General features: G+C 59.1%; 12 protein-coding genes and 1 long non-coding RNA gene across 31 annotated transcripts in view; 6 read left to right on the top strand and 7 right to left on the bottom strand.

Annotated features, from left to right (window-relative positions):
• Positions 1 to 1,969: 1,969 nt before the first annotated feature.
• Positions 1,970 to 6,609, bottom strand: FAM71E2 (family with sequence similarity 71 member E2). The gene is made up of 9 exons (XM_037820521.1): positions 6,460 to 6,609; positions 6,177 to 6,331; positions 5,814 to 6,100; positions 5,282 to 5,346; positions 5,128 to 5,204; positions 4,996 to 5,048; positions 4,803 to 4,908; positions 2,685 to 4,249; positions 1,970 to 2,100 (listed from the first exon to the last, which is right to left on the bottom strand). The coding sequence occupies exons 1-9, from the start codon at positions 6,607 to 6,609 to the stop codon at positions 1,970 to 1,972; spliced, it is 2,589 nt and encodes an 862-aa protein (XP_037676449.1).
• Positions 6,610 to 12,038: 5,429 nt separating this feature from the next.
• On the top strand, positions 12,039 to 16,252 carry TMEM190 (transmembrane protein 190). Of its 6 annotated transcripts, XM_037818767.1 has the most exons (6): positions 12,039 to 13,711; positions 14,979 to 15,286; positions 15,379 to 15,414; positions 15,649 to 15,774; positions 15,855 to 15,939; positions 16,025 to 16,252. In XM_037818767.1, exons 2-6 carry the CDS (start codon positions 15,229 to 15,231, stop codon positions 16,248 to 16,250), a joined length of 531 nt encoding a protein of 176 aa, XP_037674695.1. In that variant the 5' UTR covers positions 12,039 to 13,711; positions 14,979 to 15,228; the 3' UTR covers positions 16,251 to 16,252. The 6 variants fall into 6 exon arrangements, with proteins under 6 accessions (XP_037674695.1, XP_037674694.1, XP_037674693.1 ...); XM_037818766.1 differs by having other exon boundaries at positions 15,204 to 15,286; positions 15,855 to 16,252; XM_037818765.1 differs by having other exon boundaries at positions 15,855 to 16,252.
• Positions 16,253 to 16,556: 304 nt separating this feature from the next.
• On the bottom strand, positions 16,557 to 20,576 carry TMEM238 (transmembrane protein 238). Of its 5 annotated transcripts, none has more exons than XR_005214243.1 (3): positions 19,409 to 20,576; positions 17,549 to 17,605; positions 16,557 to 17,197 (listed from the first exon to the last, which is right to left on the bottom strand). XR_005214243.1 is itself a non-coding variant. In XM_037818772.1 (2 exons), exon 1 carries the CDS (start codon positions 19,928 to 19,930, stop codon positions 19,415 to 19,417), a length of 516 nt encoding a protein of 171 aa, XP_037674700.1. In that variant the 5' UTR covers positions 19,931 to 20,544; the 3' UTR covers positions 17,075 to 17,197; positions 19,409 to 19,414. The 5 variants fall into 5 exon arrangements, 1 of the variants encoding a protein (XP_037674700.1); XR_005214242.1 differs by lacking the exon at positions 17,549 to 17,605 and adding an exon at positions 18,752 to 18,830 and having other exon boundaries at positions 17,075 to 17,197; positions 19,409 to 20,575; XR_005214245.1 differs by lacking the exon at positions 16,557 to 17,197 and adding an exon at positions 18,752 to 18,830.
• Positions 20,577 to 21,534: 958 nt separating this feature from the next.
• On the top strand, positions 21,535 to 24,040 carry RPL28 (ribosomal protein L28). 2 transcript variants are annotated; one of them, XM_037818774.1, is made up of 5 exons: positions 21,535 to 21,603; positions 21,944 to 22,032; positions 22,142 to 22,265; positions 23,712 to 23,830; positions 23,916 to 24,040. In XM_037818774.1, the coding sequence occupies exons 2-5, from the start codon at positions 21,952 to 21,954 to the stop codon at positions 24,003 to 24,005; spliced, it is 414 nt and encodes a 137-aa protein (XP_037674702.1). In that variant the 5' UTR covers positions 21,535 to 21,603; positions 21,944 to 21,951; the 3' UTR covers positions 24,006 to 24,040. The 2 variants fall into 2 exon arrangements, with proteins under 2 accessions (XP_037674702.1, XP_037674703.1); XM_037818775.1 differs by lacking the exon at positions 21,535 to 21,603 and adding an exon at positions 21,719 to 21,861.
• Positions 24,041 to 32,306: 8,266 nt separating this feature from the next.
• On the bottom strand, positions 32,307 to 36,516 carry UBE2S (ubiquitin conjugating enzyme E2 S). The gene is made up of 4 exons (XM_037820403.1): positions 36,377 to 36,516; positions 35,664 to 35,811; positions 34,194 to 34,384; positions 32,307 to 32,756 (listed from the first exon to the last, which is right to left on the bottom strand). Exons 1-4 carry the CDS (start codon positions 36,377 to 36,379, stop codon positions 32,451 to 32,453), a joined length of 648 nt encoding a protein of 215 aa, XP_037676331.1. The 5' UTR covers positions 36,380 to 36,516; the 3' UTR covers positions 32,307 to 32,450.
• A 13,634-nt stretch (positions 36,517 to 50,150) lies between these two features.
• Positions 50,151 to 66,260, bottom strand: SHISA7 (shisa family member 7). Of its 2 annotated transcripts, XM_037819546.1 has the most exons (6): positions 66,248 to 66,260; positions 59,557 to 60,273; positions 58,279 to 58,433; positions 56,847 to 56,912; positions 56,326 to 56,475; positions 50,151 to 55,038 (listed from the first exon to the last, which is right to left on the bottom strand). In XM_037819546.1, the coding sequence occupies exons 2-6, from the start codon at positions 60,207 to 60,209 to the stop codon at positions 54,419 to 54,421; spliced, it is 1,644 nt and encodes a 547-aa protein (XP_037675474.1). In that variant the 5' UTR covers positions 60,210 to 60,273; positions 66,248 to 66,260; the 3' UTR covers positions 50,151 to 54,418. The 2 variants fall into 2 exon arrangements, with proteins under 2 accessions (XP_037675474.1, XP_037675475.1); XM_037819547.1 differs by lacking the exon at positions 56,847 to 56,912.
• On the top strand, positions 59,564 to 62,563 carry LOC119521365. The gene is made up of 3 exons (XR_005214342.1): positions 59,564 to 59,666; positions 60,970 to 61,254; positions 61,412 to 62,563. It is a non-coding gene; the product is annotated as an uncharacterized LOC119521365 (long non-coding RNA).
• Positions 66,261 to 66,733: 473 nt separating the features above from the next.
• On the bottom strand, positions 66,734 to 72,205 carry ISOC2 (isochorismatase domain containing 2). Of its 4 annotated transcripts, none has more exons than XM_037819548.1 (7): positions 72,149 to 72,202; positions 70,837 to 70,922; positions 69,235 to 69,375; positions 68,938 to 69,147; positions 68,612 to 68,682; positions 68,416 to 68,533; positions 66,734 to 66,958 (listed from the first exon to the last, which is right to left on the bottom strand). In XM_037819548.1, exons 3-7 carry the CDS (start codon positions 69,370 to 69,372, stop codon positions 66,878 to 66,880), a joined length of 618 nt encoding a protein of 205 aa, XP_037675476.1. In that variant the 5' UTR covers positions 69,373 to 69,375; positions 70,837 to 70,922; positions 72,149 to 72,202; the 3' UTR covers positions 66,734 to 66,877. The 4 variants fall into 4 exon arrangements, with proteins under 4 accessions (XP_037675476.1, XP_037675477.1, XP_037675478.1 ...); XM_037819549.1 differs by having other exon boundaries at positions 72,047 to 72,160; XM_037819550.1 differs by lacking the exon at positions 70,837 to 70,922 and having other exon boundaries at positions 72,149 to 72,205.
• Positions 72,206 to 73,460: 1,255 nt separating this feature from the next.
• LOC119521237 (uncharacterized protein C19orf85-like) lies at positions 73,461 to 82,023 on the bottom strand. The gene is made up of 2 exons (XM_037819310.1): positions 81,851 to 82,023; positions 73,461 to 73,914 (listed from the first exon to the last, which is right to left on the bottom strand). The coding sequence occupies exons 1-2, from the start codon at positions 82,021 to 82,023 to the stop codon at positions 73,461 to 73,463; spliced, it is 627 nt and encodes a 208-aa protein (XP_037675238.1).
• A 6,744-nt stretch (positions 82,024 to 88,767) lies between these two features.
• ZNF628 (zinc finger protein 628) lies at positions 88,768 to 95,544 on the top strand. 2 transcript variants are annotated; one of them, XM_037820040.1, is made up of 2 exons: positions 88,768 to 89,082; positions 91,990 to 95,544. In XM_037820040.1, exons 1-2 carry the CDS (start codon positions 88,776 to 88,778, stop codon positions 95,151 to 95,153), a joined length of 3,471 nt encoding a protein of 1,156 aa, XP_037675968.1. In that variant the 5' UTR covers positions 88,768 to 88,775; the 3' UTR covers positions 95,154 to 95,544. The 2 variants fall into 2 exon arrangements, with proteins under 2 accessions (XP_037675968.1, XP_037675969.1); XM_037820041.1 differs by having other exon boundaries at positions 88,941 to 89,082; positions 91,979 to 95,544.
• Positions 95,466 to 98,719, top strand: NAT14 (N-acetyltransferase 14 (putative)). Of its 2 annotated transcripts, none has more exons than XM_037820042.1 (3): positions 95,466 to 96,005; positions 96,275 to 96,389; positions 97,689 to 98,719. In XM_037820042.1, exons 2-3 carry the CDS (start codon positions 96,318 to 96,320, stop codon positions 98,235 to 98,237), a joined length of 621 nt encoding a protein of 206 aa, XP_037675970.1. In that variant the 5' UTR covers positions 95,466 to 96,005; positions 96,275 to 96,317; the 3' UTR covers positions 98,238 to 98,719. The 2 variants fall into 2 exon arrangements, with proteins under 2 accessions (XP_037675970.1, XP_037675971.1); XM_037820043.1 differs by having other exon boundaries at positions 95,875 to 96,015.
• A 569-nt stretch (positions 98,720 to 99,288) lies between these two features.
• SSC5D (scavenger receptor cysteine rich family member with 5 domains) lies at positions 99,289 to 119,013 on the top strand. Its single transcript, XM_037820466.1, is given in 15 exon segments — positions 99,289 to 99,796; positions 100,324 to 100,350; positions 100,620 to 100,928; positions 101,082 to 101,195; positions 101,369 to 101,482; positions 101,870 to 102,178; positions 104,062 to 104,207; positions 104,209 to 104,380; positions 105,277 to 105,438; positions 106,363 to 106,680; positions 108,043 to 108,624; positions 108,721 to 109,035; positions 109,144 to 109,311; positions 114,666 to 114,830; positions 116,674 to 119,013. Coding segments are annotated over 15 exon segments (4,584 nt in total). The 5' UTR covers positions 99,289 to 99,771; the 3' UTR covers positions 118,332 to 119,013.
• Positions 119,014 to 129,699: 10,686 nt separating this feature from the next.
• SBK2 (SH3 domain binding kinase family member 2) overlaps positions 129,700 to 132,040 on the bottom strand; it is a 4,598-nt gene continuing 2,257 nt past the window's right edge. For all 3 annotated transcript variants that reach the window (XM_037819801.1, XM_037819802.1, XM_037819803.1), the window contains exons 3-4: positions 131,597 to 131,799; positions 129,700 to 130,705 (exon numbers count right to left, since the gene is read on the bottom strand). In XM_037819801.1, coding sequence (XP_037675729.1) covers positions 130,115 to 130,705; positions 131,597 to 131,799 — 794 coding nt within the window. In that variant the 3' untranslated portion in view covers positions 129,700 to 130,114. The remainder of the gene's footprint in view (positions 130,706 to 131,596; positions 131,800 to 132,040) is intronic.

Below are 132,040 nucleotides of genomic sequence, written 5' to 3'. Positions count from 1 at the left end.
CCCGATTGGCTAGAGGCCCCGGGACCCCGGCCAACGGGAGCCGCTGGACTGGAGGGAAGGTTGTGGAACGCAGGGCGGGGGGCGACCGCCTCCCACCCCGGGCCAGCCCCGCGGGACCTCCCCGCGCGCGCGCACACACGGGACACAGGCGGGGCGGGTGCCGAGTCTCAGACTCAGGGTTAATTTAATACCTGGCGAAGTTGGGGTACTCCGCGCTCTCCCGACCCCCGCCCCCCTCACCCCAAAATATAAACGTATAGATAGCTCTGGTCTCTTCCGGAGAGGAGGAGCCCCCACCCGGCTTCTTCTGCGCCCTGCTTCTTCCAGGAAGGGTGCCCTGCACCCTGGGGACCTGCGGGGGAAGACGACAGAGTGAGGTGGGGTCTGGACTCCTGGGACCCCAGGGGGCCGGTTCTAGGGGCTCAGAGGTACCTGGCCACGCCTCCTCTCTTCACTTTGCAGACTGAGGTTGAGTTACCTGGATCCTGCTATTTAAAATGGAAATCCTGCGTGCTGCAGGGACAGAGAAAGCAAGAGAGGGAGTTGGGGGGCTGGCAGGGAAGGGGTGTGCCCCAGGTTCCAGAGTGCAGGGGAGCTGGTTTCCAGCGGGCAGAGCTCACTGTCTGGTTTGCTGTCCTTTCTGCCTCGAGCAGAGGAGCAGAGCCTGGCGATGGCACCCGTGCCCCCACCCCGCATCCTCGTCAGCCCCTCCGGGAATCATTCACACCAGCATCCAAATCCGCTAATGTGTTTGTCGCCTTACAAAGCCCTTTCTTGTCCCCACTTCCTCCACCAGCTACCTCCCCCATGTCTCTCCCCTCCCGCCAGCAAACTTCTTCCAGAGAACTTGACCACTCCTGGTCTCCAAGTCCCTTCTTTGTTTAAAAAACTGTGGTAAAATGCACATCGCCTAAAAGACACCACCGTAACCATTTGAAAGTGTATGATTCCAAGGCCTTGAGGACACTTACAACGTTGTGCAACCAGCACCCCCTCTAGATCCACCTCACCTCCAAAGGAGACCCCGCACCCGTCAGCAGTCGCACCCCATTCGCCTCTCCCCCCAGCCCTGGCAGCCACCAATCTTTCTGTGTCTATGGATTTGCCTATTTTGGATATTTCCTGTAAATGGGATCATACAATATGTGGCCTTTTGTGTCTGACTTCTTTGACTTTGTGTAATGTTTTCTGGGTTCGTCCGTGTTGTAGCTTATCGATTCCTCTCTTTTTATGCTCTTTAGGTTTTCGTCCCCACCACGCCGCCTCCACGCTGGTAAATCCAGAGGTCAGACCTCAGTCCTCATCTTACTCGACGTGACGGCAACAGGTGACACATCTGAGACTCCCTCCCCCATCACCTCCGTCACCTGGCACCTAGGACACCGCCAGTCTGATGCTTTTCTGCTCTCTCATTGAATCTGGGTCTTCTTTTTCTAAATGCCTTGGATATTGTCTCTTCTCCACCTACACTCGCTCGCTGATGACTTCCTCCTGTTTCATAGCTTCAAGCTCTGTCTATCCACCAATGAATCCCCAGATCATATCCCCTAAATTCCAGGCTCACACATCCAGCTCACCACCTAACCCAGGTTCCTCCCCGGGCATCTCAGAATCAGGAGGTCCAAATCGGAGTTCCGGATCTTACCGAAACACACTCCACTCATGGTCTTCCCCGTTGCTGCTATGGCCACTACATCCTTCAAGTTTCCCAGACCCGAAACTTTGCATCACCCTGGATGACACTTCCTTTCTTGTCACACTGCCAACCCATGACCCAGTCGGTTGGTTCAACCTTCAAAACATCACCGCTTCTCAACAGTCACTTCTACTCTTGCCCAAGCCACCATCATCTTGTGCCCCCTCCCCGTCCCACCAGTGCTCCATCTACGTTCTCCACGCCCCCCCCATAGAGAACCCTTTCCAATGTGCCTCAGTTCTCATCCCACTTCTGCTCAGAACCCTCCATGACTCACTCACAGCCAAATTCCTTAGCATTGCCTGATTCAAGGTTCTCCACGATCCAGCCCGCCTGTGACTCCTCTGGCTGGACTCCCTGCTCCACCGACCTTGGCCACTCGTTTCCAGGCAGCCCACCTCTCGCTGTGGGTTCAGCGCCTCACGCTCACTCCTGCTTTGGGGGCTTTGCATTAGCTGTTCCTTCTGTTCGGAACGCTCAGTCCCTACATGTCCCCGTGGCTTCCTCCTTCCCCTCCGTGAGGTCTTTCCACAGGCACTACCAGCTCAACGAGACCTGCCTAAGACCACGCAGTTCAATACTGCACCCTGCCTGCCCACGGCCCTAACCCTCTTACTCTGTTCTGTTTTGTCCAGAGAATGATCACCTTCTAACATACGTATAATTAACATGCTTTTTACTGTCTGACACCCTCCTTCTAGGGCAGGGTTTTCCAGCCTCAACGCTATGGACGTTATGGGCCGGGTGAGTCTTTGCTGGGGACGGGGGCTGGCCTGTTCATTGCAGAGTGTTTAGCAGCACCCCTGGCCTCTGCCCACTGGCTGCCAGGAGCACCCCTCCCCTGTTGCTTGCTGCTATAAACCTAGCACCTCAAAAAGCGTCCAGCACAGTCAACTCTTGGTAGACAGTGGATGTGTGAAGGGAAGCAGGAGGAGGGGTGGCCACTCTCTCGCAGATAATGGAGTTGGCAGGAGATGTTAGCCATTACCCCCCAAATACCTGGATGCAGCTGTAAGGATGCCCACTTCCTCCCTGGCTGCCCCCATGTCAGGGTTCACGTCCTTCAGGCTCTCAATTTGCACGAGCATGGGGGAGAGCATGCTTGAGGATGAGCTCATCGTGGCCAGGGAGTGCTTGCCGGGCTCTTCAGAGATTCTTGGGGGCCGCTGGGGCATCCTGGCCGTGACGTCCATCCTTGAGGGAGGTGGGGAGATGGGCGACTCCTCTACGTGTTCCCACCTTGTGGCAGGTAGAGCGATGGGAGGCCGGGGGCCGCTCTCCATCCTCGGGCTGCTGGATGGAGGCGAGGGGTGGCAGGACGGCTTGGCGTGCTCCGTCGGGTCCCAGGGTGCCTCCTCCGCGTGTCTCCACTGCCGTGTGCTCTTCTTTATCCCGGTGCTGGATTCTGGCTGCTCCCTGACCTCCACCGGTGTCCTCTCCAGCCAGCATACCTGGCTGGGGTTGAAAGGCACGGAGTCCACCTTCGACACAGTGCTCACCTGGGAAGTTAGAGAGAGCCAGGAAGGCAGCGCCACGGCCGGGGGTCTTAAATGCGACCCCTTGGAGCTGGCAATGAGCATGAGCTTGGCCAGAGCCAGTCCCTCCACAGAGAAGGGCTGGAACTTCTCCCGTGAGGGTCCCTCAAGGGTCAGTGCATGGGTCTTGACCCATCTCTTCTGCCACCCCACCTCCCTGGACTTGCCACCTGGCAGGTCCAGGGAGATCTCTTCCTTCGTCTTGTGGGCCCTGTCCTCCACCTTCCTCCTGCCTGTCAAGCCCTCCAGGGTGATCTCCCGGGTTTTGCTGATCAGGACCTCCTTGGACTCCTTCTTGGTCTTGCTGAACGGCACCTCCAGGGACACTGCCCGGGCCCTCAGCTCCACCACAGCCTCCTCCTGGGCACCCGCCATCAGAACAGGTTTTTCTTTGGGCTTGCTCCCCTCAAGCATGTCCTCACTTAGCAACGTGCCGGGGCTAGTGGGGGTCTTCTCCAGCGGGGCAGGTGGGGGGAACACTCTCTGCTGTTGGGGCTCTGAGCTCAGAGCCTTTGGGGATGGGGCAGGTAAGAACAGAGACTTCCTTTTCGGGAGAGTGAGGGATGTAGACTTCCGGGGAAGAGCAGGTACAGGTGGGGCCCTATGGGATGGGGCGGGCACCGCTGGGACCCTCTGGGATGGGGCAGGTACAGGTGGGGCCCTCTGGGATGGGGCAGGTATAGGTGGGGTCTTCTGGTATGGGGCAAGTAGGACTGGGACCCTGTGGTGTGGGGCAGGTGCACGTGGGGCCTTTGGGGACTGGTCAGGGATGAATGGAGCCTTCCAAGATATGTGAGGGACAGGAGGGGCTTTCTGGGGACGTGGTGGCCTGGCCTTTCCTCTGGGCCTGGGGAGGGAGGCAGGGGTTGCGGAGCGGTGGAAGGCAGCATGGGGTGCATCTGGACAGACAGAGTGGGAGGACATGGTGCTGGACAGGGGGTCCACGAGGGCTTCAGTGTCCTCCTGACACCGGTGCCCCTCCGTCCGATTGTAGGTGTCCGCCGAGAAGACGTCAGAGCTGTCACCAGAGATACGAAATGAAGGCGTTTCCACCAAATGTCCTTGGACTGTGGGCATTTCAGTCTCTGACATGCCTCCCTGTGAGTGAACAGATGGAGGGTGGGAAGGTCGGGGGCAGTGCGGTTTCCAGCCCCTCCTCCCTCAGACCCAGGGGTCCAGACCCCCAGCCCCTCCTCCCTCAGACCCGGGGGTCCAGGCCCCCAGCCCCTCCTCCCTCAGATCCAGGGGTCCAGCCCCCAGCCCCTCCTCCCTCAGATCCAGGGGTCCAGCCCCCAGCCCCTCCTCCCTCAGACCCGGGGGTCCAGACCCCCAGCCCCGTCCTCCCTCAGACCCGGGGGTCCAGGCCCCCAGCCCCTCCCCCCTCAGACCCGGGGGTCCAGCCCCCAGACCCTCCTCCCTCAGACCCGGGGGTCCAGGCCCCCAGCGCCTCCTCCCTCAGACCCAGGGGTCCAGGCCCCCAGCCCCTCCTCCCTCAGACCCAGGGGTCCAGGCCCCCAGCCCCTCCTCCCTCAGACCCAGGGGTCCGGGCCCCAGCCCCTCCTCCCTCAGACCCAGCCCCCAGCCCCCGTCTGCAGCTGGCCTGCGGCGAGGAGTGCTCCTGGCTCTTGATGCTGGAGATGATGCTGAAGATGGTCCGGATGACGAGACTGGGCTTCTCTGGGGGGAGAGCAGCCTGAGCCGGCAGGGGAAGGCCCCTCAGCCCTGCGGCCCAGAGCCCCGGCCGAGGCAGGGGCTGGCGCTTACCGGAAACTTGGATTTCCTTGTGAGATGGGTCGAGGGTGGGGCCCGGGAGGGACCTGAAGGGGCGGATTGCGGGGGCCTTGGTGTCCGGCCGGCTGCCGCCCCTCCCCGCCCCCCGCCTGCGCCCCCGCCTACTTCTGCTCCTTAGACTTCCTCCTCCCTCCTGCCTCCGAGTCGCCCGCGGCCTGGGACTTGAACCTGCGCTTCAGGGCCTGTGGCGAGCGCCAGGGGCGTCAGGCCGGGTGGGGCGGCCCCGGGACCCCCACCCGCCTGCTGGGGGCCTGCTCACCTTGGCTTTCTTTTGTTTCCGGGATGTCACCACCTCGTAAGGAAAGGTGACCTTGGCCGACATGACTGGAAGAGAGGGGGGCCCAGGTGGGTCGGGACCCCAGGAGGGGGAGGGCTGGGGCTGGGGCTGGGACAGGGGAGAGGCTGACAGGAGACCCCATGGCGGGCTCGGCCAGGCGAGGTGGCGGAAGAGCCCGAGTGCCCAAGCTCTGTGCAACCCAGGTGGAGGGGCCAGGTGGGGACCAGGCTGGCTCACCTGAGCACTTGGTGTGGGACGATGAGCCCTGCGCCGGGGGGGGGGGGGGCGGTCAGTGGGGCACAGCCCCGCTCTGCTTCTCCGTCTCCACTGCCTACCTACTCAGGGGTCCCGGCCCCCCTCCCCCAGTCCCAGGGGTCCCGGCCCCCCTCCCCCAGACCCAGGATCCAGCCCTCTTCTCCCAGACCCAGGGGACTGGCCCCTCCTGGGCCCCCAGCCCCATCCCCCGGAGGTCTGGACTTTGGGCTCCGGACCCTCGTCCCCTCTGGCCTGTCACCCGTGGATTCGGCGGGGTCAGGCCCCACCTGCAGGCGCCAGGTGGAGGCGGGTGGCGCCACCAGGTCCAGGCCCAGGGGCGACTTGGGCAGTGCGCGGGGGGCCCAGGCTGGGGCCGGCTGCCGGAGCAGGTCGATGAGGCGGATCCAGCGGTCGAAGAGAAAGCCGCGCTCGTCGCAGGGGGCATCCAGCTCCAGGTAGTAGTAGCGGCCGGTGGCCAGGCGCAGCTTCAGGCGCCAGGTGGGCAGGTCATGCACGTACAGGTGGGCGAGGTCCAGCGGGATCAGCCTGGGGAGGCAGGAGATGGGGCGGTGGAACCAGAGGGGTGGGCAGGGGGCGGCGCGGGCCGGGGGCGAGGAGGCACCTGGTCAGGTGGAGCCCGGAGGACCCCCTGCCCTCGGGGGGCTGAGCCAGCAGTAGGATGTCCGGCAGCACCAGGCCCGGCAGGGAGGCGGCCACGCCCATGGTCAGGCGGCTGGTTCTGTGGTGCAGGTACACGGGGGCCCCTTGGTTTGTCACCTGGGGTGGCCAGGGAGAGGGGCTGGGACCACTCCTTGGCTGTCCCCTCCCCCAGCACCCCCGCCTGCACCCCCCAGCCCCAGGCGCCCACCCCTCTCCACGCCCCCCACCCCCGGGCCCCAGGACACCTGGACAAAGTTACTCTCGAACATCGGCAGCGGGCGGAGGGGCAGGTGCTCGCCCTTGTGGAGGGTCTTCTGGAGATCGCCCAGAATGGGCACCCACTTCGGGGGGCCCTGGAACCGTGGCAAGCGCTGGATGTTCCGAAGCCGGTTCATGGCGGCTCCCAACGGGGCGAGTGACCCCCCAGGCCCCCAGCCCGGCCCCTTGGGTTTTGCAGTTGCCTGGCGCAGCGCTCGCGGAGGGTGGAGCCTCCCGGGACTGGGGGACTTGGGCCCGGATCATGGCCCCCCAGCTCTGGCCTGGGGGAGGAGCCTTGGCCAGGGGGGCCTTTGTGATCTCATCGGACACTGGGGTGAGGGAGGAGCTTCCTGGGGTCTTGAGGGTTGGGTGGGCCAGTCAGCACCCCAGAGCCAGGCTGGGTCCCCCCTACACCCCCACATCCACTCCAGACCCACCCAGTGACAACGCGGGGTCCCCCGGGGAGAAGTGGCTGCGTCGGGGAAGGGCTTAGATTCTAGGAGACAAGGTCTCAATCAGACTCCCAGCCCTGCTGCTGACCCTCCCTTAACCCTTGGTGAGCCCCCACCCTCTCGCCCGAACCCCAGTTCCCCCACGTCTGCCATGTTTTGGGGGACACCAGTGGCCATGGAGCCCTGCAGGATCAAGAACGGGGAACCCCGGCTTCGGAGTTAGCCAGACCTGTGGTGGCTTCACGGTCGCGCTCCTTCTCCAGCTCGGGAACCCCGAGCAGCACCCCCGCCCCCTCTGAGCCTGTTTCTCTAGCCTGTAAAATGGGGAGTATTTGACGATCTGGGGAAATCAAATAAGTCAAACCCCACACTACGGCACCAGCCAGAGCAGACGCTCAGAGAATGGCCCTTCCTGACCCAATAAGGTGTTTTTTGTTTTGTTTTGTTTTGTTTTAATGTGTCACGTAAATTACATGGTCATTGTAGAAATTCTGGACAAGCAGATGAACCCAAATAATAAAAAATCACTCACCATGCCCCCCTCCCCTTTGGCCCCAAGACAACTTTGGTCGACATTTTGGTGTATTTCGTTCTAGGAATTGTTCCTTTGAATCCATGTATATTTGCACAAAAGTGGTTTTGTAGCCTGCTCTTTCACACGACGGTACATCTTCCTGCATCTTAAGCAGCCCTTTTAGTGGCTCACAGGTGTTCCACGGTGCAGAAGCCCCATAATTCATTCAACCGTCCCCCACAGTTGGACACTTAGGTTGTTTCCGATTTGCCATTGTGAATAAGGTCAAAACGAACAACACAGAACCCTCAGCTGCAGGGTTCCTCCAAAGCGTGCCACTGGTCCCTGGGTGACCTTCTGGAGGCTTCTTTCATTCACTTACATGTTTGTTGAATATTTACTGACTTTCTGCCCCCCGGAGCCCAGTGTGCCCCCCACTGCACTGCCCACTAGGTACAGCTTGGCCCATTCTCACCCCACCGAGTCCCTTCCGGCTTCCCCCTGCTTTGGGGACTGCAGCGTCCAGCCCCCAGCCCTCTGAGAAACGGCCCTTAGGCAGGTGTGTATAACAAATTTATTTCCCCTTCTCCATCTCACAGATTTCTCACATTTTCGTACAAATCCGAGGTCTCCTTTCTCACTCCTTCCCCAGCCCACAACAAAAGACAGTAATTGCTTAATAAATAATAGATCTCCTGCCCAGGTCCAGAGGGGGTGGGAGTCGAAAAGACCCCATGGCCGGACTCCTCAGAGCTCCGAGGGTCCTGGGCCTCAGTCCCCTCCTCCTCGGGGACCCGTGAGTCCACCTGCCTCCCACCCCCCTCAAATAAATAAATATAAATAAGGCACAGATGCCCCCACCCCGGTGCCCTCGAGGGACCCGATCGAACTAGGGGGAGCCGGCGGGGGGGGGGTTGTCTGGCCACCACGCCCCCAGCCCCAAAATAAATAAATAAATAAGGTCTGGCTTTGCAGGACGGGGTGGCTCCGGGCCCAGCTCACAGCCGTGTCCTCAGCAGCAGCAGCCCCCGAACGGCCCAGTCGAGGGTGAGGTGCAGCCCCCCCAGGATGGCGTGGGCCGCCCTGATGCCCCCCCAGGCCGAGGTAAGCGGCGTGAGGGGGGGCGCCGGGGGGTCTGGGGATGCCTGCGGCAGGGCCAGGCGGGACATCTGTGGGAAGAGGACGAGAGGGTTAGCGGAAGGCAGGGGTGCCGCGGGGATCCGGGGAAGGGCTGTTTGAGCATTGATGGAATCGGGGTTGGGGGAGGGTCTAGCATGGGGGGTGGGGGGTGGGCTGGGAGGGCTTCAGGATCACAGGTTCAGAAAATTGAGAGCGTTGAAAGGTTGGGGTGCCAGGGCCAAGCTTTGGGGAGCGGGGGCTTTGGAGACAGGCCTGGGACCTTGGTGGTTGTGGGGTCTGGGCTCTCTGTGGGCTGGTGTTGGGGTGAGTGTTGTCTGGATGGGATCCTGGAGCTGGGGTTACAGGAGCAGTGTCTGGGGTCTGGGGTCTGTGGGCACAAGTCTGGGATTGTGTGATCAGGCCGAGGGACCCTCGGGTGAGGGCTGGGGTCGGGTTTGGGGTCTCGGAGCTGCAATCCAGAATTTTAGGTCCAAGGCCTTTGGAGTTAGGCCCAGAAATGGGGGTCTGAAGTTTCCTGGCCTTGAGGTCTTGGTCTGGGGTTTCGGAAGCCAGAGCTCCTAATCGGGGTCGGGAGTCTTGGGGTCTCGGGCCAGCTCTAAGGTTTTAGATCTTGGGCTTGTCCCAAGATCTTGGGGTCTGGGGTCTTGGGGGCTGTTGTCTCAGGGTCCGGAGTCTTGTAGTTTGAAATCTCAGGGTCAGGTTTCCTTGGGGGGTCTCAGGGTCTTGGGGTGATGGTCTGCGGCCCCATGGACCTTAGGGACCTTAGGGTGTCAGGGGGGAGGCCTTAGGTCTAAGAGTGGGCATCCTGCAGTAAGATTCAGCTTTTCTGAGCCGGGTCTGGGGTCTGGGGTCCCGGGGTCTCAGTTTCCAGGACCTTGGGGCCCGGGGCATACCAGGAGCTGTAGCCGCCGCAGCAGCACATCCAGCCGGGCCTGCAGGCTGCCCAGCTCCGGCTCCAGGGTCCGCAGGGGAGGGACCCCCGCCCGGCGCAGCCACTGCACGTGCCGCAGGTAGGAGAGCAGGTCACTGCGCAGCCGTGTCAGTACGCCAGGGAGCTGGGGGACGGGGCGGGGGTGGGGGTGTCAGGGGCCTGTGCCTTCTCAGGCACCCCTGGCCCATCAGCCTCTGCCCAGCTCCGTGTGCACCCTGACCCTTCCCTGTGCTTACCTGCAGTGCGCCCAGTGCCCCTGCACTCATGGCCAGGGTGGGGAGCGTGTCCAGGTGGTTGTCCCCGTCGGCTGGGAATTTTTCTCTCTGGGGATGGAAGGCAGAGGTGAAGGGGACCCCGCCCAGCCTCGGGGCTCCCTCCACCCCCCACCATGGGCCCCAAGCTTCTCTCTCTTCCTGGGAGCTCGGACACCCTCCGGGCAGTGAGCCCCCCCTGCGTCTCTGTCACTCCCGGACTGGTCCCCGCGCATCCCCTCATCTCTCACCAGCTGGGCCACCAAGTGCCGCGTGTCCACCAGGAGGGAGCGGGTCAGGAGGACGGTGCCATCCAGGTCCGCCCGAGGGTCTGGGGAGGCCCGCGGGGGTCCTGAGGCTGGCCCCGGGGCGGCAGCTCTCTCTGGCCATAGAGTCAGCATGGCCAGGAGCAGGTGGCAAATGCCTGTGGGGGGAGCGGGGCGCAGGCAGGAGGGCTGAGGGGCTCGAGTCCCAGCACGGCGCGCCCCAGGGCAGGTCACAGGCCCCGGCGGGCTTCCCGCTCCCACCCCGGCCTCGGCCGCCGCCCCGCCCGTCGGAGCAGACGCGTCCCGGGGCGGGAAGACCGGCCGGGCGTCTCCCGTCCGCCCCCGGACGCCGGAATCTGGGCCCCGGGGCGGGGCATGAGGGGGGGTGGCACAGGCCAGGACCTGCCCCCTCCCCCGGCCCCGGGAGCCCGAGCCGGGCTGGGAGCAGGGGAGGCCGCCCGAGCCGAGGACAGTGGCGGGGATCCACCGCCCCGGCCCCCGGGAAGCCCGCCCAGGTGCCCCGGCGCCCCTCGCCGAGGCGGGCGGCGGTGTCCGGGGACCAGCCCGGGGCGCACCTGGGCGGGAGAGGCGGCGACGAGGGCGGGAAGAGCCGGGGACCCGCGGGGGCCCTCGGGGCGCAAGGGCTGGGGCCCACGGGCTCTCCCGCTGCCTCGCCCGCCCCCCGCCCGCCGGCCAATCAGCGACCCCCGGGACGCCCCGATCGCTCCTCACGCCCCCAGCCCGCGCCCTGCTCGGCTCCCGCCGCTCCCAGCCCGCTGTCTGTCGGTCCGCCCGCCCGCATCTGTCTGGCTCTGGTGTCTGCTCCTGCACCCCGTCCCTTCGCGCTCTTGCAGGAGAGGTGCCCCCGCTCCCGCCGCTGCTCCCCTGCGCCCGCTCGCCGTGCCTCAGTTTCCCGCCCGGAGCCTCTGCGGCGCGCTCCGGGCGTCCGCGTCGCTCGCTGCGCGCTGAGTGTCCGGGGGTCCCGGGCCCCTGGCCTCGCGCCCCGTCTCTCTGTCCCCGTCCGCGCTGCCTCCCGCTTTCTCTGCCCTCTCATCTGGGTGTCCGCGGGACCTGCCGCTGTGCCTCCCGGCTCGGTCCTCAACCCGCCGGCTCCTGCGGTGTCTGCTCCCTGCCCGCCGCGCCCGCCTGGCCCCACCATGAACTGGCACCAACTTACTGTTCATGTCCCCACAGGGCCAGGGGTTCCCCAGAGCAGAGGGCAGGGAGCTGGGGGCCTTTAACCCTTCCCTGTCCGCTGCCGGGGAGCCCCGGGGTCAGCTGGGCCGCGGCTTGGGGCGGGGAGGCATGTAGGGTGCCCGGAGCAGCGACGGCCGGGCAGTGAGGGAGCGTGTGCGCCTGGGGGGTTATATAGGGGCCGGGGCGGGCGGCAGGGAGGGTGGCCTGACACATCCTGACTCACCCTCCCTGCCTGCCTTTTCCATTCCGAGGGAGCCGGCTGCCTCGCAGGGCCCAGCGCCGCGCGCCCAGGAGGGCACGGAAGGAAAAGTTGGAAAAGTTGAAAAGGGAAGGGGGGGTGGTCGGAGAGGGGCTGGTGAGGTCATCGGCGTCCCCTCCCTCCACCTCCTCGGCTGGCCGGGCAGACACGGGCGGCTCAGGAGCTGGGGCCCGGCTGCGGTGGGGGTCCGGCCAGACTCACAGGCGGGGGAGGTGGGCCGCAGGGGGAGAGGGGTCGGGAGAGGCAGACGTGGGGCCCCGGGGCCCGCCCTGGGGAGACGTAGGCACCAGGGAGGGAGACTTGGGGAGATGGAAAGAGAGGGATGGGGGACAGACAGACAGTGGGGATCCTGGGACAGACATTTGGGGAGACAGACACATGGAGAGATGAGGACCCTGGGACAGACAGACAGGAGACAGATGCACAGGGAGGAGGACGGAGCCTCCGGGCAGAGCGAGGGCTGCTGGGAGGGCTGGGGAGTGGGGGGCAGAGGTGGCCGAGGGGCGCAGACGCCGAGGACAGCGAGGCCTGAGAGGAGGCCGAGGAGATGCTGGGAGCAAATGGAGACCCCGGGCAGGGTGACAGAGACGGGTGGGCCCCAAGAGCCAGGCACCCGGAGATGTGGACACTGAGCTGCACCCGGGGGTACCACAATGGGGACAGAGGGATGGGGGTCTTTCTCCAGGAGACAGGTGGACACACGCTGGCAGACAGACCCAGAGACACGGTGGTGGGAAGTGCAGCAGAGGGGCCCTGGGGCCGGGGTGCCCTCACTGTGAGACAGGGACCACCACAATAGCCCCCCAAAACGCCACGGTGAGAGTGACGTGAGTCCATTCGTGTGAAGCACACAGCCAGCACTGAGGAGACGTTAGCCACCGTTCTGATTGTTGGTTTTTATTGATGCATCCAGACAGACAGACAGACAGCCCCTGGGAGAGACGGGGACGGAGGCACTGAGGCAGAGACCCCCGGCAGGGACACTGGACAGGGCCATCCTGCGGGAGACGGACCCACCAGCGGGGGGCCTCCAGGCCGGGGAGGTGTGGGGTGGGGGTCCCCAAGAGGCAGAGAGAGACACTGTTTCCGGGGAGACGGCACGGAGGCTGGGATGCAGACGGGGCACAGGGGCAAGACGGAGGCAGATGACGTAACCCCAGGATCGACAGGGAAACTGAGGGACGGAGACGCCAACTGCAGGGTCAGGGGCCTGTGGAGGACGAGATGGGAGCCAGATGGCTCTGGGAGCAGCGCCTGCAGACCCCCGGCCCACTCCCCATCCCCGACTGCGCCGAGCGGGCTCCCCTCCCCAGCCCCTGCCCTGTGGGGGGCCGGCGGCTCAGTCCCGGGAGGTGAGGTCACAGCCCCCCCAGGTGGGGATGAGCTCATCCCCTCAGGTGAGAGCTCTTTTTGGGTCCGCCACAGCCACCCCCTCGACGGCCCCCCAGGGGCCCGACCCAGTCCTTGCTCCCGCCGGAACCCAGGCCTCCTGACCACCGGGTCCCCGCCCCTCAGGGGGCCTGTTTCCGGCTGAGTCAGCTTGGGGGGCCCAAGGCTGCGTCAGTGAGGGGAGAGCTGACGTAGCCCCCCCCAGACCGGCGGGGCCAGCCGAGGTGACTCAGGCCACCGGCCTGGGGATGGACTGGCCGCGGTGATGGGGGCACGGGGCCGGGGCCGGGCGGGGAGCAGGGGCAGGGTTCTGGTAAATGCCAGCCCCTTCCGCCGCAGGGAGCCAGGCCCCAGCCCCTCCTCCCTCAGACCCGGGGGTCCCCCCTCCCCCCTCAGACTGAGTCTGGGTCCCCAGCCCCCCTCCCCCCAGATCCCACGCCCTGGCTTCAGAAAACGTGCAGAACAAGTTTCGGTCACTCTGCAATTTGGGGAGCGTTCTGTGGGGGGGGTCTGCAGCTCTGGGGACTGGGCCGGGGTCCCGGGGTGGTGACTCTGCCCTCACCCCGGCGGGAGGGTTCGGACATCTGCCCCCCAGTGTGGCTGCCGGAGCCAAGGTGGGTGTGGAGGAGGGGGCCAAGGCATTTGGCTCCTGGGTCCCCCTGGGGCAGGGACCCCCGCAGATCCTGTGGGAGAGGGACCAGACCACGACAGCGAGAGGACAGAGCCGAAGACACGCAGACTCAGGGAGGCCGGACAGCAGATGGCGAGAGATGACAGCAGGGGACAGGGACAGAGAGGAGGGGCAGCCTGAGGGGACCCAGGGAGTTCCGAGGCTCCGGGGTGAGTGTGGGGAGATGGGGCCAGAGGCTTTGAGGGGAGGGTCGGCGGCTGGGGGGCGATGCCAGTGGGGCAGGGGGTCCCAGGGTCCTCGCCCATGCTCGGGCCCCGGGCGAGGTGAGGCTGGCCGGGTGTGAGGTCAGCAGGTCCAGGGTTGTGTGTGTCCGTCTGTCTGTCCCTGGGGGGTCCTGTCTGGCCTCTGGGGGGTGACGGGGCAGGCGGCCGCAGAGGCAGCCCAAGCCTGTCATTAGCGGCGAGGGCCGTGGCGGCGGCCCCCCCAGTCCGAAGCCGCGTCCAGGCCGAGGCCGCCCCGCCTGCCCACCCCCTCCTTGATCCCTGAGGAATCCCGAGAATTGGGAAGTGGGTCCAGATGATGTTGACACAGGAAACGGGTCAGCAGCTGCTCGGCCTCAGCCCGGCAACCCCTGTGACCCCCTGCCCCGGCCCCCCACTGAGCCCCCTCTGACCTGTGTCATCTCTGACGGAGGCACCCACCAGGATGTTTACAGGAGATGGGTGGGGGGAGAGGACGCGGGGCAGGGGGTCGGCCTCACGGGGCTTCCCGAAAAACGGAGGTCTGGATCCAGGACCCTCCTCCCTCACACCCAGGAGCCAGGAGCTCTTGACTCCTTCTGTTGCCTCCCGCGAGGCCGAGGGGGCGTTTGGAGGGGACGAACTAGGGGTCACGGGCCGTCCCGTCTCCCCCATTCAGCTCCCTCTCCTCGGAAGCCAAGCCCCTCGCCCACTATAGAGAGAAACCAAAAGGGAACCTTGAGACCCCCAGACTGACCTCTCTCCCCACTCACGGATGGGGAAACCGAGCCAGGACAGGAAGGGGCTGCCAGCCTCCCCGGTGCCTGCCCCTGAAACACTTTGGGCACCCCTGGGCACCCCCAGCACCCCATCATGCCTTCCAATCGCAGCTGGGACCCAGCACCGCCACCCAAATCCAGACCCCTCCCCAGGCTAAACATTCCCTAGGTGGGTCCGATGCCATCGACCCCTGAAAGCTCGCCCTCGGGTGGGTGGGGGGCCCCCACTTGCTGACCTTCCCCGCAGCCGGGTTGCTAGGGGGGACCTTCCCTAACAATGGGGCTCAGTGAGGCATTCTGAGCCGCAGAGGCCCCCCCCCACAAGTTTTCCTGAGCCCCGCCTTCTCAGGCGTCAGGTCACTAAGGAACGGGATTCCCTAGCAACAGGTCCTCCCGTTTATATGGAGAAGGCGCCCCGGGCCGAGCGGCTTCTAAACCCGGACCCCCACCCCTCCCAGCCCTCTTTCCCAGGGTTCAAGTGTGTGGGGGGGGTCTTCTCCAGCCCGCATCGGCCCCCTCGAGCTCCTTCCACCTGGTTGCTAAGGAAGCCACTCCCTAGCAACCAGGCAGAGCAAGCCAGGGGACCCCTCCCTCCTGCCCCACCCCTGAGAACTCAGAACCCTGGGGCCTGGGCGGGGCCGAGCGGGTTGCTGGGCGGTGGCCTTGGAGCCCTCTCCCCACAGGCGCCCCGGGGTCTGGGGAGGCAGCATGGCGGGCTCTGGGATCCCAGCTTTGAGTCTTCTCCTGCTGATGCAGGGCTCAGTAGGTGAGGGGGCTGCTGAGGGGTCAGGGGGCCGGGGAGGGGGCGCCCTCAGCCCCCATGTGGCTCATCCCAACCCTGCCCCTTTTCTCTCACAGATGGGAATGGCATCCAGGGATTCTTCTATCCGTGGAGTGAGCAGTGGCTGAAACCCTGGGTGCCCGGGAAGGCTGCTCCCAGACTAGGCCCCTGGGTCTGGGGGTGGTGGTGCTGGGGGCCCGGACCCCTGGGCCTGAGGGAGGAGGGGAGCCGGGCTCCTGGGCCCCATGCTGGACCAGCCTCCGCAGCCAGCCTGGCCCGGGTCCCCTGGGCTCCGCGGCTCCGGGGGGCTGGGCCCCAGGATGGAGCCCACTGCTTGTGGTCCCCAGGCTGCGAGGGCGACGTGTGGGACCGGGAGAGCTGCGGGGGTCAGGCGGCTGTCGAGAACCCCAACCTCTGCCTGCGCCTGCGGTGCTGCTACCGCGATGGGGTCTGCTACCACCAGCGGCCGGACGGTGAGCGCCGGGAACCCGGGTGGGGGGCGGGGTGGGGTGCTGGCGGGACCCCCGGGCCCTCAACCCCCGTCCTTCCACAGAAACGATGCGCAGGAAGCACATGTGGGCGCTGGGCTGGACGTGCGGCGGCCTCCTCTTCCTCATCGGCAGCGTCTGCCTGTTCTGGCGAGTGGGGCCGGGGTCGGCCGGGCTCCTGGGGGTGCCCCCGGGAGGGGACGGGGAGGCTGAGTGTGCCCCCTGCTCCCCCCAGGTGGGCCAAGCGCCGGGACATGCTGCACCTCCCGGCCTTCCTGAAGGGCAAGTGCGACGTGTCGAGGACCGTCTCGCTGCTGTCCAAGGACCGAGGGGCCGAGAGTGGGGCGAAGACGTCGGCCGCGAGCATGCTGGCCTCCCAGGCCATGGAGGGCACAACGGAGCCCTTGGGGGCCACCGAAGGGGAAGGGGAGGAGGGCGAGGAGGAGGAGGATGAGGATTAAGGGCACCCCTGGCGGGGTCCAATACAAATGTAGCTCACAGCCGTGTGGTCTCTTGGCTGAAAGCAGCGGGGGGCAGGAGGCACCGGAGAACCTGGGGCGGGTGGTGTGTGTGTGCGTGTTGGAACGGGTTTGAGGGACCTGAGCTGATGAGGGGGCCCAGGCTGAGGGGTTGCTGGGTGGACAGTGGCCTGGGCTGTGGGTGTTTGGGGGTCCTGGGCTGGGCTGGGGAGGCGGCTCAGCCCTCCTAATGAAGGGGTGCAGCTGCCAACGGCTCCTGCTGCCCACCCACCCACCCTCAAGGCCTCCCAGAATTTGCCACCGTTTCCACAGGCTGTCCCCGGTCCACGACTGAGCACTGTGGGGTACCAGGGTGGACCCCTTCCTGCAGGTCAGGGGCTCGTCAAATGGACAGCCCGGGCTCCCAAACGCCTAGTGGCTGGGCTGACGTTTTCTCCATGCTGGGCTACTGGTCAGGATGCTGCGCGCCCCCTCCGTCCCCAGGGCTCAGGGTGCAGTGTGGTTTGGAGGCTCCCAGCGCCCCCTCCATACGTGTTTCCTGCAGTCCATCCATCTCTTGGCAAGTCCAGCCCGCCCTCTCTCAGGACACAGATGACACAAGGACTCCCAGGAGGAGCAGGGTCAGGGCCGAGTCGGGCTGTCTGGGCTCCCCGTCTTTAGGGGCTGGCACGAGGTGGGCTCCTGTGTCCCCTGTGGCCTTGGGTCCCCTGCGGGACAGCTGGGGGTGGGTAGTCTTGGAAGGAAGCCAGCAACCTTCCCCCACTGCCGCCCCAGCCCCATCCCTCTCCCAGACAGACATGCAGAGCTGCGAGGCAGAGCCCTTTATCCAGGGGAGGAACAGGGAGGCACAGGTGCACGGGGGCCCCGGCAGCCAGGTGAGGGTGTCCAGCCGGCCGCGTATCTCAGCCAGGTCCTGAGGGTGGAGGCATCTGCAGGGGGGAGGCAAGGAGGGGTCAGCAGCCTCTCGGGACGTTCCCAGGGCCCCTGCTCGGTGCTGGGGTGCGGGGGCAGGCGCAGAGCCCTTTCCTGCTGTCACCCCACCTATCCACGCACACACCTGCTTCCTTGCTCCCCAGTCCCCCATCTGCCGGGATTCCCGGTGGGCCTCCACCTCGTTGAAACGCAAGTGGTCCAAGACAGGGAGGGGGAGAGCGAGGGAGGAGCACACACAGAAGGAAAGACAGACAGAGCTAGGGAGACAGGTGAAGAGACAGACAGGACAACAAACGGAGGGAGACACAGGGAGAGGCAGGAAGACAGACAAAGAGGGGTGGCCTTGCCTGTCTGCTCAGCTCATCTCAGCGCCAGGGCCAGAGGGGAGCCTCTGGAGCCAGGACCTGTGGGTGCCTTGGTTAAAACTGAAGTTCTGGGCCCTTCCTGTGCTGGCAGCCCCTGGCCCTCGCAGTTAAGGGGGAGGCCTGCGTTGGCACAGGCCCAGTTTCCTTCCAAGAGGGGCCTGCGTCAGGGCAGCTGAGCCGGCCGCTGGCGCAGACGGGAAGAGCCTCCCCTCCAGGTGGCTGCTCCTGCATCACTGGCCAAAGTCTGGGTGACACGGCGCTTCCCCCAGGCCTACGGGTGGCGTCCTTTCTCAGGCAGGTCTCAGCTGGACCACAGAATGCAGGAGAGGATTTGAATTTTTTCAATTCTCACAAAGAATTGAATTTTCTCAATTCTCGCAAATTATGTAACTAGTGCCACTCTGGAGCACGAGTTATTTACACAGCACATTAGGGGTTAACTGTTTCACAGAACCGGTTCGAGAAACGGGTTCAGTTACTACTCCATCTGTTGTTCTACCCACCCACCCCCCTAAACCATCTACCCGTCAACCAATCCACCCATCCACACCCAACCAAACCCATCTACTCCCCAATCCATCCACCCATCCTTTCACTCACCCCTCTACCCATCACATCCATCCACCCATCCAGCCATATCCACCCATCAGCCAGCCCATCCAGTTCGCTAATCCATTTACCCACCCACCCATCTATCCACCCACCCACCTTCCCATCCATGCACCCACCCATCCACCAACCATCTATCCACCCACCCACCTTCCCATCCATCCACCCATCCATCCACCAACCATCTATCCACCCACCCACCCATCCACCCGATCATCACCCTCTGGGTCCTGAGTTCACACTCCACGGCTGGCAGTGCTAGGAACAAAGACGAGAGACCCAGGCCTCACCCTCAAGGGGCTCCTTGTCAGGATGGGGAGATAGCACCAACACAAACACAACCCCCAGTGATACAAACAGCAATAAGAGGAGCAACTGGGAAAACATGGAGGCTGGAGAAGGGCAGGGAAGTTGAGTTGAATCTTCAAAGACGTGGGAAGTGTCTGGGCAGAGCAGAGACGGGCAGGGCCTTCCTGGGTCAGGAGGAGCACAGACTGTGCCAGCAGGTGTGAGGAGCCCGCTGGTCTGTGGACCAGGGAAGGTCAAGGGGGGCCCTATCGTGGGGAGTCCACATACCAGGTAAGCGACTGAGACCTAACCGACCAGCAGGCAGTGGGTGGGAGCCACAGCAGGGCTTTGAGCAGAGGAGGGCAAGCTGGAGAGGGGATAGAAGGAAGGGGGGGGCACGGGATGAGAACGAGTGGCCGGGCCTTCCCTGAGGCCATCTTCCTGCTTCAGCTGGTGGTCCTCTTTCCCACTCTCATCAGGGCCTGTGTCAGGAGAATCCCACCCCTCCGCCCACAAGCTGTGTGGCCCTTCTGGGCCTGGGGCGCCTCCTGAGGGGCAGGGGTGGTGGCAGTGGGGGCCTCAGACCCAGCTGTGTGGCTGGCGGTGGGCAGGCAGGGGGGCCCCTGGGGGCTGGGGAGCTAACCCATGCAGAACCGTCCCGTCTCACAGACGGCAGGGTCTCATCTGTCTCTCCCAAGCCAGGACAGCTCCCTGCCACCTCACTCTCCACATCCTCACCCCTCTGGGTCTCTGCTTCTCTCTGACTCTTTGTTTTAAATGTCCACTTCCTCCTGTGCTGACCTGCTCTCCTTCCCTCTCGCCCCCGTCAGGCTCCCACTCCATCTCTCCGCAGTGTCTCTCCATCTCTCCCCGCGGTCTCTCCTTCTCCCCTCAGCGCTCCCACTCCTTCCCCTCTCCCCGCACCCCCACCCGCCGTCCCCTCACCTCCGGTCACTCGGGGCCGGCTCCCGCCGCCCCGGGCCCAGCCTCCAGTGTGGCGAGCTGCAGGCGCACGCGGCGGGAGCCGGCGGGGTGCGGCAGGGGCGCGCGGGCGGTCCGGCGCGTTCCCAGGGCCCCGGGCGCGGCGCGCGGGGCGGAGGCCGGCGCCGACCAGCGGCGGGAGAGCTTGCGCGCCAGGCGGGCGAGCGCCGAGGGCCGCAGGCCGTAGTCGCGCTCGAGCTCCTGGCGCGAGATCTCGATGTTGCCGGTGTACCAGAAGATCCAGCCGAGCAGGCTCAGGAAGACGAGCAGCGCGCCCGAGTAGATGAGCAGGTCGCCGAAGTCGCGGCCGCGCACCTGCAGCTGCGCGAAGACGCCGGTCAGCAGCGCCGCCATGCCCGCCACGTCCAGCGCCACGGCCAGCAGCAGCGCCACCCGGCAGCGCCCCAGGCCGGCCGCGGGCGCGGGCGCGGGAGGGGCCGGCGCTCCCGGCGGGGGTCCCGGCGAGGCGCCCACCGTCGCCGCCATGGCCTGCACCGCCTCGGCTGGGCTGGCCCGAGAGAGCGTTCCGGGGTGCGGCCGGGCTCGGGGCGGGGTCAGGGGACGGTGCCAGGTGTTCCTGGCGCCCGCCTGGTGGCCCGAGCCGGCCAGGGCTCTGGCGCTGGTTTCTGTGCTCGCCGAGGCCCGCGCTGGGGGCGCGAAGATGGGCAGCCCGGGGCCCCTGCGCCCCCGGGAGCGCCAAGCAGCACAAGGTCAAAGTCCAGGGTGCCCAAGGTGGGCAGCGCCGGGCACCTGGGAAACCAGCCGCTGTTTCTGTTCCTGGACCGCGTCCGGAGGCCGCCTGCGCGCCGGGCCCCGATGGCGGGGATAGGGGATCAAGTACAAGGGTCAAGCCAGGCCACTGGCCTCCAAGGGGCACCTGGACAGAGGAGCGACAGCCCGGCGCTCTAACAGAGGGAACCCGGGGCGCTGGGGGAGCCCGGAATTTCCTTTGTTCGAGGCGCGCGGGGCGCAGGTGGGTCTGACAGCCCTGGAAATTCCCTTCCTCAGGAGGCCTCGGGCTTCAGGACTTGGTGGGGCGAAGCTCAAGGGCCTAGATGGGCAAGACGAGGCCCTGCCCTCGGGCAGCTCTTGGGCCTGCAGCGGCCGCAGGCACACTACCACGAGGCACGCCCAGGCCTTCTGCTGGGTTGGGGTCTCCCCACTCAGGGAGGGGTTCTCCGGACGCCGGACCCCGCGCGGGGTTGGCGGAGGACGCCGAGAGCCAAGGGTGACCCTGACAACAGAAAGTCAACGTCCAGGGGTGCAGTGCGCATGGGGCAGGCAGGGGCGAGGGATCCGGTACTGAGCCCCCAAACGAGGAGGGGGTCCCACATGCAAATCTTTCTCCCTCCAAACAGCAACCCGCCCTTTGAGGAAATCCGTGCTCCTCTGGGGTGGCCAGTCTGCAAGGAGGTTCCGTCTAGATTCTCCTCAGACTCAACAGTTTAAGACTTGATATACTCTAAGGGGGCCCTGGGGAAGGCCAACTAATGGGGCTGCCGGGACTAGCCGAAGGATTCCGAACGCGGCCGAATGGAGAACGAATGTTTCCGAACAGATCCGAACTGGGAATAGGCGACTAAAAGAAGGCGGACGCCCTTCCGAAGAGCGTTTCCGGAGAGTTCCGAAGATGATCGGGCAAACCTCGGTGCCTTCATCGGAAGTAGCCGAGGGCGTACGAAGAAGACCGGAAACATCCGAAGACGCTGGAACAAGACTTAAAATCGTTTAGTCGTTCACATCTTCATAAAACAAATGTTCATTAAGTTCCCGTCGTGTGCCAAGCGCTCGGTGAGCCGGCTGCGGAATGGGACTCGGGGGATCCGGGCCTCTCTAACTGGACCTCTCGGAAATCCAGCCGTAAGATTCCGAAAACTTCCGAACCGTCTTCGGAACGGTGGAGTTCCACAACCGAGAACACGCCCCAAGTTCTGTAGCCGAAGAGTTTCGAAGATACCCGAACGGTGATTAGCCAATTAGCGGAAATGGCCGAACACTCCCGAGGCTCCTCGGTAACGAGGCCGAAAGGGGAAAGGAGGCGGGGACAGGAGGTTTCACGCGATGCCCGGACAGGAAGCGGAAATGCGTGTGAGGTATTAGAGGCGTTGCCCCGCCTCCTGCGCCCCTCTTTCCGTCTCCGGTCGCGGCTGAGAGAGGAGGTGAGCGTGGGGCGCTGTTGTCCTCCGCGCGTGGCCGCCATCTCCTTTCCCGCCCCGCTGTCCCTTTTTGTTCCGGCCCGCGGTGCTTTGGCCAGCCCCATACCTGCCCCCAGGAGTCTTGTGGAGTCCTACGTCCCCCACCCCCCCAGTTTCTCGCAGTTCCTCGGCTGCCTGAGTTCAGCCCCGCCGCCTGAGGTCGGAGCCCCCGGGGCGGAGCTCTAGGTGTCTGTCTGCTCTCGGGGCTCCCCGTTCACCCAGGTTCGCAGGCACACTCCCCGCCCCGCGGCCTAACGTCGGCCTGTTCTTTTTTGGGTCTTTCACGTGGCCTGTTTCTTCGCAGCCGCCGCCATGTCCGCGCATCTGCAGTGGATGGTCGTGCGGAACTGCTCCAGTTTCCTGATCAAGAGGAACAAGCAGACGTACAGCACCGTGAGTGCGGCCCGGGGGGAGGCGGCGGGGCCCCTGAGCGCTGGGGGGGGGAGGGCCCCCACGCACCTCCGGGCCCCCCTTCACGACCCCCGACGGCCCCTCTCCCCAGGAGCCCAATAACCTGAAGGCTCGCAACTCCTTCCGCTACAACGGGCTGATTCACCGCAAGACCGTGGGCGTGGAGCCGGCGGCCGACGGCAAAGGGGTCGTGGTGGTCCTGAAGCGGAGATCGGGTGAGCGTCCGCCTGGCTGGGCCCCGGCCGCAGGCCCCCTTGGGCGCAGGGAGCTCTGCGCTCCCGCTGTCTGGTCGAGGAGTGGTTCTGCCGCTCGGGGTCAGGTGCCGGCCCGGGGAGGCTGGCTTTCCTCGCCACCGCACCAGCCGGGAGACCGCAGTCTCTTCCTCGGCTGTAAAGTGGAGGAACTGAATGGGCCTGAACTTGGCCGGGCGGTGGTGGGGACCGGGGTCCGCAGTTGCCTGGTAGGGTGTGTTCGGGTTAAGTTCTCATCACTCGGGGCTGTGGGGAGGGATGCTCCGCCTCGGTTGAGAAAGGAGAGGCAGACAGCCAGCCTCGCCCCAGCTCCCACGTGCAGGAGGTGACAGGCTGCATCCGGCGGAGCGGTTTGAAGCGCCGTCTTCCTGTGTGGACTCAGCAGCTCCCTGTACAAACCGCAGCTCTGAGGCACTGACAGGTCTTTTGAGGGTCTCTCTGTGCATATGTTTTGGGGGGAGATTGAGTCGGGATGTCCTGACTCCACACGTTCTTCACTGGGGTATTTCAAAAGATGGGCGTGAGTCTCACCCAGGTTTCTGATGGGGCTGGATTTGGTCCCGGCCCGGTGCAAGCAGCAGTGCCGGTTCTGCCTGGCTGTGCTGGAAGGAGGGGTCTTTGCTCAGCAATGACAGCCAGATAGCAGCTTTACCTGCCGCTGGCACAGGGGCCCCCTAGGTTCTTGGACCTCTTTCTGGTGGGTTGGATTTGAGAGCCTTTGTTTTACTCTGATGGTTAAATAGTTGTCTTCTTGGGTTGAAAGAAATTGGGCTGACATGAGGGGAAACCGGGTTTCACCTGGGTCTAGCAGCTCAGCCAACTTTAAACCACCAAGTGGTGGGTGGGGTCTTGGCTATTGGGGACCCTCTCAAGTCTGTGTGGCTTCAGATCCTTGTGTGTGGCTGGTGGCTCATGCCCCAGGCAAGGGGATGTTTCCTTTTGATCTATCAGTGGAGCCTGGGTTTGTTTGCACAGGTGAGTGAGAGGCGGGCACTTGCCCCAGATGCCTCTCCCTGGCACTCCAGAGGGTGCAGCGCAGGCCCTGGGAGAGCAAGGCAGGGAGAAGAGTTTCTTTTCGTTTTGACTAAAGCTCCTGCGCTGTCTGGCTGGTGCCCCCTCTTCAGTGCTCTCCCTGTCACGCTGGAGCTGTGGTCGGGTGGCCTTGTAGCTCTGCTGTGTGGCCTGGGGCAAGTGAGTTCCCCTCAGGCTGCCTCTGTCGAGTGGAGGTGGTAGAAGCCATCTGAGGGCTACTGGGAGACAGGTGTATCCAGTGCTCAGGGCGGAGCCCAGTCATGGACAGGTGTCTGACAGACCGATGGGGGACGGACGGTGACACAGTGGGGGATGGGGGCACTGCAGTCCGGGGTCCCAGGCGGCCTCACTGAGCCTGGGACCTGCTGCTCCCCTCAGGCCAGCGCAAGCCGGCCACCTCCTACGTGCGCACCACCATCAACAAGAACGCCCGGGCCACCCTCAGCAGCATCCGCCACATGATCCGCAAGAACAAGTACCGCCCCGATCTGCGCATGGTGAGGGGCAGCGGGGCACCTGGGCCGGGGAGGAGGGGGCTGCCCCAGAGGGAGGGTCCCGGCTGAGCCTGCCACCTGCCCGCAGGCCGCCATCCGCAGGGCCAGTGCCATCCTGCGCAGCCAGAAGCCCGTGATGGTGAAGAGGAAGAGAGCCCGCCCCACCAAGAGCTCCTGAGCCCCGCAATAAAGATGTCGGCCGGCTTTCCTGACCGCCTGGGTCTCCTGTGTCTCCCAGCCCCCGCGTGTTCTGTGACCCAGGTCACATCCGCAAAGCGCTTGGGCCCGAGGCTGGGCACTGGGTGAATGGGTGCCATGCGGCAAGGTGTCAGTAGAGGGGCGTGGGGGTGCTGGCCCTGGCTGCTGCTGTGCCCCGCTGCGTGGTCGCCTGTTCCCCACAAACCTGCAAGTCGGGAGGGGCCCGGGATTAGCGTAAAACCCTGCTATGCCTCGGGGCTGCTTCGTGTGACCTGCAGAGGCGCAGGTTCAGTGGGGGAGCCTGTCCAGTAGCGTCACCCCACACTCCCGGGTGACCTGTGCCACGCTACCCTCTGATGCTCTGGAACTTAGCCTGAATCCTGTATGGAGTGGGGCGTAGATGGGGGTGGCAGCCCACAGGGCTGAGGTGCGCCCTGGGCACCAGGCCTCCCGTGGCCCACAGGCCCTCTCTGGCCCTGGTGTCACCCGGGGTTTAAGGACCAGGATGTTCCGGGCCCTGGTGTGGCAGCCACATCTGGTGGACCCAGAAACAGCTCTGCCGGGTGCCTGCTTGGGGCAGTCACGTTAGTTAGCCCCTGGGGGCTGTCCCTGTCCTCCACCAACGGGGTGTCCCTCCTGCCTAACTGGGCGTCCCGCGGCGCCCGCACCCAGGGCCCTGGCCCTCCTGCCCTGTGTGGGTCCCCACCTTCCCTGGAAGCTCATGCTCCAGGAGCCGCCGCCTCAGAGCCCCCACCCCCTTCCTCTGCCTGGGTGCTTCCTGGGGTTGTTTGTGGTCTGGTGGTGCCTTTTAGGCGCGGCCCCCCACAGGCCACCTGGGCTGGGTGGGTTGTGTGATGCAGAGGCAGGACCTCTGCTTGGGGGCTCCTGCTCATCAGGTACCTGGGCTACCAGCTTCCTTGTCCCTGCCACCTGCCCTTCCCCTTGGGGTCAGGGGCGGGGGCCCTGCCTTGTGGGGCTGAGACAGCAGCTCAGCCCGGCGCCTCCCCCACCACCTGGAGCAGGGGGTCTGACAGTAACTCCCCACTGCCTGAGCTCAGTGGCCTCATGGGCTTCCCTGCCCCGCTTGGGTGGGTTTCAGCCTCAATTTAGAGGGATCCAGTTAGAATACACTGGGGTAGGGTCATGCCTCCCCCAGACCCCGTGGCTGCCATCAGACCTCTCACGCTGTGACTCCACTGGCCTCATTTCCTCTCGCCCCACGCCCCCCACCCGGACGCCCCCGTCTCCTGGCTGTGCGCTCCCACCATCCACACCTCGGCCTGGAACGCGCTTTCCGGGAGAGCCGTGGGGCCCCTGCATCACCCCCGCCTCCTGTCACCTGGGGAGGCCCACCTGCTCCAGGCTCCTAGACCCCATAGGGTCCTGCTGGCCATTTCGTTGCCCCCACCCCAGACCCTTGTTTGAGTCCTTCCTTCCTGCGTGGCTTTGGAAATGTGACCTGAGCCCACCCCCACCTTCCGCCTCAGTTTCCTCACCTGTAAACGTCAGTGGGCCTCTGTCGCTGCGGGGCCAGTGGACGGGGCAGGGGGACCGGGTGGCCAGGCCCGGGCTGGAGGGAGATGGAGGGCCTTACCCGTGAGCCCCCCCGTGAGGGGCCCTGGACCCCTGGGCGCCCAGCCTTGGCTTCGCCGTGTCCCCTCGGCTCCTCATCGGCCCTTGGGTGGGCGGAGAGCTGGGGGGAGCTGTGCTTTGTATGGGGCCATCTGGTTTTTGACACAAGTGATATATGTTGGCATGGAAATTGGAAAACAGTAAACAGAAGATAAACGAGAAGAAAAACAAAGCTAAAAACCCAGACACGTCATTGTAACAACGCTGAAAACCAGACGGGAAATCCGGAAAGAGGCAAGGGAAGAATGACTGAGCCCTCCGAGGGCAGAAGCCAGGAAAGCCACAGGCGGTGGGGAGGGGGTCACGGTGCCAAAGCCCCCACCTTCCCACCCCTGTGTGGGGTCACAGCTCCTGCCGGGGTGGTGCTTCCCCACGGCCGCTTGGCTGGTGCCTCGCTGCAGGCATGTGCACGGGCCCCTCGGGGCTCCCCAGGGCAGGGGTCTTCGTGGGTTGCTGGGCCCCAGTCCTTAAGTCAGGGCCCGGCACAGAGGAGGGTGGAGTGGCGCCTGCCCCAGGACTTGCTCCCTGGCTGGCAGGAGCGGCCTCGACTGTCCCCATCTGCCCCTCCTCAGCTGTGCGACCCGGGCTAAGTCCCTCCACCTCTCTGTGCCTTGTTTCCTCTTCGTAACACACGGGTATCAGAGTTTCACAGGGATCAAATGTGTAAAAAGCCTTGAGCATGGCCTTGCTGGCGACACCCACAGATGTATTGAATGGACAAATCAAAGAATGTTTATTATAAATTATTTTGACCTGATGGGCTCTGTCACAAATGGCTTCCATGTCCGTAACTGTTGTCTACACTACTTTTAGAGCTTTGACTAGGTAACTCTGAACCACCAGGCTGTACATTTACATGGTGCAAAACTTCGGGAGCATGCAAGGTGTGCAGGTGAGCCTCCCTCCCTCTCCGCCTGCTGCACACAGGTGAGCCTTGAGTCTGCGTCCTTAGTTTCTTTATGCAGGTAACAGCGCTCTTTCTTACTCATTACGTGTGTGGTTTTCAACCGGGGGCACTTGCAATGTCTGGAGGTGTTTTTGGCTGTCACAGCCGAGGGAGGAGGTGCCCCCGGCATCGGGTGGGTGAGGCCAGGGACACTGCAAAACATCCTACAGGGCACAGGACGGTCCCCGGTGCCGGGTGGAGCTGAGGTGTGGACGGCACACTGTGGATGCGGCTTTACCCCTGCTCTGTGTTACAACGTGCCTTGGGGGACTTTCCCCACCAGACCCTAGGCCTTTCCACAGCTGCGTGGCCCCCTGCGGGGAGGGCCCACCTGGGTGGTTCCGTTCTTTGCTACTGCAGCCGTGACGAGCAGGGCACCCCGAGCTCATGCAGGCCTCCCTTCAGCTGGATGGATCACGCTGAGAGCCAGGACTTCAGGGCTCCCGGGCTCTCCCCTCGTGTCCACCCCTGTGGGCGCTGAGAAGAGGGCTGAGCCCCCAAACCCTCCTCCTGGCTTTGACTGGCCTTTCCTTGTTGACCAGTGGTGCTGAGTGTCCTCTCGTGCTCACTGACCGCTTGGGTGTCTTCTTTGGAGAATTGTCTATTCAAGCCCTTGGTCCATTTTAAAATTTTAAGTATAGCATGATGAATTTTGACAAGTTTATGCACCCACCCATGCAACCACTGCCATAATCAGAATATGGAATATATCCACCCCCAATGTCATTCCATGTCACCCCAACCCCAGACAACCAGTTATCTGCATTCGGTCATTATTGATTAAAAATTTGTTCACTTTTTTATCTGTTGTTGAACATTTGTGGTGTTTTCCAGTTTTTCTATGAAACTTTTTGTATACAAGTTCTTGTACAAATATATATTTTCTTTTCTCTTGGCTAAATATCTAGGAGTGGAATGTTGGCTCATACGAGGCATATGTTTAACTTTATAAGAAGTGGCCAAACTTTCAAAGTGGCTATAGGATTTTGTGTTCCTGCCAGCAATGTATGAAAGTTCCAGTTCTGTACATCCTTGTCAAGACTTGGTTTAACCCTCTTTTTAATATTAGCCATACTCGTGAGTATGAAGCCAGTTGCGTCTGGAGTTTACTTTGCAAGAAGGTTTTTAATTACAAATTTAGTTACTTTAATTGGCAGAGGGCCATTCAGATTTTCTAATTCTTCTAATTCTGTTTTGGTAATTTGTGTTTCTCAAGAGATTTGTCCTTTTCAATTAAGCTGATGGATTTATTGCCACTGAATTGTCCATGATATACCCCCTCCCCCACTTTTTAAATAATATGTGTCAAATCCATAGTGATATCCCCACCCATTCATTCCTGATATTGGTAAATTGTATTTTCTCTCTTTTTCCTTGCTCAGTGTAGCTAGAAGTTTATCAAATTTATCATATCTGCTTTTGGTCTTTAATTTTCTCTATTGTTTTTCTCTTTTAAAAAATTTCATTCATTTCTGTTCTTTATTTCCTTCCTTTATGTATTTTGGGTTTAAATTTTTCTTTCTAGCTTCTTAATCTGGAAGCTTATTTCATTGACTTTAAGCCATTTTACTTTTAAGAGGTCAAATATGTTCTAACTTCCTTTGTAATTTATTTTTTGACCCACAGATTACTTAGGAGTGGGTTGTTAATTTCCAAATGTTTGATTTTGTACATGTATTTTTGTTATCAGTTCTCTTTTTGTCTCTCCATGCTGTGTTATGTTTCATTTCTTCTAGTCCATCTTCCAGTTTACTGATTTTCTCTTCAGCTGCATCCAAACCATTGCCAGTCCCATTCAACTTTTTTCTTATCTTAATTATTGTTTTTAATTTCTACAAGTTTTCATTTCTCTTCAAATATATTATGTCCCTCTTCATAGTTTCCTGTTCTCTAAAGATAAGTTTCAAGTGCTTTTTAATGTTTTTAAGACACAGTAAGAACAGCAATTTTGTAGTTTGTTTCTGATTATTCCAGTCTATCTTTTTGGGCCAGTCTCTGCTAATTCTCATTTATGATGTCTTGTCTTTCTGTGTGCATCTCTTTGCCCCTGATAAATTATTTGAACATGTACCTCAAGGCCTATGATGAAGGTGCTTCTCTTCAGAAAGGAATTATGTTTGCAGCTTCCATGCAGAAACCCTTTCTATTAAACACAAGGCTTGAGATTCTTGGACTACCCTAGTGATATGAATTTGGTCTGAGAATCTGCGACCCTTCTGGGTTGGGTTTTCTTCCCTTTTTTCTTCACTCCTTCCTTTCCTTGTTGCTTGTCTGTTTTGCTCAATACCAAGTCAACTTGGGATTCTTCCTGCACACTCTGGAGGGGGGGGGGGCGTAGGTTTAGTTCTGGTTCAGCCCTTGTCTTGGAAGCTGTCATTGGGGGAGGGGCATCCTAGCTAAACGTGGGCAGATTCCTTCCGGGCAGAAGCAGCCTTTGCATTTCCCACTTAGATTTCTCTGTGACTGTAGCTGGATGTGCTTTACTATCTTGTCACAACTTAATGGTCTTAAGGTGCTGATTTAGCATTTTTGGTTGTTTATTTAACAAGCCTGTTGGTCCAGATGTAAGCTTATGAACTGAATGGGAAGTATCCATTATTTTTAATTTTTGAACCATATTAATATTTCACCTTTCAAACATATATTAAATTTAAATGTAATGACTAATGGTAGACACCAATTCATGTGTTGTTCTCCAAACTGCTTGTGCATATTCTTTTCCCACTTCAATTTTTTTTTTTTTTTGTAGGAAAACTAGCTGTTTGTCATATATATTGCATATAGTTTCCCCAGGTTTGTCACTTCTCTTTATACTTTGCTTTATAGCATTTTTTTCCCTCAAATTTTGAACATTATACAATGCTCCCCTTTTCCTATGTAGCTTTTTTTTTTTTTTTAAGTAGGTGATTAATAGTCATCTGATGCTGTGTAACAAATTATCCCAAACCTTGTGGCTTAAAACAGCAAGCATTTACTATTTCAGTGTCTGTTGGTCAGGAGTCTGGGGGTGGCCTCAGGGGGTTCTGTTTCCAGGTCTCTCCTGTCAAGGAGTTGAGCGGAGCCGTGGACACCTGAAGGCTTGACTGGGGCTGGAGGAGCTGGTTCCCAAGATGGCACCTGCACACGGCTGACGACTTCATGGCAGCTTGAGGGGCCTCAGAACGTGGCACTTGGCTTCTCGCAGATTGGGCAATCCAAGCACGAAAGCAAAGCAGCAGCCACGAAAGCGTCTGTGGCATCGTCTCAGAGGTCACACACTTCGTTTCTTCATTATCTTATTGGCTATTCAGTGTGGGAGGGGCATCCCAGAAAACTTTAAAGTTTTCATTCTTGCCCAGAAAGGTTATTCCATCTTCTTTATGTTGTCCAAAAAAAAATTTATCCATGTTTTCTATTACATGGTATTGCTTTTTAAATTATTGAATATTTCAAATGTACAAAATGGTGTACATGACTAAGATCTATGTACACAAGTAGCTTGAGGGAAAACAACACACAAAAGCATGGAAAAGAAAGGGGTGTATGTGTGCAGTGTTACGTTAGGAGAGACTTGAGACAAAAGCAAATGCACGAACAGAGAAAAAACCAGGTCTGAGCCATCAGCAATTTAGTTTCAGAGGTTATTAGGGAATCATGGTTAGTTATGATAGCTGTGGTAAGCATGTAATTTTTTAGAAACATGGAAGTATTTAGGGGTGAGATTATAATTCAGGGATTTGCTTGAAAATACTAAAGCAAAAAATAGGCACAGCACACAGCAATTACTGGCAGTTGTTGAACTTGGCATGGGCATGAGAAGATTTTTTTATCCTCTTTTTTTTGCATGCATGTCTTTATTTTATTATTCATCTATCCATACACTGGATAAAAGGGGTGTCAGTCACCAGGTTTTTACCATCACACGCTCACAAGATGAAGGCTGTGGTCATACAATCAAAGGTCAAGGCTACTGGATTACAGTTCAACAGTTTCGGGTATCTCCTTTTGGCTATTCAAATACACTGGACACTAAACAGAAATATCTATATAACGAGTCAGTAGTCACATCATTGGTTAAATCCTTACTTCTCAGTTACACCTCCTCCCTCTCATTTGATCATTCTCTCAGTCTTCAGGGACATCTGGGCAATGTCCATTCTAACTTCTCCGTGCTGCAAAGGGGTTTCAGGGCTTATCTGGCATAGGAACAATCTGGAGGCTTTAAGTTTCTGAAAAAATAAACTCAGTAAGTAAAACTTTCATCGAGTCTTAGAGCCAGTGTTTTCTTTAGGGTTTTCAGAAATACCGTTGGTTAGGGCTTATTCTGTACTTTTAAGTTGGTTTGAAAACCTTTTAGTAACAGTTGACGCTCCTGAGTGCCGACCTCCCCGCCCCCTCCTGAAGCAGTCTCTCTCCCAACGTCTCTCCGCAGCAAACACTGGTTTGCCTGGTTTTCACCCTACTAGGCAATCATAATGTACTGTTCTGCAGTGTTTTCCCCTCAGTACGTGGGTAGGTGAGCAAAATCCTTGTTGAATCGATGTAACTTTCTCTGGTGCACCATCCAGCCATTCTCTTCATGGGTATTAAGGGGGCTCCCAACTTTTTGCTATTACAAATAATATGTTAACATTCTTCATAACCCTCTGCTCATATGTGAAACTGTCTAGAATTTATGGCTGAACTGTGGGGTGTGCATATCTTCGCTCTGATAGAAATTGCTAGAATTGCTCTTCCAAATGATGGCACCAACTTGCACACCTATTGTTGTTCCACATCCTTACTGCCAGCTGGTAATGTCATAATCTCTCGTTTTTACCCATCAGGCAGGTTGAGATCCTGTTTCTGTGGAATGAACCTGGGCTCCCCCGATTGCTGGCGGGCATGAACCTGCTTTCTGGCTGCCTTGGCTTCCCTGTTCTATGCACTCCTAGTCTTTGCCCACTTGGCTGAATTGTCTTTCTCATTCATCTTTCTAGTTCCTTTTGCATTCAGGATACTGGTAATTTGTTGATTTTCTATGTTGCAAATATCCCCCAGTCCTTGACTCTTCTGTTTATAATCTGCCTCTTTATGGCTCAGCACAGAACTTGACACCCGAGGGAGTTCTGCCCTTAACAAGCGACACCAGAGTCCCAGTCAGCCTTCTCCCCAGGGACCACACCCCAGCATGACTTAGGGTGCCCTCACCCCGAGACCCCACAACTAAGCCCGCCCATGGCGAGGGGGCTGAGGGGGACCTGCAGGCTGGACAGGGCCCCTCAGGGGAGCGGATGTCACTCCTGTGACTGGATCACGACCAGCCAACTTCGAGGGCGGGCCTGACTTGGAGAGGTGGCTCCAGGCCCTGAAGTCCGAGTCAAAGCTTGGGAGGGCCCATGTGGAAGGTTTGGGAGCCCAGGACCAACCCCAGCCCCAGCCCCAGAGAACTGAAAGGGGACCCCTCTCCAGGCAGCCTGGAGCCCTGAGCTGTGCAGACTCCCGCTGGGCTGCTGCTCCAAACCCCGAAGGGTGTGGCCAGGCTGGGCCCCCTCACACCTGCCTTCCTGGGCCTGCTATGTCTGACCCAGAGGGAGAGCCAAGGGAGGGCCCAGTGACCTCCCCATCGTCCCTGCCCCAGGGACAAGGCGGCCTGAAACCTCACACCACAGGATCTGGCCGACCGGTGGGTCACAGGACACCACAGCCCAGCCCAGCACATGCCAAGGCACGGGGAGCCCGTCAGGCAGAGCAGCCACTTTTCCAGCTTTATTTAGAAAAACAAATCCAGGTCCCAGAACCCCCATGCCCTCCCCCACCCAAGCCATAATTTAAATAACTTAGAGACACAGTTGGAGGGACAGCGGGGCCGGGAGGAGAGGAGGCCCGCTACAGCCGCCGCAGGGCCCGCTTCTTGTCCGTCTTCTTCTTGGCTGCCAGCTTCTTCTCGCGCTCGCCCGCGTGCTTCTTGGCCATGGGCCCCTCGGCCCCTCCTGGGCCCCCGGGGGCCAGGGCGTCGGTGGAGGAGGCCGCGGCTGCCTCGGGCCTGGTGCCACTGGCCGCGCCGCCGCCGTGGATCTCGGTGAGCAGGCGGGCGCGCGCCGCGTACTCCTCGTAGTTCTCCAGCAGCAGGCGGCCCGCCTCCTCGTTGAGCGCAGACTCGGGGTTGGGGTGGATCAGCAGGCACTTGATGGTCTGTGGGGGGAGGCGGCGGCCAGACAGCGGGGTGAGCCGGCAGCCTCGGGGCTCCACGCTGGCCCCGCCCGCCCCGCCCCCTTCTCATCCTTCCTCAAAACGGAACCCCTGCTCCGCTGCCAGGACACACGACCCCACGACCCCACCAGAGCCTCGGTCCGCCCTGAACTGTTCGAGAACTGCGGCCGGCGTGCAGCCGGGCTGGGCCCATGTGGGAGGGCGCGGTGAGGGGCAGCCCCCTGGGTGACGGGGAAAGAGCTGAGGCCCTGCCCTCTCCTCCCAGCGGGCCAGTCACCAGCCGCAGCCCCGACGTGAGTTTTGTGGCTGTGAACTTGCCTCTGTGCAGCTCAACGTGAAAACACAGGGTTCCGATCTCTGTCCGCCTCAACCAAAGACTGAAATGAGGCCCCAAGGGCAGGGCCCACACGCCTTGGAGGCATGTGGAAGCCCCAGCACCTCTGGAGGGGCCTTTAAGGGTCACAGCCCCTCGACCTTGCGGGCCCATGAAATGGTGACAGTGCTGGGGCTACCGGGAGGCCGGATGGGGACCCAGGGACCGGCCCTTGCTCTAGTCCTGATTCTTACGGCAACACCCCTCAGGCGAGGCCTGGACCCAGCCCAGCTACCTCTCGGGCTCGCCTGAGGCAGGCAGCTGGGAACCCTCGGGGTTCTGTGCTCATCGCTCGTTTCCAACATCCTCCCACAGCCACCACTGGTGTCCAGGGAGGGAGCCTGGGTCTGCTTCCCTCCGAGCTCAGCCTCCCCCGCTGTGCCCTGAGGAGCCCCCAGCGCCCCAGCCTCCTACCAGCTCTCCAGGCACCTGCCCCAGGGGCTCGTCCCATTTAGCTTTTTTTTTAAAGCTGACTGGGGCCCAAGGCCAGTGGGGACTAAGTGCTCCGACCGGGCCGGGCGACACTCCGCCATGGGGGTCCAGCAGCACCTCTGCCTCCACCCACACCAGCCCCGACCCAAATGTCTCCAGACGTCATCAACCGTCTCCTGTGAAGCAAAACCACCCCTGGTCGAGAACTGCAGAGCTAGCAAAACGTTCTGGAATCAGACGGTGGAGATGGCCGTGCAAACCTCACGAACACGTGAACCACCACTTTAAAACGGCGGAATTCACGACGAGGAAGTTATATCCTGAAAACTGAACGCGTGGCTTGGACCCGTGAGAGGCGTCCTGTTCTGCCACCTGGAGTCTGTCCCTCGTGAAAGGAACCTTGGGCACGGCCTGAACGCCCAGAGCACTGGCTGCCCCGGCCCTGCAAATCTTTTCAGAGTTTTCCAGAAAGACTGCAAAGCTCAACTGTTACATGGAAATGCCCAATTCCCTTAGAGTTCATTTTAAAAAGAGAACAAAAAGCCTCACGGTTCAGACTGACATCCCTGAGACGTGCAGGGGGTCGGGGCCTGGGTCACCACCCCCAGACTCACCAGCAGCACGTGCCGGATGCCCAGTTCTGCCGTCCAGTCCCTCTTGAGCACATTGACGCAGATCTCGCCATTGGCGCCCACGTTGGGGTGGAAGATCTTGGTCAGGAAGTAGCCCTTGGGTGGGGAGGCAGGGAAATCCTTCCCCAGCAGGAGTTTCATGCGGAACAGGCCTCCGGCGTAGGGGGTCCCCTCTGTGTGCAGAGGGGGGATGGGGTCAGACTCCCAGCGCCCCTTCTCCCCAGGCTGCTCCCCCCCAGCACAGCAGCCCAGCCTCCACGGTCTGGCAGTGATAGACAGCCCCTGCTGCCTCCTCCCTCAGGCTCCCAGGGCCACAGGAAACGCACCCCCAGTGTCCCCAGCCCTGGATGCTCTTCTCCTCCCTAGGTGCCCCCCCAGTCTCACACTGCTCCACACACCTGCACACCCCCATCTTCCTGGAAGTCCCATAAAGAAGTGACGGGACATGTCAACTCTACACCTCCCCCGTCAGGGAACGCTTCTCTCACACACACACTTGTTGTTCAGGCCAGAAAACACAGGAGTCCATCCCCCCAACCCAGCCAACAGCGCCAGCCGCTGAGCTGCTCCTCCCCACAACCTGACCCCCTTTCCCTGCTGTTGTCCAGGCCTCTCGCGCTGACCTGGGTGCCGCCAGCAGCTTCCTCACTGCCTCGGAACAGTGAGGGCAGAATTCCAGCCACCCCTGCCTCACCCCCACCGACCCTTCCTTTCCCAGCTCCCTCCAGGGGCCCAGAAACCCCTGAAAAATCTGCCCACCCCCCACTCCCCATACTTCAGCAGTCCCTTCTTTACTTTGTTTGCACAAAGCCCTCAGATCCTTCCACCTTCCTCTCCTGCTCCTGCTCCCCCCGCCCCCAAAGTCATGCAGCATTGCAAGCGTCACCCCACATCACCATCTCAGGGCAGTCTTCCCTGACCCCCTCCCCAGTGTCACCCCGTCTTGGCGATGTCCCTTAGCAGACACCCACTCCAGTAACACCCCCCATTACTCTGCAGAAACTCACGTACAACAGGAAGGTCACTCCCGTGAAGCCACGCATGGCCCGACTGCCTGTGATTGCTTGTGCTGTCCCCCCAGGTCCGGGGCTTGGTGCTCCCTGCCATGTCCCCAGGGGCCCGACGCTGACCGCAGGGCACAGCCTGAGCTCACCAGGCCTGTGCTCCCGCCTTCGCCTGGCAGTCCCTCGCCCCTCGCCTACTTCACTCCCACCTGTCCTTAAAAACCGGGGCCTGGTCCCATCAAGTGCCCTCCCAGGAGAAAAGGTTCGTGATGACCCGTCAGCGTAGGGTCCTGCCCCCAGCCTGAGCACCACAGGAGTCCTGACCCGCGCTGCGTCCCCACACCCGGCAGGACTCCCGATTACAGTGGATGCTCCTTGGCCACGTGTCCTGATGACGACACAGACATGGACCACGGCCCACACCCCCTCGCTAGCTCCCGACACTCACCAGGGCCCTCGATGGTGACCTGCAGGTCGGTGAGGTCCTCCTCGTTGGGGAAGACCTTGATGCCATCGGGGGGGTCGGCAGTCAGTGTTGTCACCTCCTTGTACACCAGGCGGAGAATGTGGGGGGGCAAGTTCTCCACGTTGGAATTCTGGGCACCGACAGGAAAGGAGATGTGAACCGCCAGCAGAAACCAGGCCCCAGGCAGGACCTGGGGTTCCCGAGGCCGCCCTGGTCTTCAGGATGTGGACGGTCCCTGGGTTCCCAGACCCCACCCAGGACGTTCCTCGCCCCCAGCCCCACGCTGACCTCACACTAGAAAAGAGGGCAGCTCTCCCAGGGAACTTCCAGGAATCTCTATCTTCCCGGAAGCCTCCGGAGACCCCTTCAAGGCCCGCACGAACCCGTCGCTCCAGGTGGACCCGAGGCCGGCTCCGGCCCTCCTGCCCACGTAACCTCGGCGGGCCCGTCCATCTCTAGGCCTGGAGCCCCAGCTCAGGCCTGGAGATGGCGGCGGGGCGTCCTTGCTCGCCGGTGACACCCACGGACCGGGCCACAGGGCACCCGGGGCCCCCCGAGGCACAGCCGGGCACTCTCCGCCCCCGGACAGACCCCGGGGCCCATCGCCAGCCGGGCCTCCGGGGCGGGCCTGCTGGTCGCTCCGGCCGCCCGCGCGAGGCCCCTCAGGCTCCGCCTCCTCCTCCGCGGGGGCTCACCATGGCTGCGGCCGGCCGGGCGCGGGACCCCCCGGCCCCCTTCCTGCGCTCCTCGGGCCGCCGGCCGGGGCGGGGGGCCCAACTGCTGCCGCTGCGGCCCTGGCGAGGCGCCGGCGGCCCCGCTCCGCTCCCCGCTGCCTCCGCCGCCGCCGCCGCGCTGCAATCCGCTGCTCCGCCCGCCCCGCTGCCCGGCCGCTCTGAGCCCCCGCCCGCGCAGCGCCGCGCTTTTATACCAGCGCGCAGGCCACGCCCCCGCCGACCAGCGGCGTCGCGCCTCCACCAGTGACGTCACCGCGCACGGTCCTCGGCTTTCGACCCCGTCGCCGCCTCCCTCGACGAACTGCGGGCTGCGGCGACAGAGGTAGGGTGGGAGCCGCGCGCCGGGCCGGCCAATGGAGCCGCGCGGGATTCGGGGAGGGGACCCCGGAGAATGGAGGGGCTGCAAGAGGGGAGAAGAGGCGAGAGGCGACGCGGCCGCTGATTGGTCCGTTTGAATGCGACGCAGCCCAGCCCGGTGTGCGTGCGCGTGCCCCGACGGCGAGGAACTCGCGCCCGCGGGTAACGGTGGATCGGGAGGCCGGGGCGGGGCGAGGGGAGGCAGGACTCGGGGGTTTTAAACGGACGGTGGAAGGCGTTCTGGCCAATAGGGACGCGGGATCGTGGAATGGCGTTACGACACTCGCAAGGACCAATCCCGACGGAGAAAGCCGTACCAGAGGGCGGGGAAAAATGGGCAGCGCTGAATGGGGATCCGGCTTGGCGCGGGCCGAAGCGCTTCTAGCCAACGAAATTCGTTGTCTTTTGTATACGCAAATGAGGAGCGCGCTGCGGCCCGCGCCCCCTCCTCAGAGCCGGGCGGTGGGGGTGGGCGCTGGAAATCGACCCAAGGTTTCCCCCGGGCGCCATTTTGTGCGGGAAATGTCCTGTGCGCTGCTTGGCGGCGTTCAGAGGCCAATCGGAATGTCCGTGGCGGCCCGGGCGCCTTGGCCCTCGAGCGTGTGACCTCTGACCTCGGCCCGGCCTCAGTTTCCCGGTGTGGGTCGTGGGCCCAGGGCTCGTGCCGCCCGCGCTGTCGTCGCGCGCTGGGCGGACTCGCGGTGGCCTGGGGGGAGAGGAGGAGGAGGCCCATGCAGCCGTCAGGGGCTCGTGCGGGCCGGGCCGGCCCTGTGCTGGGTCCTTGAGGTGCTGGATCCCCGAGATCCTGCCAGCCCCATCCCTGGCCATCCTCGGGGTCGGCTTTGGGCACCTCCACTCACCATTTCTCGGCCCCTCCCGGGGGCAGGCGGTGTGCGCCGTGGGGACACCCGGAGCGCGGTGGACGGAACCCCCTGCCCTGCAGCGTCGGTTCGGCGGGGCAGCGGGCGGCGCACACGGGACACACGGCCATGCCCGTGAGCGAGGGGGACTCTGAAGGAGGATGCGTCAGAGGGGCTCGGCTGCCATCTCGCCCTGGCCAGGCTGGGAGGGCTCTCTGGGAGGGACGGGCTGTGGGAAGTGCGTGGGGACAGCAGAGTGAGTGCAGAGTCCTGGCGATGGATGGACTCCGCGTGGCCACGGCGCGGGGTGAGGAGGAGCCGGGTGAGCCGTGTCTGCCTAATGGGCGGAAACGGGGAGGCCGGTGAGGAGTCTAACAGGCGGGCGCATGGGGGTCCCGGCAGGATTGGGGGCGGTGGGCATGGGGAGAGGTTTTGGGGGTTGACGTATCAACAGCACTGGGGCTAGATTCGAGCTGGGGTGGGGAAAGGGCTGCCTGCACCCGGAGCAGTCCCCTAAAGGAGTTCTCGGAACCTTTTCTGTAAAGGGCTGGGTGGTAAAGACTTTGAGCTCATCCTCTCTGTCCCAGCGACGGCAGCCACAGCCAATATGCAGTTGCATGGTGTGGCAGTGTTCCCGGAAACTCTCTACAGCAACTGGCTTTAAAATGTCAAGTCCAACATGCTCTGCCCCCCCCCCCCCCACACACATGCATTTTGAGTAAAGCGCAAGCTCCCCAGAGGCTCTGGAGTCCTGGTGCAGTCGTGCCCCAGCCCTCGGGGCCTTCTTTCCTTCTGCCCCTCCAACAAGCCAGGCTCCCTCTCACCTGAGAACGCTTGGACCTGCAGTGGCTTTCACCTGGCATCCTTCTCCCCTAGACTCATGTCGCTCCTTCTGAGGACATCCCTCAGCTCCTGCTCTCTCCACTTCCCCCTCTTTGATCTTCATGGCTTACTGGAACTTGTAGTTATTTGTTTACTTACTTGTTTATCTCTGTTGCCCCCAACTAGAAGATCAGCCCCAGGAGAGCAGGGACCTTGTCCCCAGCCCTTAGCAGAGTACCTGAGGGATGGTCAGGGTTGAGTCCTTCAGATATTTATTGAGCACTTGCTATGTGCCAGGTACTGTCTGGGGGCTTGGGACATGTCGGTAATCACGTATCTGTCAAGGGACGTACATCTGGAATATATAAAGAACTCTCACAGCTCCGTAACTGAAGCACAAATGACCCAATTGAAATGGGCAGAAACTCTGAATGGACATTTTCCAAAGGAGATATGCAAATGGCCAATAAGCACAAGAAAAGATGCTCCCCATCGTTAAGCATCAGAGAAAGGCAAAGCAAAACCACAATGAGATACAACTTCACACCCACAGGTGGTAAGTATTGGTTAGAATGTGCAGAAAGTGGACCCCTCGGACTCTGCTGGTGGGAATGTAAAACTGGGTGCAGCCCCTTTGGAAAACAGTCTGGCAGTTCCTCAAAAACTAAAAAATATGGAATTGTTGGATGACCCAGCAATTCCACTCCTAGGTGTATACCCAAGCGGAATGAAAACACATGGCCACTCAAAATCTTGTGCATGAATGTTCAAAGCAGTACTATTTACAATCGCCAAGAGGTGGAAGCAACCCAAATGTCCAAGAGCAGATGAATGGGTAAACAAGATGTGGCATATCCACACAATGGAATATTATTCAGCAATAAGAGTGAATGAAGTATTGATACCATGCTACAAGGATGAATCTTGAAAACTTTATGCCGAGGGAAAGAAGTCAAACAGAGGACCACATATTGCGTGATTTATGTGGAATGTCCACCACAGGCAAATCTATAGAGACAGAAAGCAGATTAGTGGTAGCCTAGGAGTGGGAATCGGGTGGGCAATGGGTACAGGTTTTCTTTTTGAGGTGATGAAAATATTCTAAAGTTGATTGTGGTGATGGCTGCACAACTCTGTGAATATACTGAAAAAATCACATTGAATTGTACACTTTAAATGGGTGAATTGTATGTGAATTAGATCTCAAAGCTGTTATTTAAAAAAATAATGCTCTGATGGGAAGAACTGAAAGAAGACCAGAGGGGCAGGGAAAGAGATTGGCGGGGGGGGCCGGGGAGCCGCCAAGCACTGTGGATATCCGAGGGGAGAATGTTCTGAGCCTGGAGAGCTGGGCTGGGAGGGGCATGGGCTCTGCCTTCTGAAGGCCACGATGAGGAGCTTGGTGAGCTCCAGGAGCCATGGAGCAATTTTGATTGGGAGGTATGACTCGATTTCTTACACATATTGAGTCTAGCTCAGAACCGCTGAGTAGACATTAGATCAGTGAGGCCTGGCTGGAAGCAGAAAATCAGGAGAGAGTAGGCCATGGCTTGGGCTAGGATGGCAGCCTTGGTAGGGGTGATGGGGGTGTAGAGAGCATGTGGGGATTTAGAACTAATCCGAAGAGATCCTAGGAATCGGCGGCCTTAGGAATCAGTTTGGCGGCCCAGAATTGGCAGTGGGTTGGGGTGGGGAGGTGGGGCAGGGTTGCCACTCTGCTCAACATTGGTGACCTGGGAATGTACTTTGATTCAGTTAACTCTAAAGTGTCTTTTTAGTTTAAATTCTAGCTTCAAAAATTCTTAATTTCTTTGGAATCTCTTGTAAATTACAAAAGAAATACATGCTTGGAGAGAAATTCATGCAGTTACAGAAGTGTAAGAAATAAAAGCTGGAGAGCAGGAAGCTCCAAGAACTAGTCCCTCCACTAAAACAACTGTTTCGTCTTCTAGTGATTGCAGCCCGGGCTCCTGGTGCAGCGTGCTGGGGCCGGGAGGGCTCTAGAGACCCGGTCCTCCAAAATCCAGGTGTGTGAAGTCTGACTGCTGCTCACAGAGGGAGGCTGGCTCTGAGGGTGGCCTCCCTTCCGGGAAAAACAGCAGAGGAATCTTAAAGAGGCAACACCTTTTCCCCTCTCTAGTCCCTTTCCAGTCCCCATTTGGAAGCAAAAATAGTTTTGAAGTCACAAATTAATGGGTCAGCCCGCAACAACAACAACAAAATTGAATCCCAGAGGAGTGGGAAACCTACATTCCCAGAGTTGTAACAACATTAATACTCAGAATGTCCAGTTCTCAAAAATATTTTACCAGTCACGCAAAGAAACAGGAAAGTGTGGCCCATTCACCGAAAAAAAAGAATTTGTCGGAAACCATCCCTGAGGAAGCTCATTCATTGGAACTATTAGAGATTTTAAATCTATTGTCTTAAATATGTTCAATGAGCTACAGGAAATTAGGAAAACATTGTCTGGATAAAATAAAGAGATGGAAATAATAAAAGGGAACCAAACAAAAATGTTGGAGCTGCGAAGTGCTTGTAATTAAAATGAAAAAACTCTTTAGATGGATCCAGCAGCAGATCTGAACAGGCAGAAGAAAGGATCAGTGAACTTGAAGCAAGACAATTGAAATTACCCAGTGTAAGGAACAGAAAGGAAAAATAAAAATGAACAGAGCCTGTGGGGCCTGTGGGCCACCGTCATGCATACCAACATATGCATCATTGGAGTCCCAGGACAAGACTGAGAGAAAGGGGCAGAAAAAGCACTTGGGGAAACGACAACTGAAAACTTGGCCAACCCGATGAAAGACATGGATTTACACATCCAGGACGCTCAACAAACTCAAAGCAGGAGAGACTATAAGAAATCTGCCCATTATAGCGAAATGGTCAAAATCCAAAGACAGGATTTTGAAAGCAGCAAGAGAAAAGCAACTTGTCACAAGAATTCCCCAGTAAGATTAACAGTAGATTTATTATCAGAAATCATGGAGGCCAGAAGACAGTGGAATGACATATTTAAAGAAAAAAAAACTGTCAACCAAAAAATTCTATATTCAGCAAAGTTATCTTTCAAAAACAAAGGATAAATTATGATATTTACAGATAAACAGAAGCAGAAAATGTTCATTACTGGGAGACCTGCCCTACAAAAAATGTTAAATGGAGTCCTTCAGGCTGAAATAAAAGGACACTAGATGGTAACTCAAAACTATAAGAAGAAATAAAGAACACTGGTAAAGGTAATTACGTAGGTAAATACAAAACCCTGTATTGTACTTTTGCTGTTAACTGCCCCCCCCATATAATTTAACAGGCAAAAGTGTAAAATAACGTTTAAAATTTGTGTTAAAGAGCATACAATGTATAAAGATGTAATCTGAGACAATAACAAAGAGCGGTGGGCAGGGAGAATGTAGGAGTATAGAGTTGGTATACTACTGAAACTAGATTGGTAGTCAAACTAGTTTGTTATTAGTTTAAGATGTTAATTATAATTAAAAAAGGTAATCACTAAGAAAATAACTAAAAAATGAAAAGCAAAGAAGGGAGTAAAAAACGGTACAATACAAAACGCAGCTAAATAAAAGCAGTGATGGAGTAATTGCAGTGGATTTTTAGATTTTACATCCAAAGCAAAAGCAACAAAATAAAAAATAGATAAAATTAGATTTCATCAAAATTAAAATTTTTTTTGCATCAAAAGAACTCTCAGGGATAAGCCTAGCCCTGGCATTGTGGGATTGATAATGCCTTCTTGACCAAAAGGGGGAAGAGAAGTCGAACAAAATAAAGTTTCAGTGGCTAATAAGAGATTTCAGAGTCTAGAGATCATTCTAGAGGTTACTCTTGTACAAGCTTCAGCCAGATATTGCAAATTGCCTCAGTGTGCCAAGCCCCAACCAACAGATTCCTGAAAACCCTAAAGAATACCCTAGGTGGTATCTAAGACTCTGTAAAAGTTTTACCTATTATGTTTGATTTTTCAGAAACTTAAAGTCTCCTGATGGCTCCTATGCCAGATAAGCTCTGGACCCCAGAGGTACCAGTCTCTCCAAGAACATCAACCATTTTCGTTCCTCTACCCCATAAGGTCAGCACCCCTTTTCAGCACGAAGAAGTTAGAAGAGCCATTGCCCAGATGTCCCTGAAGATCGAGGGGGAGGAGTTGTAACGGAGAAGTTAGGATTTAACCAGTGATTATGACTACTGACTCATTATAAAGATACTTCTTTTTTGTTTCTAGTATATTAGAATAGCCAGAAGGAAATATCTGAAATTGTTGAACTGTAATCCAGTAGCCTTGACCTTTGGTAATGATTGTATAACTATACGGCCTTCATCTTGTGACCGTGTGATGGTAAAAACCTTGTGACTGATACCTCCTTTATCCAGTGTGTGGGTAGATAAGTAATAAAATAAAGACATGCATGAAAAAAAATGGGCCAAGAATTTGAATAGATAATTCTCCAAAGAAAATATTCAAAGGCCAGTGAGGATATGGAAAGATGCTCGATATCATTAGCCACTAAAGAAACAAATTAAAACTACAATGAGATACCACTTCACACTCTCTAGGATGGTTATTATTGAAAATAAAACCTAAAAATAACAAGTGTTGGTGAGGATGTGGAGAAACAGGAGCCTTTGTACGTTGTTGGTGGGAATGTAAAATGTGTGGCCACCGTGGGAGAGAGTTTGGCAGTTCCTCAGAAAGATAGACATAGAATTATGCCGTGACCCGGCAATTCCGCTCCTAAGTATATACCCAAAAGAATTGAAAGCAGGGTCTCGGACAGATTTGCACACAAATGTTCATCACAGCATTATTCACAACTGCCAAAAGGTGGAAGCAACCCAAGTGGCCATCAGCAGGTGAGTAGAAAAACCACGGTCTGTCTATAAATGGAATATCACTCAGCTGTAAAAAGAAGTGAAGTGCTCGTCCGTGCCACAACATGGACGAGTCTTGAAGACGTCATATTGAATGAAATAAGCCAGACACAAAAGTACAAGTATTTTATGGCTCCTCTTACATGAAGTACTCAGGATAAACAAATTCAGAGAGACAGCAGGATAGCTGTAACCAGGGTAGGGGGTGGGGAATGGGGGGTTACTGCTAAATGAGTCGGAGTTTTGGTGTCAATTGATGAAAATAGTCTGGAAACAGTGGAAATTAGACAAGATCATCGATGTACTTAACGTCAAAGAATTGTCCACTTAAAATGGTTAAAATGATTTTTATGTTACATATATTTCATCACAATTAAAAATAAATTACAGAGAGAAAGCCAGGGAAGCAGGAAACCGAAAGCAGTGAAACCCAGGAGAGAAGGGAGAGGCGGGCGAGATCCCTGTGCCTGGCCGCGTGACAGGAGTCCAGGATCTCCAGGATCTGGTCTTCAGGAAGAAGGCACTGAATTGACGATGGCTTGATTTGGACATTTTCTTGGCCTTGGAACTGTGGGCTAACCCTGCCCTAACCCCCAGAAGGCAGGGACCAGCCGTGGCCAATTGGAGCCTTGGGGATCCCTGGCTGCGGTGACTCGTTCGGGATGAGCACGTGACTACTTCTGAGCCGGAGGCCTGGATGACACTTAGATGCTCCGTCAGTGTCAGTCCTGTGACAGTCTTGGGCCGCCCAGAGCCACCTTTGGACTGTAGCTTCAGGGCCAAGCAGAGTTTATTTTGCTGCAGCCGCATCTTACAGCAGGACTTTGACCAGGTTTACTTGGGTTTGTGGCTGGTAGATTAAAGACCTAAACTGGCTTCTCCTTTCTGAAGTCTTACTGCTAACAGTCCTGGCATAGTACTTAAATTCTCAACAAGAGAGACTGTAGTATGTCATGCCTTCATCTGAGGAACGTTGAGGGCTCAGAAGAAATTCATGGACTCAGAACCAGCAGCAGTAATGGTGTCACAACATTGTAAATGTAGCTAATGAACACTGAACTGTCTGAATTGTACACTTAGTTAGAATGGCAAATTTTATGTAATATATATATTACTATAAAACAAAAACAAAGAAACCTTCAAGGCCTTTCCACTGAAAATAGTAAAATCTATAAAGTCTTAAAAAAATACTTTTTTAAAAAAGGAAAAATAAGAAAAGCTGGAGTTCCCGCTCCAGCCTTCCCTTCCCACCACAGCACGCTCCTCTGGGAGCATTTTTGTTTTGTTTTGTTCTTTAATTTTATTGAGATATAGTCACATATCATACAGTCATCCAAAGGGTACAATCAGTTGTTCACAGCACTGTCATATAGTTGTGCATTCGTCACCCCAATCTGTTTTTGAACATTTTCCTTGTACCAGAAAAAGTGAAAATAAGAATAAAAATAAAAGTAAAAAAATACCGCAATCATCCCCTCCCCAGGAGTGGGTTGGAAGTTAACGTGGTGCTGTGCATGTGTGTTTTTCCCACAGTCCCTGGAGATTTACACGGGACATGCACACGCACACACACACGTGCACACGCAGCCCTCCCCGGCCGTCCCTGTGGCTGGCTGCCCTCAGTCCGGCTGCTGCTCGGTGTTCCCCGTCAGAGGCCCCCCGTGCCTTTGGTGCCTCCGGCCTCCAGGCCATGTCCGATTTGTGGCGAGGCGCTGCAGCGGGCGTCCTCGTACGTTTACCGTGGGGCAGCCGTGCGTATTGCGGAAGGACTTCCCAGGCGTGCAGCTGCTGGGCCGGAGAGCGAGCGTGTTTTTGGTGCTGCCAGCCGGCCTTGGCCGGGCTCTGTATTTGGATCCCCAGTGGCGGGACACGAAAGGGCCTGACTCCTGTTCCTCTGCCTGTCAGGATGCCTTTCCTCAGCCCACAGGGTTCACTTCCCATCTCCTGTGTGCTGGGGGCTGTTCTACGTGCTTGGGATTCATCTCTGAACAACGAGATGAGAAAAACAAAATCACTGCCCTCCTGGGGCGTCCATTCCGGGCAGGAGACAGATGATGAACTTACGAAAAGTAGGGTGACGGCCGTCCCGCCCGCGGGGACTGATGGACCCCCAGGACACGGGAGTCAGTGATAAAACCGGGGAGGTCGGGGCTAATAGGTAAGTAAATTCCTGGTGTTCAAAGATATTAGTAAGTGCTGTGAAAGTAGGGTAGGATAAGGGCGCTCAGGAACGGCAGTGTAAGGTAGGGTGGCCGGGTGGACCTCGGTGGCAGGTGACACTTAAGTCAAGAGTTAAAGGGAGCGAGGGGCAAGTTGAGAGGAAGTCCGGGGGGAGACGGTCCCGCCGGGTCCCCCGCAGCCCGGGCCTGCGTGTTAGCAGTCGCCACAGTATTTGCCAACCCCGGGCCAGTGGGGAGGTCTCCTTTCTGTTCCCATGTCCTTTCTTCCTACTGAGGTTGAGGAGCTTTCCGTGCGTAAACGCCTTCATCTTTGTTTGGGAGGCCATCGCCTGTGGTCACTAGCGTGTTTGCAGCCCCTCATTGCCTTACTGTTTATTTCTAAGCTGGAATTAGCGATCTTTCGCACTTGAAGTGTTGCACACACGGGCATAGGCAGCTGCCAAGAACCACTTTCCTTTGGGCCTTGCGAAGGGAACTTGAAGCTCTGGAGGGGAAGGGCCCTGTTTAATTCGGTGATCGGGTGCTCCCTCTAGTGACAACAGGTGTGTCACTAATTGCACGGTCCCGTTCGTTCACCCTCAGGCATCAGGAGCACGCAGGGCATTTTGGCACTCGGTAAAAGAAGACACTCAAGTGGTTGTGAAATCAACACCCCTGATGCCCACCAGGATTAGACAGCGATACCCAGTGCTGGTGAGGGGGCAGTGGGCGTCTGCACGTACGCTGCCGGCCTGGCTCGGCACAGCCTTTCAGGGTCGCCACTTGGCATCACGTGGCAAAAGTCTTCAAACCCCTGTGCCCTTAAGCCCAGAGGGTCACTTCCTGGGGTCTCAGCCTAAGACAGGGCGCCATGTCGTATGCAAAAGGTTGTTCCTCAAAGCATTGCTTATGTAGTGAAAGACGGGAGAACCTCGAACGTCTGCTGGTACGGAATGGAACAAAAAAATCCCACATCTGTGCAACAGAATACTCTGGATTGCCACTGACATTATGGTGAAGTTGTTGTTGTTGTCGTTGTTCTTTGAATCGTGGGTGTCTCAAAGAATCTACTGATGGTACTGGATTTCTTTCTTTGAAAAATGCATGTGCAAATGCTCACTAATAAATGTAGAAGGAATGATGAAGTTAGAAAATTGTCATACAGCAAACATCATCATCATAGTTGATTCAGGCAAGAGAATCGTCAATGGAGGCTAAAACCAGCAGGAGGAAGTTTGAGGAGGAGGAGGAGATTTGCATAATGTCCGAGTATCTCCCAGCAGGCTACTTCCTGATTACAAAGTGCCTTGACCAGAGGATCTGGGCGGATCTCACCAGTGAGAAAACTTCCGAGGTTTTCCCACCAGACGCACAGGACCTGGAGCTCGTCATGGGCAGACCTCGGGCAGACGCAAATGCAGGACATTCTGCAAAACAGCCTGTCCGGGCTCTTCAAAAGTGTCAAGGTCATGAAGGACAAAGAGCAAGGAACTGTTCAAGGTCAAAGGAGACCACAAGCCGTGCAACACACAATTAATTTGTGTTGTTTGTCTTTTTGTTACTGAATTGAAGGATTTCTTAATATATTCTGCATATTCAACCCTTATCAGATATGTGGTTTCTAAATATTTTTTCCTATTTGGTAGGTTGTCATTTTACTTTCAATATAAAAATCCTTTGAGGCACAAAAGTTTTTAACTTTGATGAGGTCCGTTTTATCTATTTTTTTTCTTTTGTTGCTTGTGCTTTGGGTATAAAGTCTGTGAAACCATTGCCTAACACAAGTCCTGAAGATGCTTCCCTACATTTTCTTCTAGGAAGTTTATAGTTCTGGTTCTTACATTTAGGTCTTTGATCCATTTTGAGTTGATTTTTGTATATAGTGTGAGGTAGGGAGCCACCTTCATTCTTTTGCAAATGGAGATTCAGTTTTCCCAGCACCATTTGTTGAAGAGACAAGTGATCTTTACCCTCTTGTCAAAAATCATCTGGCTGATTTTTGAACTCTCAGTTCTGTTCCATTGGTTGATATGTGTGTCCTTGTGCCGGTGCCATGCTGTTTTGCTTACTGTGGTTTTGTAATAAGTTTTAAGATGGTAAAGTGTGAGTCCTCCAGCTTCATTCTTCATGAACATAGAACGCCCTTTAGTTTATTTAGAGCATTTGCTTTTCTTAGCAATGTTTTGCAGTTTTCTGTGTATACCTCCTTTACATCCTTTATACCTAGATATTTGATTCTTTTAGATGCTATTGTAAGTGGAATTTTTTGCTTGATTTCTTCTTGTGATTGCCCTTTGTTAGTGTACAGAAACCCGACTGAGCGAAGGCAAGACCCACCCAGGGAGTGCTGGAGGCTCCAAACTGCCCTGGGACGGGATGAGGCGGGGGCCAGGAGGGGCTCCAGGAGCTTCTCCCAGGACTGGGCAAACCTGTGTTTTCTTGACTCGGGCCCTGCCTGGCAAATGCAGCCCTTCAGTTGTCCTCTGCAGCTCTGCGAAAGCTTGTCTTCAAGCTCCTCTGCAGCCTTTGTCCAGGGCAGGTTGGAGCGATGGCTGCCCCTGGTGCAGGGCCGGCAACGACCTGGAATAGCTGATCGGCCCTGCCCACCGCTGAGCCTGGGGAGGTGGATTTTTATGTCCCTTTCTGGCACCAGCAAACCCTGCCAGGGATCGGATCCCACTGCTGTCTGCCACAAGAGTGGGGTCTGGGCGATGTCACACACCACGCAGAGAGAGCAATTTACTGGAGTTTATCGTAATTTACCAACCTCTTCCTCCCACTCTTTCCTGTATGCTGTAGAGGCTCTTCTGGACTCTGGGGTCTTGAAACAGCAGATTCAGACGTTCCTGCCTGTTGCATAGTTGTTCTGGTGCAGGGACTGAGTCCTGGAGCTCCCTGCTCCGCCATCTTTTCCCAATCCTCTAGCCTCATCATGGCCTTTTAACCCCAGCGCCTACCGTTCTCTCCCTGGGTCCCGGTTCCAGGTTCTCAGAACCAAGAATCTGATTGGCTGAGCCCAACTCATAGATTGATCCCCTCCAGGGCTGGGGATCCACTGCTTGTCCAGTGTGGCCAGGAGGACAAGGTTGTCTGGTGCAAACAGGGCCCTCTAAGTGTGCCCCTTCAGGGGATGTGGGTGGGGGGCATTTTCAAAGATGGGGGCATGAACTGTGTAGTCTCTCTCCATCCGTATCTTAAAATCCTCTACATTGTGTATTTACAACAAAATTTAAAAATGTATTTTTAAAATTTTCACAATTCTAATGCATCCTTTGGTGATTAAGAGGAACACGAGTTCTAGATATATGTGACTAGACGCTCCAATGCCCTGGGAGAGGCGAAGCGAGTTTTGTAATGATGATTAAACCAAGCGCTAAGGTTGGTCCACACACACCTGCCCCGTGGTGACTTACAGCAAACACCTCAACGTGGGGCAGGGAACTCAGCCACTGGGAAACAGACACTTCGAGGCGCTGTTGGGAAGGGGGCGTGCTGAGAGCAATGCGCTGCGACCCTGTCCCCCCTGCCCACCCAGCCAGTTCTCTTTGGAAAACACTTCAACACAAAGAGGCAATTTTCAAGAATACGCACGCAAGCTTAAAAGTGGCAGGTGTGGCTCTTTACACGGATGATGACTCCAGTACATCGATTCACTCCACCCACCCCCACTCCCAGCCCAGCAAGCGAATGGCAGGAGGTGAAATGCAGCAGGTGGTAGACACGCGCGGGAACGCGCTGGAGAGGAAGGGCTTTGGTTAATGAAACGTCACCCCTGACGTGCGCAGTGCCCACACGGGGCAGCCCAGGTGACCTGAATGCGAAGGGGGGCACCCAGCCGTCACTCTGCAGATATTTTAATACGGGGGCGGCGGTTGGCGGGGGAGCTGCCTTAATTAAGAACACTGGTGCTTAAATGAAAACTGTACTTTGCCACCCCACTCTGGTGAGACTCAGACAAAGAATTCAGATATAGGGAGCTGACCTCTAGGATCTGCAAACAAATGCTTAAATGCTCAGAGGAAACAGGACTTTCTTGGCAATCAAGCCAAAACTTAAAAAAAAAAAGAATCACAGTGCACCCCCACTGCCTGACTCCCCGACGAAGGCACCAGGGCAGGGAGGCCACCTTTAGCCATCCGCAAACACCTAGAAACACATCCCCGGGCAAAACGCGAGCCGGCCCTGATTGCACTCAACCCCACGGGGACCCCCAGTGAGCCCAGCCGAAGTGCTGGAACCCAGCCGTACGGGCTGAGCTGCGTCCCCCAAAACCCATGTTAAGTCCTAACTCCCCCACCGGTGAGCTTGTTTGGAAGAAGGTCTTTGCAGATGGAATTAGGTAGGATGGGGTCACGCGAGGTTAGGGTGGCCCTTACAAGAGGGAGATTGGACACAGACCCCGGGGAAACGCCACGTGAAAGCAGGCGGGATGCAGCTGCCAGCCAAGGAGCCCCAAGGACGGCCACCACCCCAGAAGCTTCTCCCTGCAGCCCTGCCGACACCCTGAATCCAAACTTCCGGCCTCCAGGACTGCGAGAGGGTGACTTTCCGTGGTCAGAGGCCCCTGGGCTGTGGCCTTTGTTACCACTCGCCTGGAAGCCAGGACACCAAGCTCCCCCGACAGTAAACCTTGAGACCAGGAATCAGGAAAACGTGTTTATTCCAAAAAATACCACGTCCCAGCTCCTCAGGCCGTCCTCACCAGGGACTTGGGGCGGGGGCCAGGGCGGGAGGGAGGCTGGGGGGGGTAAGGAAGGAGGCGGAGTCTGGGGGGCTTCTGTTCCCCCGCTGCCTACCCTCTCGGCTGTGCACCGCGCCCCCGCCACCCCCCAACCAGAAGAGGCCAAGAGGGGAGTCGTGTGTGCACACCTGTGCATGCACGGGATTGGTGTGGCGACGGGGGTGGCTTCTGTGCCCACTGGAGACCACTCCCCACTATGGCTTATTTGAGACGAGGTCAAGGCCCCAGGGTCAGGCCGCCTGTGCCAGACTGAATGGGGGCCAGAGGCCTGGGATCCAGGGAGAGGGGAGCACACAAAAGCCCCCAGATTCTGCCGTCTGGAGGAAGCTGAGTGTTTCGTGGGGGGTGGTGAGCAGAGGGGCACGGCGGATGCTTGGGCGGCTCCTTTCTGGGAGGTTACAGTTGGCCTAGTGGCGCTGGGCACGGGGAGGCCCGAGAAAGGCTGGGGGGCCCCACGGAGCAGCTGTAAGCCTGGGACTGGGAAACTGGCTTTGGGGTGTAGGTGGATCGGGGGAACCCCGTTCCCTCAGTGTGGTGGGAGGTGGGGCCAGTTAACCATCCCGGGTGCCTGACAAGAGGGGATGGATGAGCTGAGGGGCCGGTAGGTGGAGGGGGGAGACATGAGAGGGAGGGGGACGGCCCAGGGGAGGGAGAAGAGGCCCCCCTCCCACCTCGCCCTTGGGGCTGCGAGAGGGGGGCGTGTAGCCCTTTAAAAGTGCGGGAATGGCCGTCCCCCGCAACATGGCTATGTACAAAGAGGATTGGGGCAATTGTGCATTGGGACCTGAGGACTCCCCAGAACCCCTGGAGGCTCCCCGGTGTGTTGGGGGGAGAGGTGAAGGAAGACACTTCCCTGCTGTGGGGCAGGCGGAGCCCCTCCACAGGGGGTGCCCCAGGACCAGGCCAGTGGACAGGACAGAAGGCCCCAGGGAAGTAGTCAGTTGTCCGCCCATCCCACAGGGGTCAGGGTCTCTGAGAAGAGTTTGGCCCCAGCCAGCGGCGGTGTCCAGGGAGTGGGGGCTAGGCAAAGGGCAGTGACGTCATCAGAGGCCTGACCGCCCCACCTCTGGCGATATGAGTGGTCACGGTGTGGACCGTGTCACTGGCCAGACAATTGGGTGGGGGGCAGTGATGTGATCAGGAGGGCCAGGGTGCCCCCACCACGGACGTGATGAGGGGTTGGCCAAGGCCAAGCCTGCGGTAGGGTTGATCCAGGCAATGAGCTGAGTGAGGAGTGAGGCAGCGACATTGTCAGGAAGGGCCAGAGTAGGGGCGATGTCATCAGAGGGGGAGCTAGCTGGTCCCACCCTCCTCGATTTGGGGAATGAGAAAATGGTGTGTTGTGCTGGTTCCCCTTACGGGAACAATTGTAGGTACCATGTGACCCGAGAAGACAACTGAAATAGAGATGCAGTAAATTTGGGCCCTACAGATGATAGATCCTCGGAGGTGAGGACATCATGGTTGAAGTGAATCCTGGGAGGTGATGACACAATGGTTGAAATGGATCCTGGGCAGTGATGACTCCATTGGCTGTCATGGGTTATAGGAGATGATGACACAATGGTTGAAGTGGATCCTGGGAGGTGATGACATCATGGTTGAAGTGGATCCTGGGGGGTGATGACACTGTGGTTGAAATGGATCCTGGGCAGTGATGACACCATTGGCTGTCATGGGTCATAGGAGATGATGACACAATGGTTGAAGTGGATCCTGGGAGGTGATGACATCATGGTTGAAGTGGACCCTGGGAGGTGATGACACTGTAGTTGGAGTGGATCCTGGGAGGTGATGACACCGTGGTTGAAACGGATCCTGGGCAGTGATGACACCACTGGCTTTCATGGTTCATAGGAGATGAGGACACCATAGTTGAAGTGGATCCTGGGAGGTGATGACATCATGGTTGAAGTGGACCCTGGGAGGTGATATGACACCATTGCCTGTCATGGATCCTCAGAAGTGATGACACTATTGGCTGTCATGGGTTATAGGAGGAGAAGACACCATGGTTTAAGTGGATCCTGGGCAGTGATGACACCATGGTTGAAGTGGATCATGGGAGGTGATGACAACATTGTTTCTCATGGATCCAGGGAGGTGATGACACCATGGTTGAAGTGGATCCTGGGCAGTGATGACACCATGGTTGAAGTGGATCCCGGGCCATGATGACACAGTGGTTGAAGTGGATCATGGGAGGTGATGACAACATTGTTTCTCATGGATCTAGGGAGGTGATGACACCATGGTTGACGTGGATTCCTGGGAGGTGATCACACTATTGGCTGTCAGATGGGTCATAGGAGATGATGGCACCATGGTTGAAATGGATCCTGGACGGTGATGACACTGTGGTTGAAGTGGATTCTGGGAGGTGATGACACCATTGGCTGTCATGGATCCTCGAGGTGATGACACTGTTGGTTCTCATGGATCCTGGGAGATGATGATCACCACTAGCTGTCATGGATCATGAGAGGTGATGACACCAGGGTTGAAATGGATTCTGGGAGGTGCTGACACCATGGTTGAAGTGGATCCTGGGAAGTGATGACAGTGAAATTATGGGGATTATGGGAAATGGTGGTACCATCAGTCCTAGTGGACTCTGGTAGAGGATGTCACCATCAGCCATATGGATTATGGAAGATAATGGCACTGTTGTTCCTGGTGGGACCCAGAAGATGACACCTTCAGCACGGTGGATCATGGGAGATGATCATGGGATCCTAGGTGATGATGTCACCCTCAGTCATAGCAGGTCCTGGGAGGTGCCACCATGGCTGTGGGATGTTCTGGAAGATAGTAAAACCATTGGCTGTGGGGGTCCTGGTTGATGAAGATACCACTGGTCACTGGGAATCCTGGGAAATGATGCCGTCACCGGACATGTCTAACCTTTGACCACGGGTGCCGAGCTCAGGAGTGGGGGTAGTCTTGTGGTGTTGAGGATGTCATCAGCAAGATCAATAAGCAGGCGCCTCCTGACCCCCACAACAGGAGGCCAAGACTTTGTTGACAGAGGTGATAATGTCTCTGGATGTGGCCGAGAGAAGTGTCTCCAGTCCTTGGGCCACCCCAAGTCCCAGGCCAGGCCCCTGGGAGCCTGGTGAGCCAGCCTGGGAGTGATGTCCTTCAGGAGTCACAGCCAGAAGTGGGCCCAAGGGGGGTCTGGAGGACATCCTGTACAGCGTGTCCCTCAGGCCAGGGGAAGGAGGGGTCCAGTTAATTATGGTGGGACAAGGCAGGAACCCCAGCGACACCATCACCAGCGATGGCCTCCAGAGCGGGCACTGCCTCTGGGGAAGAGGCTCTTGGTGGTGACGTCCCAGCACTGGGACAGAGCCTTGTGGGGACAGCACTGCCAACAACCTACAGACAAACCATCATCCCTGGCAGGGGGCTCTCCAAACAGGGCAGGCCCCAGCGCTGACATCCCGCAGATGCCACTTCAGAACAGGACACTTTGTCCGGCGGTGCCCCTGGCTTCTCATGACATCACAGCCATGGTAGGGGCACCTCATGGTGCCGTCTCAGAGCAGGCAGAGTCCGGTGGTGACACCGCAGAAGGGGCCTCATCCTGGAGCTGTCCCAGGGGTTGTCCTCTCTGATGATGGCATCACAGAAGAGCACAGCCCGTCGGATGACTCCACAGAGCCAGGCACCTCCTCTGGTGATGGTGCCACAGGAAGGACATGTCATGGAAAGAGGCACTGCCTCTAGAGGGGACACAGCAGGCAAGGCGCTCTCCCCTCTCCCCCGCAGAGCGTCCGGGAAGGTGGCTTTGACGGGAGAGATGACAACGTGGGATGGAGGCATTTTCCCTGTCGTGAAGATTCAGGACGAACATGCGTTCCTGGGGATGGTGATGCACAAAGACGCCCTGGTGCTGGAGCCGACATCAGAAGGGTGGGGCGTGCCTCTGCAGTGACATTACAGGACTGTGTCTCTAGGGATGATGTCTCAGGAGGGCATCTCTGCTCTGACATCACCGGGAGGAAGTCTCTGGGTACCAGCACGGGCAGGCGTCTTCCTCTGGGATGCCATCACGGGAAAGGGCCCTTGCCTCAAGCGGTGATGACACCGGGGAAGGCGGCTTGGTCCCCGGACTCGAGTTCATCCAAAGCAGCGCCCTCGGAGGCCGGCCCAGGCCCCTGCGCCCTCAGACAGTCACCTCGTTCTTGCTGGCGGTGCGCAGGTGCTGGGGCAGGTGGTGGCCGGGGATGAACTGCAGCTGCTCCAGGGTGCCCTGGCGCTGGAAGGGCGGCCTGGGGGCCAGCGCGCCCCCGCCCCCGCCCGCGTCGGCCATCCAGGCGTGGTGGTGGTGCGCGTGCAGGCCCGACGGCGGGGGCAGCCCGTGCAGCGGCGTGGGCGGCCCCCCGGGCCCCAGCAGCAGGTTGGAGTGCGAGGCGGCCAGGCCGGCGCGGGCGGCGGGCTCGGGGGGCAGCGCGGGGCTGCGCGGGGGCGAGAGCAGGTGCTCGCGGCTCTGGCGCAGGGCCTCGGGCGAGGACAGCAGGTGCTCCTGCGACACGAGGCGCGCGCGCGGCAGCGTGAACTCGTAGCGCGAGGCGCGGCCCCCGTCGCCCAGCAGGTGCTCCTGCGACATGACGCGCCGCGGGTGGGGCGCGGGCGCCAGGCCCAGCTCCTCGGGGCCGCCCCAGGCGTCCAGGCGGTAGCCGCCCCCCGTGCCCGGGCGCCGCAGGGCGTGCAGGGGCAGCGTCCCGCGGGGCATCTCCGCCGCGTGCCGCCGCTTCAGGTAGGCCTCGTCCAGGTCCTTCTCGGCTGGGGCGCGGGGGCGGGAAGCCGCACGCGTGGGTCCCCAGCCGGCGCGGACCGGCCCCTCCCCGGTCCCCCGCCGCACCCCCCACGAGGACCCACTCCCTGGCCACAGCCCACACTGGGATCGGAGCGGGGCTACGGGGCCGAATGCAGATTCCCAGGCCGGGACCGGGGACTTCCCGGGTTTGGGTTTGGGTTTGGGTTTTCTTTCCTTCAGGCAGCGGCGTTTCTCATACTCAGGATTCCAACCCCTCGTGTGGAAATCAGATTTGCCGGTAGTGACCAGCAGTTTGAGAAATGAAATCCAATAGAACAGAAAAGAAAATTTTTAGGAGGCGTCCACATAATAAGGAAATGAGGGTAATCACTTGTTCATAAAACTGGTATTTCGGATGTGTGTGTGTGATTGAAGTATTGGATGAAATGACATGATATCTGGGATTTATTTTGAAATAACCCACCAAAAAGCGGAGTGGAGGAAAGACAGATTAACAAAGTGTTGTGCGTTGTTAAAGCTGGGTGATGGGAACGTGGGGGTTCATTATGCAGTTTTCTCTACTCTTGGGCATGTTTGAAAATATCCAAAAGAACATTCAAAATTCCTTTGTAATTAAAAAAATGTGTTTATATATGTGTGTGTATGTCTCCTGGGTCATAATAAATATCAAATGTATTTCTTACTGTAGCTCTCAGTTAAAAGTGTTTGAAGGTGACTCCACTGCCCAGACATGTCCAGTCAGAGTCACGGCGAGTGGATCAGGGGTTGGCTTGTGACCCAGTTTGGGCCGAGGGGAGTCAGACCTGGGACTTCCGCTGCAATCATTGAGAAAGAGACTCTCTTTCTGCCCAGGTGCTAAGCGGATAGGGTGGCAGCCTGAAAATTCTCGGGGACTTCTGGAGAATCACTCAGAAAGTGAAGCCAACCCATTGTCTGGTGGAGCTGAGAGCTTTGGAATCCTGGCCGTGGTTTTTGAGCACCTGGATCCAACCACACCTGAAGCTCACGAGCTACAGATTCTCTGTTATTGAGCCTTTTTATCACTTTTTCCCCCGGAGTTGTATTTCTATTACTTGCAAATATAAGTTCTGACAAACATATTGTGGCAGGAAGGGCAGGGACCCTGACTTTGCATTTTTAAATAACATTCCAGGTAATTCTAATACAAAATTGCCCCAGGTAATTCTGCAGTAAACTTGGAGAAAAACCCAAGGGAGACTCTAAACCATTCGCTGTGGGTGGGCCCCAGGCCCTGACCCCCAATCCCCACCCGCCCCCTTCCCTGGACTCACCCAGTCTCTTGAGGGAGGAGTAGCGACTGAGTTCAGACTTCACAGCAGCCTCATAGGATGGGGGAAGATGCGACAGATTGTGGAAGGACCGAGAACAGGAGAGAGTCGAGTAGTGCAGGGACGGGCTGGGTGGTGGGACAGCCCGCCAGTCTGGGAAAGGGGGCAGGGTGCGGGTCAGTGCAGCTCCCCCTCCCTCAGACCCAGGGGTCCGGGCCCCCCGCCCCTTGGGGAGCTGGGAATCTGGATTTAAAGCCCCTCCAAGCTCCAGCAATTCAGGCTCCTTCTGCTCAGTCCTGCCCTCAGGAGGCAGCAGGCTGGCTGGGGAAGGGGGATCTGCTCACACTCACCGGGTGCCTGGCCCCAGGCTGGGGGCCCCTCCTTGCCAACCCCCCCCCCACCCAGTGGGAAAGAGGCGACCATTTCCAGGGTACCAGTGAGGAAATGGGGACTCAGTGGCCAGCTGGGGAGACTGAGCCCCCACTGGCCATGCCCTCCCCGGCCCCCACCCAGGGCCCCCGTACCCAGCGTGGTGGCCTGGTGCTTGGGGCTGTTGATGTTGAGGTGCAGGTAGTTGTGGTGCAGGTTGTCTGCGGGTCCGAGAAGGAGGGAGTCACTGCCACCCCCCGCTCCCGCCAGCGCTGCTGTCCGGGGCTCTGGGGACCTGGGCCCAAGTTCGGCCCCACGGAGCAACCCATGCCATTGGGCACTCAGGGGAAACCGAGGCAGAGGGTGTGGGCCCAGGCTCAGGGTGGGGAGAGTGGGCTGTCCCCTACCTCCGCCATCCACCCCACTGCCCAGGCGCCCCCCTCCACCTCTGCGTCCACTGCTGCCCAACTCTGGCCCCCGGCCTCCTGAACCCCTGTCCCAGCCCGTCCTCTCCCTCCTGGATCATCAATCAAGCCCTCTGGCCACCCGGCCAGTCGATCTCGGCAACCAGCCCCACAGCGGGTGCACTGCCAGCACCCCCGCCAGCCCTGCTCCTTTCCACCTGAGGCCCCAGCTGATACCTGCAGCCTCATCTCCCAGCTCACCCATGAGCCCAACTGCTCCCTGATCTCCCAGTGAGCCCGTGAGCCCAGTTTGTCCTGCCTCGGGGCCTTTGCACAGGCCATTAGGCCATCTTCTCCATCCTTGAATCCCTCTTTCTTTGGTTGAAGAACTCCTACTCATCCCTCAAGATCCAGCCCAAATGTCCTTTCCTTATTACCACACAAACCTGTCTCTCCTCCGCCCCCCCCCACACACAGCCCTGCCCCAACCCCAGCCCAGGTCTTGGCCTCAACTGCAGGGACCATCAGCCCAGCTCCTTCGTCCCCCACCCCCACCCCCCGGGCTCCAGGGAGAAAGCTCATGCACCCACCTCTCACCCTGTGGCTGCCCTTCACCCTCAGGACAAAGGTGGCTTCCTCAGCTCAGTCTGGCACTCAGGACCCTTTTGGAAAGCCCCTGCGCACCCTGTCCACCGGCGTCGGCTCTGCTCCAGCCCCCTGGGGCTGCCCCTTGCCCGGGACCCGGGGCCTGTGCTCCGTCACTTCCTGGGGGAGGCCTCCTGCCTGTTTCTGAAGCCCCTCCAGCTCCTGCACCCCACACTGCTCCCGGCTGCAGGCCTCGCGTGGGGCGTTGTGCCCTTTGGTTCCTCCGAGCCCCAAAACAACCCTCGGGGGTGCACAGGGTGAGGCTTCCCGTTACCAGGGAGGAAACTGAGGACCAGAGAGGGGGTGCCTGTCGCTCCAGGTCACACCGTGTAGGGCGGGCAGTAGAGTGGATCCTTAGTGGCCTGGAAGGCACCAATTCACCACCATGACGCCCCAGGTGGTCCACAGGAAGGCCGGAGGGGTCGTCCCGCCTTGCCCAGGGCGGCTCCCCTCAATCCCCGCCCCTACAGCTATGGGCCACCGGCGGGTTGGAGGCGGAAGGGGGAGGCCCCGGTGGGGCGTGGAAGGGGCTTCTCACCGAGGTTGGAGGGCTTCATGGTGTTGTACAGGTTCTTGGGCGTCCTCGGGGCCAGGCTGTCGGGACCCCCGACCCCCGGGGTCAGGGAGCTGCTTCTGGCCCGGTCGGGGCGGGTCCCAGGCCCCGCCTGGTGCCTCAGAATATCGACCAGAGCCCTGGGGGCGGCAGAGGGGCGGTCAGCGGCCCGGCTCTCCCTTTGGGGGAAATGGGTCAGCTGGGAGCGGCACCTCGCGGCCGCGCCCCCGCACCGTCCCCGCACCGTCGCGCACCGTCCCCGCCCCTCCAGCGCCACCAGCCCCTCCGGCCTTGGGGACCCGCCGCCCAGGCGCCCCCGCTCCCATTCTTCTGAACCCCACCCCACCCCTTCTGCGGTCCTCCCGCGTCCTCCCCCCGTGGCCTGGCCCCTCCCTGAACCTGGGACCCCACTCCTGTCCCTTTTGCTGCCTTCCCATTCGCCAGTTCTCAGGCCCCAAACCGGAGGATCACCCTGAGCGCCCTGGACCCCTCTTTCCTTCCCCCCTTGCCTTAGCAAGGCCGCTGCTCCTGCCACCATGTGGGTCCCAAAGGGGCCCCCTTCCCACCACCCCGCTGCTTCCCCCTCTCCCCTGGGTCGTCCAACAGCCTCCTGACTGGCCTCCTCGCTTCCGCCCCTACAGGGAGCTTTCAGAATTGTCGGATGGCCTCGCGCCCCCGCGCGGAGCCCAGCACCCGGGGCCTCCTCGCCCGCCTTCCCCGCCGCCCCCGCCCTGTGGCTGGCCGGCCGACCCCCGCCTCGGGGGCTTCGCCCCTGCTCTGCCCTCCCGGGACGCCCTTCCCGCAGGCTCGCTCCCGCCTTCCCTTCCGGCTCTGCCCGGCGACCGCGTCACCTAACGCAGCCCCCTGCCCCCGTTCTCAACGCTTTACGCTGCTTTATTGTCTTCACAGCAGTTATCAACACCTATATGACCTATTTATAAAACCATATTACAGCCCGAAAGGGTGGGGACTGTTATAAACCCCAGTGTCCAGACGGGGAAACTGAGGCACACAGCGGTAAGCAGCTTGCCCAGGGTGGCACAGCTTGCAGGAGGCAGAGCGGGATTGGAACCGGGCTTGTCCGCCACGGCTCTGCCGATTTGTGGAACCGAGGCCTGACTCCCCACACCCAGGTCTGTACCCCGCCGGCGGCCTGCAGGCCCCGCGCGCGCTCTTCTGACCACACCCTCACCCGAAGCCCCGCCCACAGGCCCCGCCCACCGCCAGGCCCCGCCCCCGGCCCCGCCCCCGGCGCGCGCGCACCTGGGCGTGTTGATCTCCCGGTGCGCCCGGGGCGCCCGCGACGCCTTGCTGAAGGCCACCTTGGCGCCGACGCCCACGGCCAGGGCGAAGCTGATGACCCCGCACACCACGTAGGCCGTGCTGCCCCCCGGGCCCTCGCCCCCGCGGCCCCCGGCGCCCCCCGCCCGGCCCCCCTCCAGCCACCCGGCCTGGCCCGGCCCGGGCCCCCCGCCCGCGCCGCCCGCGCCCCCCGCGCCCCCCGCCAGCGGCGGCGGCGTGGTGGCCCAGCGCGGCGTGTCGTAGTTGGAGCAGGAGGCCTGCGCCAGGCGCATGTGGCGGTGCTCGCAGCAGAAGCGGTAGTGGCAGGTGCCGCAGCAGTAGCGGTAGGAGCCGGTGCTGCAGTTGAAGGTGGCGTCGTACTGGCCCATGACATCGTAGTAGCCGTGGCAGAGCTCGGCCGGAGGGGGCGCCCGCGCCGCCGCGCCCGGCCTGGAGCCGTTGCCCCCCGCGCCCCCGCCGCCCGCCAGCGCCCCGGTGAGCCGCCGCAGGTGCGCCAGCAGGGCGGGCAGCGGGCCCGTAGGCTCCGGGCTCGAGGCGTTGGCGGGGCGCGCCCCGGCCGGGCCGGCGGCCGAGGCCAGGAGCAGCAGCGTCGCGAGGAGCAGCAGGGCCGGCATGGGGGCGCAGGGGGGCGCACGGGGCCGAGAGAAGAGGCTGGAGCGGGGGCGGGAGGGAGAGGGCCTGGGGAGGCGGGAGGCGGGCGGAGGGGAGGGGGAGATGGAGAAGCGCCGGGGACAGGCGAGGATGCATGGAGGGGGAGACGTAAGGGCCCAAAGTTGGCGGTTCCATGGGGTCGTGGATGGTGACGGGAGAGAGATGGAACCGAGCCCAGAGACGGCCAGAGCGGCATAGGAATAAATGGTCATGTGCAGAGGGAAGGGTCGGGGGGATCGATTGGGCGGGTGGATGGAGGGATCAGGAGGAGGGAGGGGAGAGGAGGGGCGGGGCGGGGCCGCGGAGCAGGCGAGGTTGGGATGGGGAGGAAGGAGGTGGGAGTGAAGGCAGACAGATGTGGAGTGGGCGGGATGGGAGGAGTGGAGGGGGGACGAGGAAGGAGAGGGAAAGAAATGGGGGCGGGAAAGGAAGGAGAGAGAGAGAGAGAGATTGAATTTGAGAACTTTGTATAGACCAGACTTTCCTGACCTTGGCCTGATGGCCAGTTTGGACATTTGGGGTTGGGTAACTTTGGGGCGTTCTGCCTCCACCCACCAAATGCTGGGAGCATCTTCCCCCTCCCAGTTGTGACAGCCAAAACCATCCCCAGACACTGAGAACCTCTGGGATAGACCCATGTGGCCCTCAGTCTCCCCAGATGCCCGATGCTCGGGGTGCCCCAGTGACGGTGTCAGCCACTCACACACCCTCTCACCACGTCAGGGGTGACGCGTCCCCGCCGCAGCTGGAGAGGCGAGGGAGCCGAGTGGACACCCCAGCCCCAGCACGTGCCCGGCCAGCTCTTACCTAAGCCCCTCCTCCGTGCCTCGGTTTCCCCGTCTGGTGGCTGGGAGGAGGAAACGCGCTACCGGCTAGAGAACTTAGAAGAGCGCCCGGCGTATGGCAGGTGCCATACATGAAAGTGTTTGCAGCTGTTCAGCCCAGGAAGCAAATAGGAGACCGCAGTGGCTGTCATCCCGACTGTTTCTATGGCAACAGTCCAGCCAGGTCCTGGGCACGCCCACCCCAGAGGACAGAGGGGCTGGGTGACCGGGGAGGAGAAGGGGGGCCTGAGCTGCACCCCAGGCAGCCCAGCTGAGGGGCTAAGCTCCAGGCCAGCACCTGCTCCTCTCGAGCCCACTCTCCATCCCTGGAAACCCCACAGGGCTGCTGTCTCATGAGACCCTCACCGAGCTTGGCCCACAGCAGGAGGGACGCGGGCACTGAGCAAAGTCGACAAATGCTGGCTGAGCACCTTCGTGTGCCCGGTGCTGTTCTGGATCCCAGGGAGCCTGCAGCGAACAAACCCACAGGGTCCCTCGTCCTGATGCGCACGCCACACTAGTCATGGGAAAGTGACAATGAGCAGACAAACGTGAAGTACGGGGACACGTGTTGAAGACAGTGGTTAGGAAATTATCAAGGAGGCCATGGAGTCATGAAAGCAGCATAAGGGGGTGGAAAGGGATGGTGAGACGAATTTAAAAAATATTTGGTATTTTCTTTATTTTTTTTGTTCTTTTCCATTCAGTGTGTGTGTGTGTGTGTGCAGGAACCACACCCTGTCAACAGAATTCCAGGGCTTGTGATGGGGAGAGGAGCAGGGGGCTGAGGCTCCCCAAGCTGTGGTCAACCTCCCCTATCTCCCTCAAGAAAGCTCAGTGTCCTTTTAGCTCCAGCCCGGACCCCTCCCCTGAACTCCTGGGTGGGACACCCCACTGCCTATTCAAACCTTCCACTTAGGTGTCTGATGGGCATCTCAGAAGTGGCTTGCCCACACTGTGGGAAACTTTGGTGGTTTCTCAAAAAGTTAAACATAGAATTACCTATGACCCAGCAATCCCACAGGTATATGCAGAAAAGAAATGAAAAGCAGGGACTTGAACATGTATTTGCACATCAACAGTCACAGCAGCATTAGTCACAATTCCCAAAAGATGGAGGCAACCCTAGTGTCCATCAGCCGAGGAACGGAGAAACAAAATGTGGTTTGCACACACGGTGGGATGTTATTCAGGCACAGAAGGCATGGAGGTCTGAATCATGTGACAAGGATGAAGCTTGAAAACGTTACACCGAGTGGATGAAATCAGACACAATCGTACAAAGGCCACGTAGTGCATGAGGCCGTTTTTATGAAACCTCCAGAAGACAGATTAGCCGCTTGCCAGGGACTGGGAGGAGGGGAGAATGGGAAGTGACTGCTTGAGGGGTATGGGGTCTCCTTTTGGGGTGAGGAGAACGTTCTGGAACTAGATACAGGTGGTGATTGCTCAATATTGTCAAGGTACTAAATGCCACTGAATTGTACACTTTAAAATGGTAAATTTAATGTTACGTGTGTTTTATCACAATTAAAAACAAATGGAAGTTCAGATCACGTGAGCCACTGCCCTGCTCATACCATCCATTGGCTTTCCATCGCCCCCAGGAGGAAAGCCCAAACTCTGGCCAGGAATTTCCAGGCCCCGTCCTTTTCCCTTCATCCCTTTCCAGGCTCCATGCCTTGCCACTTGCCGTTCCCTTCACTTGGGGCACCCTTCCCGTGGGCACTGGTCGGGCTCACTCCCTTCCTTCCTTCCAAAACAGCCCAGCTCCTCCCCTGCTCTGCAACTTTCCACTGCCAGCATTGCTATGCACCCTATTATACGAGTGTTGGTTTACGGTCCTTCTTCCCTACTAGACTATCCATGGAGGCAGCTATGTTTGTCCTATTTTCATTTTATGTCCCCAGCACCCAGCAGCAGTGCCAGGCTCACAGTGAGTGATCGATAAATATTCATTGTATGATGGATGTTGGACAAGGTGTGAGAGGTGTGGCTGCTCTCTCTCTTGCTCACACACACACACACACACACATTTCAGATGAGGACACCGAGGTTCCAAGAGTTCCCATCACGTGCCTGAGCCTCATGGTGCCAAAGCAGTGGGGCTGGGCTTTGACCTCTCACCTCCGGGCATCCCCCTCCATAGAACATGAATGCCTTCCTCCCACACAGAGAAATGTGAGTTGACATACACACAGACACAGCCTTTCAGAGAGTGACACATGCACACAGCAATGCAAACCCCTTCATTCATTGAGAGTGGCCATGTTTCGTTGGGCAGGTTGTGCACTGCACAAGGGGATCTGGTTGAGGGGATGAGTGGAAGCTGAAATCAGCCTGGCTCTCCTCCCACTGCCTCCCTCTGGGGGAAGAGGTTCCCTTTTCAAACTTCACACAGGGGTGCCATCTGCTCGCCAAACCACAGACACAGGGGAGCTGGTCCGGGCCAGGGATGCCTTTGTATCGTCTTTCCAGGGGAGGACGTGTGGGCTAGCTGTTCACCTGCTCACCCCCATTCTGTGCACACCCTGGGAGCCACAACTACAGTCACCACAACTCCACCATGCTTGGAGGGGACATGGGGAGCACACACACCCTCAAACCTAGCAACACATCAGACGGAACCTCACGAGTGCACATGCACACACACACGCAGCCCCCCAGCTCTACATGGGCACACACCCCCTGATGCATAGCGACACCTGTGGGTGGGGAGGAGACACCCACCTTCAGACAGAGGGGCCCATCCCGACACAAGGAAACCCAGGGGCCAGTTCTTCCCTTAACTCACCCAAAACTACCCCCGGACATGCAAAAGTGCTTACGTACACACTGACACAACACACAAGGACGCTCAAGGTCCTGATCACACAGCTGTAGCCTCCTCCCAACACACACACACACACACACTCACACACACATACACACTTGGAGCTCCGCACAGACACAGAACCCTGAAACCGGGACACGACCCCAGATGTTGTGACACACTCTGAGCACACACAGCTCGAGAACCTGGCCAGGGGTGGGCAGGCTCACTCGGCCCAGGCACACGTGGACACGCAGTTGCACGCACCACAGCAAACTGTCACGCTGCCTTGTGGGTGCACGCACACGGCTGCCCAGTGGTGGGGAGTCTGGAAGCAGGCATGTGACCCCCGCCCCAGCGACACTCACAAAGCCTCTCTCCTCGCTGTCCACACCCCACACGCCCACCAGCACAGGTCAGAGGTCTGGGTGGTCACACCCCCTGCAGCCCCCAGAGCCCAGGACCGGAGAGACACAAAAGAGGGGACAGAGATCAGGGGAGTCAACCTGAGGGAGGGGCCCCAAAGCAGGGAGACCCCCAACCCCATGCCTGCTCCCCTGCACAGCACTGGACCCCAGATCCACCCCTCCTGCTCGCCCTCCCCTGACCCCCTAGCCGGCAGGAGTGGGGTGGCCTGTGAGAGTGACAGTGAGTTGGTCCTGGGGGAGAACACGAGGTGGAGCAGGCGATGGGAGAGGTACAGGGAGCGAGAGCCTTGGGTGTGGGGGGGGAGATAGATCCCAGAGAAAGGGATGGGCACTGAGGGGGAGGGAGAGGATGAGGGTAGGGACACAGCTCCAGCGAGGGGGGGCGGAGACCCAGGAAAGGGAGGAAAGAGATCCAGAAAAGGGGCAGGGAAGGACCCAGAGACAGAAAGAAAAGGCAGAGACCCAGAGAGACAGAGCGATAGAGGCAGAGAGAGAGAAAACCAGAGAGGGACGGAGACCCGGAGGTCAGAAGCCTTCGCGATGGCAGAGAGCTGGGGGCTGGAGGGGGTCTGCAGGTGGGCGCGGAGGGGTCGCAGTCGGAGCTGGGGTTGCGCCGTGAGCAGCCAGGACCCGCCGGGGCCGGGGGCGGCCAAGGGAGGGTCCTGTCCCGGGAGCATCTCGGGTTGAGAGGGGCGTTTGGGGCAGAGACGCGGAAAGCGGGCGACAGGGGAGGGGATCTGGGTTCGGGGAAGCGGATGGGGCAGGCGGGGGGAAACCCGGGGGCAAAGGAGAGGGCTCCGGGGTGGGGGCGGGGAGGCCGCGGGGGGGGGGCGCTGCGTCCGCCGGGGCGGGAGGCGGGGAGCACGGCTGCTAGCGGGCCCCTCGCCCCCCGCCCCGCCCGGGCCTCCCTGGCCCTCGTGGCTCTGCCTCCGGGTGTCTCGGCGCCTCTGGGTCTGGGGCGGCCCTGCCCAGCCCTGCTCCCCGGGTCCCCGCCCTGGCCCCCGGCCCACGCTCGTCCCTAACAGGAGCTGCCCTCGGGCTGCCCGGGGGTCTCGCCCTCTCCCAGGGTCTCTGACGCTCGGCTTTCCGGGTGCCTTCGCTTTCCTCCCCCCAGCGCACGCCTCTGCCTCCCCGGGCCTCCCCCGCCTGCCTCCGCAGCCGCGCCCCTCTCCACCGCCCACCCAGGTGTCCGTCCCAGGTTTGCGGACTGCGCCTCCCTGCCCGGCCCCGGACCCCCTCCCCGGTCCCCCCACTCAGCTCAGGCCCGGGCTGGCGGGGCGGGGGGGCGCTGCGGCGGGAGCTGTGTGTTCCCAGCGCAAAATAGACTTCTGTTGCCATGACGACGCGAGCGCGGCCTCCGAGACGCGAGGCTTCGGGCTGGGGGGCGAGGAGAGGGGCACCGGATCCCGGAAGGCGGGGGCCGGGGACGCCGGCGCCGTCACAGGGGGACCGGGAGGAGAGGGGCGACCGGGACTCCCAGGTCCCTGGGGAGAGGGGGCGCTGAGCGCTAGGACACCGGGGTCTGGGGAGCCGGGCCTTCCGGGAGGGATCTGGGATCCCGGGGTCGGCGGTGGGGGCGCGGGATCCCTCTCGGGGGCGGACTGACTAGGAGCTCTGGCACCTGGGTCCCTGGGGACTCAGCTGCTTGCGTTAAGCCCCCAAGGTTGGGGGGAGCAAGCGCTGCGAACCTGGGGGGACCGGGGACCCTGACTGGGGGATCTGTAGAGTCCCGGCTTCCAGATCTCCACGGGGGCTGCATAATTCTGGAAGCCCCAGCGTGGGTCCCCGGACTCCTGCGTCTTAGGGGAGCAGAGACCACGGCCGACGCTCTCTGCCCTTCCCCTCCATTCATTCATCCACCCACCTGCCGGCCTCTTCCTTCCTCCCCGTCCCTGTGCCTCGGTTTCCCCTCCGCGCCGGGGTGCGGTCGCGCTCACCTTGCCTTCCGGATGCGGGACCCGTGGAAGTCGGGGTGGCGGCGGCGTGGGGGCCCGCGGCGCGCGTCTGCACGGCAGCGGGGCTGGGCGGGTGCGCGCGCCGCTTGGGGGGCGGCCGGCAGCGCGCGGGGCGACCCCCGGCCGCAGGTGCCTGCGTGCAGACGCGCCTGGGGCCAGCCCTCCGCTTTGCCTGGAGCCGGCTCGGAGCTGGAAGAGGCACCTCCCCCTCCCCACCTGCTGGGGACCCCTCTTCCCACCGCCCGCAACCCCCGGTCGCCCCCGGGCACCCCCCGCACGCAAGAATGGTTCGGCCCACAGCCACATCAATGTTTATTCTGCGAGGCCGGGACCCACACAGTCGGCGACACTCCCTCCCACTCCCGCCCGGTGAAGTGGCCCGGAGCCGAGCTCCACCCACAGCCCGGCTCAGCCAACCTCCTCCCGGCTTCCAGGCCCTCATTTGCATTTCCGGGAGCTGGCGACCAACCGCAGGGGAGCGCCCCGCCTTCCCCCCGAGGGGCGGTGCTCCGGGTGGACTGCACCACTCCCGGGAGGCCGGGACGGGGGAGGCTCCTCCGCCGAGGTCCGGGTGACAGGAGAGCGGTCTCCCCGCAAGGCAGGGCCGCGAGGTCACCTGAAGAGGGGGTTCTGGCCTTGGACGAGGCCCAGCAGCCCGCTGTCCGGAGCGGGCTCCTTGATGACCTTCTGGACCTGCAGGGGGAAGACGGGGGGTAGGGAAGGGTGAAGGTCCGCACCCCCCTGACGGCGACGCAGAGGACGCTCTCGGAGGCGACCGGCCGAGCCCACCACGCCCTCTTCTCAGAACTTCAGCGGGGCCTCCAGTCCCCACGCCTGCGCGGCCGACCCTGTGGGGCCGGGAGCACCAGTGGCCGGCGGCTCTGTCCTGAGCTCCCGGCGGTCATCCTTCGCTCCCACCTCGCCTCCTCTCTGCCCTCAACTCCCAAACCTGCAGCCCAGAGCCTCACCCCGAACCCCAGACACCGCCCCCTGCACCTCGAACTCCCCACCTTCCCCCACAAGTCAAGCTGAAATCCTGGGGACCCCGCTGTGATCCGGCTGCTCCCACACACCCCAGCTCCCATCCACCAGCAGTGCCGCCATGCTTACCTTTGGAAAATAAAAAATAAAATCAGAATAAGGACAACCCTCAACGCACCCGTCCCCACTGCCTCCATGCATGGCCTGCGGGAGCCTCCTGTGTCCCCCTTCCCTTCGCACCACACAGCGGCCGGACACCCAGCGGCAGATGTCCCTGTAAACCGCAGATCTAACCCCAGCAAGCTCCCCCTGCACAAAAGTCCTGATGGCCTCCCAGGGCTACAATCCTGAATCTCTGCCCACCCGGTGCCCGCCGTGCCCTGCCCGGGAAGGGCGAGTCCAGGGCCCCTGAGGGCCTACGCCCTGTCTGCTCCCTCTCCCCCTTACATGGAACGTCTGGAGGCGCCCCCACCTCGCCCACCTCGCCCCACCAGCACATCTCCTTCCCGGCTCCGGGTCACCCTGTGTAACGAGGAAGGACCTACTTCCACGCCCTCACACACCCCACACTCTAAGGGAAACCCCGGGGGGCCAGCCAGGCCTGCTTTGCCCACTGCTGCATCTGGGGTCTGCAACAACGTTCCATGGAACTGAACCAAGAGGGCACACCCACGAGGGCCGGGAATGCCAAGTTCGGATGTTTCTCCATCTCCTGAGGGCCAAGGGTTTGAAGCTGGGGGCTGCCAGGTCAGACCTGGGAACTTGGGGGTCACTCTGGTGGGGGGTGGAGGCTGGGCCTGAGGGCCGGGCATGGAGGGAAGGGCAGGGTGGGGGTGGAAGGACCCCGTCTACAGGGTCTCTGCTGGACTGGTCTTCCAGCTGTCTGCAGGCTCGCTCCTCCTCACTTCACCACCACGTCACCTCCTCCAGGGCCTTCCAGGCCCCCTCTGCAATGCCCCCCACCCCACACGCCCAAGGCCCTTTCCCTGCTTTATCCTTCTTCGTGGCCACCTGACCATCGACATCTCTCACGGATGCGTGCAGACGGGCAGCCTCCCCCACTGGAACAGGCTGGTCCCGTGCGTTCCCCATGGCAGGTGTGCAGAGGGCACCTGCTGGGTGGCCGGGGAGCAGGCAGGTGGCCTGAGGCAGAGGGCAGGGATCCTCACCTCCTTGAACTGGGGGTGGGCAGCGTCCTCCACGAGCTGCAGGATGAGCCCTTCGCTGGTGGACAGGAAGGCACCACTCTGCCGCATGCGCGAGAGGGCCACCAGCCGGTCCACCTGGCTGCGGGGTGGGGGAGAGGCGAGTCAGTGCCCCGGTCGGGGCCCCGGGTCCTTCCCCCACCTCAGGGAGACCCCTCACCTGCGGGAGGAGCAGGCATCCACCACCACGTGGACCTGCAGGCCCCGGTCCAGGAGATCCAGGGTTGTGTTCTGGGAGCAGAGACAGGTCAGAGACAGCCCCGGATAAGGATGGGGGCCCAGGTGAGGGGTCAGGGATCCTAGGTCAGACTGTGGCCCCAGATGGTGATTAGGGAGGCTGGGGTCAGGCCAGGAAGCAGGGGGGGCCCTGGTCAGGAAGGGGTTCCTACAGGAGGATGGGGGTCTGGGTCAGGATGCGGTGTTCTATGTCGGATGCAAGGACCCCAGGTGAGAATGGGGGACCCCCGGGGCCAGGCCAGCTCTCACCAAGATGCAGGCCTGTGCCTCGATGCCGCAGAGCAGCACGGAGCGCAGCTGGGGCCGGGCGTCCAGCTCCTCCCGCAGGGCGGGCACCATGCTGAAGCACGTCTTGGGCACGGGCCGCAGACCCTCGGCCCCCAGCTCGGGCACCGTGGGGCCCAGGCCCTGGGGGTACTGCTCTGTCAGCAGGGCCGGCACCGCCAGCAGCCGGGCCACCTGGGAAGGGCAAAGTGGGGAACGAGGCCGCAGTGAGAGGGAGGAGGCGCCGGGGCCGAGGGCCCGAGGGAGGAGGCCCGGCCCTACCTTGAGCATGCGGGCGGCCACGCTGACGATCTGGGGGAAGTATGCGACGCTGTGGCGGAACTTCTCCTGCATGTCGCACAGGAACAGGACAGACGACCCGGGCACGATCCGGCCCAGGCCGGGCCTGACAGCCGCCATGTCCTGGGGGTGGGCACAGGGGTCCTCTGGGAAGTGTCCAGGGTCCAGTCCCTGGTGACCACCCCCAGACTCCCCACTCGCCTCCCAGCACCCTGACTTCCGTGATCGCTCAGTTAACCACCTCCCTGCTGCACCATGGGCCCCCTAAAGGTGGCCCTCGGTGACCTGCCTGGCACGGGCCAGCCCCTTGCCCAGGGCACTCCTGGATACGGGGTGCACCTCTTGCCGCAGCCCCAGGAGGAAAGGGAGGCCCTGGTGGTGCCGTGACTTGTCCAGGGCACAGAGACCCTGGGAGCAAGGCACGGCTCCCCACAGGGCCTGGCCCTTGGGCCCCTAGGGGCAGGTGTTCCCCGCACACCTGGGGCTGCAGCTGGGTTCTTTCATTTAGGAAGCTGAGTCCCTAGGAAATAACAGAGGACAAGCATTGGGGAGAGGCACAGTGGGCTCCTATGTTTTAAGCTGGGAGGTGACACACGGATATTTACTGATTCTTTCAAAATCTGAACACACCACACAAAGCACTTTCTGCATGCAACATGTGTAACTGAAAAACCTAACGGATGGTTAAGATGGTGAGCTCTGTGTTACGCAAATTTCTATCAATGAAATAAATGGAATGGGACCTCGCTCTAAAACAAAACCCACAGTGAATCAACCGGCCATGCAATCGCAGCTGGGGTAAGTGCTGGGATTCTGAGGGACCCTGATATATCCTGGCAGGGTCTGCCCACTTCTCCCCAAGGAAGTGGAGAGGTGGAAACGACCATTTGGAAAACCCTGAGCGGCCACTCTGGCTGCCCCGCCTCTGTCACCCTCTAAGTCACACCCCTGTGCCTCTGTGGTCCCCGAACCCCCGGGCTCTGCCCAGGCCGTCTCCTCCACCTGGGGCACCCCCCCCACCTCCCTCCATCAGTCCTCAAGCCCCTCAATGGCGGGATGCGTCTCCTGTCCGAGGTGCGCCCAGCACAGAGGGTCATGTCTGCCATGCTGGGGACCGCGGGTGAGCAGGTGCTGGCGACTGAATCACGCCCCCCACAAGGCCATGCTCGTTGTGAACAGGACTTTCAAAGGTGTCCTGACACCAAGGTGCAGAAGCCAGGAGGCAGGGAATCGAGATGGGAGATGGCTGAGTGCCGGGTGCTGAGATGCAGGCCAAGGAGCCCCGAGGACATGGCAGCCAGTGCCAGCTCGCTCCCCTCCAGGAAAAAGTATGGCCTGTCAAGACCCTGATGCTGGACGTCCAGCCCCCAGAACTGGGAGACAATGACTTCCTGTTGTCTAAGCCCACCAGGGGGTGGCATTTGTCACAGCAGCTCTGGCAAACTAAGATAGCTGTGGAGGTGATGGAAAGGGGGTCTTTCTGCTGAGGACAGAGGGCTCAGGAGAAGGGAGGGGCGAGGCCAGATCTGGGTGCCAAAAAGTCCACATGCCCATGACAGGTGTCCGCACAAAACAGGCCCCCACCTGGGCCGGGGGGAGCAGACTGCAGCCACCTCCACGGCAGTTCAAAATTCCTGCTGCCCCAGAAAAGCCACTCCCAGGTATTTATCCTGCAGAAACATGTGGAAAGAAGCCAAGGTTACTCATTACAGGATTCGCAGGCAAAGTCCAGGATTAGAAATAAATCGAAATGTTCATCATTTGGGTGCTGGTTATACAAATAATGGTACAGCCATACCAGGGAATTCTTTGCAGCTGAAAAAAGAGTCACAAAGAAGTCTTTGTATCAAAGAAAAAAAGAGAAATAAAATATGTGTGTACTGGCTTATATCTAGATGTTATCTGTGGCAAGCACACAAAGAATGGGTGTCCCGGGCTGGGGAGGGGTTTGCTGAGCACAGGTGAGGAGGAGACTTGGCCTCCGCTGAGTACACTTTTGCTCCTCTTGAATCTGAACACTGTGCAACAGGTTGTCTAGTCAAGAATAAATACGATAAAATAAATGTTTATATGAAGCAAAATTAATCTGTGGTGTTAGATGTCAAGGGATGTGCTTCATGAAAACCTATTTGAGCTGTGCAGTTGGGTTTTGTCCATTTTTTCTGTAAATGTGGTAGGCTTCTATAAAAAGTTTTCCAAGTATAAAATAGAAGGAAGAGGCCAGGCTGGAGACCCTGGGGCTGGACTGGACAGGGAGGCCCGGAGGAAGGTGGGGGGGTGGGGAGGGGCCAGGACAGGGGGACTCGGGGCGCAGGGGGGTCCCAGTCAGGGGCAGGCGCCCCGGACTAACTATGGTTCCAGGACTGGAAATGGTTTTAGGAAGAGGAAACATTTGAGTCCTGAACAGTGTGTGTGTGTGGGGGGGGGGAGTGCGGGGAGGGAAGTCGGGGCTGTAGGCAGATTTGGTGGCGTCATGCGGGTGATGACAGGCCCAGGCCGGAGCCGGGACGGGAGCGGGGGTCGGGGGCGCAACCATTGGTGGGGAGCAGAGCAGTTTATTTCCCACCGTGGCCACGGACAACCACCCCTGGAGCGCGGACTTCTGGCCGTGTGACCTTGGCGGGGTTTCACTTCCGTCTGAGCCTCAGTTTCCCCTTTGGAGAAAGGGGAGCCAGACCCCACACTCCCCAGGGCTGACGCGAAACGGCCGGAAAAGCGGAGGCTGTGCCGCAGCCGGGCGGACCCGAGCCCCTGGTCCCCGGTCCGGAGGCTCCGCGAGCCTCAGGTTCCCCACCTGCGCGGCGGGGGTCGGTCTCCCGGGGAGACGCGGGGCTGGATCCGGCCCAGGCCTTGAGCGGCGAGACCCCCGGCGGCGGGACCCCTGGCGGCCACTCACCTCGGCCCACCGCTTCCTCCCGCTGCTCGCCAGGTGCCCCTTCTGACCTCGGCCTGCCCCGCCCACTCGGGACCAGCCGCCCAATCAGCGTTCTCCTAGTACGCCCGTCCCTCACCCCTCTCGGCCAATCCGCAGGGGCCGCTGCGTCTGGGGCTTTGCCGGGGGGGAGAGGGCTGTCTGTCTTGGGGCGTGATTGGCCCGCGGCGGGGGCGGAGAGGCAGCGCGTGCGACCAATGGAAGGCCGTGGACGGCGTGAGTGGCGGGCGCCGGGGCGGAGCGGTGCGGTGGCGGGGAGAACGCAGACTCTGGCTGGACGCGCTGGGGGCGGCAGGAGCGTCGCGGACCCGGACGCTGAGGCCCGGAGCGAGCGAGGCCGGGCCCTGATGAGGGGCAGGCCTGGGGGCCCGAAGCCTGGCCCTTCTGTCTGGAGTCAGACTTGCAGAAAGACCCAGGCACTTTCTAGGGAACGGTCCTGGGGTCCTGGGGGGCGGGGTGGGGTATTCATGTCCCCCCCGGCGGGGCGGGGAGTCGTGTCCCCCACTGTCGTTTCCTCCGCGGAAAGCCGGGCTAGGGAAGGTCCGGCCTCAGGGCCTCCGTCCGCACAGCACCTGCCTCCTGGGCTGGTTTGCACACGTGCATGTCACATTTAGACTCTGCTTGGAAACGGGGGTCGAGAGAAAGAGGTGGTGAGAGAATTTCCCATCGGTTTTGGAGGAAAGCCCAGGCGCCCCCGTCCCACCCCAGGGCCTTTGCACGTGCTGTTCCCGCGCCTGGAAGCCCACCCTGCACTGGGCCAGCCCCTCCCTGCCGCTCACGGCCCTCCCTGGGCTCCCGGTGTCCGGTGGCCACCCCAGCAGACCGCGGCTTCCTTTTCTCCACACCAATAACGCCAGTCAGAAATTGTCTTGCTTTCGAAGGAACGTATTGATTTATTCGTTTATGGTCCACCTGCGCCTCAAAAGTGAGCTCCCTGAGGGCAGGGGTCTCCTCTGTCTTGTTCACTCCGCAGTGCCTGGAACTGGGCCTGGCCCGGGGAGGGGCTCCATAAATCTTTGGGAATAAATGGGGCCAGACACCGGGGAGAGACGAGCCAGGGCGAGAGGGAGCTGCAGCGACAGATGCCGAGGAGATAGGTGGGGAGCAAGAAGAGAGGAGAGGAAGAGTGGGGGGCAGCCCCCACTCCCCGAAACAGACAGAGGCGGAGGCTCTGGGCCTGGTTTCTTTTCCCAGGAGCCTGGGAGGGGCATTCCCGGGTGGGGGCCGGAGAGCTGTGGTGCGGGGCCTCTGGCGTGTCCCGGGGCGCGGCTGGACGTCATGGGGAGCAGGCCCCCCAGCCCTCGGGGACCCCCTGAGAATACCAGTCCCAAGGCCCCTCCCGCCCGCCCACCCAACCCCAGTCGGGAGCCACAAGCTCCCCCCCACCCCCCAGGGCCTGCTGGGTAGGGGGCAAGGGATCTTGGCAGTGCGGGCCGCGACTCGGGTCAGGGGTCAGAGGTCGTGAGGCGGGGTCAGCTGTCACGGAGGGACACTCTGGGGTGAGGGCGATGTCATCGAAGAGGTCGAGGGCGGAGGCGTCCAGTGCCGCGAGGCTCAGGCCGGGGCCGGCGTGGGGCGCCTCCTCGGGGGCCGCGGCGCGGGCCACGCCCAGGAAGGGGGACGGCGGCGGCGTGGGCGGCCTGCGCGGGGCGCGTCTCCGGGGAGGCGCCTCCTGGGACAGGACGGACAGGGCCAGGCGCCGCGTCGCGGCCTCGATCTTGGCGAACTGTCTGCAGAGAGATGGGCTTCAGCCGGGCCACCGGGAAGGACTCCCCTTCCGTCTGCCATCCCAGAACTGCCTTGTCCCTTCTCTCCGTCCCTCCCGTCTTCCTCATCTCCCTACTCTCAAACCTATTTTCTTGAGTCTGGCAATCCAGTCTTTTCTGACCCCATTCGTGGGGAAGCCCTGAACAGCTGCCAGCGTTGCGCACTGCACAAGGGCTTCGCGTCTAGCAGTGCCCCATGCACATTATTGACGTTGTGGATTTATGATGATCATATTCCAGCATCTAAAGTAAAAAATGTCTTAAGGAGAGGGCACCTTTTTTAAATTTTAATTCACACAAAGGCTCGCTGTGGGCTAGTGATGGGCCCATGATGTTGACAACCCCTGGATTCTACTTCCTGAGCAGCATTTGATGAAAAAGTCCTTGGTGGTGGTTGGTGGTGATGGTGACACCACATTGTGAATGTAATTAATGCCACTGAATTGTACATTTAAAAATAGTTAAAATGGCAAATTTTATGATATGCATCAGCATATATATGTAACCAAAATAAAATTTTTTTAAAGGTTGCAAAAAGAATCAAACAGAACCAAGAGCAGTTGAAATTTTTAAGTAATAAAAATAGTTTTTAAAAAATTCAGATCACAGCCCACTGCTCTGCTCAAAACCTTCCAGTGCTTTGCTTCCAAACACTGCTCCATTTACTTTTATTTATTTATTTTATTTTTATTAACTTTATTTATTAAATAAATAAATATTTATCAAATAAAGCTTCCAAACGCTGCTCCATTTAAACGTGATCCTTAGTGGGGGTGGGATTTTCTTTCAGGGTGACGACAATGGCTTGGAACTGGATAGAGGGGCCAACTGCACAACACAGTGACTGAAAGCCACCAAATCGCACACTTCCAAGTGGCTACTTTTATGTTATGTGAATTTAATCTCAATAAAAAATTCAACCAAATTCCATTGAACTCCTGTAACGACCCTCTATTTTCTTTTGTTTCCACATTCCTCTTGGACTGCTTTGTCCGTGGTGGCGTTGGGCTGATTGGGGTGAGATGCACCTTCCTACCCTCCCACCCATCTCTCTCCTACTTCCATATCGGTTTTGGGGGGACCCTTATACATGAATTGCTTTCATGCGAATCCTTGCGTCAGGATCTGCTTCTGAGTGAACCTCGCTGAGACAGCCCTGCTTCTCCCTGTTTTGTCTGGTACCCCCTCCTCACCCCTCAGAGGTAGTCAGGAACCCCTTCCTCGGGTCGGAAGATGATGTTTCCTGCCCCAGGCGCTGACCTCGCTGTGGACTGAACCTCTCTCAGCATGGCCTTGGAAGGGTGTCACCTCCTCCGAGAGACTTGGGCCCGGGATAGACCAGGGATGGGGTCCTGGTGGGCTCTCGTGGGGTTTCCCACAGGTGCTGGGCTTGCAGGGAGCTGGACGGGGTGGAAGTGGACTCCAGCAGGGCTAAGAGTTTTTTAAAAATTGAGATTTAATTCACACACCATAACATTTGCAAGGTTGTGCAACCATCACCACCATCTAATTCTGGAAACTTCCATCACCCCTAAAGGAAACCCCACACCCATGAGCAGCCACCTCCATCCCCCACCGCCCCCAGCCTCCCGCAGCCACTGATCTCCTGTCTCTATGGATTTGCCTGTTCTGGAGACTTCGTGTAACGTGAACTAAACTCGATGAAATTTTACATTGGCGTATGCATGCATAATCATCTCTCAGATTAAGCTGTAGAACATGTCCACATCCCAGAGCACTCCCATTTGTCCCTCCCATTCAACCCACCCCCCCTTCACAGGGTTGTCAGATTTAGCTAATGAAAACTTGCATTTCAGGTGAACAACAAATGATTTTTTTTTTTTAGTATAAGTATGTCCCATGCAATATTTGAGGCATACTTATACTAATAAATTATTCATTGTTCCAAATTTAACTGGGCATGCTGTATTTCACCTGGTCTAATAGATAGACATAGGCACTGTCTTAACTGCTGTCACCAAATATTTTGCATTTTCGTGAAAATTGTATAAATGGAATCACAGAGCATGGAACCTTCTGGGTCTGACTTCTTCATACGGCACAAAGCATCTGAGATTCATTCTTGTCGTGTCTTTCAGCAGTTTGTTCTTTCTTTCAAATTAATTTTGTGTACACACACTCTGTATCCACCAAACATCTCTGCCTCTCCCCCTCCCCAGTCACCTCTGATATACTTCCTGTCCCTGCAAATTTGCTTTTTCTAGTCAGCTCTTATAAGTGACATCATACGATATTTGTCCTATGTGTCCTGCTTATTTCACGAGCATAATGATTTCAAGGTTCTTCCATGTTGCAGCAGGTCTTTATTCTTTTTTATGGACGAATTACATTTCATTGTGTGTATGCATCACATTTCCCCATTCATCTGTTGATGGACACCACCTGGGTTGTTTCCGCCTTTTGGCTATTGTGAAAAATGCTGCGGGGAACATCTGTGTACAGTACCTACTGAGATCCTGTTTTCACTCTCTTTGGGTCTACACCTAGGAGTGGGACCGCCAGGTCACAGGGTCATGCTATATTTAACTTTTTGGGGAAACCACCATACTGCTTTCCACAGCAGCTGCACCATTTTACATTCCCACCAGCAATGCACTGGAGTTCCAAAAATTTTTTTCCACATCCTCTCCAGCACTTGCTATTTTCCGTGTTTTTAGTAATAGCCATCCTGGTGGATGTACAGTGTTACTCACTGTGGGCTTGATTTGCATTTCCCTGGTGGCTAAGGAAATTCATTCCTTTTTCTTGCTGAGCAGCACCACAGTTCATCGTTCACCCCGTGACAGACAGCTCTGGTTTTATGAATAAAGCTGCAGTGACCATTCCTGTACTTACATGGGATTTGAAGCTGGGGGAAGGAGATGGAAGAGATTGAAAATAGAGACCCACTCCAGAAGGTGGGACATCCTGTGGGATGACTGGGCCCTGTCCTCCAACAAGTCGGTGTCTTAGAGAGAGAGAGAGAGAGAGAGAGAGAGAGGGAGAGAGAGAGAGGCAGGCGGTGGGGTGGGGGCTGTTCTGGAACCAGAGAAAGGTGATGGTCGCATGACACTGGGAACGTACCACGTGCCACTACAGGCCCTTGAATCGCACCCTTTGAAATGGTAAAATGATGACTTTCGTGTTATGTGTATTTACCACCATAGCAAAAGCTATCTGGCTCTTAAATGAATTAGTGAGACTGGCCGGCGTGACACCGTCCTCGTCGCTAGTGAGGGCATTTGCGTTCTCCGTGCAGCGGGGGAAAGGTGCAGAGACGGGAGGTCAGGTGAAATGAGAGAGACACAAAAACAGAGGGAGGGAGGGAGGGACAGGGAGAGGCAGATTTATAGCAACCGAATGCCACGCGTGGTCCTTGACTGAGCCTTGATTTGAACAAACCAGGTATAAATGACATTTGGGGGACAACTGGGGCAATTTGACCATGAACCGGGGAGGAGATTAAGTTGGGAAACGATGGTTTGTCAGGTACCGAGATCCTGTGGTCATGTGGGAAAATCTCCTCCTCCTTCGGAGATGCCTGCTGAAGGATTTAGGGCTGAAGTCGTGCCATTTGTGATTTACTTTATTAAAAAAAAAATACCTGAAGAAAATGTTCTAGAAGGCTATCGATGGTCAAGTCTAACTGACGGGTACGTGAGTGACCGTTAGACCGCCTGTTCTCGGACTTGAGCACCTGGGTCCCTGGAGGGCTTGTGCAAACTCCCGGGCTGCAGCCCCTCAGCTTCTGCTTCAGCAGACCGGGGCCGGGTTGGGGCCCGAGATGATGAAAACGAGGGTGTGCGTGGGTTTCTGCCGAGTCGCCGGGTGCTGCTGCAGGCCCAGGGACCACGGCGTCACACAGTTGTCTCTGCTTTTCAGTGGGTTTGAAAATTTTCATAATAAAATGTCAAAATCCTCATCCATGGTGGGGAGGGGGTCCCTGGGGAGTAGGGCCTGAGGCGGCTGGACAGGGAGGAGGAAGTGAGTGGAAGATGCGAGAACAGCACTGTGACCTGGATCTCCCCAGGCTGTGCCCCAGGGGAGGGTGCCTCGGCTGCGCGGGTGCTGCAGGGGTGGGAGATCTCCAATGCCCAAGAACCTGGCCCCCATGGGGGGGACCGTGGGGGGCGCGGGTGGGAATCGGGTAGGTTAGGGTGACGTGCACAGGGTCCAGGGAGGGGGTGGGCAGGGACCAGCCAGGGCCCAAGATGGGGAGAGGGGCCTGGCACGGTTGACGGGGGCTGGAGACGCTTGGAGAGCCCCGTGTTCTCCTCTTCAGTGGGGTGTGGAGTGTGGGATGGGGGTGAGGGTGGCTTTCTGGGCACGGCCAGGGTGGGCATCCTGGTGGAGGCCAGGCAGGGGGAGGCTGCACCAGGCTCCATTTGCTCAAATTTGGTTCCAAGACCTCCTTGGACAGGTCCCAGGCAGGCTGGGAGGAGCCGCCTACGTACAAAAGGGTGGATTCTTCTACAAGTTCATTAACTAAAAAAAGAAGAAGAAGAATGTTGGGAAAAGAGAGAAAGAAAAGTGCATCCTTGGGCAAATCACTTTACTTCTCTGTACCTCAGTTCCCTCCTCTAAAAAATGAGGATTATAACAGGACCTACCTCCTAGGGTGGCTGTGGGGATTCATGAGTTAAAACATGCAAAGTGTTTAGAACAGTGTTTTCTAGCACAGATTGTCCTGTATGTGTTAGCTACTGCTTTAGTTAGGGCTCTCTAGGGAAACACAACCAATAGGAGATATCTGTAAATATGAGACTATAAAAGTGTCTCATGCAACGGTGGGGATGCACGAGTCCAAACTCCGCAGGGCAGGCAGTGAGCTGACAACGCTGATGAAGGTATTTGATGAGCTCCCCAGGGGAGGCTGGCTGAAGAGGAAGTGAAAGTTCTCTCTCTTATCCCTTAAAAGTCTTCAACTGATTGGATTAAATCCAGCTGACTGAATTCTCTGTGTGTGGAAGACACACCTTTCATGGATGTGATCAGCCACAGATGCAGTCAACTGACTGATGATTTAATAAACCAGCCTCCTGCTTTATTAAGCAGCCACAAATGTCCTTGCAGTAACGGTTAGGCCAGTGCTTGCTGGACCAGACACCTGGGCACCGTCTCCTGGCCAAGCTGACTCATGAACCAACCAGCACAGCCACCACCCGCATGCCGTTCCTCGCCGTCCTTGCCATTCTCACCACCCTCACCAGCACCTGCATCATTGTCACCGCCATTATCACCACCCACATCACCATTTTCATTGTTATAAACATCACACCAATGTCATCACCACCATGCTCACCACCATCACCAAATCATCATCTTCCCCACCATCACCGCCTTCCCCACCAGCACTGCCATCATCACCGTCTTTATTAAGTCCCCGGGAACCTGAGTCCAGGCGGGAACCCCAGGAGGCTGTGGTGGGTTGAATGGTGGCCCCGAGAAAGCTAGGTCCACGTGCTAGTATCTGGAACCTGTGACTATCCCCTTGTTTTACGACGTAATTAAGGTCAGGATTTAGAGATGAAGAGAGCATCCTGGATCACCCAGTGAACCCTAAATTCAATGAAACGTGACCTTCTAAGAGAAAGTCAGCGGAAGATTAGAGACTGATGGGAGAGGGGAAGGCAGGGAAGGGGAGACAGCCACGGGGGGGGGGGCGGCTGGAGTCTGGGGAGGCCAGGGGCCCCCGGGAGCTGGGAGAGACCAGTAGGCTCCCCTAGAGCCCTGCCAACATCTCGATTTCAGGCCTGTGGCCTCCAGAACGGGGAGAGAGTGAATGCCTGTTGGGTGAAGCCCCCCAGTTTGTGGTATCTGTTCCGGCAGTCTGGGAAGCTCAGTGGTGAGGGCCTGGATCTGGGCTCCACGCCGGGGGTTGTAGCTGCTCAGTAGCTGTGCAGCCTCAGGGAATCGCTGGGCCTCTCTGAGCCTCAGTGCCTTGTCTGTAGTACAGGGATGAACACAGAACCCACCCTGCAGGTTTTCAGGGAGCTTTAAGTGACATATCGTATGTCAGGACCTTAGCAGGGTGCACCCAGCACCCAGCCAGTGCTCAAAAAATGATTCCTGTCACTGGGAAGGGGAGAGCGCAGACAAGGTGGGGTGCGGGGGTAGCATAGGGTGCAGCAGGGCCAAGAGGCTTAAACAGAGACCCAAAGGAGGTGGAGGTCACCGGGTAGACGGAGACGGGGAGGGTCACTGCCTGGCCAAAGGGTAGGCGCGTGCAAAGGTCCGGAGGCCGCGGGGTGACGTGTCGGATGAGGACCAGGCCGGCCAGGAGCACAGACGCCGATGGGCAGAGCCTTTGTCTTGGGGCAGTGGGTGCTGGGGAGGGTTCCAGAGCTGGGGAGGCACCGGGTGGGTTATGGGGCCCTGGGAAGAGGATGAGGCTGGCAGCTGGGGAGGTGGGAGGAGGCCTGAGCTAGGTCTGGGGTGGTGGGGATGGAGGAGAAGGGACTTTGGAGCTGGGTCTTGGTATGTTCGAGGCTGTGTCTACAGCGCGGGCGCCACGAGGGCTGGCCTTTGTGTCTATTTTCTTTACTGCTGAAAGCCCAGAGGCCGGCATGAAGGCGGTGCCTGAAAAATACTCGTTGCATGAATGAGGAGCTTTCAGGGCAGGGCAGGGGAGGAAGGATGTCCTGGTGATGTCCAGGAGATCATTTGTGTGGAGAATGGGGTCAGCAGGGGACTGCTGCCTGAGGACCCCGGGGAGGGCAGCGGGAGCCACGGGGTGGGGGGCTGCTTCTGCTGCGCAGGTTAGAAAGGCCCGGCCTGGGCAGCCACTGCTGGTTCAGCCTTCAAAATAGCTCCAGGGTCTGACCCACTCCCCAACCCAGTTCCAGTCACCGTCGTCCTTGCCCCGGACCTTGCGGCTCGCTCTCCCTGCCCTCCCTGCTCTCCTGCTTCCACCCTCACCCCCTCCCAGGCTGTTCTCCACACCGCAGGCAGAGGGGTCCTTTCAGAGCCCACCACCCCCCCGCTCAGAGCCCAGGTCCTTCCAGGGGTCCACTAGGTCTGCCTGATCTTCTTGGACGGAATTCCCTCCCTTTTGCCCTTGCACTTAGCTCTAGCCACACTGGCCTCTTGGGAGCCTGGAGCACACACAGTCCCACCTCAGGGCCTTTGCACGGCTCCCCTGCCTGGCTGGCGCTGCCCCCGATGGACGTCCAGCCCCACCCCACGTCTTTCCTGCAGTGTCCTCTTCTCCTGAGCCCTCCCCCGACACCTTACGGCCCCCAGCACCCCTCCCGCTCTCCCTGCCCCTCCCTGCTCTGTTTCTCTCCATATTACTAATCACCATCTAACATATGATGTAATTTGCTTTTCCATCGAGGTAGAATTCCTATAACATAACACCTTTTCTGAGTGGACAATTCAGTGGCGTTTTGTAGATTCACAAAATGGTGCAACCATCACCACTAGGCAGTTCCAGGACATTTTCACCCCCCCAAAAAGGAAACTCTGCACCACGAACAGTCACCCCCTCCCCTCCCCCAGCCCCCGGCACCCAGGCATCTGCTTCTCTAGCTCGGGGGTTCGCCTCTCCCGGACATTTCACACAATGCTGTCCTCCAGCGTTTGGCCTTTTGGGTCTGGCTTCCTTCACTCGGTGTTGTGTTTTCGGGGTTCACCTGCACTGCTGAGTCTTGCCGTGTCATTTACTTACTCACTTTGTTCCTTGCTGATCATCTGTCCCCCTCACCCCACCTCCCGTGGAACCCGAGCTCCAGGGGTGGCAGGGAATTGGGTCTGCTTTGTTCTCCGATGGGTCTCCGGGACTTGGCACAGGCCGGGTGCTCAGTAGGTGCTCAATAAATGCACGGCTGAGGTCCGGGCCCGCTGCGTCTGTCTGCCAGCCTTGCCCGCCACCCCTGCCGAGTGCCCCTGCGCCCCTCACCTGCAGAGCTGGTTGTGCAGGAACCGCCTGTGGTTGGGCCTCCTCTTGGGGGGCCTCCTCCTGGGGGGCCGCAGCGCCCGCAGCATGTGGGCAGCCGCCCCGCTCACGAAGGCGCACAGCTCCCGGGGGCCAGGCTCGGAGACCCCCGGGGCTGCGGGGACCCCGGGGTGCATGGCTGGGGAGGGGGCGGGAGGAAGGGGCCGCTGGGTGGACTCTGGAGGGGAGGGGGCCGCCTGGTTTGGGGCAGGCGGGGCCGGGGAGCTAGGACAAGGTGTCCGTCCGTCCGTCTCCACCTCCCGGGAATGGGCGCGGGGGCCTGAGGGCCTGGCAGGGGAGGGCTGACATAAGAGGGCCAGGGGGCTGGAGCGGAGGGGCTCGCTGTGGGCCCCAGATGCCCAATTAGCACATAGCTGGACCTGGGATCTGGGGCAGCTGAGCGCAGGTGGGGGGCAGAGAACAGCGCCTGGAGATGGCCAATTAGAGGGACAAAGGCCTCGTTAGGGAGGCGAGGCCAGGAGCAGAGTCAACCGCCGCGATTAGCGTCAAGGACCCTTAATTGGTGCCGCGGGGAGGGGGCAGCCGGCCGGGAGGGCAGGGAGGGGAGCCGGGAGCTCGAGGTGCAGCCCAGACGCCCCTCCGGACACAACCACCCGAGCCTCCTGCCTCCTCTGCTCCGCGTCTGCATCGTTAGGGGAAACTGAGGCTCAGAGGGGGACTGATCTTGCCCTAGGCGTGCAGCCAGCGGTGGCTGCGTAACGCTATGAATGTGCCAGACACCACTGAATGGTTCGCTTTGAAATGGTTAATTTTATGTTCTGTGAATTTCACCTCGGTGGGAAAAAAAAGTAGAAAAAATAGTAGGGCTGTGGAACTTTCTAAAGCTATAATCAGTCATTACATATCCAAGTGTATTATTTCTAGGTATCTTCATTATAAATAACTTTTTTCCCCCAAAACGATGCCCTGATACAATTAGCAGCAACACGTGATAAGAGTAGGGCAGTCAAAGGCCGCGTCACCTCTGGCTGGAAGAGGAGAGAAAGCGGCTGAGCCCCGGGAAAAGAGGACGCCACTGCGAATTCCGGGAGCCACGCAGTGAGGGGTCAACTTAGGGGCTCTGCAGGCCCTGTCCTGGTTTAACCCTCAAATTCCCAGGGTGAGATGGGGTAGCCAGGTGGCATGGCCCGTGCTCGGCCAGGGGTGCCACAGGCAGGGCCCGTGGGATGGCAGCCGCCCAGAGCCCAGGGCAGCGGGCAGGCTGCCGCCAGCCGTATGGGGCCTCGGTGGTGACCAGTGCCTGCAGCAGGTGACGCCGCCAAGGTACGGTTGCTCTGAGGGGTGGCGGCAGTGAAGGGTGGGGAGGCAGCTTGGGTGGTGCCTGCCGGGGCCTGCCCAGATCCCGGCACGCTGGTGTCGGAGCTGCGCCTTCCCTGCTGCCCGCCACCACCCAGGACGCACAGCTGTGCGCAGCAGGCCTGGCGTAGGGGCCTGGCAGGGCAGCATCCATGCTGGGGACCTCCGGCCTCACCTGTCTGTCTGTCCTGGGAGTCTGCAGGGCTGCATCGGTCTGTGCCCTCGCTGCTGCCTGCGGCCCCCTCACCACTCCCTCCTGCTGCTTCTCTGCCCCTGCCGGGTCCTGCTTCCAGTCCCTCCTTCCTGTCTCCTGACTCCTCATCCCGCAGCCTGTGTCCTCTCGGCTTCGCCTTCTCTGACCTTCCCCGGGGGCTCGCTCAGCTCTGGGGGCTCCTCCAGGCTGTCTCTCAGCTTCCTCCTTCTCTCTCTCCATCTTGGCCAGGGCAGGTTGTGTGTGTGAGTGTGCCCGGGTGTGCTGGCTGGGGGTCCCGGGTGTGTTTTGGGGGATGGCCTGGAAGGTTCCTCACCCTATTGCTCTCGGCCCCGAGGGGAGGGTCCAGAGACCCTGGCAAGGGGCGTGAGGCGTGGACTCCCGGGTCTCAGGGGACCAGAGGGCAGGGCTCAGATGAGGGTCACCGAGTGGCCCGGCCAGGAGCGTTGCTAGCCCAGCTCCAGGGGCCCCTGGGAACCAAGGGCAGTGCCTGTCGGCCAGCCCCGAGCTGCAGCTCCAGCCTCAGACCCTCCACCAGGGGATGCCAATGTCCCGGCTGGTGCTGGCCCCGCTGGAGCCGTGGGGACGGGGGTGGCCGGGGCTTTGGGGCCCCCCCACCTGTGCCTCACGGATAAGCATCTGGGTTCACCCGCCGTTCACCAAGGGCCTGTCACTGTGAGGTGCTGGAACGTCCGGCCTCACCAGGAGGAGGGGGCATTTAGTCATTTGACAAACATTTATTGAGCAACTACTATATGTCAAGGCCGAGGAATCACACTTGGTGAACCAGACACCAGCTCAGGTCACACGGGGAAGCCTGGGCAGGGTCATGGGGGATGGGCGGGGCGCGGTGGGGGTGAGTGTCTGTTCAGGTGGGGAACCCTCTCCCTGAGGAGGGGACAATTGCCCTGTGACCCGAATGGGGGAGGTGGTAGCCAGGGGCTTCCCAGGCAGAAGGCCCAGCTGGTGCAAAGGCCCCGAGGCAGGAGTGATCTTGAATGGCATGTGGGAGAGGAAGCGGAAGAAGAGGTAAATGGAGTCAGAGAAGCGGACGGGGCCAGACCTGCAGCGCCTTGTGGCCCAGGTAGGAGTTGGGTCGTGGAGAGCCATGGAAGGGGTGGGCAGGGGTAGTGCCCAGACCTCAGGGCCTGTTCCCAACCCCCTCTGTGGCCTCCCTGCACCTGAAATGTGGGGACCACAGAGCATCCACGGATTCCATGCTGTCCCCCTGCCCCAACCTCCCTCCAATCTGGGGAGGGGGGAAACTGAGGCATCAGGGCCAGCCCAGGAGCACAGAGCAGGCCTTTCCTTCCCTGCCTCTACCCTACTCTTCTGCTCCCTCTCCCATCAAGTCCCAGAGAGACTTTGTTTCCTTGAAAATCAATTAGAAAAATGTATAGAGCCCCACTCAGAATGAGAGGTGCCAACACTGTCATATTTGCTTCCTCCGTACTGGTCATCCGTGCTGCGTAACAAATTACCACAAACATTGTGGCATTTGGGGCACAGTGAAACTATTCTGTGCGATATTGTATCAGTGGATACATGACATTATGCATTTCTCAAAACTCATAGAACTTCACAGCACAGAGAGTGAAAAAAAAAACTGTGGACTTAGTTACTAAAAATGTATATCAACTTGTCAATTGTAACAAATATACCCCACTACTGCAAGACGCTGATGATAGGGGAAAGCGTGTGTGTGAGAGGTGGGGTTGATACGGGAATGCTCTGTACTATCTGTGCAATGTTTTGCAAACCTAAGATTGTTCTAAAGATGAAGTTTATTATTAAAAACAAAACAAAACAGGATCTCAGGGACAAGGCTGCCATCTCGTCCAAGGGGGAGCTCCTCTTCCAAGCTCACAAGGCAGAATTCATTTCCGCATCTCTGTAGAGCGCTCTGAGGCTCGCCTCTTCGGGGCCAGCCGAACCATCCCGGTTGTTTCATACTCCTGACCTCTAGACCCAATTTTAAATGGCTTGCCTGATTAGATCAGGCCCACCCAGACCATCTTCCTTTTGATGAACTTGAAGTCAGCTTCAATTGGGAGCTTCAATTGTACCCACAGATTTCCCTTTGCATCTGCCATTGTATCCACACGTCCCACCCATCTCAAAGACCTGGGGTCGCTGTGGGTCGTCAGAGAAGGTGGTGGCTGCTCTCAGGGATGTGGCGTGTATCTGTCCCCATCTACAGTTTTGTACTTAAAATAGAGCAGTCTGTCTTCCCCCTGCACGTGGCACCCTGGGTACTGTCGCCTCCTCCAGGGAGCCTTCCCTGGCTCCCCCCAGGCTGGGTGAGGAGCCTCTTCTAGCCGCCTCCGTGGTTGCCTGAGTTGAGGGCTTTGAAGGGCTTGGTTCTGGGGCTGGACACGCTCCTGGTTTAAATCCAGCTCACATCACCTCCTGGCTCAGATGTCCAGCTGAGGGACCGCAGAGGGCCTCAACTTAGCCCCTGCAAAGTGGGGGTAACACCCCTTCCATATGGACAGGCCTGCAGGGCAGGATGGGGACTGGCCACCCCTGGGCTCCAGGTACCTCTGGGAGACCCAGGAGAAGCTGGGTCCCCTTGGCCCCTCCCCCTGGGATTGGGGGCAGCCGACAGGACCCTGTGACTCCCCTAGCCAAGCCCCTTCCTGCCTAAAGTTTCCTCGCTACTCTTTTTCCTCAACTTGAAAGTGGAGAGCTTTTGTCTCTGGCCCTGGGCATCCTGTCTGCTCCTAACCCTTCCCCTCACTTTCTGAGTTGGGGGAGGCAGATGCTCCAGGGTCACCCCACACCCCAGCCCCTAAACCTCTGGTCTCTAGTGAGCATGGCCCCTGCCGGCCCCAAGGTCAAAACAGGAATCTCCAGCAGTGGGGAGCCCCTCCCTGCCCCTCACCCGGGATGGGGGTTGGATTGAGGAGCCAGAGATTCTGGGGTCGGAGAGCCTGGGCCCGGGCACAGCTAATGGGATTGACCCCCCCTCCCCACCTTGTGATAAAAGGGGGCAGGGCCACCCTGGAGCCCTAGTTCCAGGAAACACCCCTCACTTTCCATAGGCTGGGTGGCAGGGCTGGGGGACTGGTGGGAAGGGAGATGGGAAACCTTGAGGGCCCAGAGAGGAAAAGGGTCCCCAGCTCTTTCACCTGGAATGGTTTCCTCTCCTTTGCCTCCCAATGAGGGAGGGCTAATCCCTCTACCAGCCCCCCCCCTCCAAGGCTTGGCCAGGAGGCTCCCTCTGGGCTGGGGGCTGGAGGGACTCTTTCCAGTCATTTCGGGGGACGGCTCTGGGATGAGGGGGTTGGGTAGGTCTTGGGAACCTACAGAGGCTGCAGCTCCCACCGCTGCCCCCAGGATGAATGGTGCAGCCAGCCAAGGCTCAGAGCGAGAGGCTGGACAAGACACTCCATCTAGTCGGGGTGGGGAGGGTTGGTCCCCCCAAAATACTGTTGGAGCGGAGTGCTGTTGGCCGGAAGTCAACGCCTGGGGCCTGGAGCGGAGCATACCCAGGTGGCTGCCTGGTTCAAACACCAACCCCCCCAGCCCCGGACGCTCCTCCTTGCCCACCTCTTTTTCTGTGTTGCTTTTCTCCCAGGCACTTAGCATCACGCAACACAGGACACATGCTATTATCTTGTTTATTGCTACCGCCCCCCATCCCATCATGGATTTTGTAAACAGGGCCCAGGACTTTTGTCTGTTCTCCCACACCCCCCACCTTCAGGGCTACGTCCCCAGCTCTGGGGTCCCAGTTGGAAGTGTGGGTTGAGGAAGTCCAGAGCCTGCCCGGGCGCCTTTGACTACCTCTCTCATCGCTCTTGGAGTCTCCCGCTCCTGTACGAAGGCCCCCATGCTGTCCCTTGAGGGGCCGGGCTCAGAGCTGAAGCCCAGAAGACACACCCCTCCCCACCCCGGGGTCGTCCCTGGCTGGAAGAGCTCTGAACCCGGCTCAGAGTTGGTGTTGAGTCCACACGAGCTGCTTTTCAAAGAGGAGCCAGGCTGGGCGAGCGGAGCCAGGGGTTCAGGGCCCGCTGCCTTCAAAGCCTTCGTCCACTCTCTGGCTCCACGGCAGGGATCAGACGGGTGTGAATGGGGCCTGGAGCCGGGCCTCTGCCGCCTCCCTCAGAACCCACCTAAACGAGGTTGCACCTGAGCTGAGGCTCCTCGTGACCACCGCAGGGACCCCAGTGACCCGAGGTGAAGGGGCCCCCCTGCCTGGGAGCCAGCCGGGCCTCCCAGTGTGGGGTCCTCTCCATCCAGGAGCTGAGGTTAAGGAGCTGTGTGTGCCTGGCGGCCCTGGAGGACAGAGCCCCCCAGCTCTCCCCCGGGGCCTGGACCTCTCTCCCTGCCCCCCCTCTTCCCCTCTCCTCTCTGGGCCGTGTAGTAAAAACTGATGTGGAAGGAATATCTGGGCAGAGCTGGATGCCAAGGGTTTCACATGCTCAGACTCAGAGACATCACAAACCCCCTGCAGGCCAGGGCTGGGTGGAAATCAGTGCCAGCCAGCTCGGACTTGGACTTCCAGCCTGCCAGGTCGTCCTGGGAAACTGTATGGGAGGCTGTGACATCTGCCCTCTTTCAACAAACCAGGACTGTCTGCTTCTGACTGATCCTCATCCTGCAAGTTGGGGACACTCAGGTGACACAGACACCCCTGCTGCCATGGAACAGGGATGATAGTGCCACTGAGGGTGTAACAGGGGACCCCGCTTTCCAGCAGGCGTTGGCCAGGGATGGGGAAGGGGTCTGAGGAGACAGCACGCCCAAAGCCCCGCGGCCCAAGGAGGAATGCGTTGCAGCAACAGTTCCCAGTCTGGGTGACTTTGCTCCTCGGGGAGCATTTTGGGTTGTCATAAGGGGTGTGTGTGGGGGTGCTACTAACGTCTGGTGAGTAGAGGGCACGCAGGCAGCTCAACATCCTGTAATGCACGTGACAGCCCCACAGCAAAGCTATCTCGCCCCAAATACCACCGGTACTGCCCTGGAGAACCGCTGCCTGGCAGAACCGCCAAGAGCGGGCAGGAGGTGAGGGCGAAGGGGGCAGATAGGAAACCTGGGGCAGCTCAGTCTTGCCCTAAGCCCCAGGCGACCCCTTGCACGGAACCGGGCCCCCCCCAGAGGGCAGGAGCCAGGATCCCAGCTTTGCCCGGTCCCCACAGCATCCGCACCAGCGCGGGCCCTCTGCGGGACTGGAAGCCCGCTGGGCCGGCTTCCCCGTCCGCTCCGGAACGGCGCTACCCCAGAGGGAAGTTTCTAGGGATGATATGGAATCGATGTAATAGAGAGCAACGCGCTAGCCGGCCGCCCCACCCGGCCTGGGGGCTGACCCCCGCAAGGGACAGGCAGAGGGATCCGGGGGAAACTACAACTCCCAGCATGCCTCACGCCCGCCGGCGCCCGGGAGCGCGGCGAAGCCGCCAACGACCAATGGGAGCTGCCAAGGGCGGAGACCCGCGCGCGCGGCGCCCTGACGCGCGACGGCGACGTCGGGGTTTGTGTGCGCGAGAGGCCGCCGATAAAGGTTGGGTGCCTCGCGCCGGGGCCGTCGGGAGGGAGCGCGCCCCCGCCCCTCCCCCCAGGCCCCGCTCCTGCACCATCGCCGCAGGCACCCCGCCTTCCCGCCGGCCCCCGCGGGAGGGTCCCGGGGCTCTCCCCCACCTCGCTCCCCGGGCCGGGCCCGCAGGTGAGCGACCCGAGGGGTTTGGGGGGTGGGGGAGGGACCGGAGGGCGGAGACGTTGGGGAAACAGCGAACGTGAAACCGGAAGGGGGGCCTTAAAGGGAAGGACTCTAATTTCGCCTCCGACTTCTTCCGCTGGGCCGGCCCCGCCCTCTTAAAGAGCAAGCGCTCCAGTTTACAAGAGCATCCTGCGCAGATGCGCCTGGTCTGCTCCTTTTTCTCTCCAGGAGAGAATGAGCCCTGTAAAGGCCGCTGGTAGTTTCCCAGCGCTGGAGAGCTGCTGAAGCCCTAGTGCTTCAAAGCAGTCCTTGGTTTAGCAATTGAGAGGTGGCGCTGGGGCGCGGTGGGAGCATCCTCTTAAAGGGGAGGTGCGGCCGGCTGGGAGGGCGTGGCCGGCCTTTTGGAGGGGCGCTCTTTATGTTACAGGCTGGGCCCCGCCTCTCACGGCCTCCTCCGAGGCACCTGCAGTTTCTTGGGACAAATACTCTCCTAGAAGGACTTGCTTATGTTTTAATCAGGGACGCGCATGGCTTTACAGGGAGTGTTGGTAGCCGCTGAAGGGGCTACCAGCAAAATATATTTAATGAGCACATGCTCTGCGCCAGGCTTTCCGTGGCTGGGGTACAACAGTGGGCCAGGCAGGGGTCCCTGCTCTCTTGGGGCTGACCTTCTCCGATGGGGAGACACAATAAAACAGAAAGCATCCACGTCATGTGGCAACTGGAATCGAGCTTGCCCCCCTGGGGTGACACTTCAGGAAGGGCTTGGAGGTGCAGGGGTGGGCTTGGTGGAGAGTGGAGCAGGGCTTGCCAGGCGATGGCCAGCCTGCCCGTGTCTGGAGACATACTGGGTGGTCATGACCATGGGCGGGGTGGGTGCTCCTGGCATCTATGCTGAGCCATGCACAGGACAGCCCCGTCACAACAAGGAATTACATGGCCCCAGAGGTATATAGTGCTGAGGGTGAGAATATCTATAGGATATTAGGAGATGTTAAATGCTGCAGAGAAAGAAGGCAGGGAAAGAGAAGGGGGAGTGTCAAAAGGGGTTGTGGATTGAAGTAGGATAGTCAGGGAAGGGCTCCCCAAGGTGACATTCAGCAAAGACTTGGCAGGCAGGGGCAGTGGTGTGGACAGCCTGGGAGGGTGCTCTAGGCAGGGGCCAGCACCCTGAGTTGGGAGTGTGGGAGCCTAGCTGGGGTGGGTGGCTAGAGCGGTGGAGGGATGGGGAGACCAGCAGGAGAACAGTTTGGGGGGACCAGGGGGTTTGTGGGCCCCTGAAAGGACCTGCCTTCTACTCCGGGCCAGGAGCCAAGGAAGGATTTTGAGCTGAGGGGTGGAGGCCCCGGAACGCGCTGTCTCCAGGTTCACTGTAGCTGCTGTGTTGGGGATGCACTGGGGGGACTGTGGAGATCTGATGGCAGGCTGGGGAGCTGCCCAGGAGAGGCTGTCGGTGTGCAGGTGCAGTGCGGGACTGGGTGGCAAGTGGCCAGATCCCTAATATGTTCTGGGTGGAAAGGGGGAGTCTGGTGACGGGCTGGTTATAGGAGAGGCAGAGACAGAGAGGGGTCAGGGAGGACCCCTGGTTGTGGCCTGAGCTCCGGGAAGAATCGAGCTGCTGATTCAGAGATAGGTGGCATCAGGTTTTCTGGGGGGCTGGGGGAGCAGGAACAAAAAACTGGAGTTATACCCCAGACATGTTAAGTTTGGGGTGTCAATTAGTATGGGGTGTAGCCAGCAGCTTGGAATTCAGGGAAGGGGCCTGGAGTCATCCTGTCTACAGACTAGTCAGAGTCCTGGGCCTTCCGGGGCCTCCTGGGGAGAGTGCAGGTAACAGAGGGGACCAGGCCCCCACCGAGCTCAGGGCCTTCCACACTGGGAAGTCGGGACACAAGGAGGAGAGGATGGGGGTCCCGGGAGCCATGGGAGGGAGATTGAGGAAGGAGTGACCAGAGAAGTTGCCGAGACTGACCGCTGGATTCAGCCCTATGGGGGTGGTTGGGGACCTTGCCGAGCAGCCTCCTACTGAAGTGGGGTGAGTGGGAAAGGTAGCCATGGTCCCCAGGTGGGCAGAGGGGGTGCAGGGTGGGGGTCCTGGGCCTTTACGACGGTGAGCAGCATCCCTGGTCTCCAGCCCCAGATGCCCAGTAGCTCCCCAACCCAGTGCTACAACGACACTGCCCAGTGTCCCTGGGGCACAAAGCCACCCCAGTTGAGAAGTCACCATCTGCCGGTGGAGAGGCTGGAACTTGGGAACGCTGGTTCTCCTCCATGCCTTTCTTTCCTCCGTGAAATCATCTGCAGCAAGGCTCCTGTATAGGAGCAGGACAGGGAGGGCAGCTGGAGGTTCGAGGAGAAGACACATGTGGGCAGCTCGGGGGTGGGGTGGGGGAGTAGGCTGAGCCGTGCAGCCTGGGGCCTGGGGGCAGCAGTGAGGGTGGCACTCGTGGCATGTGGCCCTGCCCCTTTTCCATGGCCCTGCTGCTTGCCCGTGGCTGGGTGTGGCGGTGGCACGTTGTGGCATTTCTCCTGAGCCAGGAGGGAGTGAGGACGTGAACCATGGATGGTCAGCAGTGGCGGACCTTCTGGGCTCTGGGGGTCTTGGGAGTTGGGGTATCAGAGGGGTGTGGGGCAGTAGGATGCTCTCAGCATGGAAGGGTTCAGGGTATGGAGCCCAGGGGGCTGGGAGAGCTGCCCGCCTGCCTCCCGGGGGGCACAGTGCAGACCCCTGCACATCCTGCTCTCTGGAGGAGACGGCTGGTTCCTCACCACAGTGACCTGCTTGTCCCAGCGAAGGGGGCTGAGGACCCTCAGGGGAGTGGGCTGGGGAGGGACATCCTGTAGGGCCAGCGGTGGGCAGATGTCCGAGGAGCACCCTCCTTCCCCTTCCCCCCTAACCCAGCCCCCCCCCAGGTGTGATGGTCGGCTCCCACGGCGACATGGCACCCGCCTCCACCGCAGAGGGGCCCGCGGACAAGCCCGGCCCCGCGGCGCCGGCGACCCAGTACGAGTGCGGGGAGTGCGGCAAGTCGTTCCGGTGGTCCTCGCGGCTCCTGCACCACCAGCGCACGCACACGGGCGAGCGGCCCTACAAGTGCCCCGACTGCCCCAAGGCTTTCAAGGGCTCCTCGGCCCTGCTGTACCACCAGCGGGGCCACACGGGCGAGCGGCCCTACCAGTGCCCCGACTGCCCCAAGGCCTTCAAGCGCTCCTCGCTGCTGCAGATCCACCGCAGCGTGCACACGGGCCTGCGGGCCTTCTCCTGCGCCCAGTGCGGCCTGGCCTTCAAGTGGTCGTCCCACTACCAGTACCACCTGCGGCAGCACACGGGCGAGCGGCCCTACCCGTGCCCCGACTGCCCCAAGGCCTTCAAAAACTCGTCCAGCCTGCGGCGCCACCGGCACGTGCACACGGGTGAGCGGCCCTACGCGTGCGGCGTCTGCGGCAAGAGCTTCACGCAGAGCACCAACCTGCGGCAGCACCAGCGCGTGCACACCGGCGAGCGCCCCTTCCGCTGCGCGCTCTGCCCCAAGACCTTCACGCACTCCTCCAACCTGCTGCTGCACCAGCGCACGCACGGCGCCGGCACCGCGGCCGCCAGCGCACCTGGGGTCCCCGCTGCCCCCCAGCACCGCTGCGCGCCCTGCGGCAAGGTGTTCGCTTCAGACGCCTACCTGCAGCGGCACCTGCAGACCCACAGCCCGCCCGCGCCGCCGCCGCCCCAGCCCCCGCCGCCCGTGGTGCCCGAGCTCTTTCTGGCCGCCGCCGAGACCACGGTGGAGCTGGTGTACCGCTGCGACGGCTGCGAGCTAGGCTTCAGCAGCGAGGAGCTGCTCCTGGGCCACCAGCCCTGCCCGGGGCCCGAGCCGGCACCCCAGCCCCGGGACGCGCCGGCCGTGGCGCCCCGGCCTGACCCCGCCCCGGCCCCCGCGCCGCCCCCGCCCGCCGCCCCGGGTTTCGCCTGCCTCCCCTGCGGGAAGGCCTTCCGCAGCGGGGCCGGCCTCTCCCGCCACCAGCACAGCCATGGGGCCGCGGGCGGGCAGGCCTTCCGCTGCGGGAGCTGCGACGGCGCCTTCCCGCAGCTGGCCAGCCTCCTGGCGCACCAGCAGGCCCACGTGGCCGAGGCGGCGGCCGGGCGCCCGCCCCCGCAGGCCGAGGCGGCCGAGGTCACCTGCCCGCAGGAGCCCCCCGCGCCCGCCGCGCCTGCCGCCGCCGAGCGGCCCTACCAGTGCGCCGAGTGCGGCAAGGCCTTCAAGGGCTCCTCGGGGCTGCGCTACCACCTGCGGGACCACACGGGCGAGCGGCCCTACCAGTGCGGCGAGTGCGGCAAGGCCTTCAAGCGCTCCTCGCTGCTGGCCATCCACCAGCGCGTGCACACGGGCCTGCGGGCCTTCACCTGCGGCCAGTGCGGCCTCACCTTCAAGTGGTCATCCCACTACCAGTACCACCTGCGGCTGCACTCCGGCGAGCGGCCCTACGCCTGCGGCGAGTGCGGCAAGGCCTTCCGCAACACGTCCTGCCTGCGGCGCCACCGGCACGTGCACACGGGCGAGCGGCCCCACGCGTGCGGCGTCTGCGGCAAGAGCTTCGCGCAGACCTCCAACCTGCGGCAGCACCAGCGCGTGCACACCGGCGAGCGCCCCTTCCGCTGCGCGCTCTGCCCCAAGACCTTCACGCACTCCTCCAACCTGCTGCTGCACCAGCGCACGCACTCGGCCGAGCGCCCCTTCACCTGCCCTGTCTGCGGCCGTGGCTTCGTCATGGCCGCTTACCTGCAACGCCACCTGAGGACGCACGCCCCCGCCCACCCGGCCCCCGGCGCCGCAGCCCCGGCCGCAGGGCCCCAGCCTCCCGCCCCGCTGGTGGCAGCCGCGGCCCCGCCCGCCACCCAGGACGTCCACGTCCTCCCCCACCTGCAGGCCACGCTGTCCCTCGAGGTGGCAGGGGGCACTGTCCAGGCCCCACCACCCAGCCCAGCAGCCCCCAACTCCCAGACGTTCCTGCTGGTGCAGACGGCCCAGGGTCTCCAGCTGATCCCCAGCAGCGTGCAGCCCCCCACCCCTCCACCCCCACCGGCACCTCCCAAGCTCATACTCCTGCCTTCCTCGGCTGCTGGGGGAGGGGGCGGCCGCGCACGGCAGGGCCCGCGGGCAATGGGGAAAGCTGGTCAGGGGACTGGTGTGGTCTGGCTACCAGGCCCTGGGGGGCTGGGGGTGCAGGGAGGGGGTAGTGTGGGGGCCAGTGGGGCAGGGCAGAGCCTCATTGTGCTGCAGAACGTGGGGGGTGGGGAGGCAGGACGGCAGGAAGTAAGTGGGGTTCAGCTGCAGCCCCTCCGGCCAGCCCAGGAGGTGACCACGGTCCAGCTGCAGCCGGCCCAGGAGGTGACCACGGTCCAGCTCCAGCCTGCCCAGGAGGTAACCACGGTCCAGCTGCAGCCGGCCCAGGAGGTGACCACGGTCCAACTCCAGCCAGCCCAAGAGGTGACCACGGTCCAGCTGCAGCCTGTGGGGGGCCAGCTCTCCAGTTCCAGTGGGGGGGCCGTGGCTGCTGAGGCCCCCAATCTGCTGGTGGTTCAGAGTGGGGCGGCAGAGGAGTTGCTTCCAGGCTCGGGCCCCGGGGAGGCAGGGGATGGCGAGGCCAGCACCGGTGTGGTCCAGGACGTCCACTTTGAGACACTGCAGACGGACGAGGGCTTGCAGAGCGTCCTGGTGCTGAGCGGGGCCGATGGGGAGCAGACGCGGCTCTGTGTGCAGGAGGTGGAGACCCTTCCTCCTGGGCTGGCTGAGCCGCCGGCCCCCGGCCCGCCAGGACAGAAACTCCTCATCATCCGTAGCGCCCCGGCCCCGGAGCTGCTAGAGAACGGCAGCTTCGGGGGAGGCCCGGCCACCCTGCAGCTCTTGGCCCCTCCCCCACCCGGCCCGGCCACTGGCCCCGCAGGCCTCCCTGGGGCTGCAACCTCCCAAATGGTACAGGTGGTCCCCGCTGGCGCTGGGCCTGGGGGCCTGGCGCAGCCGGGCCTGCCCTCTATCCAGATTGTGCAGACTCTGCCGGCCGTGCAGCTGGTGCACACATTTTGAGGAGACCCGCTGGTACCCCGACTTGCAATCAGGAGGAAGGGGGCTGCAGGCCGGGTTTGCTAATAAAGACCTAGAACCTCCTTTCTTTGGTTTTCTTTGTTGGGGAGAGGGGAGAGGGAGGGAGAGAGGGGCAATGTAACGGGCGTGGTAGTGGCCTGGACGCTTGGAGTTTTCTTGCCTCCATGTGTGCAGGTGACTTGCTTTGCGTCTTGGGGCCAGTGATATCTATGTGGGGCGGTTTCCCCATCGTTAAGAAAGGGACGCAGGAGTGACTGCGGTGCGAAGGCCTCCAGTCGGAGTCCTGGTTCTGCCACATGTTTGTCTAAAGTCACCCCAGCCCTCTCTTGATCCGAAAAGTGGGTATGGGTGGGCACTCATCCCTAAGGGTGCCGGGGGCTCGGGCGCCCGGTGGGCTGCGGTGAAAGGCCCTGGGCTGACCCACCCGGCTCCGGCAGCCAGCCGCGGCCCCCTGGACCCCGGCGCGGGCGAGCCCAGATCTGTCTGCACCGCATCCCCACGCCCGGCACGCCGCGCTCGGGTTGCGGGGCAACGGGACGTAGAGACGCCGGGCGCGCCGGAGAAGCCCGCCCCCGCCAGCCTCTGCTCCTTTTCCTCCAGACGCCGTTGCCCGGTCACTCCTGGTCCCCCGGCCGGGTCCCTGCTCCCTGCCTCGGTCCGTCCGCTGCCCTCGCCAGGGACTCCGCGCCAGGACGCTCGGCAGCAGTGGATAAGGCCCGGCGCAGGCACCGCCCCCCCCCCCCCCGCTGCGCGAGGCGACGTCACTTCCGCCGGCGACCCCTTCCCGACCCTGAGCCCCCAACCCTGTCACAGGATCGCCGCGGTCCCGTGGAGGTGCCGGCAGGTCCTCGCTCCTGCGGCGCGGGCCGGGGCGGGCTGCCGGGTGGTGGACGTGCGGGGAGGGCGCCCCTGCGGCGAGAGGCCGGCGTCCCCCCCGGCACGTGGGGCCCGGGCGGGGACCCCGGGCAGGGACCCCGTGGGTGGCGGGGATCAGCCACGGGGCGTCCGGGACTCTCCAGCCCTGAGGTGGGAGATGTCGCTGGTGCTCCCCCCGGGCCTCGGAGGTGGCCTGACCCACGCTGACCTGCTCGTGTTTCCCGCAGGTCCACGCTGCTCCCTTCTTGGGCGCGGGCCCTGGGGGCTGCCATGGCCCCCGGCCACCTGTCGGTGCGGGAGATGAGGGAGGAGGAGAGGCCCCTGGTGCTGGAGATGCTGAAGGTGAGAGCCCGGCGGGGCGCAGGGAGCCGCTGCGCGCCCTACACGGGGGCTTTCCCTCCCAAACCGCCTCCTCCGGTGGCCCGTCTCTCTGACCTGCTCCGACCAGGTCTCAGCCACCCCGGGGCGCGGAGTGGGGGCTCGGCCAGACCGCGGCACCACTGCCATCGGGGAGGGGGACGGGCTTCCAGCCTGCGCTGCCCAGCCGTCTCTTGCCGTCCCCACCCAACCCCCCTTGGCACCGGGGCACCCCCGTAGGACCCCTTTGGACCGAGACTTACTGTCTTCTCTGCCTGGAGAAGGTTCCCCCACAGAGGGCCCTGCACCCCTCAAGGCTCACTTCCCTGGTGCCCACTTCTGGGCCTGGACTGCCTTGGGTACCCCCACAGCTCCCAGGTCACCCACTCACTGCCTTATCCGCTCATGTAGTCACTGATTTTTTCACTCATTCATACATTCACTAATTCACCCACATGTTCATTCACTAATTCACTTGTTTATTAACTCACTACTCATTCATTCACTTCTTAGCGCACCCATTCATTCATACACTCATTTCTTCACTCATTCTCACTACTCATCTGTTCATTAGCTCATTCATTCATTCATTGGTTCACTCATTCATGTACTTACTTGGCCACTCATTCACTCATTTATTTGCTCATTCATTCATTTACCCTCATGCATGTATTCACTAATTCATTCATTCACTTGTTCATTCACTCATTTGCTTACTCATTCATGTATTCACTAATTCACTCATGCATTCATTAACAAATTTGCCCACACATTCATTCACTGATTCAGTCATTCATTCACCAATTCACTCATTCATTCATTCACTTACTACTCATTCGCTCCCTCACTATTTCACTCCCTGGCTCACTTGTTCACTTATTCACATACTCATTCACTCATTCACCCATTTCTCACTGCTCATTTATTCATTTGTTCATTCACTCATTCATGCACTCACTTGGCCATTCACTCCCTCATTCATTTGCTCATTCATGCTCTCACCCATGCATTCACTAATTCATTCATTCACTCTTGTTCACTCATTCATTAACTCATTTGTCCATTCATACATTCACCTACTCATTTGCTCATTTGTTCACTCACCCATCCAACACCCAATACATCATATTCTGTGAACAGAGCAGACATGATCCCTCCCTCACAGGCTCCACCACCTGCCTTCCCTTCTTGTCCATCAGCCCTCCAGGCAGACTCTGCCTTTTCTCCTACCCCCTGCTGCCCACTACCTCTGTCCCTGCTCCTGACCACCCCTCCTGCCTGCAGGCCGGCGTGAAGGACACAGAAAACCGCGTGGCCCTGCATGCTTTGACACGGCCACCAGCCCTGCTTCTCCTGGCAGCAGCCAGCAGCGGCCTGCGCTTCGTCCTGGCCTCCTTCGCCCTGGCCCTCCTCCTGCCTGTGTTCCTGGCAGTGGCAGCCATGAAGCTGGGCCTGAGGGCCCGGTGGGGCTCACTGCCTCCACCAGGCAGCTTGGGGGGCCCCTGGGTGGCGGTTCAGAGCTCTGGCGATGTGTGCGGGGTCCTGGCTCTGGCCCCCCACCCAAAGGTGGGGAGCGGGGCCCAGGTCACCCGTCTCTCCGTCTCCCGCTGGCACCGCCGCCAGGGCGTGGGCAGGAGGCTGCTGGCCTTTGCTGAATCCCGGGCCCGGGCCTGGGCAGGGGGCATGGGGGAGCCCCGGGCCCAGCTCGTGGTCCCGGTGGCTGTGGCAGCTTGGGGGGTAGCAGGGATGCTGGAGGGCTGCGGCTACCAGGCCGAGGGGGGTTGGGGCTACATGGGGTACACGTTGGTGAGGGAGTTCAGCAAAGACTTGTGACTCCAGCTTGCCTGAGAGCTGAGCTTGGGCTAGTTGTTCCCTTCACCACGGCCCTTTGGGGAGGATGGGGAGGGTGGGTGACCTGCCAGTGAATCCCCAACCCTCCCAGGGCCCAGAACCCTGAGGCTGCAGAGGGGAAGAGACCCACCGTAACCTGCTTGACGTCTGCAGTGTCCAGTGTGTAGTGTTAGGGCCTCTGGAGTGGATTCGCTCTTTTCCTTCCTGGCTCTAGGGGGGCCCCCCAAAGCTCAACCTGTCCACCCCTCACCTCAGGTTCTGTCTGCACTGAGAAAGCTCCTGGGACCACCTGTCTGCAAAGTCCTGTTTGTGCTACAGGCCTGGGAGAGACGTGGGGGGCAGGAGGCTTAGCAAGAAGGCCCCCCAGGAGTTAGGCCTTGAAGGCCTCCCTGGGAATGGGCTGGGGTTTGCAGCCTGTCCTCGGGGGGAGGCTGGGACTGCCGAGTGGAGGGCGTGCACTGGGAGGCGGGGGGACCTGGGGAGGAGGGGGGGTGCAGGGCTGCCGGGTTGGGCCCCAACCAGGGAAGGTGGAGAGTTGAGAGGGCCAGTGCCCTCCCTCTCCTCTTCCTCCAGACCCATCTGGTTTTTTACTCTTCAGTTAATAAAGCCTGAGACTGCTGTGCGTCTGTCCTTCTCTGATGCCTTTTCCAGTCTGTCTCGGGCCACCCCCCTACCGCCGCCCCACTCTGTCTGGCTCCTCCTTTCCCCAAGTTGACACTAATTGGTGGGGGGGGGCTGGGAGAAGGGGGGTGATGAGCTCACAGCAGCCTCGGTCCAGCCCTTCTGACTCACAAGCCCCATTACCGAATTTTTTCCACCTCACAGCTGCTGGTGCAGAGAGCGTGCAAGTGTGTGCGTGTGTGTGTGTGTGTGTGTGTGTGTGTGTGTAGAGCGGAAAGCCCTGCTCCCACATCCAAGTCTTGACCCTCAACCCTCCCACCGCCTCCCATTTCTCACCCTCTGGGACCCCTCCTCAGATGGAGGAGTCAGGGCTTTGCATTCAAATCCAGTGGAGGTAGAGGGGTTCTCTTTTCCAAATCCGAAAGTCCTTCCTGGTGTCTGGCTGCAAGCCCTCATGCTGCACCGGGAGCCCCAGATATACCCAGCCCCCAGCCCCAGCAGTTAATTTGAGTCCGAACACGACCCCCCACCACCACCGTGGTCAGCCCACTCCTCGCTGGCCGGACAAGAGAAGGGGCAGGAGGGGACCCCCTGCCCGAGCTGCCTTCCCTTCCACCCCGGTCCTGCCCCTTCCCTGCAGTCCGCCACCCCCAGCCCTGGCTGCGGGTGTTTGCCGCTTGGACACCCTCCCGTCCGCTACTACCCCTCCTTCCCCACGCCTCAGCCCCCCCGGCCGCCTCCTGGCCTCCTCGGCAGCCTCTCTTTTCCTCCTGGCAGCGCGTCCGGGCCCTGCCTGCCCCTCCCCGGTCGAGGCTCTTCCCTCCCTGCGGCCGCCGCCTCCCTCTCCCGAGCTCGCCCCCTTTCACCCCGTCGCCCCCGGACTCGGTCTGCAAGCATGAGGGTCTTGGCCTGCCTCCTTGGTGAGTGACCCGTTCTCCCTGGGGACTCGGGGGGCCCCCGCCCTCTGACCCCTTGGCTCATCGGCTTTGGAGACTCGGACTTCCGGGACCCCAGTCCTTGGCGCTTGGGGACACAGGGACAGCTGGTTCTCCCTGCCCTCCGCCCTCGGGCCCAGTCCTGTGGATGCCCAGCCCCACCTCCCAGGGCCCGAAGCGTCCCGCCCTTCCTCCCTCCCTGCTCGGGGTCACCCAGCTTCTGGCCTTTAGCCACCCGCTTAGGGGAACACAAAGGACCTGGGCCGCAGCCCTCAGGGAGCAGACATCTAGAACCCCACCCATCTCGGGGACTTGCATATGACCCCAGCCTCTGCAGGAGCCCTGCTTCCCGGCACTGGGTTTCTGTTAAGAGGCGTGGGAACTGGGTGTGCGTGCGTGCGTGCGCGTGCGTGTGCGTGCGTGCTGGGGCGTGCAGGGCAAGGGGCCTGCCCTGGAGACAGGACCCCGGGAGGCCACCCCTCACCCGGCCCCACCCCCACCCTGCCTTCCAGCGGCTCTGATGGGGATCCAGGCTGTCGGTGAGTCCCGAGCACCCCTGCCCTCCGCCAAGCTCCGAGCCTCCCCCGTGCCCACCCGATGCCCCCCAGGACCCAAGGACTGGTCCTGTGGCTACCGCCCCCTCCCACTGGGGCCCAGGGGTCCTGCCTCCAGCCTCCTGCTGGGGGGCGATCACCCCCGAGGTTGCGACCACACGTGACCAGGGCGGCCTCCCCAGCGCCCCTGCCGCGCGGCCCCGGGACCTCGGGGGACCCTCCCGGGGTCCGAGCCTCTCCTCCGTCCCCCCCAGAGCGGCTGCGCCTGGTCTCGGGCCCCCACGGCTGTGCCGGGCGGCTGGAGGTGTGGCACGCGGGGCGCTGGGGGACGGTGTGCGACGACGGCTGGGACCTGCGCGACGCCGCCGTGGCCTGCCGGGAGCTGGGCTGCGGGGGGGCGCTGGCCGCCCCGGGGGGCGCCTTCTTCGGGGAGGGCGAGGGGCCCGTGTGGCTCAGCGAGCTGGCCTGTCGCGGCAGCGAGGCGCGCCTCGGCCTCTGCCGGCACCGCGGCTGGAAGGCGCACGTCTGCTCGCACGAGGAGGACGCGGGCGTCGTCTGCGCAGGTGAGGGGACCCCCCCCCCCAGCCTACAGGGGCTCCTGAGCCCCCCGGGACCAAGGCCTGCCCTGCCCCTCTCCTCGGGACCCAAGTGACCTCTTTAACACCCCCACCCCCCACCCTCAGAGCGTCTCTTCTCCCCACACCCTCCCCCCATAGGGCAGCGTGTGGCCGGTTCCAGGGACGACTCTACCTCCTTCGTGTCCGGGGACCCCTGGCCCGGGCTGTCTGGGGGGCTCGACCTGGCGTCTGAGGCGCCGCCCGAGACTCATGGTGAGGACAGGGCAGCCTGCAGCCCCAGCTCTCCCCTTGGTCCCCTTGCAAACCTGGGGTTCCTTCCACTGGAACCCTCCTTTGCCACTGGAGCCCCAGGAAGTGCAGCCCCTCCCGGGGGGAAGGGAGCACCCACTGCTGGCACCCCACCTCACAGCCGGCTTCTCTCCCAGCCCCCCGGCCAGCTGGGGGACCCCAGAACGGCTTGCGGAAGAAGAGCCCCCGGCCCCCCAAGCAGGCCAAGTCCACCCGGGCCCCGTCGCTGATGACTGGGGCACCCCGCCACGGTGAGTTCCCTGCGGCTCCCCCCGGCCCCCACCCTCTGGATCCTAGGCCCAGAGCCCAGACCGAAGGGAACTGGGCACCCCCTTCCTAGCCTGTCAGCCCAGAAAGGTCTCTGACTGCACCCCTCAGGGGTTCAGGAAGCCAGCCCCCCTCTCCTGCTTACTCACCCCCGCCCTCCGCTCCCATGCAAGGTGTGTGATTCCAGGGGGACTCGCCCTCCTGGGACCCAGAGGTTCTGCTCCACCCGGTCCCTGCTCTCTCCCTTAACGGGGCCCCCCATTTTGCTCCTGGGCCTCAGTTTCCCTAGATGAAAACTAAAGGGCTTCAACTTGTGTGTCCTGAGAGCTGTGCTCAGACAAGGCCCCCTCGCTCCCTCCCTGTCCCCCCAGAGCGTCTGCGCCTGGTCTCAGGCCCCCATGGCTGCGCCGGGCGGCTGGAGGTGTGGCACAGGGGGCGCTGGGGGACGGTGTGCGACGACGGCTGGGACCTGCGCGACGCTGCAGTGGCTTGCCGGGAGCTGGGCTGTGGGGGGCCACTGGCTGCCCCCGGTGGGGCCCGGTTCGGCTCCGGCTCAGGGCCCGTGTGGATGGATGACGTGGGGTGCGGCGGCGGAGAGCAGGCCCTCCGGGACTGTCCCCGAAGCCCCTGGGGTCGGAGCAACTGTGACCACAGCGAGGACGCAGGGCTGGTCTGCACTGGTACGTCCGGGCGGGGGCCTTGAGGACCCCTTCTGCTGTCCTCCCGCCTTCCTGCAAGGGCTCGTGTCCCAGCTCAGGAGTCATCGCACCCCTTCTAGGGAGCTCTCCAGCGCCGACTCCCCTGCGGTTACCCGCAGTCTCCTTGAGGGCAAGTGGGGGGAGTGAGGTTTGGGGATTGGGCTCAACTCCTGGCCCTGTCCCGTGGCCTTGGCCAGTGGCTCTCCTGAGCCTTGGTCTTCCCGATGGTGCAAAGGGGGAAAGTTATTGTACAGGAAACACGTACAGCGTGTTCCTTCTCCTGACCCTCTTGCCACCCCAGCAAGGCTAATGGGAATCAACCATGAGCTGACTCCCTGTGTCCTTAAGTGCAAAGTCCTGGGGCTCGCGGGAGCCATGCCCGCCCCTGCCACTTGGCTGGGTGTCTTCTGGTCAGGGGACCCTCCCTGCGGCCATCACAGATGCCCCTGCCTGGTGGGCTCCTCCCAGCACTGGGGCTGCTATCTGCTGAGGGCCCCTCTCCTGTCCCATTCCCATGGGGCTCCTCTGGGGACGAAGTTGAACCGAGCTTATAAATCAGGAGCCTAGCCTTGGTGCCACCCTAGGGTCCCCTCCGTCCCTGCCTCCCTCCCTTCCTTCTGCAAATATTCATCAAGCACTGTTATAGTTGCTGAGCTAAGACAAATACCACATGCTCACTGGGCTTAGCAACCGGAATGTCCTGGGGGGTCAGAGGCTGGAAGGCTGGCTTCCCCCAGGGGTCGGTGTCTCCTGGCTGGCCAGCAGGCTTGGGGGACCCCCATGTCAGCTCTGCTCCTCGCCACAGCCTCCAAAGCTGTGAGGGGTGGGGTTGGGGGCGCTCCCACCCCTCCTCACAGTTGTGGAAACTGAGGCTCAGACAGGAAAAGTAAACCCAACAGTCACGCGACCAGTAAGCCCGAGACTGGAACCTGACCCGCTGGGTGTGTCTGAACCCCAACCCTCCATCTGTCCCACTGCTTGTTGGAGGGTGGCGGATGGAGAGCAGGGGGCGCGTCAGTGTGCGGGCGGTGGGGAGGGGGGCCAGGGGCCGGTCGAGGTGGCGGCACAGTGCGCAGCGCGGAAAGCAGACTGTGGGCAGGACGGGGCCTTCGGGACAGGCCACTGGAGGCGAGTCGAGGTTGCAGGGAGGAGAGGCCGGGGCCTCCCAGCCACCTGGTAGAGGAGCTATTTCTCCTCATTTACCTGCAGGCAGGTGTGGCCGGCCCCTCTCTCCACCTGTGCTTGTTCCCCTGGAGCAGGGGTTCCTAACTGGGGTTGGCTCTGCCCTCCATGGGTCGGGGGTTGGCGTGGACCCCACTGCCCCGTGGTGACCTCTTACCCAGAAAGACGCAGCCGAGCAGACCCTGAAACCGACAAGGGGTTATTGCCCAGACCAGCCATCCTCCATGGGGGCCCAGACCCCTCTCCCCCCAGGGGACATTTGGGAACATCTGGGGACATTTTTGGCTGTCATGAAGGGGGTGCTACCAGTGGGTGGAGACCAGGGATGCTGCTCAACATCAGCCACGCAGGGAACAGTCCCCCACAAACGAGGAAGATCTGGCCCCAAATCTCAGCAGTGCCCTGCTTTGTAGGACTGCGGGGCAGCCGGGGCCCGGGAGGGGCAGGGCCAGGCCTGGGAGGTGACAGAGCCAGGACGGAGCAGCCCTGGGGTGGTGGGACACGGGGGTGTGAGGACCAGGAGAGGACGGGCCGGACTCGGCCTCCGGAGAAGTCACCTCCGGGCTCCGAGCCTTTCCCTCGCTCGTCCTCCAAGACGTAGCCTCTGCCTCCCAGCACCCTGCGGCCGCCGCCCGGCTCCGCGCCCACCTCCGTCTCCGTCTCTCCCTCCACCCCGGCCCCAGGCCCGGCCCCCAGGCTGCGCTTGGCCGACGGTCCCCACGGCTGCGCCGGGCGGCTGGAGGTGTGGCACGCGGGGCGCTGGGGCTCGGTGTGCGACGACGGCTGGGACCTGCGCGACGCCGCCGTGGCCTGCCGGGAGCTGGGCTGCGGGGGGGGCGCTGGCCGCCCCGGGGGGCGCCTTCTTCGGGGAGGGGGCCGGCCCCATCCTCCTGGACGACCTTCGCTGTCGGGGAAACGAGACGGCCTTGCGGTTCTGCCCGGCGCGGCCCTGGGGCCAGCACGACTGTCACCACCGGGAGGATGCAGGGGCCGTGTGTGATGGTGAGGGGCTCGGCGGGCGTGGGGCGTCTGGGGGGCCTCCCGCTGCTCCCATCTTCTCCTCCGCGAACCTCCTCCTCCCTGGGTCCTCCACTGGGGAGTCTGCCCCCGCCCCCCAACCAGGGGACACTGGGCAACATCCAGAGACCCAGAGGCCGGGACGTGCCCGGACCCTACAGCGTGCAGCACGGCGTGGTCCCGCCACCCCACCCCGGCCCACCTCCCACAGCAGAGAACGATCCGGCCCCAGATCCAAAGAGCCGTGGGGAGGAGCCCTGCTGCGTCAGGGTCCCAGGGCGACGTAACAAACTGCCCCAAACCAGGGGGCTTCAAACAGATGTTCGCTCTCTCACAGTCCTGGGGGCCACAGGTCCGAAATCAGGGTGCAGCAGGGCTGCGCTCCCTCAGAGGCTCTGGGGGGCCCCTTCCCTGCCTCTGCTGATCTGGGGGGTGGCCGGCCATCCCTGGCTTGTCTCTGCCTGCGTCCGCATGGCCTCAGCCCCGTGTGTCCCCCTCTATAGAAGGATGCCCCCCATTGGACCTGGACACCCCTCCTCCAGGAGGAGCCCTAACTTGGTTCCACCTTCAAAGACCCTGTTTTCAAATAAGGCCCCGTTCGTAGGATCCGTGAACCGGGGGGGGGGGGGGCTGCCCCTCAACCCCACGCACCTGCCCCCTCCTCCTCGGCCCTGCCGCCCCCTCCCCAGCAGATGCCCGTCTGCTCCTCTGAAATGTCACCTCCCCTCTTTGGTCACCCCAGCCTAACTCCACTCCCTCCTCTCTTTCTCCTGGGGCGTGGGCTCTGTCTGGGGAGGGGGTTTAACAGCGGGTGCCTGGGGGTGGGGGGGAGCACCCGAGGATGGGGGGAGCTGATCATTTCCACCCCCGCCCCGCCCTAGGCATGCCTCTCGGCTATGTCCCTCCCACGGCCCCCACAGTGGGCAACAACAGCTCGGCCCCCAGGCCGCTGCCCACCGCGGTGACCCTGAGCCCATGGACAGCTGGCATCTCGCTGCCTCTGGCCTCTCCCACCACCCCTCTCGAGCCTGGCCCGGAAGCCGGTGAGTCCCCGCTGCCCCCAGAACAGGGGTCCCTGCTTCTGTCCCGCCCCCCACCCCAGCCCCCAGTTCCCCTTTGTCTCTGCCCAGGGGACCCTCTTCCAAAGAGGAGGGTGGAGGAACGGAGCACAAGGCCTCATGCTCCGAAGGTTGAAGGCTCTGCTGTCACCGTCTTGGAATCCTTCATAATTTTTTAACAGGAGCCCCGCATTTTCATTTTCATGATTTTTTTTAACTAAGCCCCACAAATCATGCAGCCGCACCTGGATAGGCAAACGGGCTGGGCGGGGCATCTGCTCCCACTGCCTGGCCACGGGGTCCGTCTCGGGGTCCCTCTGCGTTTCCGAGCCTCTGGTTCTTTATAAAATGGGGGTCGTGGCTCTGGCTTTTCCTCCTTCCCGCGAGTATTTGAAGGACCAGATCAACCGGGCCGACACCTCAGGTTGGGAACAGCCTGCACCAAAGTCAGGGGCTGTTATCTCCGTGGTTAGGGCATTGGCAGCTCCTTTCCCCATTTTCTGAATAACAGCAATAGCAGCTAACGATTACCGAGTGCTCAGCGTTGACTGAGTCCCTGCAAGCAACTTGCCTGTCTTAACTCAGGTGAAACTGCAGGTCTCACCTGCCTCATGCTACAGGAGGCCAGGATTCGGGGGGCAGGCAATTTGTTTTAGGGCCCCCCCCCTTTTTTTTAATTTACGGTGATAAATGTATAGAATGCAAAGAGTGCCATTTCCACCATTTTTAAGTGTGTGGTTCGGGGGCATGGATTACACTCGCACTGTTGTGTAACCATCATCACTGTTCAGTTCCAAAACAGTCTCATCACCCCAAAGAGAAACGCTGCACCCGTTAGGCAGTCGCCCCTGCCCCCTCAGCCAGGCGGCCCAGCTGATTCTCTTATCCTCGGGGTCTCCTCTGCCCCAGGGTCCCCCCAGCTGCGCCTGGTGGCCGGGCCCAGCAGCTGTGCCGGCCGCCTGGAGGTGTGGCACGCCGGACGCTGGGGGACCGTGTGCGACGACAGCTGGGATGCGCGGGACGCGGCCGTGGTCTGCCGGGAGCTGGGCTGCGGGGGGCCCCGGCAGCCGGACCCCACTGCTGGCCGCTTCGGCTGGGGCGCCGGCCCCATCTGGCTGGACGACGTGGGCTGCGTGGGGACCGAGGCGTCGCTCTCCGACTGCCCTGCGGCCCCCTGGGGGAAGCACAACTGCGCCCACAACGAGGACGTCGGGGTCACCTGCACAGGCAAGGAGACCCTCCCCGCCCACCGACCCCGGAGGGCCCCAGGAGGAGGGTCTGGGGGCTGACATTGGCCCTGATGCCGAGAGGGCACCCCTGCCAGGGGCTTTCACACGTGCGCCCGCACTTCAACTGCACGGAGGCCCAGGTCGATGGCTGTCATGCCTGTTTTATGCATGGAGAAGCCAAGGTCCAGGGAGGTTAAGTATCTTGTCCAAGGTCACACAAGTAAGCGGCAGGGTTGGGATTCCTCCCAGAGAAACGTACTCTTCCTCCTCCCAGGAATTAAGAAAGGCACCACCAAAAAGGGAGCCTTATCCCCCCCAAGAGGCAGGAAGCAGATGTGGGGTGTTGGAAGATGGAGAGAAGCCAAAGCGAGGGTCGGTTAAAATAAACGCAGACGATGCGTTTGATTCGTCGTTCGAGGCCTGTTAGGTGCAGCCGCTGAGCTGGGCGCTGGGGCCTCGCCTCTGAGAAGCTCACGGGCCACGGGGCAGAGAGATGCCCCAGGAGAGAAAGTGTAACAACTGTTCCTGAGGCCCCCAGGCCACCCTCAGACTCGATGTTTGCTAGAACTCACAGAACTCAGATGAGTTGTTCCACATCTGGTTACGGCTTATTATGGTGAGGGGACATGGGTTAGGGTCAGCAAGGGGAGGAGGTGTGGAAGGGACAGGCCTCTCCCCATGCGGCTGAGCGGGAAGTGCCTATTTCTTCCCCGACGTGTGACAACACATCAGCGTATTGCCAACCAGAGACGCGCTCAGGAGCCCGGGGTCCAGGGTTTCTACTGGGGGTACATCACGTAGTCTCCAGCCCCTCCGGAGATGGAGGATAATCCTTTTCCACACGTGTGCTCGTGAGAAAGGTGACAGCTGCCTAGTGGTGGCTCAGTGGATAGAGTCATCAACTCTGCTTGACGCTAAGGCACCTCCCTGTTTTCAGCTTCTTTGGGAGGGCTGGGGGCTGGGGTTGGGGGCACAGACAGGTTATGAGCCAGATCTGGGTACTAGGAAGGTCACGCAGGTGTAAGCAGGTAGTTCGTGAGGACTTGATGGAGACAGACAGGAAGTGAAGAGACTGGTTAGAAGGTTCAGGAAGGTAGGTCTTGGCTCAGACGGAGGCTGGCGGAGAGGAGGGGGTGGGTGTGAGGGAGCTTCTAGATTGTCAGAGCCAGGAAGGCAGGGGACAGTGTCCCCAAGTTGAGCACGGTGCCTGCCACATCGAGGTGCTTGTAAATATCCATTGCGTGGATGGATGAATGAATGAATGAATGGGAATTTGGTGATGACTGGAGAGGAGGAGCCTGCACAGATCATGGCCATTACAGTGTTCCCCTCTGCTCTCTCCTCCCTTCCCACCTTCCAGGGACCCCTGGCCTGGACTCCATCTCAGATCCGTTCAGCTGGAGCTGGACCCCTGGACGGGGCAGAGAAGGGGACTCCTGGCTCCCAGGGGAGCTGGCCACCCAGCCCCCCGCAAAGCCGACTCCCAGTGTTCCCGCAAAAACTACCAGGGCCCCAGGGAAAATGCCCAAGAGTACCAAGAAGTGGGTGACAAAAAGCACAAAGAGACCAACCCCCCAACCCCCTGCGATGCCAACCACTAAACACTCCAGGGGCCCGGGCACCCAGAGGCCCCCAGAACTGCCCTCGCGGACCACCACGGCCGTGACCACGGAGGCCCCCCGCCGGCCAGCCTCCGAGTCGACTGCAAGGCTCACCACCGAAGCCCCTCACAGACTGACCTCACGCACCCCTGCCACGGCCACTGCCCGGGCTCCCCAGGAGCTGACCTCTAAGATCCCGGCAACACTGACCTCCACGGCACCCCTGATGCGAACCCCTCAGGCCTCCCTGGAGCCATCCACCGAGACCCCAGCAGAGGGGTCTTCGGGGTCATCCAGAGACTCAGCCCCCTCCCCCACTGGGGCCACAGCTGGGGAATCGGGTGAGAGCGAGGGGCAGTGAAGGGGAGTGGGGAGAGAAGGCAGAGGGGCTGGTGGCCCCTGCGGATATGTCCTGACCCCAGGGCCCTCTCCCGCAGGCCCCTTCCGGGTGCGCCTGGCAGACGGGCCCAGCCGCTGCGCCGGCCGGCTGGAGGTGTGGCATGCCGGACGCTGGGGGACCGTGTGTGACGATGGCTGGGACCTGCGCGACGCCGCCGTGGCCTGCTGGGAGCTGGGCTGCGGGAAGGTGCGGCCCCGGGTGGGCAAAACCCACTACGGCCCTGGGACCGGGCCCATCTGGCTGGATGACCTGGGCTGCAAGGGCAGCGAGGCCTCGCTGAGCGAGTGCCCTGCGGGGCCGTGGGGCAAGCACAACTGTGACCATGAAGAGGACGTGGGGCTCACCTGCACAGGTACCCGGGCGAGAGCGGCTCGGGGGTCCCTGACGGGCAGGGAGGAGCAGCAGCCAGAGCCGCTGACACGGGGGATGGTTCTCAACCCTTCTCCCCATTGCTCCCAAGGCTACAGAGACGATGACGACTACCCCCCCTGGACCTGGGACCCCAGCTCGGAAGAGGACCTGGCCAAGGGGATCACGGCTGCAGGGATACCCGGGCGCCCTCTCTCCTGGGGCACCACTAGGAGCCCGGGGACCCACTCCCCAACTCCAAGGCACCCTCCAGACACAGGTGAGGGGCTCCGTCACCCTCCACCAGCCTCCCTGCAGGGGAGACCCTTCTAGAGGAGCCAGCCTTCATCTCCCAGCCCTCGGGCAGCTTCTTCTTGGCTCCGGAGACCCTAGACACACTCCCTCCTCGGGCTGCACCATAAGTCTCCTCCAGAGCCTAGAGCAGGAGCCCATTCTGGGTTTCTAAGCCCTGAGCCCACAGTCCTCATGAAAACCCATGGGGCCCTGGGATCGGCCACTGTGCAGCCAGAGTGGAACCCCCCTCACCCGGCCGGGGTCCACCTGTCACCGCGTCATCGCGGCCGCCCCGGCTCCCCTAAAGCAAGCGGAGCCCTCTCCGTCCCCACAGCTCCTGCTCGGGTCTGGGTCAGGCTGTGGCTCAGACACAACCCCCCGGGGTGGCGGCTTCTCCCTGGGCCCCCTGGCCAGCGGGGTCCGCCCTGCCCCGTTCCTGTGTCCCTGTCTGCTGCCACCTCGGTGTCCCCCCAGGGGCCTCAGCTGCCTTGGTCCCATGTTGTTGCCGCCAGCACATTCTCCGGAACATTCCGGGCCTCTGTCTTCCTGGGGGTCTCTCTGACCCTTCTCTGCTCCTCTTTCTCGCATGCTTTTGCTCACTCTCTCTCTTCCTCTATCATTTCCCCACCCTCATCTCTATTTCTCACAGCCAGCTTCTCATTCTCCATTTTCTCTTTCTCTCTTTTCTCTTCATTATCAGTGTTCACGCCTGTTGTCTCTATCACTGTTTCTTCACAGTTGATTTACCTTTTTCCCTCACCATCTTTATCATTTTTTTCTATCATTCCCAATCCTCGGCTCTCATCTTCTCTCTCTCTCCCCGTTTCCCGCCGTCGAGTTCTCCACCCTCCGGTTGGGCGCTCCGCCCTCACCGCCAGCTCCCCCTGCCTGTCCGCAGCTCCCCGCTCGCCGCCTTCCTCCCTTCCCGCTTTCCCTCGCCCTGCTCGCGCCGCGGCTCTTATTCCCTCCCTCCCTCGGCGTCTCCGTCCTGTTTCCTGAGCCTCCCCGCGCCCCCGCCGCCCTGTCTGCTTCTCCCGCTCTCGCTCTCGCCGTCTGCGCCTGACGTGGTTTCCGCCCCTCGGCCCTCGCGTCCTTTCCCGCCTTTTTCTCGCGCTCAGCGCGCACGCGCATGGGGACCCGATGCGCGCCTCACGTGTCGAGAAAGGCGCGGGAGGGGGCCAACGCGAATCTGCATGGCGCCTGGTGACGTCACTGGTGCCCTGCGCCTCCTGATTGGCCAGCTGACCTAGCGTCCGCGGGCACAGGGAGCCGGCTTTGGGGTGCGAGCAGCGGCGGAAGGCGAAGCTGCTGCAGGTGCGGCGACCCGTGGCGGTGGGGAAGCGCGGAGGGCTGGGGGGGCGTCTCAGGTCGCGAGTGAGTGCCCATTATGTACGGGGTCCAGGATCTTTGTCGGCTTCGGAACCCTTTGCCTCCCGTCGCATGGCTCCCGGCGGCCGCGGGGAAGGCAGCTGCTCCCCGCCCTTGGGGAGCCCCTCCTGGAGGTAGGGGTGCGGGGGCGCAGAAACGGAGCCCAGGTGAATGTGCAATCACAAACTGCACGAAATAGTCTAAGGACAGTCACTCACAACCGTGATGCCAGGCAGACTGGAGGGAGGCGGTGAGGGTCAGACACGGATTCGGAGGCTCACCTGCAGGGAACCTTGAGAAAGTGACGTCGCCCCTTTGAGTCTCACCTACGGGGGCTAGGCTTGTGATAAGCTCTTGACCTGCACGATTTGTATAGTTTCAGGAGCCACAATCGGAATCCCACGTCCACGATTTCCCACACATTTTGCACATCAGCTTAGGACGGCTGGATACTGAATTGACTGCACCTGCGGGCCCTGGAGTCAGCCTCTCTGGGTCCCAACCGTGGCTCCAGCGGGATTAGAACTAGCTGGTGTGACTTCGGGTCCCAACCCACGAGCAAAAAGTGTGGGAAATTGTTTAAAACCGTAAAACCCTGGTTGCTAGAATTATTTGTGGAAAAAGAACAACAGGCTGGAGGCTGGAGGGAAAGGTGCAGCTATTTATAGAAGAGCAGTTTTGGAAAGTGTCTCAGAAGAAGGGGCTTTATATCCCCAGGCAGACATTAGTGGGAGGGAACTCACAGAGAAGCAAACCTCAGGAGGTGGGAAATTTATATAATCATTCAGGGCCTCGCCGATCTCCTCTGCTAGACTCTTAGTTCTACAGAGCATCTGTATCAGTTTCTTCCCTGCCATAACAAATTATCACAAAATTAGCAGCTTAAAGCAACACAGATGTATTATTTTCGAGGTTGGAGCCTGCCATGGGCCTCACTGGGATAAAATCAAGGTGTTGGAAGGGCTGCGTTTCCTTCGGGAAGCCTGGGGGGTCTGTTTCCCTGCCTTCTGTGACGTCCAGAGGCCACGTGCATTCCCCAACTGTGGCCCATCCTCCTTCCTCAAAGCAGCTGTGTTGCTTCTCTCCTCCCATCTTCACATCTCTCTCATGATGGAGGGGAAAACTCTCCAATGTTAAGGACCCTTGTGACTCCTTTAGTCCACCTGGATAACCCAGGATACTCTCCCGGTCTCGAGGTACATACCCTTAATCACATCTTCGAAGTCCTTTTTGCTGTGTAAGGTGATATATTCACAGGTTTTGGAGGTTGAGGCAAGGGCATCTTTGGGGGCTGTAATTTTGCCTTCTGCATGATCTGTCTTCCCAACGTCTAGGAGACAGCACGTGACTCAGGAAACACTGTTTACATATTTGTTGAAAGAATGAATGAATGAATGAATGAGACACCACAGTAGATGGTATACAGGAGAGCAAGCTGGAGGTTTTTGGAATTTGGATTTTTATTTTCCAATTCATTGAAGCATTTGTTGAATAGTTATGTAGTAATATATATAATAATACTTTAACAGTTATCCTATTTCAGGAGGCTTCCCCGCTGATGGATTTGGAGATGCAGGCCTCAAAATTCACATATCACATGCTGACTGTGTGCCAGGCATTGTGTACTAACTGCTGGAGGGAGAGAGGGAGGCTGAGGGTTGCAATTTGAAACAGGATGGCCAGGACACATTGAAGCGAAGACCTCCAGGAGGTGAGGGGAAAGCCATGCAGATAACTGGTTGGAAAACCTTCCAGGCAGAGGACACAGTGTGTGCAAAGGCCCCGAGGTGGCACGTTGGGGGAAGAGCCAGGAGGCCGGTGTGGCTGAAGTGGCAGGAGCAAGAGGGAGAGTGGTAGGGAGTGAGGCCAGAGTTCTGGCTACATGGAGCATTTTCAGCTAGGAAAGACATGATTACGTGCATTTTTAAAACAGGATGTGGCCTGGGGAGCCAGGTGCAGAGGCAAGAGTGGGTGCAGGGAGACCTAGGAGGCCCAGGGCAAGGTAACGGCGGCCTTGGCCAGGGTGGCAGTGTAAATGGAGAGAAATGAACTTACTTAAGCTCCGTTCTGGGTTGCGCTGGGGGGGGTCGAGCTGGGTTGGCTGAGGGTTGAGGAAAGGGGGGTGCAGGGCCGAGGCCAGCCCTGTTGTGTGGTTTGAGCATTGAGTGGCCCTTCCACTGGGTCAGGGGAGACCACGGATGGCCACGGAGGGTCCAGCTGGGAATGTCGAGCCCCATGGCAACGCCTTCCTTGACACGCCCCGGGGAGAGCCACGGCCTGTGCAGTCCTGAGCTCCGAGGAGCGCCCGCCGATGAATGGCATCCGAATCCCTGGCAGTGGGTCCCTGCGGATAGAGAACTGCGTCTTCCGTAGTTCCCGCATCCTGCTGGGAAGGTGGGATGACTCATGTATTTGGGGTACTGCTGTACATTGTTGCTGTGTGAGGTCACACAGAGAGGAGGCTCCAAGATGACACGCAGGGTCAGCTTAAAGGTCAGCTAATAGCAATAATGACGAGAGCAATAACTACAATCATAGCAACATTTATTAAGCGCCCCCATGCATGGGCCAGTCTCTGCTCTAAGTGCATGATGTGCTTTAACGCACTGTTTCCTCAGGGAAGGAAATCAAGGCACAGAGAGGTCGGGATGGCAAACGGAGGAGCTTGGTTGCAAATCCCAGGTTCCATGCTCTTTGCCACTCCGACCAAGGAGAGTGGGAAGGGGCATATGACAGAACTAGCTCTGAGGAATCCGGGGAGCATACAACAGGACGTGGCCTCGACAGGGGAGGAGGAGGGAGGGTTGGGAAGCCTCCAGGGGATGTGGTCTTTGAACTCTGCACCCCACAGGGAAGGAGCCCAGGTTTAGAACTAGGTAGACCTGGGTCTGAAGCCTGATGCTGCCCGTTAGCTGTGTTACCTTGGGAAAGTTGCTTGTCCTCTCTGGGCTTCGATTTTGTCATCTGTAGCAAATCAGCAGCTCTCCCTGCTCCCTTGAGTGGACAACAGTGGAAACGTCTAAGAGCACCAAGGATATGGGATAAAAGTGGGAGTGAGAATCAAAGCGCCCACTTAGGAGTTCAATTTGGCAGCAGCTAAGGGAGTGGCACATGCCTTGCTCTCAGCAATTCCAAGATTAGGTGTTGAGAAATTCTCCCGCCTGAGCCCGAGGACACAGATGCAGGGAGTTCACTGGAGGCGTAATTGTAACGTCGGAAACAGCTGGAAATGTCCTCCACCAAAGGAGTAGATGCCTCAGTGCTTGGGTGTTCCTATAATGGAATATCATGGGGAGATTAACACACATCAACTAGAGTTACAGGTATTAGCACAAATGACAACTACATTGTGTGCCAGGCCCAGCAACTCCAGGAAGCACTGCTAGAAAGATACCCATTTGACAGGTGGGAAACTGAGTCACGAAAAAGTTTCTTACATTCGGTAGTGGTGATGGTTGCCCAAATCTGTAAATAGATTAAAAACCACTGAAGTATCCCTTAAATAGGTGAATGGTATGGGGTGTGAATTGTATCTTGACAAAGCTGTTGCTAAAAACATTTCCTGGTGAACCATGGTGGAAGACTGAATTATCTTTCTGTTCTTTCTCTAGAAAGTGATAAATAAGTTACACATATATTATATATAGATTTTGTGTATAGTTTATATAAAATTGTCATATAGAGATTATCCAAGGATATTCAGCTCCAGAAGTAAGAAAAATAATATTATAGAAGTGTTCATCAATAAAGATATTCTGTAGGTATTTTTTAACCTGGGCAGGGGCCTCAGGGAATTGCAATGACAAATGTCCTTAATTTTAAGCTTGGTCCCAGTTTCTGTTATCAGTATCCCAGAGCCTCCCAACTGGGTCATCGAGGGGCCTCGGACCCGTGAAAGAGGCCCAGTGGGAGCAGGAGGGTCAAACTCCACGGGAAATTGAAAACTCAACCCTCTTCCCCATCTCTGTCAAGGTGACAAGGATGGCTACGAGCTTTCCTGGACGTGGGACACGCCTCTAGAAAGGGACTTGGCCAAAAGGACACCCACTACAGACACACCTGGACCCACTTTTACCACTGGCACCACCAGGAGCCCAGGCCACCCCTCTGCAGCTCCATGGGTGCATGGGGACACAGGTGAGGCATGTGGGTAAGGCAACGGGGCCAGGGGCAAATGGGGTTGGACCCCCAGACCCTGCTCTGTCTCTTCCCACCATCACAAGGAAAGTAAGCAGGGTTTGGCTTCACCACCTATCCCATCCTGCTCTTCCTTTCAGCTTGGAGGGGGTATCTGGGCCCGAGTTCTGCCCCCCACCCTCCACCCCTGGGAAAAACTTCACCAGCCTCCTCCCTGGCCCCCCAGCTTCCCGCCCACTCTCCAATCCATCCCACTAACAGGCTTGAAGGATGCTTCTGACCTGACACCTGCCCCTCCCCGACGCAAAACCCTTCCCTGGCTCCCCAGTGCCCTGGGGACAGAGCCCACACTCCTCCGTGAGGACTTCTGGTGTGGTGTCTTCCTGTCCTCCAGCCGCACCCCCTCCCCGCGTGCTCTGGCAGGATTTCCCATGCTGGTCTCGAAAGACCCTACCCAGCACTGGCTGGAGAGCTGAACTCCCCGCTCCGCCTTAGTTGCAGTTTGTCCTCGGGAGATTTACGCTGTTTTTCCGAGCTTCGGTTTGCTCAGCTGTACCTCTCATTCCTTTATTCAACAAACACTGCCCGTGCCAACTTGGAGCCAAGCCGGGTGCTAGGGGTAGGGCCAAGAGCGGAAGGAGCCCCTGTTAGCGTGGAGAAGGCGTCCACAGCAGGGCAAGGCTGTTGAGACACACAGGGATAAACTGATGATGTGAAGCTGCGAGAAGCAGCTTTCGGAAGGAAAGCAGAGTAAGGGAGAAAGGGTGACGACGGATGCCATTTCATGGGGTGGGGGTGTCTTTCCCAGGAGTTACCTGCCGGGGGGGGGGGTGAGGGAGGGGTTAGGGTTGCCAGATAAGACACAGTCTGCCCAGTTACGTTTGCATTTCACATAAACAATGCATGTGTTTTTAGTATAAGCATGTGCTGAATATTGCAGGGGCAATAGGGCTATGTTTATCTGTGTATCTGACGTTTGTATCTGGTAAATCCAGCAACACCAGAGGGATTCACGCAGAGATCAGGCCTTGAGGTGGGGGCTGCTTGACATACAGGTCGGCTGAAGGGACTGAGCATGGGTAGGGGTGGGAGGGAAGGCTGGTGGCTCAGGACGCTGACTGGATGCTGGGGTTCAACAGCCTAGACCCTTGGCAGTTGTGTGGGGACCTCCGGGCAGTTATCCTAGCCTTCTGGACTAGTCAGCTTGCCTCCAAAGTGGGCGAGGCCTGGGGTGAGGCGTTCCATTCTGTTGGGGTCCAAAATTTAAGGGGACACCAACTGAGTAATGTGGATAAATAATAGTTCAGTCCAATAGTTTTAAAAATCGAAATTAATGCAAAAAAAAAAAATCCATGATGAAAGAAATGACAAAATTTTAAATAAAACATAATGGGACAGACCCTGCCCGTGCAGCCCCCTCTCCTCGTTCGCCTCTCCCCCTCCTCCTGGCCCTGGAGGAGTCTGTCCTTAAAGTTTGGATTTTTTGTTCAGCTTGGAGCTTTTGCATTAATTTTGATTTTTTGATCATATTGTAGAGAATATTTATCTTGGTTACGGGCATGCCCTTCAGCATCCTCCCGCACCCTCTGGCTACCCCTCCACCTGCGGACCTCACAGTCCTCCCCGCGCGCCCCGCGGCCCCCCGCAGACGCCAGGTGGCGCCTGGAGACCCCGGAGCGAGGGGGAGGGGGTGCGCCAGGGCGGGGCAAGTCTGCCGGCGACTCGTGACGTCACGAGGCCCTGCGCCTCCCCATTGGCCAGCCCAGCCCTGGGTCTGGGCTCCTCGAGGGGCGGGGCACGCTGACCTCAGGCCGTCCGTCGGTCTTTCCTCCTTCTCCTCCAGGGTCCGCGAGGACACCGTGCGCCGAGCGCCGGCTGCGGCCCGCCCCCTCCCCAGCTCCGTCCGCTTCGCCGGGGCGCCCGGCCCCACCGCCGACCTCCGGCTCCGCTCCCCGGCTGACCCCCGAGCCGCAGCTCATGCCCGACCCAGCTTCCAGGGGGGCGGCGAGCTCCCCGCCTCCCGACCCTGCTTCCCGGATGCACCCCGACCTCCCCTCGACGGCTGCTGCCCCTACCGTGTCCTCCCCTGACCCCTCTGTGCTCCCAGCGCTGACCTCTGACCTCTCACCCACCTTGCCCAAACAACTGACCTCTGACCTCTCTGCACTGGCTGAGGTGACCGGCCTTTCCCCTACCTCAGAGCTGACCCAGGAAACACACACAACCCCACACCTGGACACATCTTCATGCCGCCACACAGCCCCAGAACCTTCCGGATTCTCAGACCGCTCCACGACCCCTGCCCCCACCACGACCCTTCCCCCCACCCCGACCCTTCCCCCCACCACGACCCCTGCCCCCACCACGACCCTTCCCTCCACCACGACCCCTACCCCCACCACGACCCCTGCCCCCACCACGACCCTTCCCTCCACCACGACCCCTACCCCCACCACGACCCCTGCCCCCACCACGACCCCTACCCCCACCACGACCCTTCCCCCCACCACGACCCCTCCCCCCACCACGACCCCTCCCCCCACCACGACCCCTGCCCCCACCACGACCCTTCCCTCCACCACGACCCCTACCCCCACCACGACCCTTCCCCCCACCACGACCCCTGCCCCCACCACGACCCCTCCCCCCACCACGACCCCTGCCCCCACCATGACCCCTTCCCCCACCACAACTCCCCTCTTCACCACAACCTTACCCTCCACCACGACCCCTCCCCCTGCCACGACCCCTCCTCCCACCATGACTTCTCACCCCACCACAATCCCTGTGATCACTACTCAGTCCCTTCCCACTTTGTCTGGGACAGAGCTGCTCTCTCCCACTCCAGCACCAACAGTCAAACCCAGCCTGCCCCAGCACTTGACCTCCACCGGGGCCCCTTACCCCTCCGCTTCTCAGCGGCAGAGCCCAGAGCCCTCCCCAGCCTGGGATTCCAGCCCCTCCAGACCCCCTTCAGTCACAAGCCTGGACTCACTGTCCACTGAGGACTTCAAAGCACCCAGAAGCCAGAGCCCCAAACCATCCACAGCACCTACCCAGACCCCACACTCCACCTCTGACCCCGCTGGGACCCCTGACCTCCTCCTCTCCCCCACGGCCCACCCCCTGGATCCACCTCCCCCTGACCACCTCACTGCAGGGCCGACCCCCAGTCAGAGCCCAGTTCCCCTTGGCCCCTGCGTGGCCCCACCACCACCTGTAAGGGTCATGGCTTGTGAGCCGCCTGCCCTGGTGGAGCTGGTGGCCGCTGTGAGGGATGTGGGTGCCCAGCTGCAGAGGCTGACCCAGGCCCTGGAGCGGGAGCAGCAGGAGCGCCAGGCCCTGGGGCTGGGGCTGACCCAGCTGGTGCAGGCTGCCCAGGGTTTGGGGCAGCTGGGTGAAGCTGTCAAGAGGGTGGCGGAGGTGGCCTCCTGGGCCCCCAGCACACCCGTGCCGACCACCCCGGAGGAGGAGGAGAAGCCTCTGAGGGGAGACGTGTGACTGCCTTTGGGATGGGGGCTGGAGACCAACGGGCCCTCCTTCCTACTCCCAACCAAAGAAAGAAAACCAAAATAGCTAAATAAAAACCAGATGTGAATGACAGTTTCTGGGGCTCTAGGGAAACCCTGGAGAGAAAGACTCACAAGACTGATCTTGATTTATGAATCCCACAGGCCCTGTGGGCAAGATGATGGTGGTGGTGATGGTGGTGATGATGCAGATAATGTTGAGATGATGGTGAGGATGGTGATGGTGCAGATAATGTTGAGAGATGGTGAGGATGATGGTGGTGGTGATGGTGATGATGCAGATAATATTGAGATGATGGTGAGGATGATGGTGATGATGGCGATTACGATGGTGATGATGCAGGTAATGTTGAGAGATGGTGAGGATGGTGATGGTGGTGATGGTGATTATGCAGATAATATTGAGATGACGGTGAGGATGATGATGGTGATGGTGGTGCTGGTGATGAGAAGGATTTTGATGGATCTGATGATGAAGTTGATGGGAATGTGTGGTGACGAAGGTGATGATGGTGATGATACGGTGACGATGCAGCCCATGAGGGCAGGGATCTTTGTCTAGTTCACTGCTGCATTCCTGGCTTTTAGAAGAGAGCCTGACACAGAGTATGCGCTCAGTAAATGTCTTTTGAATGAACAAGTGCATAACAATAATAAATGACTAATAACTGTCAGGTGCTGAGTGTCAGGCTCTGTTTTAAGGGCTTTGCGTGCACATCGTCATTTCGTCTTCAGCTCTGCCTGCTGGAGGTGGGGGCTCCCGTTGGCTCGGCTCAGCCTTTGGAGCCTGAAAGCCCGAGTTGGAGCCCCTGTTGGGTGTGGTTCCGAGTGAGTTACTTGACTTCATGGTGTGGGTTTCCCCAGCTAGACGAGGGGAATAGTAACAGCCCATTCCTCGTGGGGGGGAGCTGTGATGATTAAACAATGAAATTAATTTGCCCATAAGTGCTTAAGTTGGAGCCCAGCTCTCGCTAAGTCTTCAGCATGTGACAGCTGTTACTTCATTGATCCCCATTTTGCAGGTCAGGGAGCCGAGGCCCCTCAGGGAGCAGGTGGTGGAGCCCCGAGTCTGACCCGGGGCCCACCTGTACAGACCCACCTCGGTTCTGGGCCGGCCCAACCAAGTTCCGGCAGTGAGACTTTGAGGTTTATTTCCTTTGTCTGAGCCTCAATTTGTTTCCCCATAAAATGGGGTGGAATAGCACCCACCTCGCCGTGCGGTGGCCGTGAGGACTGAGCAGGTGCATGGAAAGGCCGGAGCTTGGCACATGGCACGTGCTGTGAACCCAGCGACCATATCCGTGTGGACTCTACCTGCACCCTGTCCAGGCCGTTCTGGGACCCCCATTCAGAGAGGACCCTGGGGCTCAGAGAGGCCAAGCGCCTTGCCCAGGGCCACCCAGCAAAGCCAGGACTCAAACCAGAATAACATGAAGTGGGTTCCCCAGGTTTTGCCCGTGGCTGGGTCCCCGTCCTGCCACCACACCTGGCCCTGCTGTGTGACCTTGGCAGACCCCTGCCCCCCCGTGTGCCTCACTCGCTGGTCTGGAAATTGGGGGCCGGCTTGGGAGACCCCAGCTCTGCCTCTGGCCCCTCAGCCTCGGTAGGAAGCCATCCCCTCCTCCTCCTGTCCCGGCCGGAGCCCGCTCAGAGGTGGTGGAAGGTCACGGAGGCTGGCGCCCCCGCCGCGGTGCTGCAAAGGCCAGCAGGGTCCAGTTACTCACTGGGGTGGGGGTGGGGGTGTCTGGGGGTCCTGATGGATGGGCTGCCTGCCCCCCGCCAGCAGGTGGAGGAGCACATGCAGAATTCTCCGTTCCCCAACCTTGTTAAGCCCCAGACTTAAATAAATGCTGACGGGTGCCCTGGGGAGATGCGGGGAGGCCTTCCAGTCCTGGGGAGCAGAGGGGGTCAGAGCATGGACCCCCCACCGGGAAGAAAAGTGTCCGTTTCCATTCCCACGGGGGAGCCAGTGAATGTTAGCTCTGGGTCACCCCCCAAGAGAACCAGTTTCCAGGGTGTGTTCTGGGCCCCCGGCCCCCCTCTCTGCCAGCCAGGATTGGCAGGAGGAGTGCTGTCGTGTACTCCAGCCCAAGGTCCTTCCACCCCTGCCACCTTCTGCCCGGCCAGAAGAAGTGGCTGCTTAACGACCCGGTCATTCTATCCCCTGCTTGGCCAGGCAGCTAAGCCTAAACATCTGGCCCCTGGGGCCCCGGGCCAGCTCGGGTGGTCACCCCCCACCCCCCTGCTGCAGCCCTGACCCTGGACACCAACCAGGGGACAGTTGAGACTGACCCTCGCCTGCCAGCTTGCAGCCCAGAACAGTAGCCCCAGGGCCCCAGCAAGCTGGAAGGGTGCAGAAAACTCATCTGATGAAACTCGACACCCCTTGGTGTTTACAAACCAGAAACGCTCAGCAGATGGGAGCGAAGGGAACTTCCTTAAGGAAACAACAGGTAGGAAGGAAGACACACACCTGTCTTTTAATACTGACCAACAAGGGTAGGATTGTTTACATAGAAAACCCCAGAGAATGGAGCGGAAGACTGTTGGCGTTAATGCGAGAACTTAGGACACGGGGTTGACATACTCAAAGCGCTTTCTTACATCCCTCGCACCTCCAAGGCAGAATCTTCAGAATCAGAGCTGCATTTCCCCCCGGATAGGCAGGTTCAAGTCTGAGTGGCTGCGTATCTGTATACTTAGCACCAAATGGAAAGGAACTCTTGCAGAAGGTACTGATTGCAGAGGTCTCGCAAGGCCTGTGCCCTCCTGGACGCTGGTAGAGGCTTTGGCGCAAGCCGGCCGTGCACCAGCTACAATTGCACGGATTCACATGAGCCGTGGTCGCCCTCTGGAAATTCTTAACAGTTCTTTGATTTTGTGTCCCATCTCCCATCACCTCCCTGGGGTGCCTGCATGGGGGTGGTGTCGGCAGAGTCAGGGCCCCACACCCCCTGCTCCACCCTGCAAACGCCATCCACCCTGACAGGTCCAGAGACTGCAGAAGAAGGGAAAAAGCTTTTCCCCTGGTTTTTGAAGATGCTCTGCTTTTACCTTTTGCACTGGACCCTCTGGCAAATTATGCAGCCGCTCCCCTGGCAAGCTTGGGTTTCCCCAACAGGAGGGAGCCCAGAACTTGCTGGGTGAGTGCCAGCTCAGGAACACCTTAGGCTCATTGGGGAAGGGGCAGTGGGGTGGTTGAGAGCAAAGAATTTGGAATCAGGCCAGAGCCAATTTGAACCCAGACTCAGCCAACTTCTGACTTTTAAGACCTTTGGAGGGTGGGTTTCCTGTCTGGACTTCAGTTGTTGCCTCTTGTGGACCGAGTTTGTGTACGCATGGCTGGAAGAGCTATGAGGAGGATGGGTTTTGGGCTTTTTCTTTGGGTTTTGTTGTTTTTAATGGCAATTCCGGAAGCTTGGAGGAGGAAAGCAACTTTCTCAAAGTCATGTCCTGAGAACCTTGGAAACCCCAAACTGGGAACACCTGTCCCTGAGGCTTTTATTAGGAATTTTAAACAGCCTCATTGAAATGCAATTTGCATATCATGCCACTCATCCTTTTTAAGTATGCAATTCAATGTTTTTTAGTATATTTAAACAGTTGTGCAACCATAACCACAATCTAATTTTAGAACATTTCCACCCTCCTAAAAAGATACCCAGTACCCCTTAAGTGTCACTCCCAGTCCCCCTCTTGTCTGTGGTAAACATTTCCAGAATTGGAACCGTGAAATCTTGGTCCGTGCCTGGCTTCCTTGACTCCACCTGATGCTTTCCAGGTCCTCCATGGTAGTGTGTACCCGCCCTTGTATTCCTTTATGTGGTTTATCCATTCCTCAGTTGGTGAGCTTGGGGATTGTCCCCACCTCTTGGCAATTGTGAATGGTTCTGCTGTCCATTTTTGTAAAGGTTTTTGTGTGGACATACATTTTTACTTCTCTTGGGTGTACACCTAGAGTGGAATTGCTGGGTCATATGGTAACGCTGTGTTTACCTTTTTGAGGAACCTCCAAACCGTTTTCCAAAGTGGCTGCCCCATTTTTTACATTCCACCAGCAGTACATGAGCATTCCAGTGTCTCCACCAGCTAGTCAACACTTGTCACTGTCTGCCTTTGAGGACAGCCAGTTGGTAGGGTGAAGTGGTCCTGCAAGCTTTTGCAACACACTCACACACACACACACACACACACACACACACTCCCCACATCCCAGTCTCCCCCACAGGACCCCACCCCAAGCCCCTTTGCCTGCTGATGACCACAGGACACAACTGGGGTTCAAGAGCTTGGACCCTGGGTTCAAATTCTGACTCTGCCACTGACCTGCTGTGTGAGCTCAGGCAAGTGTCTTGACTGCTCTGAGCCACTGTTGCCCCCTCTGTTAAAGGGGCAGGATTCCTTTAGGGAGTGTGGAGCCAAAGAACAGGTGCAGGCCAAGTCTTCACCTGGTGACCAGGGACAGGAAGGGGCTATAAATTATATTTCTCCCCAAAGACTGTTCTGGGAATAGTCTCCCTGCCCCCCTGCTGCTGGCCCTTGACTATTGTCACCTCCCAGCTAATCCCCAGCTGCCTTGACCAGTTAACACCCTCACAGTCCCCCCTTGCCCCCTGCCCCCACTCCACTCCCCTCTGGCCCAGCTCCTCCCTCACCCCAGCCGCCTCCAGCTTTTTTGGGACACACACTTTTGGCCTAATTGCTGGGGCTCTTTCAGAGTCACAGTTAAGGTGGGAGGAGGTCCCACTCCCTGCCCCCCGGCCTGGCTGCCACCTTGTTCTCCGAGGACCCTCCACTTCGGGAAGCCCCCTGGATTGCCCCGGACAGCCCCTCCTTCTCTGGCTTGCGCCGAGATCCGAGGGTCCCTGGGTCACTCCCCACGCTCCGCTCTCCCTCCCCCACCGGCGGGGACACCTCCGCAGCGCGGCAGGGGGGCGGGCGTGGGGGCCAGGGAGCGGCCGACACACTATCCTTGCTCTGGGCGGGCAGCCACGGAGGGCTCGGGAGAGGAAGAGTGTTGGCAGGGAGGGCGGTGCCGGGGGGGCCCGGGCCGGGGGCGCCGGCGAGGGCCGCGGCGGTGGCGACCCTTCCTGCCCCCGGACACACACACGCTCGGGTGACGGTCTCGGGCGCACAAACACGGGGTCAGATTTGCACACCGAGGGGGACACCCCTTGAAGCTCCCCTCCCCCCTGCCTCACGCCCATTTGCACAATTACGGGCACTCGCGGCTCCGTTCTCTCTCACACACACACACTTACGCACACACTTAGGCACACACACTCAGCCCCGCAGAAATGGACACGCCCACTCGAGTTTGGAGATCCACGAAGCAAGCGGCGGGGCGCCCAAAGCCCCTTCCTCACCCCCGCCCACCCACACCGGGAGGTGGGCTCAGAGGCACAGCTACTCACGCGCAGGCGCACTCACGGACGCGCGCCCCTCGGGGCGGCCGTCGGGGACCCTCTCCCGTGCGCTCAGGGGCGCGGTGGTCAGCGGGTTGCTAAGGCGCGCCGCGCGCCGCACGGGGAGAGCCCCCAAGAGATTTTCATGGGCATTGCATGGGGTTGCTCATTTAAGGGAAGCGAGCAGACCGGGCGGGGATCAAACAGAACCCTACCTTTGTGAAAAACGAAAACTGCAGCTATGAAAACCCCCAAAGCTGCGCCACAAGGAGCCTGGGGGTTTCGTCGAGGCAGCTACATTTAGGCCTGTTTTTCATTTATTTATTTTTTTACCTTATTTTTCATTGGTAAAATACACAGAATATGAAAATCGTTTTTACCATCTTAAATGGGCAATTCTTTGACATTAAGTAAATCGACAGTACTCTGCAATTTTCAGGCTTTTCCAGGCTGTTTTCATCATCTTATACCCAACTCATACCTCATTTAGCAGTAACTCCCTAGTCCCCTGCCCACCACCCCTGGTGACCACTATTCTGCTTTCTGTCTCTTTGAATTTGCTTATTCTAAGTATTTCATGTAAGATAAATCATACAATTATCTGTCCTTTGGTGTCTGATGTGTTTCACTCAACATGGTGTCTTCAAACTTCATCCATGTTGTGGTATGGGCCAGCACGTCACTTGTTTCACAACTGAATAATATTCCATTTATGGATATACCACATTATGTTTATCCATTCCTCAGTCAATGGACACTTAGGTTGCTTCCCCCTTTCGGCAACTGTGAAAAGCCCCTGCTTTTGATTCTCTGCATAATTGCTGGGGTATATGGCACATCTATAGGTAACTTTCGGAGTTACACCATTTTACATTCCCACTGCCCGTGTACAAAGGTTCCCATTTCTCTGCATCCTTACCAACACTTGTTATTTTCTGTTTTTTCCAGTAACAGCCATCCGAAGTGGATGTGAAACGGTATCTCATTGTGGTTTAAATTTGCATTTCTCTAATGGCTAATGATGTTGAGCATCTTTTCATATACTTCTTGGCCATTTGAATATCATCTTTGGAGAAATGTCTATTCGAGTCCTTGGCCAATTTTTAAAATTAGGTATTTGTCTTTTTGTTGTTGAATTGTAGGAGTTCTTTATATATTCTGGATAGTAAACAGATACATTCTGGATTATCAGATACACAGTTTCCAAATATTTTTTCCCATTCTGTAGGTTGTCTCTTTACTTTCTTGCTAATGTCCTTTAATGCACAAAAATTTTGGATTTTGATGAAGTCCCATTTATCTATTTTGTAATTGTTGTTTCTTGTGCTTTTGGTATAAAATATAAAAAATCCATCACCTACTGCAAGGTCCTGGAGATATTCCCCTATATTTTCTTGTAAGAGTTTTACAGTATTAGCCCTTATCTTTAAGTCTTTGATCTAAATTGAATTATTTTTTGTATATGGAGAGAAGTAGGGGTCCACATCCATTCTTTTGCATGTGGATTTCCAGTTGTCCCAGCACCATTTGTTGAAAGAGACTATTCTTTCCCCATTGACTTGGCAACCTTGTTGAAAATCAACTGGCCGTAGAAGTGTGAATTTCACTCTGGACTCTCAATTCTATTCCATTAGTCTGTATGTCTACCCTTACGCCAGCACCATACTGTTTTAATTACTGTAGCTTTGTAGTAAATTTGATATCAGGAAGTGTGAGTCCTCCAACTTTGTTCTTCTTTCTCAAGATTGTTTTGGCTATTCGGGGCCCCTTGCAATCCCATATGAATTTGGGAATCAACATTTTCCATTTCTGCAAAAAAGCTGCTGGAAGTTTACTAGGCACTGCATTGAAATTCGTAGATCACTTCAGGCAGTATTGACATCTTAACAATGTTAAGTCTTCCAATCCATGAACATGGGATGTCTCTCCAATTATTTAAGTCTTCTTTTAATGTCTTTCAGCAATTTTGTAGTTTTCAGTGTACAAGACTTTCACCTGCTTGATTAAATTTATTCCTAGGTATTTTATTCTTGAAGATGCTATTGTAAATGGAATTGTTTTCTTGATTTCCATTTCAGCTTCTTCATTACTTATGTATAGGAACCCACTGCCCATGTACAAGGGTTCCCGTTTCAAAATTTTTATCTTGTATCCTACAACTCTACTGAACTCCTTTATTAGTTCTAGTAATAGAACTTGTGGACTTTTGGGGATTTTTCTATACATAGGGTCATGTCAACTGCAAATAAGATAATTTGACTTCTTCATTTCCAAGTTGGATGCCTCTAATTTCTTTCTCTTGCCTGATTGCTTTGGCTAGAACTCCCAGTACACTGTTGAATAACAGTGGTGACAGCAGGCATCCTTGTCTTGCTCCTGATCTTAGGCGGAAAGATTTTAATCTTCCATCATTGAGTATGATGTTACCTGGGTTTTTCATATGGCCTTTATCATGTTGAGGAAGTTCACTTCTGTTCCTACTCTTCTGGGTGTTTATAAAATGAGAAGATGTGGGATTTTGTCAAAAGCCTTTTCTGCATCAATTGAGATGATCATGTGTTTTTTTTCCTTCCTTCTATTATTGTGGCATAAATCCCACTTGATCATGGTGTATAATCCTTTTAATATTCTGCCATTAAGCCCATTTTTTCCTTATTCCATATTTTCTTTACATTTTTTATTGTGAAATATATATAAAAAGAAGTGATAACTTTCAAAGTATGATTTAACAAGTAGTTAGCAAATTTCAATGAATGTTATAGGTTACAGTTCCACAGTTTCAGTTATATCCTTATTGTGAAGTATAATACATATACAGAAATGTGGTAGCCTTCGAAGTACAATTTAACAAGTAGACATAGAGCATATTTCAAGGCATGTTATATGTTACAGTTCCACCATGTCAATTATTTCCTTCTAGCTATTCTAGTGCCCTAGAAACTAAAAAAAAAATAAAGATTCAGGATTTATAATCCTCTGTTAAATCCTATCTTCTCAGTTGCTACCCCTCTCTCCTTTGATCACTTTCTAAACCTTCAGTAAGCCCTTTATTTTTTTTTAATTTCAGTTTTATTGAAATACATTTGCACACCATACAATCATCCATGGTATACAATCCACTGTCCATAGTATGATAACATAGTTATGTGTTCATCACCACAATCTATCTCTGAACATTTTCCTTACATCAGAAAGAACCAGAACAAGAATAAAAAATAAAAGTGAAAAAAGAACACCCAAATCATCCCCCCATCCCACCCCATTTGTCCTTTAGTTTTTATCCCCATTTTTCTACTCATCCATACACTAGATAAAGGGGGTGTGATCCACAAGGTCTTCACAATCACACTGTCACCCATTGTAATCTACATTATTATATAATTGTCTTCAGGAGTCCAGACTGCTGGGTTGGAGTTTGGTAGTTTCACGTATTTACTTCTAGCTATTCCAGTACATTAAAGCCTAAGAGGTGTTATCTATACAGTGCATAAGAATGTCCACCAGAGTGACCTCTCGACTCCATTTGAAATCTCTTAGCCACTGAAACTATGTTGTCTCATTTTGCATCCCCCTTTTGGCCAAGAAGATACTCTCAGTCCCACGATGCCAGGTCCACATTCATCCCCGGGAGTCATATTCTGCATTGCCAGGGAGATTTACAACCCTGGGAGTCGGGTCCCATGTAGGGGGGAGGAGTATGCCCATTTTTAACTTCTCCTGTAATGAGCACATATTGCTACTGTAATAACAAAAATAAAATGAAAATAATTTAAACTACATATTGTACACACTTCTTTGTGTGTGTATAGAGAGTTCCTTCCTACATTTCTTGAGGACCTTTTCTGTCATTGAAAAGGCACAATATAAACTTTGGTTTGAGAAAGGGAAAAAAATCTTAGAAATGAACAGTTCTCCCTCAACTTATGCTCAGAGATCTGTTGTCATAAATACACTCCAGGACAGGCTTAGACTTCCAGGTAAGAGTAAGGCAACATCCCCCCACCCTGACACAAAGTCAGACATGCCCTCTCTCTCTTCTTTCTTACACACACACACACACACACACACACACACACACACACACACGGGCTCATCCCCCCAGGGACACCAGCACTCACACTCCTGCTTACAGTGGAACATGATCTCTCTCACACATGTGTATCCACAGACATCCTCTCATACAAAACGACTCTCTCTCTCTCTCTCTCTCTCTCTCTCTCTCTCTCTCTCTCTCTCTCTCTCTCTCTCTCATGCTCTGCAATGCACATGCCCACACACAATGGCCTTTGCTTTCCCAAGCTGACAGATAAATGGAATCATTAGGAATTGAGTGCCAGATGGACTTTATTTGCAGAAGTTAGAGTGAGAGAAGAGAAAGCACATCATAAGAAGGATGTCAAACCAGCATATGGGTGGGAGAAAAAGGCAGGGGGTGTTAGGTGGGAGTGAAACTCAGCAAGAGAGATAAAGAGAAGGTCAAAGGTGGGAACACATATTTGGAGTATAAGATTGGGGAGAGAAAATAAACTAAAGTAAAGGAATTTTTTTCAAAAATGGAGCAGATGTTTTGTTTCCAGCCATAACAAACTAGCTTGTATTAGACCAACCCTTGCACTGTGAACAACTAGAAATTTTACTGTAATAAAAATAAAGGTAAAAATCTGAAGAAAAAAAAAAAAGCAATTGGGGATATGGGAAAGTTCTCATAATGGATGGCAGTGAGGTTGGCACAATATTGCAAATGTGATTAATCCCACTGAATGCTGTAGTTGCAAGTGGTTGAAATGAGCAATTTCATACTGTATATTTGTTTCCACAATTTAAAAAAAGGGAGACACCAAAGAAACAATGACAATTAAGTGCCATACATGATCCTGGACTGGATTTAGCAATGGAGAAGAAAATGCCGAAAAGATGCTAGTGGGACAACAGAAAAAAAATGCAAAACAGATGGTAAGCTTTATATCAATGTTAAATTTCTTGAACTTGGTAACTATACTTAATGAGGTTGTGTGGGTGAATATCCTTGTTCTTAGGAAATGCACAGGGGAATATCAAATGTTCAAGGTGGCTGAAGTGGGTGTGAGAAACAAGCACTATTCCTAAAAGGAATAAACCGTCACCCAGTTGTGGAGAAGAAAAGAATTTATTCATGATCTTGCAAGAACGGGCACCCAACCAAAATGTGGGGGATTGGTGCACAGAACAATAGACCCAGCAGTATTTATTCCCTATGCCTAACGACAAGTCCCTCCCCTGTTTCTCCATTGGCTGGATACTTCAGAGGTTACATTCTATTGGACAAGCCTAACTAGCCTGCCCAAATTGGAAACATTTGAAAAAAAGTCTCCTGTGCAAACTTGGAACATTTGAAACAAGTCTCCACTCCTCTTTCCTTTGTTCTTGAACTGCAGAGCCGGTCTGAGCTAGTTTGGTAACAACTTATGAAGCTGTTTCAGGAACATTTACCCCCTCCCCCAGTCTCCACCTTGCAAGGACAGTGGGTGGATAAACAGGAGGACCGGCCACCGATTATAGCTTGGCTTCTTGACCCTCTGCCATTCCCCTGAGCTGCCCCCACCCTGTGTGAAAGCTAAACTTAATCTAATTCTCACAGTGGGCAACCTACTTTCAAATGTTTAGAAAATAGACAGATGGAAGGATGGGGTGATGGATGGAGAAAGAAAGATAGACATGGACAGATAGGTAGAGAAAAGAGTTAATGAGGCACACAGAGACCAGACAGTGAAGACACAGATGGGTTTGCTGAGTTAACAAATATTTACTTGTGATGGCCAAGATTGCTCTGGACATGAGGGGTATGTTTGTGGACAGGGCAGGCGAAGATCCCTCCCCTCCAGGAGTTTACAGTCTGGCAGGACAACACAAATCCCCCCCACCACCACCACCAAAAAAAAAAAAAAAAAAAAAAATCTTTGAGTTGGTAGGGGATAAATGCCTAAATGCCAGGACACAAAGGAACCAGAGTAGAGAAAGTGAGGAAGCAGGTCAGTCAGGGCAGGTGTCAGGAGGAAGTGAGAGCGAAGCGAAGGTCAGCAGGAGGCAGGGCAAAGGGCACGGAAGTGCCAGGCTCTGGGCAGGTATGAACAGACCTGTGTGGGGTCTGGGGGCCCCCCACAGAGCAAGGGGGGGATACAGGCTGCAGACATGAGAGATAAGAGTGCCAGAGAGGGGGCGCAGCAAGACACAGATGAAAACAGACAGAAGAGAAAGCTGGAGCCACCAACGAGACCTGAGGAAACCTTGAGGTTGGGGCCAAGTTCCCTTTCTGAGTCTCCCCAGCAAGGGGGAACGGACCCCCCCAGCCCTCTCTGCTTCCCAGCCCTTCTCACTCTCCGTGCTCTGCATCCCCCCTTTCCACCTCTTCTGCCTCCTCCCCCCGCTTCCTCCATGGCTGCCCCAGGTAGCCCCTGACGGAGCCCACAGGGCTCCTCTTTCTGGGGTGAGGGTTCAGCAGCCCCCACAGGAGAGTGTCTGCCACTGGCGTCAGGCCGAACCAGGGCTGGGGGCGGTCCTGCGGCTGGCCCGAGGCCTGCCAGATGAGGAAGTCCTCGTAGAAGGGGTCGGCCTCCACCACGGGCTGGTCCCAGGGGAAGTAGCCGGTGAGGACGCAGAATAGCAGGACCCCCAGAGCCCAGGCATCGAGGGCAGGCTGGATGGGCAGACCCTCGGGGAGGGGGGGTGGGCCGCAGAGCTCAGGGGCCGTGTAGGGGATGGGCGGCCCCGTCAGGCGGAGCAGGGTCCCGCGAGGCCGGGTGTGGCCAAAGTCGGTCAGCTTGACGCGCCGGCAGGCTGGGTCACACACCAGCACGTTCTCCGGCTTGAGGTCTCGGTAGACCAGGCCGCGGGAGTGGATGTGCTCCAGGGCCGAGGCCAGCTGGGTCACACAGCGCTGGGCTGCCGGCTGAGGGAGGCCTATCTGTGGGGAAGAGGCCGTCAGGGTCCACTCCACTCTGGCCCAGCGGGAAGGGGACTGAGAAAATGTAGCTTCTCCTCTGCCCCAGGGAGCAGGCCTGAGGAGGCCCAGGGAGAAACTGAGGCATGAATCAAGGAGGTCAAGGAGGTTGGCCAAAATTAGATCTAGCATTAGCCATGAGGGCCAGTGCGTCCCAGCGGGGCCTAGTGAGAACCGTGAGGGCCAGTGCGTCCCAGGGGGGCCTAGTGAGAACCATGAGGTCCAGTACGTCCCAGCAGGGCCTAGTGTGAGCCATGAGGGCCAGTGCGTCCCAGCGGGGCCTAGTGAGAACCGTGAGGGCCAGTGCGTCCCAGCGGGGCCTAGTGAGAGCCGTGAGGGCCAGTGCGTCCCAGCGGGGCCTAGTGAGAGCCGTGAGGGCCAGTGCGTCCCAGCGGGGCCTAGTGAGAACCGTGAGGGCCAGTGCGTCCCAGCGGGGCCTAGTGTGAGCCGTGAGGGCCAGTGCGTCCCAGCGGGGCCTAGTGTGAGCCGTGAGGGCCAGTGCGTCCCAGCGGGGCCTAGTGTGAGCCGTGAGGGCCAGTGCGTCCCAGCGGGGCCTAGTGTGAGCCGTGAGGGCCAGTGCGTCCCAGCGGGGCCTAGTGTGAGCCGTGAGGGCCAGTGCGTCCCAGCGGGGCCTAGTGTGAGCCATGAGGGCCAGCAACACCCAACAGGGCACAGTGTTGATTCTCAACATCAGTGAATTCCAAAAGGCCTAGCAGTTCATTGAGACCCGTAAGGAGGCCCAAGGCCAAGGGAGCCGCTGAGTTCACATTCATGAGTATACCAGCGAGGTGGTTCAGTGCACCTCCGTGGGGCCCAGCAAGGCTCGCGGAGGCATGTGGGGGCCCACCTACCCACCTTGGGCTGGATGAGGGCGATGAGGTCGCCGTGCAGAATGGGCTCCGTCAGGAAGCTGTAGGAGCTGGCCGACTCAATGCCAATGCCGTAGGTAGCGATGATGGCCGAATGCGTGCCCAGCGAGAGGCCCACACAGAACTCATACAGGAAGCCACGGAGGGAAGTGGAGGCCTTTGGGAGCTGCTTCAGTGCCATGGGTGTGCCTGGCAGAGCAGGGAACAGGTGTGAGAAGAGTGTGAGAGCAAAGGGGTCGTGTGGCCACTACCTCCACGCACTCTTTCCCATATGCCGTCTCCACGCACCCCCCCCCCACAAAGTCTTGCTTTCCTACCAATCCCAGCGTAATAGCATGCCCACCAAAATAGTACTAGTGGAAATAATACTTGCATTTACTGAATGTCTACTCTGCTTTCTTGTAAGTCTATTCTCCAAGAGTAAACAGAG

Source organism: Choloepus didactylus, chromosome 27 (genome assembly GCF_015220235.1).
Source record: "Choloepus didactylus isolate mChoDid1 chromosome 27, mChoDid1.pri, whole genome shotgun sequence".
NCBI lineage: Eukaryota > Metazoa > Chordata > Mammalia > Pilosa > Megalonychidae > Choloepus > Choloepus didactylus.
Note: the sequence above shows the minus strand (reverse complement) of the source record. Positions and strands in the feature narration are given on the sequence as shown.

What these genes read in the sequence shown, in the direction of transcription:
- SHISA7 (XM_037819546.1), bottom strand. Translation starts at nt 60,209, where the DNA reads ATGCCGGCCCTGCTGCTCCTCGCGACGCTGCTGCTCCTGGCCTCGGCC. An exon ending in CGGGAGATCAACACGCCCAG is followed by an intron (nt 58,434 to 59,556) that starts GTGCGCGCGCGC and finishes TGCCGCCCCCAG; the next exon opens with GGCTCTGGTCGATATTCTGA. An exon ending in CTCCTCCCTCAAGAGACTGG is followed by an intron (nt 55,039 to 56,325) that starts GTGAGTCCAGGG and finishes CCCGCGCCCCAG; the next exon opens with CCGAGAAGGACCTGGACGAG.
- FAM71E2 (XM_037820521.1), bottom strand. Translation starts at nt 6,609, where the DNA reads ATGAACCGGCTTCGGAACATCCAGCGCTTGCCACGGTTCCAGGGCCCC. An exon ending in GGAAACAAAAGAAAGCCAAG is followed by an intron (nt 5,205 to 5,281) that starts GTGAGCAGGCCC and finishes CGCTCGCCACAG; the next exon opens with GCCCTGAAGCGCAGGTTCAA. An exon ending in AGACGGGGGCTGGGGGCTGG is followed by an intron (nt 4,250 to 4,802) that starts GTCTGAGGGAGG and finishes CTCTGGTGACAG; the next exon opens with CTCTGACGTCTTCTCGGCGG.
- ISOC2 (XM_037819550.1), bottom strand. Translation starts at nt 69,372, where the DNA reads ATGGCGGCTGTCAGGCCCGGCCTGGGCCGGATCGTGCCCGGGTCGTCT. An exon ending in TGGCCGCCCGCATGCTCAAG is followed by an intron (nt 69,148 to 69,234) that starts GTAGGGCCGGGC and finishes TGCCCTTCCCAG; the next exon opens with GTGGCCCGGCTGCTGGCGGT. An exon ending in GATGCCTGCTCCTCCCGCAG is followed by an intron (nt 68,534 to 68,611) that starts GTGAGGGGTCTC and finishes CCCACCCCGCAG; the next exon opens with CCAGGTGGACCGGCTGGTGG.
- NAT14 (XM_037820042.1), top strand. Translation starts at nt 96,318, where the DNA reads ATGGCCCCCGGCCACCTGTCGGTGCGGGAGATGAGGGAGGAGGAGAGG. An exon ending in TGGTGCTGGAGATGCTGAAG is followed by an intron (nt 96,390 to 97,688) that starts GTGAGAGCCCGG and finishes TCCTGCCTGCAG; the next exon opens with GCCGGCGTGAAGGACACAGA.
- ZNF628 (XM_037820040.1), top strand. Translation starts at nt 88,776, where the DNA reads ATGCCTCACGCCCGCCGGCGCCCGGGAGCGCGGCGAAGCCGCCAACGA. An exon ending in TCCCCGGGCCGGGCCCGCAG is followed by an intron (nt 89,083 to 91,989) that starts GTGAGCGACCCG and finishes GCCCCCCCCCAG; the next exon opens with GTGTGATGGTCGGCTCCCAC.
- RPL28 (XM_037818774.1), top strand. Translation starts at nt 21,952, where the DNA reads ATGTCCGCGCATCTGCAGTGGATGGTCGTGCGGAACTGCTCCAGTTTC. An exon ending in GGTCCTGAAGCGGAGATCGG is followed by an intron (nt 22,266 to 23,711) that starts GTGAGCGTCCGC and finishes TGCTCCCCTCAG; the next exon opens with GCCAGCGCAAGCCGGCCACC. An exon ending in ACCGCCCCGATCTGCGCATG is followed by an intron (nt 23,831 to 23,915) that starts GTGAGGGGCAGC and finishes ACCTGCCCGCAG; the next exon opens with GCCGCCATCCGCAGGGCCAG.
- TMEM190 (XM_037818763.1), top strand. Translation starts at nt 15,229, where the DNA reads ATGGCGGGCTCTGGGATCCCAGCTTTGAGTCTTCTCCTGCTGATGCAG. An exon ending in GCTGATGCAGGGCTCAGTAG is followed by an intron (nt 15,287 to 15,378) that starts GTGAGGGGGCTG and finishes TTTCTCTCACAG; the next exon opens with ATGGGAATGGCATCCAGGGA. An exon ending in CTACCACCAGCGGCCGGACG is followed by an intron (nt 15,775 to 15,854) that starts GTGAGCGCCGGG and finishes GTCCTTCCACAG; the next exon opens with AAACGATGCGCAGGAAGCAC.
- UBE2S (XM_037820403.1), bottom strand. An exon ending in GGTCACCATCGAGGGCCCTG is followed by an intron (nt 34,385 to 35,663) that starts GTGAGTGTCGGG and finishes CTCTGCACACAG; the next exon opens with AGGGGACCCCCTACGCCGGA. An exon ending in GCATCCGGCACGTGCTGCTG is followed by an intron (nt 32,757 to 34,193) that starts GTGAGTCTGGGG and finishes CTCCCCCCACAG; the next exon opens with ACCATCAAGTGCCTGCTGAT.
- TMEM238 (XM_037818772.1), bottom strand. Translation starts at nt 19,930, where the DNA reads ATGGCGGCGACGGTGGGCGCCTCGCCGGGACCCCCGCCGGGAGCGCCG.
- LOC119521237 (XM_037819310.1), bottom strand. Translation starts at nt 82,023, where the DNA reads ATGCACCCCGGGGTCCCCGCAGCCCCGGGGGTCTCCGAGCCTGGCCCC. An exon ending in CTGCACAACCAGCTCTGCAG is followed by an intron (nt 73,915 to 81,850) that starts GTGAGGGGCGCA and finishes ATCTCTCTGCAG; the next exon opens with ACAGTTCGCCAAGATCGAGG.